Genomic DNA, 144,179 nt, shown 5'->3' with positions numbered 1-144,179 from the left:
TAAAGATTATGTTGTAGACAGTCATATATTTTTGCTGTGGTCACTAACTCACAGGTGTGGTCTATGAATATCAGGTGATATTTTGTACAAATGTAGAATGACTTCCATATTATTTCACTTTAAACATAAGCAGCACATTGTTACTTTTGACCCCATCAGTTGGGTCGAAAGTAACACACAGGAGGGCTGAAAGTAACACACAGGAGGGTTGAAAGTAACACACAGGAGGGTTGAAAGTCCCTTGTTCTTATTACAGTTTTTTCTGATGGCTTAAGCACATTTTTTGTAACTATTGGCTATTTTTTTGCAAAACTCTACATACAAATAAGAAAACCCTTCACCAAATCAACAAAACATTGTAATTCTCTTGCAAAAGCTAATAAACCTTGCTTAACTCTTCAAACATTCGTAAAAATGGTATTTTTGTATCAAACAGTTAACACAAGCCATCACATTAATAAGCACACAATGCGCCAACTACACACTGATGGTATGAATAAAAAATACATCTGGCTTTTGCTTTCTCTGTGCACAAGGTAGGCTATGTCAGTTTGAGGTCATACTTTTGTCATAGTTCTGTAAACATACAGGGATCCAAACTTCAAGTAATGGTGTTTATTTACACACATCAAAACAAACACAAGTGTTTTTTTTCCCAAGTCAAAACACAAAATAGTAATTTCACTGAAAAAAAAGAAATAAAAATCAGTCTACATTGTGTCGTCTCTCTGGGTTTTGTCTACATCACATGCAATGTCCTCTAGTCTAAGGTTTTACACGTTCACGGTTTCTTTCAAAAGGGACTCTGTAGATTTGTTTCATTCGGATTCTGTTGCGGGCAAGTACACGACATAATACAGAAATGCTCACATTGTGTATGTTTTGGAAGGTGGTGTCATCCTCAATTATGCACTGCTGTATTTCTTGTAGCCTTATGGAATTATTTGCAATCACCATATTGACTATATGGGTCTCTTGTTCTCCCCCTCCTCGTCCTCCTCTTTCACCTCCTTGTGCAGGGGATTGTACCTACTGTTTTGCAAAGTGTGTGTTTCAAAATTGCAAACTGAGTGCAAAGCAGTGTTTGTTTGCAAACTCAGTGAGTGGTTTTGCTATAAGTATTAATAGTTTTAGAAATTGTGCTATAAGAACGGTTAGGGTTTAAGCATTCAGAAAAAACTGTAAATATACCTGACTATGACCTTGTAAATATGTAACTGCAAGTGTATTTTGTCCTTTATCTAGCAAACAATTTATAAATTACATTTTCATTTTATTTATTATCTATTTACAGTTTCTTCAAATATTTCAAAAGTACCCCAACCGTATACTTGTTCAAAATGTTCTTTATTGGCAATGTCAATCCATTTTATAAAACATTTCTTCAACAATATGAACAATATGAAAATGAATATTTATAACAAATATAAATTCTCAAAATAATCCAAAAATAGTCAGGGCTCTGAGAAAATCGCCTTGTTACTTTCGTCCCATGTTACTTTCGCCTCGGTTTACCCCTACCTAGCTTGTTTGGTACCTTTTCTAATAGCTCGTTGGATAGTAATTCACCCGCTATGTGCCAATCAATCGCCTGGGGACTGAAATAGGCCAGTTTTCAGCTTAACTGGCCATGACCGGTTATTGGGGCCGAGCAGCATCAAATAGCCTACCCAATTTTCTGCTAGTCACACTGAAGGTTACACACACGCTATGGTGTTTCACATCATGCACACAGCAGTACAGGCAGTAACCGCTATTGTCTCACACACACACACACACACACACACACACACAAAAAAACTTGTCATAGGTGTGGAAGTTATTCGCTGGATTGAAGAAGACCCCCCTGATCTTCCAATACAGGGAAACTGCACATTTTCGATTGGCCTTTTATTGTGGCACACCTGTGTAATACCCATGCTGTCAGATCAGCACCTTGATATGCCACACCTGTGAGGTGGATGGATTATGGATTGGCAAAGGAGAAGTGCTGATTTTGACAGACTGGTGAACAAGATTTGAGAGAAATAGGCCTTTTGGGTACATAGAGAAAGTTTTAGATCTCTGAGTTCAGCTCATGATGAATGGGGGCAAAAACTAAAGTGTTGCGTTTATAATTTTGTTCAGTGTATATTAAGTTAGAAGACACAGTGGATATTTGTGTATGCTGTCAGTTATAGTTCTTAGAAATAAATAATCGGAATCAGTAGAAATCAGCTTGGAAAAATGCTATTGGTGCATCTCTTTCTTCAACTATCACAAGATAAGCCTGTGTGAACTGATTTTAGGCTAATATTGTAGATCTACCATTGTGTTGGGTTTTGCTCAGTATGATGAATATGATGTTAAGTGGCAGATTAGTGGGCTTGCTGCAGTTGAACATCTACAGTAAGTAAGAGACGTCCTCTGTCCCAGGGGAACCCTAAAATACTATGTGGAGGATTCCATAATTACGATAATATAAACAATGGTGCACCTATGAACCTAAGTCATATTTAAACAATTATTGCTGGGTGTTGTTGGCCAGATAAAAAGACATAGAAAAGAGTAAGTACAAAAAGCCATGGCAAATTGGTAACATCACAGTCTCCATGTGACACTAATAATAGTAGTAAGACTTCCCTCTGTGTACACATACTGTATACAAGTACAATTTTGGCTGTATTATTTGTGTCCCCTTCAAAACCTTTGCTTGACAAATTTTATGTTTATTGTCCCCCCCCCAACTGTAAGATGAAATTTGCACCCTTGGATACAGCAGAGACTCTTTCTCTCATGCTCTGCTGTGTTGGTATGTAGCCTTGGTGCCAATCACACATTAGAGAGAGTGAAGGCTGGTGGAGCTCTGACTTTCTCCTGAATCTGCTCTCATCTTGTGAATTTAAAAGAAAATCAGACAGAGAAACAAAATCATACATGATACTAACTCAGTCGACATGTGATGGCTTCTGTGTGAAGAGTCAGATGTTTCCTGCCTTGTCTAAACATTTCTAAAATAAAATCCACTCTCTTTGTTAAAATATTGCCGTCAGGATGTGTGAGTGGAAGCTGCAGATTAGTGCATATAAAAGAGAGAGAGGGAGCGAGAAACACAGCTGATTGAGTCGTGGATCATGTTTGTGAAATTTCTAGGCTGCATAATCACACTTCATTTGCACCTGGTGTTGAAGTATTTATATTCCATTTCTGCATTATGACAAATCTGGCCTTTCTGTATTACATGTACCTACATGTGCATATGGATATTAAGTAAAATACATACAGTGGCATTCAGTACAGGTGGGTCCCTGTAGTTTCTCTCACTCTGCTGTTGTGAAGAATGGTCTACATTAATTATCTGACCCTCTCTGTGTAAAATGAAACACAGAAATCCAATTTATATCTGGTTTGTTGACACGTGTGAGTGCACCAAGAACAGCTTCCTACGCAGCTCAACACACTGACCAAATGTGTCGCTCCTCTGAGACATCCGTGCAATGCAATTTGATTTCATGGTTCTCCGGATCTCAAAGTTACAACACAGAGAGTGTTTGTGTGTACTCATCTGTATATGTGTCTGTCTGCCTCTCTGTTGCGGTGTCTAAAAGTCTCCGCTGTGACAGAGTTCACTGTTGGTGCTGAGGAAAGTGGAAAAAAATATATATATATATTATATATATATAAAAGTGCAAAAATAAACATGCTTACCTGCTCAACATATGAGGAGGGAATCAAGTTCATGTTAGGTTGAGGGGCACTACATTGTTGCAGCATTAAGTTAATATTTTGGGAGCACAAAATATGAATTGTGAAATTACACTGTATTTGTGTTTCTCAGGTTTTATTAATGTTGACTCTCAGTTTCAATTTCAACATTTGGCTTTTCCTGACAAGTAATAACAAGCAACCTCAATCTGCAGTCATCAGTTTGTCAGTTAATATGTCACTAAATGTCATTAAATAGGAAAACAGCCAAAGGGTGCAAAGAAACAAACACTCAGCTTGGAATGACACGGTGTTTTCATTGTCATTATCATTCATCATGTTTTTCGTTGAAATTAACTACTTTATTTAGCTGGAGCATATTGGCATTATCAGAACAAAAAAAACTTACAGAAAACAACAGTCAAACGTTACCCTGAAGACAGGAAACACTGAAACATGCGGCTGTAACTAAAGGAAATAAGATCATGACAGCTGAAATGAGATTTACATGAGACTCCAAATCTAACCAGCTGAGCTCTGCTAACACTATGCAGGAGAAACTAAACTTCTCAGAGACAGAGAGATCTCACACACTCTGGAGATTTGACACTACAGACACAGCATGACATAAAAGGAAGAAAATTATTGACATTTTACAAAGTAAAATACCAGGTTGTTGAAATGTCTGAAACGCTCTAATCAGTGTTTTGAAAACACAACTGAGTTTATATGTTTGTACTTAGTGAATACGTGGTTCTGTGTCTACTCTTAGTTTAATCTTTTTACATAACAGAGTCGGTGGGATCAAACAAGAGAGATTAGATTTCTGAAGAAGATCAGTATACTTTTATGTATGATAATATATTTGTATATATTTAACGTGACTAAATGCAGGATTTCATGCATGCACCAGTGCATTCACATTTGTCTGTGCAGAGTGGAGCAGAGGTGTTTTTATCCTGCATGTCTCTACACCTGTCTCATCCTGTTAGATCACAACACATCTGCAGAGCTGATCAACACTGTAGCCCAGCAGATGGTAAGCTGATGACTGTTCATAATGGAGAAAAAGAACATTAGATTACCCAATAATAGAAATTAGTTTTTATCCTCATAAAGGGAGCCTTCAGAGTCTGTGTGCCCTGGGGTCTTTTTTTTTTAGTTTGGACATACATCGTTTTCCTTGAAAAGAGCAGAACACTCCTCTTCAAATGAACTGTATTCATTCAACTACTACCCTACAGTCATTAGTTTAAATGAAGGCCGCAGTGTCACATGAAGATCCCCTCAGTGTCTAGTCCTGTCCTCTCATGTCTCGCAGTGTTCTCATAAAGTGTATATCTGAAATGGATAACAAAATAAATTAATTTATATTTACCTAATGATCCAACTTTATTATACTGTAATATGAAAATTAAAAGATTTTTTATTAGAATTATGCATCATTACGGCCCGAGCATGAAATGTGCAAACATCCTATTGAAATTGCTAGGATTATTCTTTGTTTCCTTATTCTTAGTCTCTCAAATTAATCACATTTTTCTTGCACATGGGAATGGCAAAATGGCTCTATAGTTGCCCCCTACAAAATTTCAATGAAGCAGCCCCCACACTACATTTGACCTACGTGCATGTATCATCCCATTACACACAAAAAAGCCTTTTCGAGCCTAAACCCCTACCCTAACCCTAACCCTTCTAAACATAAACCCAACAGGAAGTTGGCCATTTTGATTTGAAAGTGCAATTTTAGCCAATTTACAAGCTCTGTACTTCTCCGAACTCCTCCTACAGAATTAACCCAATTGACTTCAGATTTGTGTAAAGACAATGGTGAAGAAAATCTGTGAGTTTTCGTTTAAGGGCGTGACTGTGGCGTGATGTCAACATTCCATGCTTCTCCATGAAACAGAAAGTTATTTTAACTTAACTGTACATGCTGAAATCTGTACCAAATTTTACATGTTTGATAAGAATCCAGCCCTGAAGATACTTGCTACCATTCACTCATATCGCCACCTACTGGCAACAGGAAGTGAACCTTCACAAAGCAGCCCCCGGGCTACAGCTTACCTTTTGTGGGACATGTATCGTCCCAAGAAACATAAAAGCCTCTTGGAGCTATACCTTATTTGATTCGAAAGTGCAATTTTAGCCCATTCGCACTATTTAAGGCTCTGTACTTTAACAAACTCCTTCTACAGAATTAAATCGGATTGACTTCAAAGTTTTGCTGTGCAATGTAAAAACATTGGTGATTGAACGATTGATAAAAAAATCTGTGAGTATCTGTGATACTGGTATGTAGTAATCTGTGAGTTTTCGTTGAACTGTCCGTGGCGTGGCGTCACAAATTGATGGTTCGCTATGAAACACGAAGTTGTTGTATATTGCAGTACATGCTCAAATCTGTAGCAAAATTTGTGGTCTGTACCAGCCTTGAACACACCTACATGCCAATATTCATTCAGTCATTATGATAGTGCAACCTACTGGAAACAGGAAGTAAGCCTGCATAGGACACAGGAAGTGACGTTTAACTCCTTTGTACAGCGTCCAAAACGCACAAAAATTCAGTGCAGCTGTGATGTGGGAGTGATGGTTTTTTGGTGTTAGTTGTAGTATGTAGTAATGGGTTAATACAGTAAACATCCCAAACATTAGATTAGCTGCCTAATTAAGAATTCTGGCCAATGAAGAAAAACAAAAAACAGCCTATGCAAAAAAGTTAATTTGATTTGTTTGATTTGACATTTTTTTCATGTTTACCTTATTGGCGTGTGTGTTTTTATTCTCTGGCTTTTCATCTTAATAAGCTTTGTATTTGGTGTTTTTACATTGATACTTATAAATCCCCCATTTTTTTGTACATGTGTGGCTGTTTGAGATAAATTACCAAGCAGATGTAGTGGACCAAAAGGTCCTAGAGCTGGAGTTGTAATAACAATCTGGTGACAGAACTATTTTACACCCCAATCTAGCTTTTTTGTTGAGAAATTATTTAATAAAATTCATATTGTTTTAAAGGCTCAACATGGTTCAGCCTCAAGTTTCATCTCCAACCTTTGGAGTCTTGAGTTCCCAAGGCAGAACTGTTTCCTAGCATTTCCTAGATTAATCTTTGAAGGTGACTGGACCTTTGCAGTCAGAGGCCATCACTTTGATAGTCTTCATCCATATAAAATTGTATTATTTTCCTTTTATAATTTTCTGATATATATTCATTTGTTTAAACTTTTGACTTATTATTGACCTCTATCCTATTGTTTTCCTTGTTGTCTTTACTGTTCTACATGCTTTATTGGCTGATTTAGTATCTTATATGCATGGTCTCCTTGTGTAAAGTTAACAAACACAAGAACAGACTAACTAAACACTGACACTTTTAAAGTAGTGTTTGATTCTCTGTGAAAACTACAAATGGTTCGTCTCTGCATGCTCTCAGTTAATCAGTTAACTGTGCTGACATTTAGTAGTGACGATAACCAAGTCACAGGAATTTAACAGGGCTGCTTTAGACAATAAGGTTAACTTGGTGGTTTGTTCACATGTGTGATTGACTGACAACTTGTATGGCCACCCTATTAGACTCTGTTCTAGCAATGTCTCTATGTCACCCAGGTATCAGCACTCACAAAATACCTTAATGAATGGTCCATACTTATATATAAAATAGTGTATTCTGATATTCACAGTATGTCCATTTTCAGTGTTTGGAGACGGCAAACAGGAGATGTAATAAGTGTTTGATGATTGAACTTATTTGAGAAATGAACACTGACTGATACATGTTTCTCTCTCAGGAGTCTCTTTGAGTCTTTATAAAAACAGCACTAAACTGTACGCATAGCTCATGGTTTTTATAGTGTTTATCTGACTTGACATCTAACTGTTGTGTAACCATGGGTAGGAGCTGAGATGTTTAAAGAAAGTGATATGAGTTTATTTTGCTATAGTAACAGCAAAATACATAGAGATAAATATAACATCTGTCCTCCATACACACAAGGAAAGTCACAGAGTTCACATGAGGCAGTTTTATTAGAAACAGCGCTTAAATGCATTGCAGTAAGTAAGTAAAACGGAAGAGCAACAGATTGATGCGATCATGTACATGAATATGTGTTTCAGAACTGTGAGTCCAGTGACTGTCTGACTGATTTATAAGCCAAAACAGCCAGTGTGCTTGGAGATGTTCAAAGAGTCTGTGCGTGTACGACTGACCACTTTGTGCTTGTCTTTGTGCCTGTGTGATTAAACTAGGGCCCTTTGTAAAACGATCAGAGTTGTGTTTTCGCAGTGAGCCATGTCTCTGTCCATGGTGCTGATCCATATACAATAGATGCCTGCTTACTGCTCCCTCTGTTTGTAGTTCAGTAGATTTGGAATTTATTGTTGCTTTCTTGGAATGAACATGAGGGTAATTGTCAATATAAAAATTGAAAACTATCTATTGTAAATTCCCACCCACCCGAGTAGTCCATAATCAACTTTTTCACTTGTATAAGAGTAAGACTCCCTGATGTCCATTGTGCGGTCATTTGCCAGAAGAAACAACTTTAATGAGGATTAGATGCGCCTGAATAATTTTGTAGACACCTATATCAGTTCATCTCCTTCTGTCAGTCACAGCTCCTCTTTATTTAAAAGCGTAGTTGGTGCTGCCTGACCACTTACTGTTGGTAAAACCTCCAGATTAGAGTGACAGCAACTTTCATGGAAAATTAGATGCCTAAAGCAGAATGGAGGACTGTTGTCTTGGGATTGTTGGGGAGATGAGCTGGGAGTCTCAGGGGGAGACAAACCAATGCAGAGTCATTGAATTCAGAGGTGTAGATCATATACTGTACAGGTTGCCCGGTTCTCACCTTCACTGATTAGTGCTGTCTTGTTTAGCTCTTGTTTGCTGCAAGTGTCCATTTTAATCCCAGCATGCTCACGGATCTTCATACATCATTGGCAGTGAGCTAAAAGGTGCCTCAAACTCTGATGTTCTCACAGTTAAAAGAATATTTTTTTTAAATGTTACTGTACTCTCACAAACAAATGTAGCATCAAGACCAAAAAAGAGTCAACAACTTTAAAAGCTATACCGTTCCTAAAGACCAAATTGCACTGTACAGCATGAGCTGGGAATTTTCTCACTGACATGAGATTAGTAGGAGGACAGAAACCCTGTGGGCTGGAAATTAATTATTAATTAAGACACCAAGTGGCCAGAAGCTTTGAACCCTGTGTTCAGTGTAAGAGATGAGTGGACTTGATAACATGAGGTGAATATGAATTTTCTGCCCAATAAGGGAGTGTAATGAGGTGTACTTGCTTTGTATCTACAGTGATCGGTTCATGGTTGCCATAGCTGTGAAATGCCGTGGAATTGTTAAACACTGATTCATTGAAGTGGAGGGTAGATTTGAGGGTGGATTTAAATGAATCTCATGTCAACTACATGTCAAGTGTCATGTTAACAATTTGTTTTCTTCCATTACATTAAAGCTGCAATCTGAGTCTGAGTGCAAAGTCTGTGATGTTATTACATTGTGTTATGTTGTCGGTAAATATCAGAGGTTGGGGACTCGAGTCACATGACTTCTCTCGAGTCAGACTTGAGTCGCAAATTTGAAGATGCTTGATTAAAACAGACAAAAGACTTGACTTGACTTTGATTTGGTATTCAGGACTTGAAACTTGACTTAGACTTGAGACAGATGATTTGACTTAGACTTGATCTGTTTAAATTAAATATTTGCATTTGCTTATTTCAACGCTTACAGCATAATCCTGCAACCATTCAGTCCAGAGCTCCGTTGGTGTATGCACAGGAAGCGTAAAAAGGTAGCCTAAACTCAAGCTGGGGGGCCAGGATCTTATTGTATTAATAGTCATAATAGGACTCCATCGTTTAAGAAAAGTGGATCTTTGAAGCCTTAATGAATATGTAATTTGTAACTCCATCTTGTCTATGAAGATTCTCAGTCATCCAGGTCATAGTTATCCAACGAAGGTTAAAATCAAGGGCAACTGGACTTGGTTGAAGATACTGGAAGACGTTTCGTCCCTCATCCAAAGGACTTCTTCAGTTCTGACTGACTGGCAGGGAAACTCAGCTATTTAACCTCAGTGGGGTTGTTGGCCCGGGTCATCGATACCGCTGGTTCGTTAGTGTTCCTTGTTGCTGTGACGACAGTCGTTACAGTTGTTAAGACTACCTGTGGCCAAGACTGAACGACCATCGTTGGTATCTTCACCTGAGGCCAATAGGTTACGTTTGTTGAGTTTCCTGGGAAGTGATGAAAGGACAGCATTGTAAGTGGGGGATAAGTGGTGGCGTAGACCCCCTCCCCTGTTCAATGACGGCTTCTCAACCCTGGTGTAGATGGCTTCCTTGACAACTCTTTCAAACCATCCATCTTCTCTGTCTAAAATGTGCACCTGGTGGTCCTCAAACGAGTGTCCTCTGTCCTTCAGATGTAAGTAACGAAACGTCTTCCAGTATCTTCAACCAAGTCCAGTTGCCCTTGATTTTAACCTTCGTTGGATAACTCCATCTTATATAGGGTCCATACTTTTTGAATTCATACATTACGTGGGGGGATCTGTTGTCAGCCACCTAATGGTTATACATTTTAAAGCTGCTGTGAGCAATATATTCAGCAGATATTTCTCAGCCTTCCTGTCCACACCCTCAGATACTGCTCTCAACAACGCCACTGTAGGGCTTTGAGGAAGATCCCATTTGAAAACCTCTTTCAGTGCATCAAATACTTCTCGCCAAAACAAACTGAGCTTAGGACACAGCCAAAAAATATGAGTATGGTTGGCAGTTTGTATTCCACATTTCCTCCAGCACAAACTGGGTTGTGTTGGGCCCATCTTGGCAGTTATTTCTGGTGTTCTGAAAAATCTAATGATTATTTTCTATTTGAATTCCCTCCAAGTGAATGAGCTTCAGTGCACATCTCCTTCCAAGTTCTTTTATAACCCTTGTTTCCCTGGATAATACACCTACTCTGTAATCATAACACACAGAGTAACAGAGTGATTACTCTGCTACACAACATTAAAGGACGCCTATCCCTCTGTTCCCCGTGCAGCCTTGGGACTCTCTGATCACTGTCTGGTTCATCTTATCCCAACATACAGGCAAAAACTGAAATCTGCTAAACCTGTTGTGAGTGTGAAAAGATGGACCAACGAGTCAAAGCTGGAGTTACAGGCCTGCTTTGACTGCACTGACTGGAGTGTTTTTGAGGCAGCAGCCACTGACCTGGACGAACTAACTGACACTGTGACATCTTACATCAGCTTTTGTGAGGACGTGTGTCCTCACAAAACCTTCAGACCAAGGAGGAAGCCTTGCAACGCTTTCCTCGCAGGAGTTTTATTGCTGGACATCCCTGGAGTGTTCACACACAACGCGATAACGCCAATAAACACAACTCGCCATTACTACAGCTGTATGAACCCAAAGTAAACATTTTGCTGTGATTAAATAGCTGGAATAAAGTGTTTTCTGAACTCACCAGGTAGTTCAACCTCCTCGCTTTCTTTTCTCCCGGCAATGTCCAGTTTTGTCTGGTTTTTGTACAAATATGAAGTAGTGCCAAACAACGCTAACAACACTGGAACCGGATGTGCACGTAATCTAGCTGCTGAGAAGCCCGAGTGAAGATAAATCAACGTTGTAATCCCAAAAACTAAAGTAAAAAGCCAATTTAATAAAAGCAGTTTACTCCGAGCTCCTCCCTCAAGCAAACAGCGTAGTTGTCAGAGCATAATCCAGTCCGACCATTGGTGTTTATTTGTCCAAAAGCTGGAGCGCTGCTCCCTGCTCCTCTAGCCCAAGTTTAGCAGCTCTCAGCCGGCCTGCAGATTTTCAATCGCTGCTCTGCCTAGCCCTCTCCGCAAAACGCTCTGAAACTGTCCGTGACGTACAGACACCCTCAACGTTGATAGGCTATCAGCGTCATGACAATTTCTCACTTGAGTTGAAAATATTCGAATTCCTTCGCATTGCCTTCGCTTCGCCTTTGCGTCGCCGGCACTGCCCCCTTCGCGCCGCTTCGCGCCGCCCGACAGGAAATCGCAGCTATACGCGGCTTTGCATTGACTTTGTATGTAAACTCACCGCCCCGAACGCTCACTTCGCTTTTGGTCTGAAAGCACCATGAGGGGGTCATAGCAGAGATGCTACGCTGAAAAGCTAAATAACAGTTTTGCAGCCAGTGATCCTGCGTCAGTGTGGAGTACAGGAGACCATCCCCCAACACTGCTGGTACTCAACGACAGGCAGACGAGCAGAATGGCTTTTATTGTATGTTTTTTGAAAAGCCCACAGTCACACCTCTCCACCACTCCAACACCATCTTCGAACAGTCACCTTCCCCTTCTTACACACTGCCACCCCCCTCCTCTGACCTCTCACCTGCACTCAAGATCTGTGAAGCCACCTCTTTCAAAGGCAGAAGATCAGAAAGGCTCCTGGCCCAGACACTGTCAGGCCCAGCAGAGGATGTACTTCCTGTGCCAGCTCAGGAAGCTCAATCTGCCTAAGGACCTGCTGATCCACTTTTACACAGCCATCATCCAGTCTGTCCTCTGCACTTCCATCACTGTCTGGTTTGGGTCTGCCACCAAAAAGGACAAGGACAGACTACAACAGTCAGGACTGCAGAAAAGATCATTGGTGCCAACCTGCCCTCCATTCAGGACTTTTACATTTCCAGAGTCAGGAAACAGGCAGGAAACATCACTGCAGATCCATCTAACCCCAGACACAATCTGTTCCAGCTTCTCCCCTCTGGTAGGCGCTACAGAGCACTGTACGCCAAAACCAACAGACTCAGGAACAGTTTCTTCCCACATCACTCTGATGAACAGCTGATTTCTGACTCACGGTATCAGGAACAATTCTTGTGCAATAACCCAGTAACTCTGTCTCAAATCAGCACCTGTTTACTGGCTAACACTTATTTATTTATACACCATTCTCTATTTCAGTGCTGTTCATACTGTTATATTGTAGACATTGTATACCAAATCCACCTACCTCAAGTCATTACTCCTGCACAACATACTTACACACATACACATGTACACAGTGTAACACAGCATAGTGCAAAGGATGCTGGAATAAATATAAGAAAGGTACCTGTACCTATATATCACATCCACCTCCGACATGTATAAATGCATCTTTTGCACTCTGTACACTGCACTATTTATCAATGTCTATATTGTTTTTGTTCATAGTGTGTATATTTGTGTTGTCCACAGTGAAGTCTGTGTCTGATTTTATTTTATTTTTATTCTTGTGATTTTGTATTTTTCTATGAGTAAGCACATTGTGAGCGATGTACAATCCTGAGTCAAATTCCTCGTATGTGTACACATACCTGGCAATAAAAGCTGATTCTGATCTTCTAATGGCTACTTCCAGCAGGATAATGCCCCATGTCAGAAAGCTTAAATCATCTCAAACTGGTTTCTTGAACATGACAATGAGTTCACTGTACTCCAGTGGTGTTCAAAATCACCAGATCTCAATCCATTAGAGCACCTTTGGGATGTGGTGGAACGGGAGATTCGCATCATGGATGTACAGCCGACAAATCTGCAGCAACTGCGTAATGCTATCATGTCAATATGGACCAAAGTCTCTCAGGAATGTGTCCAACACCTTGTTGAAAGTATGCCACGAAGAATAAGGCAGTTCTGAAGCAAAGACACACACCCACACATCCCTAACTGCCTTGAATCCCAGACCAATTTCTGTTTTCTATGTTGTTTTATGTTTCATCATTCTGCCTCACACTTCCCATGTTCAAACCTGTACTCTCCTTCTCTCACACATGAATCATTCATCTGATGTACACGAAGAACTCCTGTACACCTACATTTGGCTCACTGTAGGTTTAATTAACATTATATGCTGACTGTATGTTTACATGTGTCTAAGAGGGATATAGAAAAGGGCTGATGCCACTAGTCTAAAACATTTAAGTTATTTCATATTTGTGATCTTAAAACATTGCATTGTTTCACCTGTCATGTATATCTTATCTAATCATGGCTCCACTGACAGAGCTGATCCGGCCTATCTCAAGGAGCTGAATATTCAGTTATAGACAGTTATATTCACTTGTCTTCTACATGACCACACTTCCTGGAATATCATCCACCTTGAAAATATTTTGGTCAGGTAGTAGACTCTGGCTGCTTGCCAGCATCAGCCGTGTGTGACAAGAGAGCAAGAGAGGAGAGACAAACAAGAAATGCTGCAAAGAGAGAGCCAGTTCCAGAGAGGAATAACATTTGTTTCCATGTCTTCTCCACTGTCTGCTTCTGTAATTAAATGTCAGCAGTGAGTGAGTAATGATGCTCTACAGACTGTAAGTACATCAGTTCTAAAAGGAATTGTATATGTTTGTTAATGAAGTGGTGACAGAAGCAACTCATTTGGACTTAGTAATAAAATCAGTTTGAGTGTGAAAACTCCATCAGGTCCTCATAGTCAATGCTGCAATCACAAGTTCCCAGTTTGTCAGTTTGAGGAGTTTAAATTCTTTCTCTTCTAACTCTCAAACTTTTGAAATGCATACATTTCAAAAAGGAGTTTTCCTTTCAGTTATTTTTTGTAAACTTAGTTTTTATATCAGTTGCAGCAATATTCACAGTATTGCCTGCTGTTTCCTATTTTCAGCTGTTTAGAGAAAAAAAGAGTAAATAAATATATAATTAAATATATAAATAGAATAATAGATAAAATAGAACTTAACTTAAAAGGTTTTAACCATTTAATTGTGATGCTGCTATTAGCAATATTGGTAAAAAGGTAACTTTTAGCTTTGCCATTGATGCCTATCGGTGTTAGACCTAGTTGTGGATCTTTTATGAAATTATGTGGAATATTTCTTTAAAATGCCGCAAACACCTTTTCCCAGAATGTTCTTAATTTGGGCATGTCCAAAATATGTGGGTATGGTTGCCAATGTGTGTCCCTATCCAATGTTTCTCCAACATTCATTTGAGGTTGTGGAGCCCATTTTAGCCACTATTTCTGGTGTCCGGAAATATCTTGTAATCACCTTCCACTTGAATTCCCTTCACATTAATTGGTTACTGGGTAAGCTGCAGTGCATATTTCTCTCAAATGAAGTGAATACAGACATACTGTCTGTGTCAGGGGTGTTTCCAGGCTCTTGAAACATTGGGGGCTTAGCCCAGCCCAGAAACATTTCACCCCCCCTCCTCATTTTCTGTTGCTACCTTGTTATGCCATTTGTGAAATTGAACCTTATACCGACTTCACCTATAAATCATTGAGCTACATTTTTATTATGTATAATGTATCAATACATTATTCTGATTTTTATGATAATAATTAACACTTATAATATTAATTTGTGTGGGGGAGGAAAGAAATGGAGGAAATGCAGGCATGCTGTGTAATGGTGGGGGGTCACGTTACCTGAACTTCAAACTAAATGTAGCAATATTATTGCGAGTAGCCTCCGTTCTTTGAAGACCTGCGAGACAGGCTGCATCATGAAGATTATCGCATATTATTAAGGAAATTTTTGATGTTGTTGTTATAACATGAATTATATTCGGGGCTACACTCAAAACATCCGGTGCTAAAGCCCTGTATTGTATTCATTTAATTTTGCCGTCTTTCTCTTATCTGTAATGTATTATTCATACCCAAACCCAGAAACAGCACGGTCCAAATTCTTAATATTTTCAGTTATGCTTTTGTACGTTGCATCATATACTGTAAGTTACCTAGCAATTAAGGTGTTTGAATACCAAGGTATTTAATGCTATCTTTAGGCCATGTATAAAAGGGGTGATATGTAAAAATATGAGCTATGAGCTTTATGAAAGGGAGATATCTATAAATAAAATCAGCTGTAGAATTATTGTAGCATTTAAGCACCTTACACATTTGTGTTGGAGCAGGGGAAAAAGTCAATTTCCCTGTTCTTCTTAGTCTTACAGTAGGATCCCTGGGGAACAACGGGATCTGCATAGAAAGAACTGAACAAGAAGCTGGATAAACCATGAACTCAGACAACATAATGTCCAGGTCTTTTCAATTCTTTTAGACAGGAAATTGTCACTTCATAGTTAGTGTTTCATGTTATTGACTTTGAATCAGTCTTGACTGAAACTGTTGCTGAATATTTGGACAAGAAAAGACAAACAAGGTTAAACATGAATCTGGCAGAAAAAGTGAAGAAAAAATATTGTTCATGACCTCTTTTTGTTTCCTATGACTATTTCCTCCATATCCTTAAGAATAATGGCTGATGGCTGGATACAGGTCAGGTGTGCTGTTTGGAATCCGACTCAGGTGTGCGGGGAGACAGACAAAACAACAACACACTCACTCCAATAAGGGCGTCACTGCTGGAGATCTCTTGACACAGTTTTAAGCTTTGTCCGCTAACCTTGGAATGATTTCTCTAAGACAGCGACATAAATACTGAGCTGTGACTTCGAGAGAAACAGTGAGGTCAGCTCAAGCCAGCTGTGTGCAGTGTGTTGTGTGCAGTGTGTGTGCTTTTTATATTTTGTTTTATTTATGTGGATTCTCTGCATTTTCCCAAGAATTTTGAGCTATTATGAGGGTGTGTTCAGGAATATATAAAATATGCATTTCAAAGGCAGCTGATTTGATACCACACAGTACCAAGATGAGGCTCCTTTATGTTGCACTGCTGCTCCTCAAGCTGACTGAAGCTTGTAGTCTGGTATTTCACTGTTCATCAGGGTTGCATGGATGCCCTTTTCTAGAGGATTCATCCAATTAATTAGGACAAATTAAACTTTGTAATTTTAATGAGGGCTTTGTTTACTTCTTGAGTTCACAGTGAGAGACACAGAGACAGGGAGAAAGCAAGAGGAAGACTGATTGTCAGTTAGCTCTGTTTCCTTTGGGTCCTTAATCTCATCACATCTCCCTTAATGAGTCAAACAGTCCCAAAAGACTAATGAGATGTTCTGACTGCTGTGTTGGAGTGGTTAGATGTAGTAGACCCCTCAGCTACACTTCCACTTTAATGAATATAATTATGTATCTGCTCCAAATGCATCCATATGTCTCAGACAATACAAAATGCCTGTACAATACTGTGTTTCATGTGTAGGGACCAAGTGACATAAAAGTCTATTTAGATGCATTGTTTTTCTTATGGGCTTTGATAGAGTTACAAAACATTTTGAGAGGGCATGTAACCACATAACCACAATCACATTTCTTGATGTCCTGTGTGAGCCTGCAGTTGAATGCTCAGTGAAAATAATGTGATGCTCCCTTTCAACTTTCTTTCTTGAAATCAGCTAAACATCTATGGGACATGTGGAATGTGAATCTGATGGTATTCCAGAGCAGAGCCTTCAGTTTGTTGATCTTTGATTTTTTTTTTCCTCCATCTGGCACTGAAACCTAAAATATGCTGATTTTAGGATAAATATAGCATCTGAATCACTGTCCTGTGCAATAAACATAATCTTTCTGAAGCTTAAAATGATCTGGTTTTTTTGTGACGTTGTATAATGGTAAGAAATCTCTAGAAGCTGCAGTTTCCAGATGTGTTTTGCTACACTGGAGTTTACAGCTGTAGAACAGAGCCCTGCACGGGCCTCAAATCTAAGCCCTAGCCTGGCCCCGGCCCTAGACCCTCAGATTCGAGCCCGGCCCGTGTCCAACAGGTTATCAGAATTCTCAGCCAACCCTGTGTTCCCCTCCTCCCCATCACACAGCTTACTGTTGCAGCCAATAAAACAATTGTGTTTTGTTTTTAATGGAATTAAATGGCTATATTTCATATAGTTTCTATATTAATGTAGCCCCTGGAATTAGATGCCAAACAGGACACAATTACTTCAGGGGTTCTTGTAGCTCCAGGTTTATTTTTGACCACATGAGCAGGTCATTTGACAGAGTGGTATGCTCCATGTCTTCTCCACTGTCTGCTTCTGTAATTAAATGTCAGCAGTGAGTAATGATGCTCTACAGACTGTAAGTACATCAGTTCTAAAAGGAATTGTATGTTTGTTAATGAAGTGGTGACAGAAGCAACTCTTTTGGACTTAGTGATAAAATCAGAGTGTGAAAACTCCATCAGGTCGTCAGAGTCAATGCTGCAATCACAAGTTCCCAGTTAGTCAGTTTGAGGAGTTTAAAGTCTTTCTCTTCTAAGTCTCAAACTTTCTAAGTCTTTCACATAACCAGCTCAAATGCTGAATTTTGTAAGAGTCTCTAACAGCCAAAAATGTTTGGAGAAAGAAGAGGCAAAATAAAATAAAATACAGAAAAATAAAGCAAAAACGGGTTAGAAAATACAGCAGTGGGCTATGACTATCTATGTTAACAACCATAAACCCACTTACATCAAAACCAGTATATAAAATGTGCAACTATAAATGACACTTACACATCACCAAGTTCCACCAAACTCACGTGGAACTTCCCGGAGATGCATGCTAATTCATTACCATGAATTTTAGTACACAGGGGTCGACGATTGGCACCCAAAATCCCAGCACACAATTCCAGTAGTGCCTAAATCTAACCATCTTGTTAAATATTGACAGGTGATGCCATTTTACACTTACACAGGAATATTTTACAAGATATGCATGCATTTACCTACTACTTTACACAACAAGTCTCAGCACAAATCCCTCGTACATCCTTTGAATGTTAAACAGGTAGAAAGACCATGATGCACTTGGCGAAAAAACAACACTACTACTCAAAGCTGCCGCCTTGTGACCAAAGGCTGCCATCACTGCTGCCAACACTTTACTTTAAATTGAACAATGTTTCAAAGAAAACAACAACAACCTTTAGAACTATATTAAACCTAAGTAGAAAATCGCCTATGACTAGATTTACCATCCGGCTACATTAAGTTAATTTAGAAAAATGTTTGGAGCATTTTATTTATTTTTTTTTAAATGAAATCTTTTGTTTTTTAACGTGACGGCCAAGCGGCCAGCAGTCGACAGTAAGTTAAATCAATTTTGAAATGCAGGACTCTGTAGAATGCTCAGGTTTAACATATCAGCCTCGGTCTCTTGTAAATACAAATCATGTTGAGTTAATGCTGATCAGTGTCACACCATGAAACAAATATCAGACTTTTCCATCATGATGTGTCATCACCCACACACTCAATTATTTCATTACAGAGTTTAATTGTGTCTGACACCAGGAGATTGGGAGTAATCTGTCGATAATCAGTCATCTAATCAACAGGCTTAAAAGCCCGGTCATCCAGTTGCCTGCTGTGGTATGACTTTCAAATTAACTTAGGAAGAGTACTGAATGACAAATAGGATGTGCATCATCTCCACTGGCCACCCCTCAATTTTAATTACCCAATAGACAGAGGGCTTGGGGTTTGAGAGGGGCACGTTGGGCAACTACCCTCCAATTTTAACTGCACTTTAGTTAACACGCACCTTACCCTCACTCAACCATGTACTACATCCAACACAATGCAACACATTTACAGAGGCAGGCTGGGGAGTTGAAGGTGTGGGGGGGTCTCATTGGCTTTGTGTCCTGGGGGGCCGTGGGGTTGGTGTCCGCCTTGCCTGGCCTGGGGTGGGTTTGGGGGGAAGGGGTGGCTCCCTTGTTGTGGGGGCCCGCTGTGGATCCAGGGGTCTGGGGACTAGGCCTGCAGATCCATCGTCTCCTCTCCTCGCCAGTGCACTCTTCGGCAAGAGTGGGGCTCCCGCTGCTCTCTCACAATCAGGGCATGCAGTAGTCCCGGGGCACATGGCCAGTGTTGTCAGGGTGGATTTTGGCCGTTTTCCATCGGTGTGGCTGCCTGGGGGGGCTGGGCCACCGTCCTGGGCCTCGGGTTCACTGGGCTCGGGGGCTGCTGGCTTGTGGGGGGTTGTTTCAGTTGCGGTTCGGAGGACTGGGATGCGATTTTTGGGGCGATTGTCAGTGCATCTTCATGAATTGTTTTTTTCTGTGCAGGATCTCTGGATCACTGCTGGGTGTTTAGTTTGCGCATTGGAGTGCGGTAGAGGCAGTCCTTGGTCGGTTTGGAGGGACTAGTTTGCGTCCCTGGTTTGCTTCGTTGACCTCAGATCTGTGGTCCCTCATTTCTTTGACGGCTGGTTGTCGGACTCCTCCGGAGACTGAAGTATAAAGTTGGTTGTCGGGATGTGCAGTGTGTGTGCAGGACAGAGTTGTGCACCGGTTTGTTCTGGGCTTGTGCCTGGTGTTCTCGGCCCTTGACGGGTGGGTGGGTTGGTTGGTTGGTTGGTGGTGGCTTGCTCCTGAGCTAATTGATTTTGTTTGTTGCTAGTTTGGCTGGCGTTGCACGGCAGCCGGAGAGCATGCTGAGCATGGGGGATGTTGGCTGGAGCTGGCGGCCATGGTGACCTGCACGGTGTGTTTGCTGCCGGGCTGGGACTTGCTGCAGGTGTTTTTCTCCACTGGCTTTCGCCGTCGTGTTCTGCTGCTCGCTCTCTCTCATTCGGTCAGCCTCGCACATGGGATACACGGGAGGCTGCCGAGGGTGTGCGGGTCGAGGTCGTCGCTTGCGCATTGATGTTGATGATTGTGTGGCATTTGGTTGTCTGTTCCGCGGCGGTGCTGTGCCAGGTGTGGGGGGAGGGAGCACTGGTCTCTGTTGTGTGCGCTTCCATAGGTTCCGCCTTTTGTTCTGCATTGCGTCCTCGACACACACACAAACAAATTTAGGTTGTCCCTGGTTGTCACAGGTAGAATTATTCTTTTTGCTTTTTATTAAGTTACTAAATTAACTGTTATTATTCAAGCTCTCGTGGCTTGTTGTTTATTTATTTTGCTTGACTGTTTCTCTTTTTCATTTCTCCCTCAGTTGTCTTCTTATGTCAACTGTTTATTGCTGCTGTTCGGCTGGTTGTCTCTTTGTTTTGTTTTTTTTTGTTTTTTTGCTTTTTCTTTGTTTTTTTTCCTCTTCCCCAAGCCCCCCTCCCCGTTCTCTTGCAGGTTTCGTTGCTTTCTACAATTGGTGTGTTCCTCTGCTATTTCCTGTTGTACCCACCCCCCATCCCCATTTCTGCCCCCCTGTCCAGCCCGGTGACAAATCAATACATATTTAAATAAATAATAAAACAGACAAAGGAGTTAATACTCTAATATTAATACTCTTTTGTTAAACTAAAATCTTTCTGGCACAACATGGTATCCAGCTCCTCATACTCTTTACCAGGCTGCTCGGCAGGACAGGTTTAAAAAAAAAAAAAATAGGAATTGCACAGAGCAAGGAGGAATCCAGCTGAGACACGGTGGAATTTGTTTCAATACTGCACCACTTATGCAGCAGTGGAAGAGCTAATAGCAGCTAACATATTGAACTATACCTCCTGAGTCTCTTCCTTTGGAGATATTCAATGCACAGCTGACAGGCAGAAGACAATGTTGTAGAGCCAAGAGACTTTCACCAGCTTACAAGCAGAAAATACTATACACTGATCGTTACTGATCCGTTTCTCCAAAGTGCTCAATATTCAGCATTGTGCTCAAAAGAATTTCTTTGTTCAATATTTTAGAAAAAACATGTTTGCTGCTCTGCAGGCAGTAGGTCATTCTTTAGTCTGGGTGACCTTTTAAATCAAAGAGGGGAACTCTGTGATTCAAATAGGTTCAAATATCAGTGAAAAACACTGAATGCATTAATGAGAATATTATGTAAATGTGAATCCACAGTCTCTGTATTATGATATTTTAACCTGAGGCAGGCATTCAGAACTTAATTTAACATTATCAGTATTTATAAATCATTGATGAGGTTTCAATGATGTCAGTACTTCAACTCATCAAATATTTCACTTTCATCAGTAATGGAACAGCTGTCCTCCAGTGGTCAATACACGGCACATTTTTATAATCACTGGGCATTGTGTTTCTGCTGTTTCAAAAGCACCTTAAACAAAGGTAGAAAATGATGTGGAGAAGCACACAGAGATGATACATCACCGATCTCTGTCTCTCTTTTGTTGCTCAACCTCTGCAAACTAATTACCCAGAATGGCTGTCTTATTTCCCATGTTTTCTTTTACTTTAATGCAGCAGAATGGTTGCGACAAATTAGACTTTTAGGCAGGCTGGAGGATGTAATTAAGCCTTTGTTGCTGCTTACTTCACTGTTTGCATGAAAACTGCATATAGACGTGCCACTTTTGTGACACCGGGATCGCCAGCTGCTTCTTTTAACCTGCCAGCAATGATCCTCACCTGCAGGTGTACCATGTGGGAGATTCGTGCTTACACCCAGCCCACTCTACAGGCACCCCAACCAACCAGTAGTAAAGTATACCCTCCACCATCCACATGCTCTAGTGTGGAGTTACATAAAAAGCATTTCTTAAATTTTAGAGTCTCAGTGATCTAAAAGGTCTTACTAATTTTAGTTCTTTATTTAGTAAATGATCCCTGTTGTCATGACAACTGTGAAGCAGATGCAATTTATTCACCCAAAACTTTTAATAAGATGACTGAACCATCACTTTAATATGACATTAATTAGCTCTAAATTGACCTGCTGATAGACTGTGTTAAAACATAATGCAGGGTCTCCATCGAGTATCTCATACCTTCAGCACACACAGACACGAGAGCACAGTTACTTCAAAAAAGGGCATAAGCATAATTGGTGTTTCTGTTTAAAACCATCATCATGATCACGTAGAGGTATCAGGAAACAACAGCTAATGAATACTGACTGCTCAATTGCATCCATTTGGCTGATGATGCCACAGGCCTAAACTGTTTGAAAGAACATCAGTGCATGTAAACAAGTTGTTTACATAATGGTGAGAGACATTATGTTAACATGTTACGTCGTCAGAAAAACATCTGCAAATAATAATGGTGAGACAGAACAGGAGACAAGACGATACTATAGATAATGACAGCAGGACGGTCAGCTGACACTGATTGAAACTAAATGACCTTCCCTCTGTGATCTGAGACAGAAATGTCCACTATTACATAATCTAATCAAATAATCTACTGGAGAATAAAGTTCACAACAAAAGCCTTATGCACAACACTATATAACAGGGCTAGTGTATGCGAGTCAAAAAAAAGCAGGTATCCTCTCCAGGTAAACACTACAAGCTATGTAGGTTACGTAAGCTACAACTCGTGTGATGCGGTTGTTTTACCTGATTGGATGAATATCATATTATTCAGGTGAACAGGAATAACTGCATGGAGTTCAAACCACTACACGTGAAGGGTGACAGATGATTTACAATATCAGATTACTTCTCAGTGTCCTGGTACACTGTACAGCTTTCAATTTTTTTTTTCTTTCTCTCAGTGAGGTAAAGATCAAACATGAGATTTCCCTGACTCATCCAAACTAGGACAATTAATTCCCACACAAAAAAACATCAAAGGAAAATAATCCCTGATTGCTATTTTTCTTTTTGTTTGTTTTTGCTTCATTTTTTGTCTGTGGATCAGTTTTAGGTTAAAGGTTGTTAATAATAGTGCTAGTTGTAGTGTATTATTCATTATTATATCATTTGGCCATGTGGAAAACATAATTTCCCACTCAGTCTTTTGATGCACTTTTGATTTAGAGAGAATACAGGGGTTCCAGATAGGTTACATTTATAGAGCCAGTTGATCTCCAGCTGAACCTGCTGCCTCTGTGGTGCCGTAAAAAGTCCACAAGAGATCCACAAGTCCCACTGAGTCTCACTGCTCTCAATTCTTAAACTACCAGAAAGGAAAAACTGCAAGAGCACAATGAACATAAATAATTGACCAAACTCTGCAGTTCTTGAGTTTTGCATTTGAGTGTGAAGCAGAGGCTGTGTCCTGGATCATACAGCCTACTCTATATGCACACTAAATGACAACTATTTCATAAATCCGTGGGGCAGTTATGTAGAAAATGTTTCGGAATATGCCACTGGCTCCATTCACATGACTTTTTATGAAATTTACGAGCAAGCAGGGAAATATGTTAGCTATTTCAATGAATCTCCACCTTCTCCACATGGCACAAGCTGACATTTTGTTCAGCCCTTTTGTTGAGCTGCATCTGTGCCTCCCACTGTGAGTTCAGCTGGATATCAGAACACAGGGGAGCTTAACTTTGATATTTGACTGTGGACATCGATGGATTGAAACATAAGCTTCCTGTGTCAATTCAGCATCTCCTGGTAGCAATGAGTGTCTGTGTGTGTCCTTTTCTTGCTAATGAAAATACCTGTTTTGTTAGGCCCAGCTCACAGTAGGTAACAAATACGTGTGTATTTTAGGAGAGGAATCGTTGTGTGTTTACTCATTCAAGCTGTTTCCAGGTGGCTCTCTGTCAGCTCTCTCACTGAAGCCAGTGGATTAAGAACTTTGTTGAACATTGTTTCAGTTTATTTGTAGGTATGAAAGTCTGTGTAGAGCATGTGTGTGCTAATGCATCGTATCTCAAGCATCTGTATTATGGCGCTATGATTAAGCCTAACTGCCGCTCCATTGTGTTCAAGCCTCCAGTTTTGTAGGTAAATTGCAACATCAGAAAGATTTAAAAAGCAGGCTTTTCCCTTCCATGCTGCACACATCTTTCCATTCATTTGTCTTTCCCCAAATATGGCTTTGTGACAGAACAGAAAAGTCAGTTTTGCTCGACTATGTACAAGTTCAATGTTCTGTCCTTTTCGCAGTGTCCACTGTCTTGCATACATCTGGACGAATACCTCATGTAGTAACAGGTAGCTCTCCATATTTGCAACTGAGCAGGAAAATATGGATCTCGTCTTATTTATCTTAGTGGATGAATCCTAATAGGGTCAAACATGTAATCACAGTTGGTTACCCTACATTGGTTCTACTTATTCATACAGATCAGCAAGTTCCTGGACTGTTAAGCTTCCTGTGACCCTACTTAAGGTACATCTGACTTCAGCAAAATGCAAGGTGATAATAATGAAAGCGTTGAATCTGTGACAGAGAACATTATTAACATGATTAACAATCTGTTTTTTTTTTTTTGTCACTGTACAACAACAACAACAAAAACATCCTTGTCTACAAACAAACAATATGTTTCAAGTTTCCTGGGGACTAGTTGGGGATTATGGTTCAAATGGCATCAATATTTACATTAAATAATATAATAATACTTATTATTAATATTATTTAATAATTAAAAACAGAATATATGTGTGTGTGTGTGTGTGTGTGTGTGTGTGTGTGTGTGTGTGTGTGTGTGTGTGTGTGTGTGTGTTGCGCCTCTGTTCTGCCATTTGTCTCTGGAGTGCACAAGCATGTGGTGCAACACACGTGGTCAGACGAAGAAAGAATGTGCAGCGGGAATTTTAAGTTTCCTCCTGCATGTGTGTGAGTTAATGCCAAATCAGAAGTAAATTTATGTTTCTGTGATCTGTGTAACAGTGTCAAGTTAAAAGGAGTTAGTTAGCATGCAAAGACTGTGTGAAGCATTACATTTCTAAAAATAATTTAGCGGTGGCTGAGATGAAAAACACGTCAATATACATACATCAAAAGCTAGTCCTGTGCTTAGCTAAGTAATGTTACAGTTAAGCTATGTGAAGCTCTATAATGCCCCGTTACGCTACCAGTCCGTAAAGGAAAGTAGTGGCTTTAATGGGCTAGATGTTAGCTGGATTTAACCAGGCAGGAAAGAATTGTGGTTCAGTTCCGTCTTTTGCTGTGTCGTGTTACAGATGAGAAGGTTAGCCGCTTGGCTAACTGAGCTGGTTGCAGGGATCTTAAGGGGGACTTGGTGTTGAGGCTGTAAGATCAGAGAGTTCTGTTCCAAGCAGGTCACGCTGGAAGACCTCTGCGGCCATTGTGTTAGGCCATTGTCTGGGTCACATCCAGAAGAAGAGTGAAAAAGAGCAGCGAGGGAAGAGAAGTGACCAATCGTAGCTGCAGCTGAGTTCATGGGCTGATTTCACACCTACGTGTGACTTTCTGGAGGATTCCTGGGAAACTGAGCTCAGTGACTTACATGAAAAAGTTCAGATTAAGTTCAAATCAAATTAAGAACATCATATGTGAGGTCCATGTCATTCCAACACAGACACACATACACAGTGAAAAAAATAGAAAAGTGTTGTGGACAGTGGACACATTGGCAAGTAATCAGTCTCTTTACGTGTAGTTGAGTAAATATGGAAATATTTACTCAACTACACGTTGTTTCTCTCCTTTCTGCAAGAGCTGGTGCTCTCTAAAAGGCATTGTGTGTTTCCTTCACATGTTGACCTCTGGTGAGTTTAGAGATTATGCATCATTCATGTGGCTGTATTAAAGAAAACGAGGTAGTGATATGAGCACAAAGCAGCAAGAAGGAGCTTAGAGGCATCAAGTCATAGATGGCTCGTGTTTCTTTCAAATAAGAGGATAAATGGATTTGAGAGGCAAAGAGGAGATATATAGGGAGTGAGATAAAGCCTCAAATCATTCTATGGAAATAAGCAGACACCAGTACAAAAACAAAACAGATTCATAGTGTATGCCAGAGTGGGTGGGAAATTGAAATGATCAACTCCTAGCTGAAGCTCATGAAAAACATCAACAACCTCTTTAGTTTATCTGTTTTTCTGTTTATCTGTTTTTTCCAGTCAGGCTCTGTGTGAAAGCCTCCACAGTTGGTCCATTCAACACAGGCTGTGCACAATAGGCTTTACCTACAGTCTTGCTGATATGGACCTGGCATTTACAGAAAGAAAAGAAGTCCTGACCATTGATTCTGCTGCTTTGTTGCTGAGCCTCCTACTGGGAGAAAAATAGGAGAGTCTGATAATGCAGGGGCAATAGAGATGATTTTTATAATTTCTCTCTCCCTCTCCCCCCCCCCCCTTCTCTCTCTCCCAGTAATCACATGCAACAAAAAAACAAACATACATGTGAGTTGTACACATTAAAGAGGGCAGGGGCCTGTATATTTGAGTATAAAAGAAACCCCCACACACAGACCATTACTTACTCTTCTATTCCCACCACCCACTGGAGCATAAGCTAGGGGTGTTTGGGCACCACAAACACAGATTGTGGATATCCAAATAAGACCTTTGTGAAAACAGCCGAAAGATCCAGGAATGACACCAACAACATGGGTGATGAGGAACATCAAGATTCTGTATGTATCTGGAGTATCAAAGAAACTTAGGAGATTTTGAACAAACACCACATCCCTGTGTGTTTCAAACCCAAGAACATTATAAGACAGATACCTGAAAGACTGCCCTCCCAAACACAAGAAAAGCAATCTAGTGTATGCTGTCCAATGCACATCTGGGGTATGAAAACAGCTACAAGCAGTGAGATCAGTTCTGGAGTCCTGGACATGAACCTGATTCATACATTTCAGACCACTTTAGTTTGATGTCATTCATGCACTCATGTTTTCTTGAGGGAGAAAAGGATCAATCCTGTCTCTTTTTTTGGTCCTAAGTTCCTCCTCAAAGCTTCATTTGTGAGTGAAATAATGCAAGCATACGCTCCTTTATGGATCCATGAGGTGCTGCATGTCTCGTTAACAAGCAGCAGAGATTTATGTTTGGCTCAGATATTTTGTTCATCAGCCTCACTATTGGTCTATAATGTTTTCATGAACAGTACACTGTCAACAGTGCTCCTGTATTATTATTCTGCTTGCATTTGGTAACTTTCCATGTCAGAATAAAAGCTAAATGAGTTTTCTGGGTGAAGATGGAAGCAAATCCTGTTCTTGTAGCAAATATTGGGGATTACTCCTGCATACTAATGTGTACATATCATGTAAACAATACACATATTTATTTGATATTTGAAAGACTTAACCCTAACCCAAGATCCATAGACTTGTATTTGTATGGCAGTCACATATTTCTCAAGTTATTAGTCATGCATTCTGTTTAAACAGGAATTGACTTTGGTAAATTAATTGAGCAGCAATAGTGTTTCCTGTTAAATCAGGGCATTGGCCTCTCTGCATTTTAGGCTTCAGTTTCCATAACTGAAACCAAGAACAGTGAAAATCCGTCTTTCTGTTATATATGGATGGTGTTTCTTACATTACATGACTTATCAGCTGACAGGGGAAATATCACCAAACAGGCACATATAAGAAATGAAAATGAAATCCTTCTGCTTTTGATACTGCATGCTAATTTAACATTCTACTACTGACTTATTAGTAAAATCCACAGGTCAAATGTTTAAATCTTTGGACTTCAGAGAGAGACAGACAATAACAGATGAACTGGATGATTATCCAATCGCAAGTCAAGACGATGGATAAAAAAAGCATTTTAATCTTGAACACAATTATGTTTACAGAAATAAAAGTTTAAGTTTGTTATTTTGCTGCTACAACAACTATTTTCATAATTTAGCTGATCGTCCTGTATAGCAGATAGAGGCATGACATGAATGAATTAAGATGTCATGCAAAGAAGGTTAAAGTCAAGGGCAACTGGACTTAGGTGAAGATGGTAAAAGACGTCAACTAAACAGAACTTAACTCACACTATGTTAAATAATGTACTGAACACACAAAACTGACCTTCCAAACTGAGACATAGAGGAAATGTGATGGCTGATTAGTCACACACCATGACAAGACTGAGCACAGCAACAAGACACAAGGTAGTTATACTGCATGAGCAAGGTCTCTCCCAGGCACAAATTTCAAGGCCGACAGGGGTTTCCAGATGTGATGTCCCAACCCTTTTGAACAAACACAAAGAAATTGACAATTCTGAGGGCTGTAGACGCAGTTGTTGGCCAAGGAAGCTGCAGATGAAAGACACATCATGCTTACTTCCCTTCACAATAAGAATATGTCCAGCAGTGCCATCAGCTCAGAACTGTCAGAAAACAGTGGGACCCTGGTACACCCATCTTATGTCCAGAGAAGTCTGGTCAGAAGTGGCCTTCGTGGAAGACTTGTGGCCAAAAAGCCACACCTCTGACATGGAAAGAACGCCAACTGACTCAACTATGCACTGAAACACAGGACTTGGGGTGTAGAAAAATGGCAACATTTGGCTGCAGCAGAAGCGAGAGCGATACAAGTATGACTGTCTGCAAGCACCAAAGACAGCATGGTAGAGGTTCCTTGCAAATTTGGGGCTGCATGTTTGCAAACAGAGTTGAGGATTTAGTCAGAAAAATTGTTTTCTCAATGCTGAGAAGTACAGGCAGATACTTATTCATCATGCTGTACCGTCACGGTATTCTTTTTTTCAATTTTTCTGTGTCTATTTTTGAAAGCATTCTTACTTTAAAGCATTTTCCCCACACCTGCCCAAAACTCTTGCACAGTACATAAATTGTGCAAGTTCTTGAAAAGCTTCAAGGTTTAAGTCATTTTCACAGTAGCCTCTTATACTGTATTTTAATTGTAACTACTTTCCATTGTGTTTTAATTTTATAGTGAGTCCTATGACTCACACTCCTCTATTTTACTGTGGGTCCCAGACCCAAAAGAACTGTTGCAACAGTAGGTCCCACACCTATAAGAAATCCACTGTCCCACAGTGATTTCTTGACTATAGTACCTTTAACACAAAGCTTTGCCGATTCACACAGCAGCCCCAGGCCTGCCCTGCTGACACGTCTGTCACGCTCACCCTGAGAGGGAGCGAGAATTGTTCCACTTGAATAGTCTACTCACCAAAAAGAGAGTGTTGCCAGCCATCAGGTTCTTATGGATCACAGCGGTGAGCGAGCCTCGGACACTCAGGCGTCAGGCCCTCAAAGTCTCACCCATAGTTTGGAGGGGAGGTTTGAAGTCCAGAGTCCCAGACTCCAGCCGTGCACGGTTTTACCTTCAGCTCCGAGTGTCAGAGTCCTCTCACGCGTGTGATGAGCCGACAACACCAAATTGTGATGGCAATTCGAGTTTTCAAATAAACAGCTCAGGCAAACACTCTTTCTGTGAATTTTATTCAAGTCTTCGGCAGAAGGACTCACAGCAACACACATACATGTATGCTCGAATGAGTGAGGAGAGCTCAGTGAACCTGTTATTTATCCAGCTTTAGGGTCAATCATATCATCCCACAGAGACACATTGTCCCTGAAGTCTGGATAACACAGAGAACAGAGATATTTTGACGTTTACACAGATTCAGTGCCACATCACAGATGAGTCTCCCTGAGCTCAGGGTTACATGCAATATGTTTGGAATTCCCATTACAATAGCGAGACTTTATTGCCTCAGCACTGGACAGGCCATGCCCAGTTTAAACTCTGTTCACAGATTACTGTGCACTTTGGTGGCAAACAGTGACGTCTGTCGCTACTGATGATTAGTTCAATAAGGACATGACATGACACAGAGAGAAGGAAGGACATTTTATCAGCTTTTGCAGCATCCCTGGTCTTAACTGCTCAGATAACTTCTCGACCTCAAAAGCACATACGCACACACACACACACACACACACACACACACACACACACACACCAAACAGTGACAGATAAGCAACACTCTGTCTGCTGTTTGAGCAATAAAAGATGTTTACGAACAACAGACAGCTGAATGATAAATACAATGTGAAGTACAGAGGAGCAGTAAGGAAAGAGAGGAGAAAATTAGCCATTTGTCCAACGTGATATTCACCTACTGTGATTTCTGTTGTTCATTCTTGATATCTGAAAAAAACTAATTCTAATCTAAATTAAGCCTTTGCAAGGTTGGTAGCATCTCTGAGACAGCAGAAAAACAATTCTGACAGCAGGTCTCATAACTGCAGCAGAAACAATGGAAAGCACTGTCATAGTATCAAACAAGCAAACAGAATACTGACCTCTGAAGGGAAAATTAGCTGATTTGTACAATAACCATATTGGGTCATAAAACTGAAAGCTGAATGATAAATGAATGACACTTAGTTTGCATGCATGTTGGTTAGGCAAAGAGATCAAATTGAGATTTGAGCTCCATAGTCTTTTAATTGAAAAATAATGGATTTTTTTCTTCCTGGAGGGGAATAGATTGAAAACGGAGGCACAATTAGACATAATAGCTGTTTATGAAAGGGCTTCTAGTGTCAATAGTATGTTTATATTTTTCAGAACATTGGTTTAATAAGAATCCTACTGCAGTGAAAACAATTCTGTGGGAACACATTACCTTGAAGCATTTTAATACTTGATAGCAGTAAAGCCATAGCCTTCTCCAGTCTTTGTCTCCCTTTTTGATGATTCCGCAAAGTACATATCACTACTAATAATAAGTATTATTATTATTAATATCATCATCACTCTGTTAGAGTAAGCACAATATGCTCTCTCGCTCTCTTGCTCTCAATTCAATTCAATTCAGCTTTATTGGCATGAAGGTAAAACAACAAAGCTACAAATAAATTACAAAAGAACAATTCATTTCATACATTTCATTAAATAAAGTAAATAAAACAGTAAGTGTGTTTGTGTGTGTTAAAAATATATATATATATATATTTATAATAGAAAAATAAAGTAAAAACAAATATTAAAAATAAATAAAACAGTTTATATAAAACAAATAAAGTAACAATTACTAAAAAAACAATGAAAATAATAATAGTAAGTATTCAGTAGTATTTAATATATTTAAGTTTTCACTGGTTGTCCTCAGTTCGTGGCATGAGGAGATATATTTTGCTGCAATGATTTGGCATTCTGGCATCTGTGTGATATAAATTGAAATCGGGGTATATTTGGGAAATGTTTGGGAAGTGTTTTTCTCTTATTGTTTTATATTTAGGGCATGAGGTTAGAAAGTGCAGCTCTGTCTCTGCCTGTCCTCTGTCACACTAGGAGCAGAGTCTCTCCTCTTGTGGTAGCCAGCTCTGTCTGTGGCGACCCTTTTCTATGGCCAGGCTGTGTTCACTCAGTCTGTATGTTGTCAACATTTTTCTTAGTTTAGGAGATTTTATTGTGCTCAAATAATTAAACCTATTATAAAATCAGTTAAAAATAAGTTAAAGCAACAAAGTGCTAAACTCCTCCTGGCGCTGGCTCCTGAAGAGTCCAGCCTTACTTCCTTTCCTCTGAGCTACTCAGGCTGCTGGGCTGTAGGACTCTCCAGACTAACGGCTACAGGCAGCTCTACCATGGTCCTGATTTGTCTGCTACATAAAGCTGTTGGACAGTTAATTTAACACCCTGGACAGTTCTGCAGCACTGAGGAGAGGAAGTCGATGCCCGCTATGTGTAGTATCTGCACAGATTCCAATACAGCACTTCAAAAAAAATACAGAGGAACAAAAGTTGTTTTTGAAAGCTTTCAGTGAAACTTTTTTACCAGCAGCACTTATGAAGCTGCCTGCTTCTATTGCTATGTTGTTATGAATATTATGAATAATACTGAGATTCGAAACAAACTGTAGTAATCTACACTGAATTAAACTTTAATTAGACTCATGCTGACAACTGCTCTCCCTCTCACACACACACACACCTACATCATGTGCTGGGTGCTGTGCCACAGATGTGGACAGGCTTTGCTGTTGTGATGATAAGGGTCATGCTGGCGGTGTTGTGGATTTGGCCACAGTGTCAGGAGAGGCTTCAGGAGAAGATGTGACGCACAGAGAGGTTACGAGAGACAGACCACTCACATGCTGCCTGTGCACTGTGGATTCACATTATTTCACATGTTGTGCACGGTTTTGTATTTCATATTTTAAAACCAGAGTTGCTTAAGGTTAACTATCTGTATTGGATCATGTTAAATGGAGTAGTGCTAGCAGGATGACACACACACACACACACACACACACACACACACACACAGTGAAGAAGTTTGTTTTTATTTTCAAACAGTTATTGGCCTATATTGTAATAACAAAATAAGATTAAATTCTTAGGGCAGTTCTATTTTATTGCCTTGCTTAATCTTTATTAAGATCACCATTTAAGAGTTCAACAGAATAGCTAAGGACAGCTAGTGCAGTGTAGACTCACTTGTGGCTCACTCTGTTCTGGCTCTGCAGGCCACTGGGATGAGACAGACAGCTGTTACACAGTGAAGATGATGACAGGGCTCCAGATTCTTAAGATAAGAATACTGTTAGCTAACCAACATAAACTTAACTCAAAAAACAACAAATTGTCAGCTGTTGACAATCACAGGTCACAGAGTTTAGAGACTAGATGCACATGACAGAGTAGTGCTGCTGGATTGAAGCTTTTTTTAGCATTTGGGTTTTAATGTGAATATCGTTCAGTGTGAGAACATACACGGGTGTCATTTTTCAAAACGGGTGGATAATATGTCGGAACACATTTATCTCTGAATCAGTACATCAAGCAGTGTCTGTTTTCAAACATAAGTGTAGCTATCTGAGTAAGTACAGCCGTTCCCTCTTCAGCCATTCAGGCAGAAATTCAGGCAGAAAGACTATTTCAGTGGCTCCACTCTGAACAATTTCATGCTGCATTAATGTTTAAAAACAAGAGGAAAAGAGCTACAAAGCCCACTCCACTCATTAATGGAGTGACACCTGTGAAGGGACACGTGCATTGAGGATTTGATCCATCATTATTTATGCGCCTTTATTCTGTGAAAGAATTATGACATTGTCTTTATCATATAGTACATCAACAAAAAAGTCATGTCAAGACAAGTTTATCTGCTTCAATGGGCTTTACAATCTGTACAGCATGACGCCCTCTGTCCTTCTCTGTCAGAGAAGGACAACATTTCTATGTTCGAACCATACAGTATGAGAACAAAGGGCAAGAGGCCTACAAGGAACTATAAAAGTCTACATGTGGCCTCCACACAAAGAACAATCTCCAGACGAAACAAGGTGTGACTTTTCTAGTTGAACCCAAACATGGGTTGCTTTTGGCTAAACCTCACAGGGTTACATGACAGCCCTGAGAGCGTGGCCATAATGTCACTAAATAGAATGCACTCATTGTGTCTGTTGCCATTCCAAAGTTGCACAAGCAGCTACAAGACGTTGATTTTTGTTTTCCTGAATAAAGAACTAACTTGCCAGAAGAGGATGATCTGATTACTTTGTCTTTCTTTTATTTTTGTGTGACAAACATTTTCGGATACCAAGCAGAGATCGTTGTTCACAACACAATGAGGCTCCCTGCCTGCAGAAGAAGATGGAACTCCCATGCTTAAATGAACGTGCTTAGTGTTTCATTAAGTGCAGTCAGTCGTGTGCAGACTCTTCATTCAGGGTCTCTTCCATCTGTCTAATGCTATCACCCCAGGGCTCTGCTGGATTACATGTATTTTGAGCTGCTCAATGAGAATTTACACTTCAATTCCATCAATGACAAAAAGGCTGCTGGACTTCATTACATATCCAATACTGACTAGAAAACCCGCTGCATATTCATACACTAACATTACAGTGGGTATAGAAAAGAATCACCCCCCTGTAAAATAATCACATTTTGCTGCTTTGCAGCCTGAAATGAAAACGGACAGACACAGTTTTTGTTTCATTCAGCTTAAAAAAACAGAATCACTGAGTTGGAAAAAGAATAACCCCCCTCCTAAAAATGACTTGTAAACCCAGCCAGGTGTAGTTAATCACCTTCTCAATAGCACACAAAGCCAATTGACTTTCAACTGTGATCAGCTGTGGTCATTTTGATTAGCTCAGCATGAAACAAGCTTTTCCTGAAGCATTTCAGTCCTTGGTAGTGCAACTGAAGACAACAATTAACTATGGCTGGCAAGGCATTGTCAAAAGATCTCCAGGATAAAGTTGTGGACAAGCACAAGTCAGGAGATGGATACAAAAAAATTTCAAAGGCTTTATCAGTGCCTACAAGCACAGTGAAGTCTATTATTAAGAAGTGGAAGGTATTTGGTACAACACAGACCCTCCCTGGGTCAGGACGTCACTCCAAACTGGATGAAAGAGCCAGGAGGCTCTGAACTCTGAAGCAGTTACAGGAATTCATGACAAAGAGTGGTCATTGTGTGCATGTGACAACAATATCACATATTCTCCACAAATGTGGCTTGTATAGGAGGATTGCAAGAAAAAAGTCACTCCTCAAGAAGGCCACATGCAGTCACGACTGAGCTTTGCCAAAACGCACCTTGAAGATTCTAAGGCCACGTGGAAAAAGGTGTTATGATCAGATGAGACAAATTGAATTGTTCGGCCTCAACGCCAAACGATATGTCTGGTGAAAATCCAATACAGCTCACTATCCAAATAACAGCATTCCTACAGTAAGGCATGGAGGTGGTAATATCATGTTATGGGGTTGTTTCTCTGCAGCAGGGACTGGAGCACTTGTCAGGATAGAAGGAAAAGTGGATGGGGCAAAAATACTGTCAAATTCTTGAGGAAAATCTGCTGCTCTCTGCCAGAAAGTTGTCAATGGGAAGAAGATTTACCTTCCAACATGACAATGACCCAAAGCACACAGCAAAACTGACCACACAATGGTTGAAGGAGAAAAAGGTGAATGTCCTTGCATGGCCTAGTCAGAGCCCAGACTTAAACCCTATTGAAAATCTGTGGAATGACTTGAAGACAGCAGTCCACAAACTGTCACCTTCAAATTTAACTGAACTTGAGCAGTTCTGCAAAGAAGAGTGGTCCAATATTGCAACGTCTAGGTGTGCAAAGTTAGTAGAGACATATCCCAACAGAATAAAGGCTGTAATTAAAGCAAAAGGTGGTTCAACAAAATACTGAAACAAGGGGGTGATCCTTTTTCCAACTCAGTGATTATGTTTTTTTAATTGTTTTCTGACTTGTTGGTGTTATATCTTTCTCTTGGATGTTATAAGTTGCACTGAGTAAATACAGCTGAATGAAACAAAAACTGTGTCTGTCTTCATTCCAGGCTGCAAAGCAACAAAATGTGATTACTTTACAGGGGGTGATTCTTTTCTATACCAACTGTACGGCATTCACACAAATTTCTGTACAACATATGACCATTGAGTAGATAATACTGCCGTCTGACAGCACAAAGTCTTACCTAAGGCCATCGCACCGATGATAACCAACTAACACCGGTATCTGCTGGATCATGTAGTAAGGGGAACTGGGAATGCTAAAAATGCTATTTCAAACAACAAAGAATCAATAACAATGTCATCACACGCAGAGCTCTGGAACATACCTGATATATGCAAACCAGATTCCATTTTTTTTTTAATCACTCCCTCTATGGAACAACAAAGCAAGTCAACTCTTTCTCTCTGTAGAAGTCATTGGATCATCTTTATTATGATCATGTAAAGTCTGTGAATAGGCAGATTTTTATCAAATAACAGTGCAACGTAGCAACACAAAATGTTATAGTAGTTATAGTTTGGGTTCACTGATGTTTAAACAGGGACTCTACCACAGTGTTAAACTATAAACATAACTATTTTCAATTGAGACTGATAACTAGTATACTAGAGTATTACCAGATACAATTTGAGAACCAAAAATGCAGTACATGATATCCCTAAACACAGTTTTCACTTCACAGTTCAATAGCTCATCATTTTGTATCTAAATATATGCCCTTGTATCATACTCTTAAAAGTATGTCAGTCTGTTGTAAATTAAAATTATATTGTGCTAGATTGATTCATTGGGTTTTCTATAACTGTAACTTGTGTCACACAGTACATCAGAGAAACATATCTGTTCTGCAAGCTGGTTCAAAACAAAGTTTGACTGGGCTACTGTTACATTTTAACCGAAAAAGACACCTTTCAGAAACAGCTGTCATTTTTACAGCAGATCATTTTTACCATCACAGCAGGAACTCCATTATCCACTCCATTTGGGTGAGTCATGCCCTGGGCCCTGCTATTGAGCTGAGTGACATTCAAAGGAACTGAGTCATCATTAACTGAATTGGTTACTGGAGTTTTTCCTGCTTTGACACAAGGATGTCTGCTGTGATAACTAAACCATGAAACTATGAGACGAGGTTAAACGACATCCAAGGACTTGTTCACAACAGTAATGTTACATGTTAATGTACAGACAGAAAAATTACACTACTGTGAGTCTGCCTTTGGTCACTCTATATCAAATTAAAATCCCTCAATACCATTCGAATCTACAACATTGTAAACTGATTTCAAAATGAGTTAATTTATTTGTTATTGACAACTATGAGATTATGAAGATAGTAATCAGGAGAAAGTACTCTCCTAATAACTGGGGTCCCGATAATTTACTCCAGAGTTTAACATTTATATTTCTGTGATGTGCGTGATCCACTGTCTCTTTCTGTTCTGTTGACAGAAGAACAAACTGAGACAGACAGTCTATGTTCATCAGTGAGGTCTAGTTTATGATTAAATTTTAAATTTTAAATTTTAGAATTGAATGAAACATAATATCTTTGTATAATAAAGGCAATAATAAAGGCACATGAAAATAGTTGGACTCCATAGTGTAGTGGTGAAGACACTGGATGATGGATTTTCCTACTCCCACAGCAATAAGATCATAAATAACAGATTAAAACTGTCAGATTCTGCTGTGACATTCATATACATTCAGATGGATTAGTTTTTCATGTCCATGCACACTGAGAAAGCGGAAGGGGGTCAGGTGAAGTGGGAATCAATTTCAACTATTAAACATCCACTGTAATCTACCCTAATAAACTTGATGGTACACATCAGCCTTATCAATATTAATTGGATACACATAAGTAATTGGCAAGCGTAGATAGCATAGATGCAGAAAGACTGGCACCAAATCCCACAACAGGGAGCTGGCATTCAGCGAAGCACTCCAGGCGGCCAGCAGCTCTGTGGGGCACACAGCAGGGAGGTGGAAATAATGCCTCCATGCATGAGCAAGTCCAGTGGCGGTCCTACTGTTCACTGCTGTGCAGTAATCACTGTGTGATTACAATACACAGCTTAGCTGTCTGGACAAGAGCACTCTTGCATGATCAAGAGAGGGAAGAGGAGGATAAGGACAAATATGTTTCAATTCATATTTAATTTCATACACAGGCATGAAAAAACAGCAGACTACAAAAGGATTAAACCTAGCCTACATTAAGAAGCTGGTCAGAGGCAGAGGAGAAAAGAAGCATTTTAAGCTTTCTATTAAATGAAGTCCTCACTGGGGCACATCTGAGGTCATCTGGCAAGCTGGTCCAGAGATCGGTGTAAAAGAAGCTTCCCCAGACTTCACTTTAATCCTTAAACAGGCCTGTGTGAGATGACCCTGGAGACCTGCTCATAATCACTGAGCAGGTCTGAGAGGTGTTGTGGAGCGAGAGCATTTAGTGCTTTAAATACAAGAAGCAGAGCCTTGGAGTTGATTCTAAACGTCTTACAGAAGCTGATAAAAATGATCTGAGAACTGGTGTTACACACCCTAACCCTGACACATGGGAAATCCTGAAAAGGACTGTAGTAAGATAGGTTTCCCCAGGTCATGCTAGGGTCAATTGCTGAGCTAAGGTAAGCCAAAGGCCTGTGATTCTCCAGAACAGTAGGTCATACTCTGTCTCTTCTCTTTGTCTGCTTGGTTGACTGACTCAGGTAGCTGTCTCGATAAGTATGCACTCTGTGATCCATCTCCTAGGTAACCCAAAGGCAAAATTATCTTTTTTATTTTACATTACAGACATACTGAGTGGCTCTATGTAGAAAGTGTTGCATGTAACTTGAATGACGTACAACATGACTTAGTTTAACTTAGGAAAGCATAGTGTCTTGTTTTGAACCAATATCCAACAGCATCTTCATACATGTATAGAGGGGTGAACACTAACCTTATTGGAACCTCTGTAGGTCTTGGAAGGATAAATATCCCCAGACAGGAAGAATCCTTCAGATCTGGTTTGGTGCTTCATTAGCTGTGTCTCTAACAACGTTTGGACGACTGGCTGCAACTTCCCCACTTGAAACATATTCCCAAGGTCCATGTGACTGGTTTTGTTTCTGGTTTGCAACCCATACTTCTTGTTTATTACAGCCATGCGTAACGTCACCTTCTGACGAAACTATGCTTTGTGTAGCCTGGTTTATTCGCTCCTAACCAGCAGATGGAAACACACCTATTTCGCAATTTTTTATTTAAAAATTTTTGTGATGTTTCAAAAGTTCACTTAAAATTCGCTTGACAATTTGATGGAAACATGGCTATTATGTCCACACTCTGTATGCTGTTGCCAGATTCCCCAGCCCGATTTCAATAAACAATCCTGTCCAATCCAGACTATTGGAGAACTTCTGAGATAAGAGAAAATGACCTTTTCAAATAATGTTCATAACACTGGTGGCTATGAAATTTGTTATAATGTTCCCCAGCCTGTAGTAACTGAGATTCATAGTCCTCCTCTGCTGTCATTAACACGTTTCTGTGCAAGAAACATATGAATGTTAATGACAGTCCTGCAACTGCTTCAGAGTTGCTGTAGGCCTCTTGGTAGCCTCTCTGACCAGTTTCCTCCTGGCTCTTTCATTCAGTTTGGAGTGACGTTCTGACCCAGGGAGGGTCTGTGTTGTACTAAATACCTTCCACTTCTTAATAATAGACTTCACTGTGCTTGTAGGCACTGATAAAGCCTTTGACATTTTTTTGTATCCATCTCCTGACTTGTGCTTGTCCACAACTTTATCCCGGAGATCTTTTGACAATGCCTTGCCACCCATAGTTGATTGATGTCTTCAGTTGCACTACCAAGGACTGAAATGCTTCAGGAAAAGCTTGTTTCATGCTGAGCTAATCAAAATGACCACAGCTGATCACAGTTGAAAGTCAATTGGCTTTGTGTGCTGGTGCCTGGTTGGGTTTACAAGTCATTTTTAGGAGGGGGGTGATTCTTTTTCCAACTCAGTGATTCTGTTTTTTAATTTGTAAATTTTTTTTCTGACAAGTTGGTATTATATCTTTCATTTGGATGTTATAAGTTGTAAATACAGCTGAATGAAACAAAAACTGTGTCTGTCCGTTTTCATTTCAGGCTGCAAAGCAACAGAATGTGATTATTTTACAGGGGGGTGATTCTTTTCTATACCCACTGTACCTGTGTGATGCACTGTGGGTATAGTAGGGCAGGAAACATCAGGGCTGACTAACAGGTCAGCTGCAGGCCTCATTTCCTATCTCTTTCAAACACTCAATCTGTTCCTTTGAACATCGATCATCATCTAGACCAGTGGTCACCAACCTCTGCCATGCCAAGATCACTTCTCATGTTCAAATATAGGCCAAGAGCTACCGTTCAGAAATCTAAAAAAATCCAAGCTCACAGATGTTAAAATGCTGAATAATGCTGCATCAGCATGCTGCATTTTTATTGTTACAACCAGTCCATTTCAACTATTGTATGCTTTGTCCAGGTACAGTATGTAGAGGTAAGTGGAGCCAAAGTAGGCTTTCACTTTCAGTGCACAGGAGGAGAGGAGAGGGAATTTTTTCCTGCTCCTAAGGCCCCTAGAAGTTGCTGTCCAACTCCACTCCATTTGGTAAGGAAAATGCATCTTGTCACAGATAAAGTGTCAATGTGGTTGTGTCACGGTAGACCTTTTTCTTAAGAGGTTTTATAAACTCTCTTTTTAGTCTTTTGAAGAAACAACAACACTTAAAGAATGGATATTTCCTGATGATAACATCTTAAAGCAGTGGTTCTCAACCTTTTTTCCCACAAACTCCCCCAACATGTCAAAGGAAATATTCCAGGGCCCCCACAGGAGAATGTTTGACCTCAGAAAAGCATTGGCTATATCTTTATGTTTTGCAGGCCTAAATTAAACATTCTGTAAATAAAGTTTTTAATAATTTACACAGGCTGACATAATATATATTTTTATTAAAAGCAAGCCTCTGTCTTACCGTTAAGCACTGTATATTCAGTAGCCTACTAATTTCCAATGTGGCCTTTAATCTCACATACAGGACATAAGAATAATTCCACACATCCCGAGCATAAAAATATAAATTCATAATGAAAAGCGTTCTTAATATCCTCAGATTCCAATTCATAACAGTGAACATTGCACTTGATACAAAGCAGGTTTACACCGTAGCCAAATCTTTGTAATAGTATTTACAGAGACCACCATTAAGGACTTGCCATTAAAGTGTGTTTTTGACCCGGAACTACATTTGATCAGAGCACGCTACATAAAAAGAGAGCACGCAGCCCGGTGGCAGCGAGCACGAGAGCGGCCAGAAATGTTGAAACAGAACTGCGACGTTGGACCGTTAGAGTCGTCGGACTCGTTAACCAAAACCAGGACGGGCCGGCTTCAGAGTGACAACAAGCAGACATTTTTGAGGTGAGTGTCTTGGCGCCAGCTGCCACAGAAACAGACTATTAACGTTGAGTTACTTGCTTGTCAGGGGAAATCTTTTGTTGGTATTTTCAAACGTTGTGCTGTGTTTTGTAATGTTGATACAAACGTTAAAAGGTACGCTAACGTTCAATAAGATATGTTAATATTCTGTTGATACGATTAGGCATATTTCTTGCTGCACAAACCATTAAGTGTAACGTTAAGTTAGTGTAACGGGAGTTATTCAGTTCTGTAATCCTCCCTTTTTATATCGCTGATAGTGGTGACAGGCAGCAGATGGTGGTGAGCTAATGGCTGATAACGGCTAACTGTTATTAGCTAACATTAGTTGACTCCAAGAAGGGATGTTTGTTAGTTCCCATGGTAACAGACTTTAAAGCTGCATGTGTAACGGAGTATTAAATATGAACAACATAAACTTATGAAAGTAACACATATGTACACCTTACATCTATCAAATACAGGCAAAATTACTGACAAAATAAAATTACAAGATTTTGCTATCAGACACAATAATTTAACCATTTAAAACTCAAATGATGTAACTTTATGTAGTCAGCACGCAAGTGGCATTATGTTGCATTAGCTACTGTAACCTTATGTCAAACGATTCTATACAAGTGCACTGGAATGGAAGCAAACAATAGTGTAAAGTTAGGTTAAATGTTGCTTTAATTTATATAAGCTATTTATTATTAATAATACATTAGTGAATTTGTGAACTTGTATTTTTATAAACTGTTAACAATTTACCTACCTGTCTTCCTACATAGCTGTTTCACACACAGTAATAAATATATTTTTTAAAAAGGTATTAGGTAAAAGCTTCCAACATGTTATGTTTACTTGATGATTTTTTTTACAAACGAGTTGATCGGGGATAAACATTGTGCTGCAAGCTGTTTCATAATGACACTCGTTTTGTCTTATAAATCCAGCACACCCCTTTTCTTTACAGGGTGGCTCCTGCCCCTCCATAAAAGCCCAGACTCCCTCTCAGCCAAGCTGTTGCAAGTAAACTTTAGATTGAGCCAAGATGACAGGGGTTATAACTTCTGTAGCTTGCTAGTCACCATTATTAGCTTAAGCCTCTGGCATTTTACACTGCCCTGTACAACCTAAGTGGGTATAGTTAATAGTTGGATGGATATTATTTTCATACTAAACCAGGTGTGTTCAGTGTTGCTTTACCTGGTTGATGCTTGTAAAATATCCACTGTGTAACAACATACTAAAACTCTAAAAATATGAAATGGTATTAAATTTGGTGAAGAACACATCATGACTAGTAAGTGTGAGATAAGATGTTAATGCTATTGTCCTCTCTTCCCCAGGGCCATGCTTAGACCAGCACTCCTGGCATCTCAATACCTAAGATGGTGCGTTAAGGCTTCAGGGAAGGTCATCCTCTGCAGTGTGACCACATTTTGCTCACATTGTATGGCCAGTTTATCACAGAAGAGAGTGAGGACATCTCGATGGCCCTGGGCCTCCTCCTGTGCATATACTTTGTTTGGAATCCAGCATCCTGAAGGACTGAAGAAGACATTGACCTTTTTGGAGTGTGTTGTATTGAAATTAAGGATGCAGTCGACTTCCTGTCACAGTAAAAAGAGTATACAACTTAATCTGTGAGTGGACTGTAGGACTCAATATTCTCTCTTTCTGGATGGCCAGTTTAAGAGAACAAGGACTTTTCCACTGAACTGGGCCTCTTCCAGTTTCTTATTTTTACATTTACTCATTTGGCAGACGCTTTTATCCAAAGCGACCTACATTTGAGGAACAACATACAAGCATCAACAGAGCATCAACTACAGATCTACAACTGACAATACATACTAGTAAGAGCAGCAATAAATACTAGTAAGAGCTCACAGTACGTATCACATCAATGGGGTAGATACCTAGGGAAGGAAGTAAGAGTTAACAAAACGTGCAATCAAAACAAGATCATTGTAGGGGATAGAAGAAGAAGAGCACAGGATGTGCATGTTAGAGGTTAGAAGTTAGAGGTGTTATAAGAGGAAGTGTTCTCGGAAGAGATGAGTTTTCAAGAGCTTCTTGAAGTTAGAGAGGGATGCCCCTGCTCTGATGGCGTGTGGTAGCTCGTTCCACCATCGTGGTGTCACAGATGAGAATAGCCGGGACTGGGATTGCTTTATGTGAAGGGATGGCAGAGCCAGGCGGCGTTCGTTGGAGGAACGTAGCGGCCGAGAAGGAACGTAAGTTTGTATTATGGAGTTTAGGTAGATGGGTGCAGACCCAGTAGTCACTCTGTATGCAAGCATTGGTGACTTGAATTTGATTCTGGAGGCCACGGGGAGCCAGCAGCGGTCACTGAGAAATGGAGTGAGATGAGTCCTTTTGGGCTGATCAAAAACCAGACGCGCTGCTGCATTCTGAACCATTTGTAAGGGTTTCACCGCACAAGCTGGGAGACCTGCTAGGAGGATGCGAGAGATAACCATGGCCTGTACCAGAAGCTGGGTAGCGTACTGAGATGAAGGTAGGGCCTGATTTTCCTTATGTTGTATTGAGCAAAGCAGCATGACCGAGAGACAGCAGCAACATGGTCTGAAATGGACAGCTGGTCATCAATCATGACACCCAAGTTTCTCACCACATTGGTTGGAGTGATGGTTGCAGAGTCAATTTGTAGTTTGATGTTATGGTGGATAGATTGCTTGGCTGGAATGACCAAGAGTTCAGTCTTAGAGAGGTTTAGTTGAAGGTGGCAAGCCTTCATCCATGCAGATATGTCTGATAGACAGTCCGTGAGACAGTGGGATCGCCTGGCGGGAAGGATAGGTAGAGTTGCGTGTCGTCTGCGTAGCAGTGGTAAGAGAAGCCGTGCTAGCGAATGATCGGCCCCAATGAGGTGGTGTAAATTTAGAAGAGAAGGGGCCCAAGCACTGAGCCTTGGGGCACCCCTGTGGAGAGGCAGTGGGAGGAGGATAATTGTACTTGTGTAGGAACGCCCCGAAAGGTAGGATTCGAACCACAGGAGTGCTTTACTCGAGATGCCCATTGCTGAGAGAGCAGATAGCATGATCCTGTGGTTGACTGTGTCAAAGGCAGCTGATAGGTCAAGCAGGATAAGAACCGAGGATTGGGCTGCAGCTTTAGCTGACCTTGGGGCTTCTGTTACAGACAGAAGAGCCGTTTCAGTCAGACTGATATGGATCTAGGAGGTCATTCCCTGAGAGGAATTCTGAGACCTGTATGAATACTGCCCGTTCAATAGTTTTTAATAAAAAAGGTAGAAGAGACACTGGTCGATAGTTCTCAACTTGAGTTGGGTTAAGTGAGGGCTTTTTGAGCAAGGGTGGTACCAGAGCCCTTTTGAAAGTGGTCGGGAAGGTTCCTGAAGCCAGAGAAGTATTTATCACATGAGTGATTGTCGGGACCACGGTAGGAGATATGGCTTGGAGGAGTTTCGTAGGAATCGGGTCCAGTGGGCATGTAGTTGGACGGCTACGGGTCAAGAGTTCTGATACTTTGCTCTCTGTGAAAGGAGTAAAGGAGGAGAGTGAACAACCACTGACCTGGGAGGGCAGAGGAAAAGATGTAGTAGGACTGCTACAGTGGTTGAGTTTGAGTGTTTCAGAGAATTGGCTAGTTATAGCCTCCACTTTGCCTGTGAAGAAGTCAGCAAAGGTATCAGCAGACAAGTTTGTGGGTGGTGGAGGTGGAGGAAGATTTAGTAGTGCTTTAAAAGTGGAAATAATTTCCTTGAGTCAGTGGCACAGCTTATTCTGTCATTATAGAACACAGTTTTGGCAGCACTGATGCTTGTTGAGAAGGAGGATAGGAGCAATTGGTAGCCCTTAAGGTCGGCGGGGTCTTTGGTTTTTCGCCATTTTCTTTCAGCCGCTCTGAGATCAGTAGAGAGACCACAGATGGTATCGGTTAGCCACGGGTGGGGCTGGTTTGGGCAAGCAGGCTTGATGGATAGAGGACACAGGCTATCCAGGCACGATCTTAGTGTAGAGCACAGAGATTGTGTGGCATCATTGACCTCAAGTGAGGAAAATGTGTTGAGGGTGGGTAGAGCGGAAGCTACCACTGAGGCAAAGTGAGCGGACGACAGGTTGCAGAGGTTACGGCAGTGTGAAACCAATGGTGTTGGAAGAATGGGCTTTTCCTGTAGGCATACCGTGAACTGAATAAAATAGTGGTCAGACACATGTAGAGGTGTGACTGTTAGGCACTCTGTGGCACAGTTTCTGACAAGAGCGAGGTCAAGCACTGTGCCAGCTTTGTGGGTCAGGGGGCTGAGAACCCGTGTTAGATCAAAGGACTGAATCAGAGACAGGAAGTCTGCTGAGTTTGAATTGTCTAAGTGAATGTTCATGTCACCGAGGACAAGTAGGGGACAGTCATGCTCTGGGATTGAAGACAGCAGTGTGTCTAGCTCCTCCACAAAGCTACCCATTTGTCCTGGTAGACGGTATATGACAATCACAGAGACCTTTACCGGAGCGGACACAGACAGCATGGTATTCGAAGGAGGCATATTGATTCGGGGGTAGCAGCTGTGTGAATTGTGTGTGGGTGAAAGAGTAATTGAGTGTTGTTGTAGCTGGCAGCTTTAGGTGAGTAGGTGTGCCTCAGAAAGGGAAAAAGCTTCTCTTGTAGGCGGCCTTGCTCAGTAGACTCGCTGGTCTTTACCCAAGTAGGTCTTCACACAAGGAGCAGACGCTTCAGTGGTAGGTTTCACTGAAGTACTGTGAGTCTAATTGCACAGGTGTGCAGGTGTTGGGCATTAAGAATGATTGCACCCAGCTGAGATCGCCCTCCGGATTAACAAGACAAAAGCTTGGTTTCAGTGTGTGTGTGTGCGCGTGTGCGTGCGTGCGTGCGTGTGTGTGTAATTTGTTTTTTTTCCCCTGACTTGTCAACTCTGAATTTACTTGCGGTTGAAATAATACATTAAAAGGTTTTAAAAGGGTAATTTTGTATTTTAAGTATTTACTACAGGATTTGGAATTTTTTAACCACGATTGGTAACAAATGATTATCTTTACACTTTTTAAATTATGAAGTTGTCATTTAAAAGCATATTGACTTGTCTTTGGTAGTATCTGGCATGACTTAAGAGCCCCACTAGCTCAAAATGTAAAAACTATTTATAGCACTAAATAGCCCCATTTGACAAATGTGCTATAAAGCTCCTTTAAAAATAGGTGCTATATAGCGCCAAAAGAGGTTCCCCTATGATTACGAGCCAAAGAACCACTGGTGGGTACTGTTTAGCACCATTTTTGTTGGAGCAAAGTAGTGCTATATGGCACCTAACGGTTCTACATAGTACCATTTGACAAAGGTGCCTTATAGCACCTTTAAAGATAGGTGCTATATAGCACCGAAACTGGTTCCCCTATGATTACGAGCCAATGAACCACTATTAGCGCTATTTAGCACCATTTTTTTTGGTGTGTAAGGACTCCAATGATTGTTCTGCTGGACTAAAACACAGCCTTCGTTAATGCTATTGCACCTGTCACATTTTAGAAAAGACATCCAGCTGTCTTCATCTGAGTTCAAAGGACACAACAGTATCATATCCTCAGTATGCCATAATCCACTGTTTGATGTTTTGCTGATTAAAGCTTGTGCTGTTAGAGGCATGTTCATGTCATATGGGATCTATCAATGGTAAAAAAAAAAATAAACATAAAGGTTTCCCATTTTTACAACCGTGATTGTTTGGATGTTCACATTATCAGAAACATTACATAAATGGTAGCAGCTCCTCCAGAGATGTTAATGCTTTACAGGTTTGGTGCCAAGTAATACTGGCGGTTACGTGACCCTAAGATCATATCCGTTAGCATTCTGTTATATATTGCAGTCCAGATGTAGTCATCTCAGGCTTTGAAGAAAAGTGATTGAGGAGTGGTGTTGCTCCTGCCACTGTACAGGAGAAAGCCCTTAAGGTTGAATGGGCTCATCATGGCTGAGCATTAGCATGCAGACTGCAGTGAGCTGAGCTGACAGGATGAGTGGCTAAGCCAATAATGCCACGTTTGAAAGTGAAGTCTGTGTGAAAATGGGTAGAATATTTTTAAAAGGATCTGCATTGCCCTGTCACCATACATTATTCTTAATGACTTAAAAGTCCATGGCACCATTATAATTGGGTGTCAAATAATTGAACTTAAATAAGGGAAGACAAAATTAATCACCTAATCTGTTAATGTACTCAAAGATGTGTGGATACAATTTTCACTTGGTCTTGGGTCTTTTTCATGTGGTGAAAAATACACCTTGTTATTATGAGCTATGTTTGAAAAATATTAAGGATCTGCCATGTTCCATCCCATTACTCTTTTAGCCTACCTTAGAAGTGTTGCCATGATTACTGCTTTATGGACTCAATTTACTATATTTTTAACTCCTACATGACCAACTGAGCAATCAAATAAGCATCCTAAGTTTGACTGGAATAGATTGGCAGCAGGGAGTATGAGGAGATGCTCTCACAAGTCTTCCTGCTACAGTCTCTACTGTTTCCTTTCGCCCGTCCTACCAACTCCTACAAATGAGCTTCTGTAATGTTGTTGGAGAGTTTGCCTATCTCCTCTGTCCATGTCAGATCTCCAGTGGGGTGTCTTTGGATATATTTTAGTAGACTAGAGCGCTGCTGTCCTTACTCAACTGGAACAGCTAAGAAAGTTTGTTTTTATTTTTTGTATATGTTGTTGGCTACAGTCTACTGGAACTCAGAGACCTATATCAACAGACATATGAGGTTTGATCATGAAGATACATGTGAGTCATCACTCGTGTTAGGCAGTACATTTCAGACCCTGAGAAAATACAATATTAACAAACCTCATAAGCTCCTGGCAGATCCGTTGAGCCTGCACCCAGACGTTATGAGCCAGGTTTTTCATTAAAGCAGAAATCAATCTATATACCACAAGGCAGAACACTCACTTTCCTACAGAATTCTGTCTGCTCATCTGAGATGTTCAGTTTTTGAGGGTGAATTATGATGATGAAAAATGCAGTCCAGGATTCATCATAACCTGTAAAACTACCTAACTACTTATATTTAAAGTGAATTCTAATAAAATGTGTTCCACCATGTTTTGTCAGGACAGCAGCAACTGGACTAAATCAATCAAGGTAGTTCATTTATCATTACACAACTAGGTTGTAAAACAAAATGAAAATTTGTAGTCCCTTCAAGCTACACCCAAATATAGTCACATATAAAATAAAACAATATATACAGTTTATATATATATACTCTATATGCGTATACAGCCTGACATGATTCTGCATTGCGTTTATTGAATTTGGGTCTGAGAGACTGTGAACAACAGCAACAAGATAGTAAAAATAATATGGTTTTCATCTCAACATAAAAAGTCTGGCAACGGTGTCCACTTTTAGGGTCCAGCATGGCTCCTATCTCGGCTCTGTTTCAGTTCTGTGTGTGAGAACTTTTGGATGCGTAGAAGAACACAGAACATGAATCAACATTAGATTCTGACCAGTCCTGTCTGCGTGTTGGGAGATTTTAATAATCAGTGAAGTTATGCTGCTGTGCCTCTTGCTTAAATGCGCAGAGCATTTTTCTGAAGAGCATCTTACTATCAGAATAATGCGCCTCTAAAATAACAAAAAACAGTAACATGCAGCGCCATTGATTTTAGACATGCTTTTTTTGGTCAGTGGCCCGATAGCTATCTGCTGCCTTAAGATAGCAACATGCCAATAATTTGCAAGACCGCAGTTCAATGAAAGACCAACAGTCCTATGGGTGCACAGATGGGTGCAAGTGCATTTGCTATTTAAACAACATGGGCATTAGGCTTGAAAATGACTGCGTCTGTTGGAAACTAGCAATGACGCTTGAGCTGCGCTTTGCACCGGGTGCAAGATAGGGCCCTATGTTAGAGACTCCGTCTGGTTTGGACTGGTTGTTTTGACTCGGGCATGGTGGATTCTTGCAAATGGCATCAGGAGCACTAGAGGAGCGAGAGGAACCAGATTTTTGTCACAGATTATTTCTATTTTACTACTATCAGGATATAGTTACGGCTTCAGCAAATATGCTATAAAATTAATTTTAAAAAAGGTATCTATTGAACCTTTAACCTCCAACACATTCTCACAAAGAGCCAGTGACAGGCAGCTTAGTGGAACCAAGCAGAGAGGAGAGGTCAGTCATTGTGACAGTTGCCTCCACACTTCACACACCCCTTACACAACCACAAAGCAGGTTGGGAAAGTGTGTGTGCTTGTGTGTGTCGGTCTGCAGACAAATAATTTTACAGAAATGAATTATCAGTTATATTTGTGGAAACAAAGTGATGTTGAATGATTTCCCAGACCGCAGCAGTGGGGACTGTCTGTAGTTGGGTGTGCATGTGTTTGCCTGAGAAAGAATAATAGTGCTTTTGTGTGTTTGTATGTGTGGAAATTATAGTATATCTATTATATCTGTGTCTCTGATAAATTCTGCATTAGCATTTGTACTGTTAGTATGTGGGCAATACAAAGGGAGGACAGGAAGACAGTATTGGAAGCTGCTCATTAGTATGGAAGGAGTAAGTTTGCCTGGGGATAAAGGGAAGGAGAGAAATGAGTGGAGAGAGGAAAAGTTGGGAACTGTGAAAATGGAACCACATGTTTTTAACATTGAATAAAAAGTATAAAAATATGTCTTATATTTTTAGCTCATAGAGACAAATGATGGTGAATTTTAATTGGTTTAAATGTTTTCTCAGCAGCTGTTCTTATTCATGTTCACGTGTCCTTTTCTTTGGCCAAGAATGAACTGTTACAACAAGTTACAATTACCACACATGTCGGTTGTCTCTGTTCATGACATCAAGACAGCAGTTACCTCTATGTACTGTTTCCAGTTCAGTGACTGTGGTTGGAGAAGAGCTGGGTTTTTTTTAATCCTGCATGTCTCACACCTGTCTGATCCTATTAGATCACAACACACCTGCTGAGCTGATCAACACTGAATCCCAGCAGATGGTGAGCTGATGACCGTTCATAATGGAGAAAATGAACATTAAATCACCTGATAATAGAAATTACGATGTTTAATTCTATCAGGAGTGCCTAAAGTCTGGGTTGTACGTGTGATCGAACTGAGGTTTTGATGTTTAGACTTAAATTCTTTTAATCTAACAGCAGTTCTATGTAAATGTATCTTATGTAGGCCAGTATCCTGCGGTCATCAGCTTAAATGAAGCCCACCTCCTCCCATGATGTGAACTTTGTGACACTGTGAAGTCAGTGTTTTAGTTCCCTTCGTCAGCTTGAGGGAGGATGTCCTTGGTCCTGTCCTCTCATATCTCCTATATGTCCTCTTATGGTGCTTTCAGACCAAAAGCAAAGTGAGCGTTTGGGGCAGTGAGTTTACATATAAAGTCAATGCAAAGACTCAACATGAAGGAGGTCATGCGACTTTCTCTCGAGGTGAAAATATTCAAATGACGCTGAGTCGCAATAGCCTATCAGTGTTGAGATTGTACGTACGTCACCGACGGCTTCAGAGCGATGTCTGGAGAGGGCCGGGCAGAGTGGGGGATTGAAAATCTGCTGGCCGGCTGAGAGCTGCTAAACATGGGGGAGAGGAGCAGGGAGCAGCGCTGCAACCATTGGACAAATAAACACCCGTAGTGGGACTGGATTCTGCTCTAACAACTGCGCCGTTTACTCTAGGAAGTAGCTCAGAGTTAACTGCTTTTATAAAATTAGCTTTTTACTTAAATGTTTGGGATTACAACGTTGATTTATCTTCACTGGAGCTTCTCAGCAGCTAGCTTCCATGCACATCCGGTTCCAGTGTTGTTGTTAGCGTCGTTAGCTCTGTCGGACTACCACTTCATATTTATATAAAAAACGGACAAAACTGGACATTAATTGGAGAAAAGAAAGCGAGGAAGTTGAACTACCTGGTCGTCTGTAACTTTATTCCAGCCTTCATTGTACTTTTACTGTGACCTAGTTAGCATAGCATAGCCCTGATCGATCCAAACTCCATTCAGAAAACAAACATTTTAGAAGTTGTTGTTGTTGCTGCTGTCTTGCTTGCAGACCTGACAAAGCATGAATTCATATGTTTAACAAATCTGCATCATGTTGTAGTTATTTCGGCATCAGTTTAATGTCATCAGAATCACATGTTCATTTTATCTTTTCCAAAATCCTGTGATAAATAAGGAACAATGGGGGAAAAAAAGATCCTCACAATTGAGTTTAGTCTATTTTTCCACAAATTATGTGCACTACTCCTTTTTATTCCTCTGCACTGGTGCAGGTGTTTGATCTACTACATCTCAAGTGCTGCCCTACCCAAACCCAAAGAAAGTATCATGTAGCAGGTCTGAGATCAGTTTCATTGAATGGAAACTCATTTCTGTCAGTCAGGGTTTTGTCTTCTATTGACTGTGTCTGAACAGGATTCCGTTCAGACTTGGACAGGTCGTGTCACAAATCACTGAGTCATAGTGTTTGAAGAAGGTTGTGTGTGGAAGTACAGGACCAACCTGTTCTCACTCCCAAGTCACTACATATGAATGCATGGTCAAGACCCCTTGGCGTCAGTTTGTAATGCAGTGGGGAAGTAGTATATAAATAACAAAAAGGTCCAAGTAAGGAGGTGAGGGAGAGTGAGTAAGATTTGTTGGGTATTTGCTTGAATATTGATTTTAGGACATGTAGGACTAAAGTGTGAGTTCAGAGGAGCAAAATGTAAATTAGATCACCCTGGATGGACTACATGATATCATAGATTTATTAACACACTGCTGGGTCAGCAGAAAGAGGCATCAGGACATAAGAGATAAAATGCACTTCGTATTTAAAGAAGTATTTTTATTTTGCCAAACAAACATTATGTTTCCTTCAGCATATGATATGTATTTGGCTGGTTTATGAAGTATATATTTTACACTATGTCTAAAATCCCTATTCATTTATGACTAATGGGTGAAAGCTGACGAAGTATATTTGTTTTGAAGTTATTGCAATGACATACTGTACATGTCATCAACCGTCAAAGTTTGGAAATACAGCCATAAAGCTCTAGTACAATCCTTCATCTTATGTCCTCGTTATCAATCCTAAATATTAGGGATGGGAGAAATAATCAATTCTTAGATGCATTGCGATGCGGACATTATGATTATGAATCGATTAACAAATGTCTAAAAACCTGATTTTTTAAATGTTAATTATTAAGGTAATGTTGACAGAATGCAAACGGCGGAAGTGGAGCGCCCGGACCGTTTGTGGAGCGCACACAACAGAGAGACCAGTGTTCCCCCTGTATTCCGCACACCACCGCTGCGGAATGAATAACCACCCCACTAAAATGTCACACAATCATTAATATCAATGCGCAAGCAATGATTTTAACTTGAACGAGCATGGTAACACTCGACACTCGGCAGTATCTTGTGTGTGAGGCCGAGGGAATGAGAGAGAGAGCGGCAGAACTTGACGGTGAAAGTTAGCGGAGGAAAATATTAGCAATAAGTTTCTGCCTGGTAGTAAACTTGCAGTATAGGTCACTGTGTGTCCATTAATAAAAGTCTGTAGTTTCCCCAACGGCTGGAAAAGTGAAGGTTGTTAGCGCTAACTAACATCTCCCCTGTATAAGGGCTTGCTCTGTCCCCCACACCAGACTCCGGACTTTTGGGGACAGATCCTTCAGCGTCACAGCCCCCACCGTCTGGAACTCACAGAGATCCAAAATGCTCCCTGTCCAATCTACTAAAGACCCAGCTCTTTACCAAGGCATTCAATCGTGAATGACTTTATGTTGTTCTGTCACTGTAACTATGCGTTACATATAATTATCAGCTGTATGTCATTACTAACTAACCTACAAGTCAAGAGTTGAGAACATCAGGTACAAGCTTAGACTGAACTGGTGTACAGCTCTGTCCTGTATACATACTGTACATCCTGAAAGCTGGTTGTTAAAGAAATGAGGGACCATAGAGCTAATATATAATATCCAGTTATCCTGTATAGAAAAAATGATGCATCACAGATGCATCGGTAATCGTTTTATAATCGAATCGCAGCCCTCTGAATCATGATAGCATCGTATAGTGAGATGCCCAGAGATTCCGACCCCTACTAAATATAATGCTGTTCATAACAATACTGGCATGAAGAAACGTGTTCGCATATTGCACTTTCGTCTTCAAATTGTATCTTGGGTTGATTGATGCTGTGATTTTGGCAAGGTGTAAACGATCACTCTAATAGCCCTAAACAATACTGCAGTGACCCCTGTGCATAATGCTGACACAGTAATGCTGCATGATGGCACTGCTGGAGGATTAAACCAATGGAAGAATCAGGAGAGTCTTTAGGGACTATGACGAGGTCCTGGCCCATGATGATGACTGGCTAGGTTGGCAGTAGCTCAGTCCATAAGGACCTGGCTGCCGAAGGCGGCCTTGAGCAAGCCCCCGAACCCCCAACCACTCGGGGCTGTGCATCCTTATGAATGTGAGATAATCTTCAACTATCACTAAGACCTTCTTTGATATTCATTGATATAATTCTGTTAAAACTCATCCTATAGGTATGTTATATCACAGCCGGCCCTGAGTGTCATAATGCCTGCCATTTTGGACGGTATTATTAATATGGGTTGTCAATATATCATGTTTCCCTACACTGTGCGAGAACAGTCCAAAGTTAAAATGCAATTTGCAGCAATGTCCACTTTGCCAAATGTAATCGGCACAATTGAATGTACTCATATTGCTGTAAGGGCTCCATATGAAAACTAATTTGTGTTTGTTAATAGAAAGCATGTGCATTATATTAATGTGCAAGTCATATGTGTATCTAACATGACCCTCACAAACACTGTGGCATGCTGGTCTGGCTCAACACGTGATTCCTTTATCCTGAAACATAGCAGTGTAGGGAACAGACTACAGGCAGGCACAGGGCATGACGGCTGGCCTCTTGGTGAGTTTAACAACATGTAGAAATTGTAACTCTGTAACTCTGTAATTGTTTTTCCTGATGTAGCTTTTGATTATGTAGTAATTATAACCTGCAAGGTGACAGTGGCCACCCCCTCAGACGCTGGACCCTCACCCCATTTTTAAACCCACAGTGGGCAGAGGAAATGCACTACAATGAGTTCCACGCTTGTGCGGGCTCAGTTGTGGAGCATGCCATCGGCCTCCTGAAATGGAGATGTCGTGCTCTGGATGCCTCAGGTGACAGACTTCTATACCACCCAGCAAAAGTATACAAGATTATCTGGGCGTGTGGTGTTTTACACAATGTGGCACTGAGGCTTCCCTCCCCCACAGCATTATGACCCCAAGCTACAGCCCCCTGCTCGACAAGAGGGATATCAACAAGGTGCAAGAATCTGTGAGGATGTCATGCACCGGACCACCACCTTATCTTAAATTCTGCCACTGTCCATTCTGTCCCATTGATACAAGTTGACAGCAGCAGCAACACATTGCCACTTGTACTGTTTTTTTTAAATCAGTGATCTCGCAGATGTGTCCACCAAATATTGTTGTTTTCCAGGCCTCCACCTAGTTCACAAGTGTGTCAGAGTAGTTACGTTTCTTTGTTCTTTTCTCCCCTGTGGCCATGATTTACCATAACAAAAGAACAATTTCAAACCAGGCTCATTAATATACAGATCAGTATTCATGAGGTGCTTTAAATTGACTATTTATAGTTAAAAATGGGCGTGTACAGGGCGAGATTCACGTATGCACACTTGTAGGTGATCTGTGATTTATAAAAGGAACATTGCTTACAGGTGTGCGTACACAGTTTTATAAATCTGAATATTGGACCGACCGCCATTTTTGGCTTTTGGGCACATGTACACTCCTATGCACAGTTTTATAAATGAGACCCCTGGTTATTAGACGATTAGGTACATGTCTGATATCTGATTGTTTTTCTGTCCTTTTTCTCTCTCTGTGTTTTTGAGCTGCTGTCTTCTCCATCATGAACCTGCTCATGGGTCTTGAAATGTAGTAAAAACTTTGGTGCCAGGTGGTCTTCTTGCTCTGCTTGCTGTTAAATTATTTCATCATCAGAGCAACTTGTTCTCACATTAAAAAGCAGGAACTACCCATCATGGCAATTCCTCACTGAGTATTATGGTTTCAAATGCACAATGAATTCAGTAAACATGGAAACTAAGCTGTTTGTTTTTATAGTTACAGCAGAGATCAGAGATCAGGCTAGAACCCAGGAGCAGACAGATGAAGAAAGGAAGTTTAAGGTGATTTATTGATTCACAGACAGAATGTGCAGGGGTAAGCTGGTCCAGGGTAAGGCAGGCGGTCTGGTGCCGCGGAGAGGTTGTCCACTGTTCGAAACACTCGGGGCAACAGCCAGGCGGAGGAGCAGCTGAGCGGATGTGATTTGCTGAGCTAAAGGGAAAAGGAGAATGAGTACATATGGTTGATTACTCAACTATCCAGCGAGGAATGGACGCTGAGCCGGTCCTTCAGTATTGCAGTGTCAGGTGAGTGATTAGAAATGAGCTCCAGGTGAGTCAGACCTCCAACCCCAGCAGGCGGAGAAATGCCCAACCTCTGCAGGACAGAAACAGACAGAGCAACAGACGAGAAAGCCAGAAAACAAATAGAGACAACACCAAAATGCCACAACACCCAGCACTCATACGAACAAAGAAACCAAACCAAAGTAATTTCATGCACAGGAGTCAAGGCAGAGAGGCATTGACTCTCTGTTAGTTACTGAGAGTCAGTGACACTAATGGAAGTGATATGAATCTTGTAGTTCAGTTAAGTGTGAGAACAATTTGCCTGTAATTAGCATGGATCAAACCTGTGGTTGAGAAGGACTCCTAAGCTGCTGCACACATCATCCCTCCTCCACCTCTGTTGTTGTACTGAATGTAGACTGACGATTTAGCGGGGTCTATTGTTTGTTTATAAATAAAATCTGTGTTTCTGTTCCCAGCTTTTGCAACTTGCTATTGCCTGCTATTATATGGGACTGTGTTGAGTTCATTAAGTCGTTTATGTTACTTCAGTAGTGTCAGCATTATTGTTCATTGTTAATGCCTCAGTAACAGAAAAGACAAAGATTATAACAAAGACAAAGGCATCATTTCAGAATGATGAAAAGGAAAATTATCCCCTCATCTTTCTTCCTTTGTTCATATTTGCAGTGTAGCACATGGATGCTACTGTAGCTACATAATGTTACTATGGCTACAGTTCTGCCACATGTAGCCCACTGATGCTGTGTGCACATTTCTATGTTTGCAATCTTGGAGAAAGATTTCTGGCAATTGCTTTAGCTTGTAATAATTTGATAATGGAACTATTTACATTATGGCCAGGACATGATTACTTCTGATTAACTGGTGTGAATTGAAATAGTATATCCATACACCTCCAACATAGATACTTAGAAATGTAAGTACAACTGCATGTTACCAACATCTTTCTTCTCTTTAATTACGTTTAGATTTTTTTTGTTAATCCAGAATAATTGAACACACTGATACTGATTTTGCCTTTTCAGACAAATCAATGACACTTTTTTAATGTAACTACATTTGTCCCAGATTACATCTACAAATGTATGATCCACCGCCTCATTGGCTGTTTTTTCTTCATCTGTTGTGGCTGTTCCAGATGGTTGAACGCTGTCACCAGCTATCCCAACAAAACCCCATTGTTCCATTTTTCTCAGGCTGTCGATCATCTTTCTTCATCCTCTAACTCATCTATGAATACGCACTGCAGCGGGTGAGAGGTAGTGAATTGTAAAGAGCATTTTCTTTATTGTTATTCAATTAACTTATAGCTACTTTTACTTCCAGTCTCTCTGCATGCTTATTCAGGACTTATCAAACCAACTTCAATATAGGGAAGCTTTCACAAGTTTGCATGCCTTACTGAGAGCTGCAGTGTTGCAGCAGAGAGCAAAGTATAATCAGAGCAAAACAGTCATAAATCAACGCTCTCCGCAGAGTCACAGGTAATCAGCTGGGGGTCTGGTGTGATGGAAACCACGGGGATGCAGTCACTAGAAATAGACAAAGGAGCTCTTTATTTGGGACAGAGATCAGCTGCAAGGAAACTAGAGCTCCAAGAGTCATTAGAATCACAGTTCCACAGAGTGTCTGCAACTTTACTGTAAATGATCCACTTCTGGAGGTCACAGCTCAGAGTGGAGAGAGTGCTGGGTAATGTGGTGTTATATTTACAAGATCAATACAGGGTGTTTTGAGCTGTATCATGATACTCGATGGATGGAAAGTCAAGCAGTAAACGTTCACTTTCAGACGTATTTCATCTTACAGTAACTGAATCAGGCTGTGAACACTGGTCAGTGAAAAGGTGTCTAATAACTGTAGTTCTGGAGTTTAGTAGATCTTGTGTGGCAGCCCTCTAACCTTTCATCCAGCAAAAAAACACTGAGTGCACAATTATTAGGCAAGTGAGTATTTTGACCATATCATTTTAGTTTTCCAACTTCAAGCAGTATAAAGTTAAATGCTTATTGGATTTAAGCATATCATGTGATGTGTATTTGTGTAATGAGGGAAGGTGTGGCCTAAGGAGATCAACACCCTATTAGGCAGCTTTTTGCCTCAGGCAAAATGTGCCAAAAAAAGAGATTTAACTGACACTGAAAAGTCACAAATTGTAAAAAACAAACACAAAAACCCCAAACAAAAAAACAAAAACACACTCTTGAAATAGCTACACTTAGAGAGTGTACTACATTATGCCCTGGTGACGCTCCTCTCTGGTAGGTGAAAAGAAGCAGCTCGCATAGAGCATGTGAGGAATCAAAAAACAACAAATCAAAAACTCTTACAAGGCTGGAAACTAGGTCTGGCCGTAGTGTAGGCGTTCCTTTTAAAGGAAAACAGAGCTCCTGAGATGTCTTTTTAAGAGATGGTGGTATCAGGTTGTATATGCACGGTCAGCCTAGGGAAGTTGTGATTTACTAAAGAGTAGGCCTCAGCCTTTGTTGTTCATGCTCTGGGAGCATTCGTCATTCACTTTCCATTAGTGACGACATGGGTCTTTCTAAGGTTAGGGATTCTTCTGGAAAAATTCAGCAGTTTTTTGGATAAGTTTTACATTTTTTAATTCTTAATGATCACATCATCTTGATCACACCACATACCATTTATCAGGACTCATCTATACTCTTATCGATACTCCTCTATGATTTAGTAAATGAGCAGAAATCCACGAGTTAAAGGAATAAAACTCTTTTTTCTTATTTATTGTTATGACCAATGTTCAACTCCAAGGCAACGGTGGTGGAAATTGCCTGTAAATTAAATTCCAACATGTGGTTCTCAAATTACCTAAATATTTAGCATTCTTCTACAGAATGTTTACCTTTAAACCTTTAAAACTTCCATTTGTAAAGTGTTTGGGTTCCCTCACATGAATCAGAAAAAGGTTATTATGGTGAAGCATCCCATTATAACTGATCGTGTAAATAGACAGTAATGCAGTAAATCCTGCCACTATAGGTAACTGTGATTGTTATCAAGTGCTTCTAACAAATACCTGCCGCCTGAAATTGACACATTAATTGTTAATGTAAACGAGTTCATAAAATTTATCTGTGCTGTCTGGCAATGACACCATGCTGCCATATAGCAGAAAGGAAAAACAACTCAATATGTTCTCTGTAATATTGGATCTGCTGGTGGTGAATTTGTCAATGTGAGAAAGACATCATTAATAAAACCTCAGGATTTTAGGTAGCACACATGGTGGATAATGAATTACTTTTGGCTCAAAATTAAATAAATTACACACGAAAAGCACATTTTATTTACATCAGACTGTCTTTGTCTGAAAACAGCACAGTGCTGAAGGTGTTCGCTTTCTGTAATATTGACCAAATAATTTACTGGATGTAAGAGTCAATACAAATCAGAGGTGAGGGTGTATTATAGGATTACAGGATTAAAGCTTTTTGCTTTGCTCAAGTGTTCAGCCATTAAATACATCCACACATCCGCTTTCTATTAATCCTTCATTCAAACAGGTAATCCTGTTGAAGAAAACACCTCTGATATTGTGTCCTGCTGGTGGATTCACATTTCGACTACTTTCTTAGAATGAAGATTCTGTCATTTCTTTGGCTGATCAGTGGATTAAAACGTTTACAAAAGAGACTAGGGGGCTTAAGCCCCCACTATTAGGTGTTAATAGTTAAAAGATGCCTGTTTTAGCCATCTTACTTCCAGTATGGTTGCCCAGATGGATGCTGTCAAACAGCTTAATGATGCCCGTCTGCTTGAGTCGAGCTGCAGTCTGCATGCTGAGGAACAGTGGGAAGTCTGCTCTGAAAATCAGAAGAGGAAACTGATTTTACACAAAACACAGTAGTGTTTCTAGTAAATGTATATATATGTGGTGACAGATGTGTTGGAAAATGACAAAAGTTGAACAGAGTGGATTTTCTAAATCTCTAAATCCTTCCATCTGCTGTTTAAGGATGTAGATGACCTTATTATCTGTGATCCATATCCACCTGCCTCTTCACTGAAAGGACATCAGGCATGTGTCACTTCCATTATGTGCGACATGTAAACAGTGTTTTTGTATGTACACAGTAGTGAAGACATAGTACTACAGTTTAAGGCAGAGTTGTGTGTTAACTCATTCAGCCTGTTTACAGTTGGATCTCAGTGACTATCTGACTGAAGGCATTAAATAAAGACAGCTTTGTTACAATCTGTGTGTGGGTAGGTTTGCTTTTATTATTTTTAATATTATTTTATTTTGTTATTGAATGTCACACAATACCGTGATGCAGCTCAATTTCAGAGTCTTGGCAATCTTCTTATAGCCTAGGCCATCTTTATGTGGAGTAACAGTTCTTTTTTTCAGATCCTCAGAGTTCTTTGCCATGAGGTGCCATGTTGAACTTCCAGTGACCAGTATGAGGGAATGTGAGAGCAGTAACACCAAATTTAACACACCTGCTCCCCATTCACACCTAACACCTTGTAACACTAACGATTCACATGACATCGGAAAAATTGCTAATTGGGCAGAATTTGGACATTTTCACTTAGGGGTGTACTCACTTTTTTTGCCAGCAGTTTAGACATTGACTGTGTGATGTGTTATTTTGAGGGGACAGCAAATTTACTCTGTTATACAAGCTGTACACTCACTATTTTACATCATAGCAAAGTGTGATTTCTTCAGTGTTGTCACATGAAAAGATTTAATACATAATATTTACAAAAATGTGAGGGGTGCACTCACTTTGTGAGATACTGTATATATCCTGTCCACTTAGAACAGTGTATAGAGCACTACACCTGACACCTTGAATGTTATTTTAGTTTGAGTCTGAACCTCCTTAACCTCTCCTGATCTGCTATTCTAAGCTCCCTGCACCACATATAAACTCTAAATATTACAATACATTATGTGTACCAGTATATAGTATCACCTTAGGTTTGACCAGTTTCTACTTACTGTCACTTGAGTAATTCTCTCTAATGTGCTCTAAACTGTGTGTGTGGCTGGTGAGGAGTTGCCCTCTGATCTTCATCACAGCCTCTGAACACAACATCAGATTTATTCCGTGAATCATTTGTTTTGTACCAAACTGTGAAGCTTTGATTTTACAGGAACAAGGTCTTTGTTTCTGCAGGGCTTGTTGTCTTCTGGACTGTCTGGAGGGTTTAACATCCTACATATTCTTGAACCAGAGTTATGAAATAACAGGGATTAAGGAAGGATGGACAGAGTTAGACAGCAGACAGACACCCTGTTGTCTCGTCTCTCATTTCCTCTTTAAACCAGAAGCTGAAATGCAACAGGAGCCTGAAGGCATCATCGGGTGCATGTAGCCACATAGCCTCAGGGAGGACTTTCTGAAAACCGGGGAATGACCTCCTCTTCACACACGTGTAGCTGTGTCGTGTCACAGAGTTTGTGTTGGCTTGAATAATTACTTTTACGTTACGTAAAAATTAAATTTTTTTCCCTTCAAGGTTCATGGTTTGTAATTTGGAAGTGTTCATCATGATTATCAGTCTGCATTTGCATAATTTCTGCAGACGTTAAAGCTGCTTAGCTGCTATTGACAGTATTTATGAATGAACCAGCCTTTAATAATAATTACCACAGTTGGAGATTATTGTATTTATCTCATATTTACATTTAATCTCACTTTAGTTTAGTCACATTTTCAGTCAAGTGGTGAATCGGCTTCATGTCTGCCTGTCTTAGTCTCTCTACCTGTAGATTAGCATTTTTTATTAATGACCCTGATTCCTTCCATGTGGAAGTCACGGTCACCGTAGGAGGCTGCTAATAACTGTGTGGAGTCACTGTTAGTGATGTTTGCAGATTATAGTTTGCTGCTTAAAGCTCCATATTCACAGAAACGCTGTTTCACGCTGTGCAGACTGCAGTATTACACTCCTTGTGGTTAAACATAAACATCATTTGGTGTATTTATGGCTTATACCTTTTATACCTTGTCACGTCTGCCCTTTAATGAGTCATGGCTGGAGTGTACAGTGATGTCATGAAATGGTGTAACTCATGTGCCCTGCCTCCCTGCCATCAGAAATGTGCAGGGGAAATTATATTTTTGGTAAAAGGTAGCCAGAGGTGTTATCTCACATATTCTTTAAACATTATGTTGAATGTTGCCAATCACAGAGGAATGCGTCATATGCAGCTTGACAATCTCTCAGCTATTGTCGGAGTGCTTTAAATTTCTGTATGCTGGAGTGACATAATACATACCAAGTTAAAAGCTAGAAGTTGGTAATTTGCTCCAGTTTAAGATCCTGAATGTACTGATGTGTGATGGGAGGCTGGTCCAGAGTCCCTCTTTTCCTCTCGGTGTGGCTCTGTGTTTGATGGAAGAAGCCTGGTTGGCGGCAGAATTTCTGTCTCTCTCTGATATGAGATTGTTGTTGTCATGTTTCCTGATTTCCCTGTTTTGTCTGTGTCTGCAATCCTTCTCTACCTTTTGCTGCTCCACAGCACTGACAATCACTGAGAATGACTGAGGCTGGCCTGGTTTAGTGTCTTCTTGGCTTGACTGTAGGGATTGATGGCCTCATGGACACACATCTTGATGGTGTTAGTGGCTGAAATGTACTGCTACAAAAACTACTATAGGTGCTAAAATGAGATAGTATTTAAGTCATGGAACAGACTGTGACAGTAACTTATCTGAGACCAAACTGGACAAATAAACATGGTGTTGGACCAGTGAGCCTGTATGTTATTACAATATGAAGCCATTCTGCGCGTCACTTTTTACAATAGCAATATCTCAAACTAATTTTATTAAAATGGCGTTTAATATTGTGTTTAATACAGTCACATGTACTCTACAGAGCAGTTGTATTTGAGGCTCTAGAGATTTACAATACTGTAACTTAATAATGAGAGACTTGTGCTTCATTGATTTTTAAGCTGTAATTCTACAGTCAGACATGGCTGAGCTTCTAATATGATTATTAGTCACATCATATCCCTTTTACAGTTATCCACTGCATGCTGTCACCAAATAAAGAACCTGCTCCATCAGACTTGAGCTTTTCTTATTGCTGCTGCAGCCATGTCAACTGTTTTGTCAGATATTTGATGTTTTACTTTAACTGTTACTTTATTCTAACACTAAAAACCTCTCCAGAAGAAAACCTTGTTGGAGATGAAAATAGATTATTGATTCTTTGATCCCTCTTATTTTTGCAGCACTGCTCACAACAAACATGGACTGTGTTTTTGAAGAGGAGCAATGTAACACTATCGTTGATTAGATCAGTGCTCTGACCTAAAACATTAAAACTAATTAAATGTAAATTAAGGTACGGCAACCTGCTGTGTGTGTGTTACACTATTAGAATGACATATTTCATCAACATGAACACAACATCAAGATTAAAATATTAGTTTACTCAGATGTTCATCAGCAATGCCTTCTGTGTGTGTGTGTGTGTGTGTGTGTGTGTGTGTGTGTGTGTGTGTGTGTGTGTGACATCTGCTCTACATTTCAAGTGTAGCAGCACCTGCATGAGGATTTGAATGGCATCCTGCCAGACATGTCGTGTGTGTTTGTGAGTACATTCTGTTCTATTTCTGTTTACCATTTTTTTTATATAATTGATTCTGTACTAATGTAATATTGTCTGCTATGTAGCAGAAGGGAGTTACAAAACAAACATTTCACTCAAAAACCTGTTATATTGTGACAATACCTACCAGGGCTGCACTGGGACAAAAAAATCGTCCCTGGCATTTTTGACCCAGGCGGCCCACCAAAATTGGTCGGACACCCCTCACCAATACACCATCCTTCCATTTAAGGGCTCAGATTAGAAGTGTGACGAAACACTTGAGACATAACATTGCACAAGATTGCGGCCACGACAACAAGACAAGATTATATTTTAAAAGGCTATTTAGAAAAAATAATTTACTGATGAAATATAGGGTGGTCTGGGGGTCCACCCCCAGAAAAATTGAGCATTAAAAAAAACAATAACAATTTACTGCATTCTGGGGACATTTTCTGGAGACATTTTCTGCACCAGGGAAGCACAAAATTCAGGTGGCAGGTGACTATTCAGAATGTAAAAATTAAATTAAATTTTAAACATTTTTAACAAATGTTTTCAAAGAGTGGTGGGTAGCCTACATGTCTCCAGTGTAAATGACCCTTCCTCCCTGCTCCCTCCCTACAGGTTGAGCTACTCCATGCTTGACCCCCACTCTCCTACTCCCTCTCTCCCTCGGCCCTGTCACTTTGTCACTCACTATCTTAAGCCTCTTCCGCTCTCCATTACTCCTTCAAGTGCCTCCATCTTCCCGGTGTGCCAGATTATGCTACCTACCCATCTACCTACATTCAGGAAATGAGTACATATTGGTTTTCATCCATTTCCAATTTTTACTGTCACACATGACCAATCTTTTTTATTGTCTTAGTAATTGGGGTCAAACTAAGATTATGGCGAGTTTGTTCTCTAAGCACCACACCGATGACTGATTGTCAGCAATTGATCACGGTTTATTGAATCTGTTATGGAAATCATCAGTGTAATATTAGAGCAATGTCAATGGCGGTCAAAGCAGCTATTTGCTAACAAGATGTATCACTGCTAATTTCAGTGATGACGTTGTTTCATAGTAATGGAGTGTCATATAATGAACAGAGCAACTTTTCAACCTCAGCTGAATGACATCTTTCTACTGCTCACTGTGACTGTAGATCATTAGTTGGTTTTGGCTTTGGGTAACGGCACGTTCAAGTAGAGCTCAGTAGAGGGATGTAGTAGTAGGGATGTCTTAGATAGGTCTTTATACGAGCTGTCAGTCCACAACCTGACTTTGATCAGTCCATTTCTGCAGCCTCCTTGCGGTCAATCCTCTCACACACAAACTTTGACCCAAGGCAGCAATCAGCTTTCTAATACACAGACTATGAGTGACAGGTAGACTGTAATAACAATATTAGAAATCATTCCACAGTCCGGCACTCACTGTTCACTTCTACACTACAATCTCTCATAATGTTTAGATCTTCAATAATAAAACCATTACATCCATTACACACAGAGTCCAGGGGCACACACACATCACCTACAGTTTGCTCATACGCACACACATTTCACATCACACCCACTTAGTTGGGCTTTAGCTATGGGAATACAGCAGCTAAATTAGCATAATAAATTGATATCACACACTTCTTCTAGCCTGTACAGCCTCATGGCTCCAAAGCTCTAACCAACTCTTCATCTTTAATGTGTCCCCTGCCACCAGCATTATTAGCATGGCTGACCAATCTTAGCACAACATGATTCTCCTTGCAATTATTTTCAACTCTGATTAAATTTATAGCTATAGATGGCATGTTGCATTGAGGTTTGAAAGTGGTGTTTATTGCTTTCAGAAATCTTCCAGTCATTTTCTGTATCATAAAATGTTGTGCCTGTCATGACATGATTTTATGCATTTCTTATTATGATTTGCTTGCCATTGGTGTTGAGAGTTAGCAGATGGTTAACCCTTAAGCAGAAAGGCAGAAGTGGAAAATTATTTGTAAAAAATATTATAATGTTATAACTTATGTTATTTGCAACCAAGTAAAACATTTTTAATATTTTGTTTATTTCAGATTTTATGAGTTGTATCTCGCAGTTTCATTTCATGAAGAGAAGTGATACATTATTGTTTGTCAGAACCACTTACACCACACAAACTAGTTTTTAAAATTATTTCATCATTTCAATCAAAGTACAGACCTCGCAAAACACCTGTACCATAACTATGCTATTCTGTGTGTTTAGAGATCTAAAAATTGACAGTTTTAGTACTGTGGATTGCTCATACAGGTACTGAACACCATAGTGACTGTTGAGGTACAAAGTGGCATTGCAGGCAGGTCCAGACTAAAGTTAGCTGGTTAGCGTGCTACCTTTAGTAAATATCACAACTATTCATATGATGATAACCAGTCATCATATTACATCATTTTGTTATTCCTTTCCAATTCTATTGATATTGCAAGTTAATGCTTGGGTGTTTTACACTATAATTATTATGGATTGCACTTTCTTCAAGATCGCACATATCAATGGCCCTCAATAAAGGCACTGTCACCTAAATCCCTTGGCTTTTTTGGACTTTTGAGCCATGTCCTCCTCCTTCTCAGAAGAGCTACCATCAGTCGCTGACTCTATCTCAGATTTCCTCATCTTCATCACTGGAGTCCGAGTCTAAGGAGCTTGATGGGATGTCCTCTATCACAGTGGTTCTCAAAGTGAGGTCCGGGGACCCCCAGGGTTCCTTGAGGGGGTCCAAGTGGTCCCCAGCAAAAAGGGGAATACTTTATTTTTGTTATAATTCTATCCATAAGTAGCACAGTGAGAGAATGTCTGACTATTTTGGTCATGGGTTTCATACACTTTCTGTAATAAAACATCTAAAAGCAAATATTCTATCAGATGGGGGATCCTGGGACTAAATCTTATCAAATGGGGTCCGTGGTCTAATTTGTGTTAGTTTAGGGTCCCTGGTGTGAAAAAGTAGAACCACTGTCCTATCAGTCTCATCCTCTCTCTAACATTAATCGCCTTTCTGCTGCCATAAAATGAGCTAACTGGGATGCCCTGCAGGAAAAAATATGGTCATACTGTCATAATCTTCATACCTGCTAATATCACGATATTATTGCGATTTTTAACATATTGCGATATATTGCAATTCATTACTTTTTCCCCCCAACTTCAAATTGTGTCCCAAAGGAAAACTCTTTTTCTCATGGACTGATAAAGCAATTTATTTTATTATAATAGTACCAAAAAGTAAATTCCCATGTAATAAAAGATCAGTACATGATGTCTTTGTATCGATACAATATTGCCGTGGAAAATATTGCGATACTATGCTGTACTGATTTTTTCCCCCAACCCTACTGTTTATGCAGTGTATACTAACATTTCCTCCAGTTTAAAACTAAATTTTCAATATCACACATTGACCATTTTTTACCCCTAATCTGGCAACGTATCTTGTGGGATACATACATTTCAAAAGTTGCTGAAAAACTCCACAAACACAATTACACCATATTTTCTTCATCAGCATATTAAAACAATACTCACTACTATATACTAACACCAAGCAAGACTGTTGATAAATGATAAGTTGATTGGGTAAAAACCTTTAATCATGTCCTCTGGAAGGGTTAACAAACAGTGGGTGGATGGGAAATGCTTCTCTTACATAAAGTGAACTGAACTTTAAACCAAAGACCACTGTTTTGAGAACAGTTGCCTGATAGATTTAAAAGTCTTACTATCGCTTATGTTATTGACTTTTGCTAATGCTATTGACTTATATTTCGTATCCACAGAGTGAACTGCATCCACTGCCCACATGGATAAATGTTTGTTATGCTCATTAATTGTAAATCACAATAGAGAGCTAATATTGACTAAACAGGAAGCTGAGTCTTGGATATTGGCAGAATAACATTGAGTTAAGGAGGTTACATTTCTTATTAGTGTATTAACAAAACATTAAGTTGGATAGAACAAACACACAGGCCCAGCATCTGTATATGAGATGGGGATCGTTGGAGCTCTGTGCTGGGACTAAAGTCACACTTCACACTCCCTTGTGATAAAAGGTATGTTGACTGTCCATAAATGCACAGGGTGGCTGTAGTTTTATTAAAATTGATGATCAAAAATGTAAACATATGTGGAAACAGTAAACATAAGGAAGTAAAATAATATGATGATCTGGTGATTAATGTACTAAGGAAAATGTCCATTGTATCTACAACATCGTTTCTGATGCAGATTGCTGATCGTCGTTTGTGTCATTAGAAGGCTCAACCCACAGAAATTCTAGACAAACAAAAGGCCAAATTCATACTGAAAGGAGCCTTTTGTTACTTGTTAAGTTTTCTCAGAAAGGTTGCAGATCAATATAAGAACACAATTCAGCTCCTACATGTTTTTTAAAAGTAAAAATGCTGCTGAACTGCTCTGCTTGCATGGCCTTTGTTGACTCTTTGATTGTATGGAGAATAGCTGAGAGGGCCATTAGATCTCAAGGTATTTGTATTTCATTGCCGAGAAGGCGCTGACTCATTAGACAAATATCTAAGACGGATATCTACAAATCAGACAGTCAGCCGATGCTGTCTTTGGTCCCTGTGGATCATCCACTCCTAACATTTCTATTTCTATAAAACGAACCCAGTCTCAACCTGACACAATAAAACAAGGCACGAAAGAATCATCAAAAGCCAACAAAGTAATAGTGCCATAGTTACTTGAGTATAGTGAATCCATATTTAACTCCTGGAGTTAGTAAGATGTGTCGCTGGTACCACTATCCAATGTTTGTAATCTTATCAGTCAGAGTGAGGTCAGTACAGGGTTGGAATTAAGATTTAAAATGGAGGCAGCAGGGTTGAAACTGGTGTTAGGTTTAGATGACTGTTGTGGTTTCATTGTAGGTAGAGATACACTAATTGATAACTTAACAATTATTAACATCAAAGCTGACACTGTACAGTATGTTGACATGTTCTTGGTAGATAGGGAGGTTTGGGAGGTGTGAGTGTATGATTTTTGGTAAAGCTGCACACTGTCTCATCCTACTGTCATAAGAGAAACTGATTCTCAGAAGGAAGGTCCCACGCCTTACAGTATTTCACCAGTTTCTAACAAATATATGGCTAAATGGAGCTTGTTTCTTGAGTCAAGACATACATCTCATTTAGATCGTATTTTCCACTGCAGTTGCAAACTGAGAGCAGTTCAGGTGTTGACTTACATGTCTGTACTGAAGACTGGAGTGAATTATGTAAGGTGGTTGGTCTGACATCTGACACTTCTGCCCTGCTCATAAGTGAAACCCTCCAAGCAGTCAGAGACAAATGAACACATTAACTGCATTTATTTTGACAGTAGTTCCAGTAACCTACTCTGACATTAGTGAAGCCAGAACTGCTCTTTTTCTCACTTATGTGGTTCACCTGCTAATAACAACTGGAGAACTAGGAGGTAATATAATGGAAATATAGTAGGATAAACAGAAAAGAAGGACAGATGGCCAGAATAATCTGGGAAAAGTTAATTTTGCTTCATTCAATAATTACGTTTGTTATGTGGGTCATTTCTGTGAGAATAGTTATTGCGTTGTATTTTATGTTTTTCTTTCAGTAGTGTGACCATTCTGTCCTGCATTTTCTGCCTTACTTTTCTTCTGTGGTGTTTTGTAGAGTGAAATGCTTAGTTGTGACTCCTGGCCCGTAAATGTAGTCTATCACTTGGAAAATGATACTCAAAGACCGACTGAAAATGAAAAGTAGTAAAAGTGGGAGGGATGACGCAAACTTGGAGAGACACAGGAGAAGGTGAGAGACATGGGCAGGTGGGGAAAGAATGGATATTTATCAGTCTGATCCTGCATATAGCAGTCTGCTATCAATCTTCTGAACATTCAGCAGGTTCAGTGTACATAGTAGGTAATGCAATTCCAGGGTGGCAGGTCAGGGTTTCTCACAGCATTTTACCAGCCACCAGTTATACAGCCACCCTTGTCTCCACTGGCTAAATACCTGTATTCACGAATGAAAACCAGCAGGTGTGATTTCCTGCAGTTGTTTCATCTCATAGCTGGTTAGGAACAAACACTGGTATTCCCTCACCCCACATTTCCCATAAGTTTAAGGAACTTTTTTACCTATAACTATCAGACAGTCTTAATGCTTCATAGTCATCTGTGTCCACTGTGTGCTGGGAGAAGCTTCAATCCCCTGTGTCCCTGAAATAGTGGTTTAAAGAATAAATTGAATAATGGATGAAATCTGGAATTACAAACCCCTACTCTTTGTACTTCTGTATCCAACAAGCTCATGAAATACTAATGTTAGGTTGTGGGGTGATTTGTTGTCAACATTGGAGGCAACAAAAGGAGGAGACAAATAGAGAGACAGAAGATGCAAGAGGGGAAGAAAATTTAGACATTGTAAAGTGAACTATATTGCAACTTTCTCTGTAGACAAAGATAACAGCTGACTCGGAATCTGTTTTTTTAAATGTTTTTAGAGAGTAAAGGAGAGGGAGATTTAGACTGTTAGATGTGCATATGCAGGCAATGTAAATGTTCACTCTTTTTAGAAACTTTGATAGAGGAAACTGTGCTCAGTTTATTTACTTACCAGTCTCTCTCTCTCTCTCTCTCTCTCTCTCTCTCTCTCTCTCTCAAGTAGTGATATATCAGCCCATCAAGCCATCATTATTTTCTTTGTCTATTCTAAGTTCCGTCTCATTTGTTACGTCAACTATGTTGCATTTAGATTGTCTTTTATAACTAAACCTTAGTTAAATGCCAAAGAAAAATGAGTCAGTCTTGGTCATTTAGGAGGAGAAGTAGAAAATGAGTTGGAATGCCAGAGTCAAGGACATAATAAAATAAAGAAAGTACTTTGACATGTTTTATAGGAAATGGAATCAAATACATTGAATGTCAGAAGATATAATATCATGTAATGTACAAGTCTCTTTTAACAAAGTCCCGACCGTGATCGCATCAGCTGCGCACAGAGCAGGGCCAGTGTGAGCAGCAGCCGCTCCCACCACCGTCTGGTTGGGAGAAAGCGCATTGTGCACTCACAGAGGACAATCACTCAGACAGAGAGTGTACTGCTTGTTGCTTTGAGCTCGAGCTGCAGGTTAGCCACAGCAGCTGGCTCTCACAGGGTGGGGAACTCACAGGGGGAGCTTGGTGTGGCTGATTTGTCTGAGACAGGCACAGACAGCATTTTTTTTACCAACTTCCACAAAAAGAGCAACAAGGTTTCATACACAGTCCCGACCCATTGCTTACCTGTTGTCTGCTCTGAGCGACGAGGGTTGGCCAGCAGAAGCTATCCGGTTGCTAGATGTCATTAGCCGCAGCTAATGTGGAGCAACATGGACACACGGGGTTCACAATGCGAACCGGGAGTGAGCACTCGACCAGTGTGCTCCTGTCCGAGGCGTGCCTTGCAGTGGGGACGGCGATCCCCCGGCATGATGTAGCCTGTGTGGCAGACGGCGCGCACCCATACGGATGTAGTGGCGTCTCGCCCCATTCTGGCCGGCTTGCTGGAAGACATTGTTATTCTTGTTTTCCAGCTGGAAACTTCTGCTCTTTAGACTTAGATTTAGAGCTCAGTGCTGAAGAAAAATGGGAGCCGATGGCCAGGTCTCACCATTGAATGAATGAATGCTCTAGCAGGAATAAAACAGGGATTATCAACGTTGGTGGATTGTATGGATGACTGAAAGGTTACTGTATTTATGTGGAGTTTGTTGTAATTTATGTTTTACTGTAAAGCACAAGGCGTTTCTCCGCAAGAAATGCACTATACAAATAATATTGACTTTAAGTCATTTAATTGTAATATACATAAATACACGTGAATAAATGGCCATTTGGGGGTGGCAGAAATAACATCAAACTATAAACACATTTGAAGTTGACATGGCAAAGCAGTTACTAAATGGGCTACTAAATGCATGCAAATGTTTGTTATAGTCTCTATACTATAACGATGACTCGTATAAATCATCACATGAAATGACACCTCCAGGGTTATTTCATCAACTATCCCAGTCCACATTTCCCCAGGGATCCTCGTCTCCCGTCCATGCTCAGACTTTCCTTTTACAGGACTGCTGTGTGCACACAGAATTACATTATTGATTCGACACAAGCCTTCCTGCAACAGCAAGATGTTTAAATCTGAGAAATACTTTAAGCTTCCAATATTAAATCCATTATGAGAGTACATAAAGTTGTAGACAATAATGTATTAGAGATATAGATTAAAATCAGGCATACAAACTTTCAGGGGTGAAAATAGTGAGAAGGATACACAAGCAGAGAAGCACAATGGCACCATAGGTAAACTATAACAGATGCATGGAACACTGAATGACAAAAAAACCAGGTGATGATGGTGGCTCACTGCCTGTAAAACTGACTTGTGCATTTTTGTGTGGTACGTAGAGGTTCCTTTTTTTGCTATTGATGTCATAGTCCTTTATTCTACTGTGGCTTATGGTTATGTTCAGTCCAATGTTCATGTCCTCCAATGCCACTTCTTGCCACAAGTGAAATGTGGCTTCTTTTCCAGTGATGTTTGTCAGTGGGATTTCTTTGAGTGGTACACTTCGTCTACACCACATGATCTCTCCAATCTAAAAGTGAATAAATACGGTTCAATTAGAAATGTACTGCAAATGGCCCACTTTTACCTGCCCCTCCCAAAGACCCACCACCAGTGGTGGAAGGTGACTAACTGCATTTACCTGAGTATTTCCATTTTATGTTGCTTCCACTCTGCAACATTTCAAACAGAAACATTGTGCTTTCTGCTCCACTGCATTTGAAGAATAAGATTTTACACAATGGATTATATACAAGGCTTTTAAAATAGAACACATTGTTAAAGACTAAACCAGTGGTTTTCAACCTTTCAGTTTCTGACATCTCACAAAATGAATTGTAGTTGGTCACATTTCAAATGTCGGAGTTGTTAATAGCCAACCAACAACTGACTTTTTACTCTAAACATTTCACATGGATTCATGTCAATAAATGTTCAAATGATCCAATACCTCACTGAAAAAGTCCTAAAACTTAACAGATGTGTATTAGTACTTTGTTTTTTCTTCATTCCTCTACTATTAACACATTTTCTAAAGGAAAATACTATTTATACTATGACATGATTGAGTATGTTATGTTTAATATTTACTGAAAGATGTACATCCATATTGCCCAGTCTGCCCTGCTAATCAACATTTTAATAGTCAATGTGAATCCACTGCTTTCCATCTTGCAGTAGTCCAGAGTTGTAAATACACCTTCACTGAGAGACAGATAATCATTGTCTCGTTTTAAAATGATGTGCCTATGAGGAGTGCCATCACATCCGTGTTTGGACTGGTCCCACTAATGTTGCTGCTGGAATGCAATAAGGTCCAGCTGCAGACTGTAGCACAGCTCAGTCAAATGCGCAAGATTCATTTTGTGCACGCACACATGTGAATGAGCGCATGTTCACATGTGACGTGTTTTTGTTTTCAGTGCTGCAGTTTATAGACATTGTTGCACGTCTGCGTTTATCAAACGTAATAAATAGTTGTATTTCACTCTATTGTTCAGCCAGTCTGGCAAGAAACTAAGAACAAGACAGACCTAGTTGCGCTGCCCAGCTAGGTTAGCAAGACAGAGAGAGATTCACATGCTTGCTCACATCAGACTTTCAGAGGAGAGAAAACAAGTTTACCTGACTGCTGTTCCCAAAAGTCACTCTCATAAAGTTATTTTCTCTTCTTGTGCACAGGAGGATAGTCCCTCTTAGTTCTCTCATCAACGTTGTAAACACTCGCTTTCAACGTTGACTCACATTTTATGACGTTTCATATGGTAACAACGTGCCGTTTCACATCAACCAGTAGTTTTATTTTGAAAATGTAACCGGACGTTGCAAATGTATATTATTGATAACTTGACTGCAGAGCCCTACTTGTCCAAAAATTACCCCAAAAGGGTCTCGACAATTTTACTGGGGCACAGGACCTGGAGACAGGGGTACGTGCCCCAGTAAAAAGGGTCTAGCAACGCCTATGGTGTTGTCGCTATATCTGATATATTTATGCAGCACGTGTTCTGACAGGAACCAGGAAAAGAGATCATATTTCTCCTGTCTTAGCTTCTCTGCATTGGCTTCCAGTAAAATCCAGAATAGAATTTAAAATCCTTCTTCTTACCTATAAAGCTCTTAATGGTCAGGCATCATCTTATCTTAAAGAGCTCATAGTACCTTACTACCCCACCAAAGCACTGCACTCCCAGAATGCAGGGTTACTTGTGGTTCCTAGAGTCTCCAAAAGTAGACTAGGAGCCAGAGAGTTCAGCTATCAAGCTCCTCTCCTGTGGAACCAGCTTCCAGTTTGGGTTCAGGAGGCAGACACCATCTCCACATTTAAAAGTAGGCTTAAGACTTTCCTCTTTGATAAAGCTTATAGTTAGGGCTGGCTCAGGTGAGTCCTGAACCATCCCTTAGTTATGCTGCTATAGGCCTAGAGTGCCGGGGGACTTCCCATGATGCACTGAGCTCCTCTCTCCTCTACTTTCTCTCCCTCTGTATGCAACCTCATCCCATTAATGCATGTTACTAACTCGACTTCTTCTCTTTCCCATAGTCTTGTGCTTTCAAATTATTGTTACTAGTCCTATTGTTATTATAATCATTAACATTACGATTATTATTATTATTATCTATAAATATCTGTACCATTTTTCATTCAGTCTATAGCAACATCACCTTTACTGTCTGTACCTCTGTGTGTATATTGTGTAGGCTGCCTCCCTCCCCTCTCTCTCTCTCTCTCACCCCCAACTGGTTGAGGCAGATGGCCGCCCACCCTGAGCCATGGTTCTGCTCGAGGTTTCTGCCTCTTAAAAGGAAGTTTTTCCTTGCCTCTGTCGCCTAGTGCTTGCTCTTGGTGGGAACTGTTGTGTTTCTGAAAATATCGGAGTACAGTCTAGACCTGCTCTTTATTGAAAAGCGCTCTGAGGTAACTGTTGTTGTGATTTGGCGCTATATAAATAAATTGATGGTAAAAGTGACTCTTTTCACAGACTTGAATCTTCAAATCTCTTCATTAAAATGAACAAATCTTTTTTTGAGTCATTTGGTTCATTTGAACTAGGCTGGTTATTGCGGCACTGCAGCCCTCTAGTGGGCGATGTTAAAAATAGCGCAGTTCTCAAAAAGGGAAGGCTACCTGCCTTGCTTAAATTCTCTATCATCTTTCCCCCATCTTAGCCCCAAATTCAAACCATGTAAAAACCACAGAAATGTTTTCAATATGCAATCGCCACTACTCCTATAATTACTATCATTATATCTCTAAAGTGCTCATTCATACAGTAGTCTAACGTCCCTATCCATGAGTAACATCTATTTTTTAACATCAGATTTGCAGGGAATATATTGAATGAATAACACATAATATAAACGCAGCAGTTTGGCAGGTCTGGATGCAGAATGGACCACATCAGGTCCGGATTCTGCTGAGAGAAACACACATGAGCACATCACTCTCAAACACTGCCAGGTGGTTCACCAGTCAAGAGCTGTGAAACAACAGCACGGCTCTGTTGATAAATAAAAAGGAACAGTTACAATGTGCTTTCTGGTGGACCGGATCAGCTGTTAGCTGTAAACACACCACAAGGCTAACGCTAACTTTGCTATGTGGCTGTATTTTAATAATTTAATGACTGGGTCCCTTTGTTTTGGAGAGGAGACAACCTCAGAGGTAATTCGGCTTCAGTAGAACCTTGTCAGGGCTCTGAAGTGGAGCAGACCCAGAATAACTGTTACTTGTTAGCTGTAAACACTAGCAGGACTAAAGTTTCTGTACGGCTGTGTTAAAACTATAGCACAACATCACTGAGCTGTAATAATGTTGTGCTTTATTAAATGTCAGATAATTAACGAAATGTGTCAGTCCAGTGTTACCTGACAACTGACTTGCCTCTCATTCTCCGGCGCTGGCAGTAACTCAGGCTGTTGAATGAACGAAAGCCTGAGGAGGATCCATGTGAGTGGTGAATGATTAGTTCTTTCCTGCTCCACAGTAGCTGAGCTGTCACGTGACAAATGAACGACTCAAACCCAGAGACCCACAGTTGAGAGACGTGAAATAATCAATATTGTTTCCTGTGCTGACGGAGCCCACGCAGCTGCCGTGTAACGAGTGAACGTAAGAGTCCAAGACTATTCACGCATGCGTGAACATGAACGAATTACTCCCTCAGACAACCCGTTACTCCTGAGTCACATACAAGATTAGGTCAAATAAACAAAACGTTCTTTGAACAACGCAACACTAGTCTGAGAGGATCAGGAGTGCGCACAGAGCTAAATCCAACCCGGTGTCCTCACAATAAAAGCAGAATAGTAGCTGATGCAAGTAACAGAGCAAACAGCTATGTGCTTCATTTCTAGTTTTGACTACAAAAAAAAGCAATGAAAAATTGATTTAACCTACATTTAAACTAAATATAGCCCCTTTAAAGAGTGTTGACATTGTGGAAAGATATATTATAAAACACGTGCAAACACTTTCTAAGACATTTAGACTCTTAAAGTATTCTTAAAACACAGAAACCTTGAAGGACAAAAAGGTGACCTCCCACTGTTTGAGACATGCCTCCGGGAGAGTGACAAACAAAACCCTGTGGACATCTTGTCTCACTCTCTTATTTCATCCGTTCTCTTCCTTACTAGGCCCTCCTTAAACTTTTCCTGCCTCAGCGTTTTCTGCCCGGAAAAACCTCCATGAACTTTAGCTCCAGTTTTCTTTGTCCCAAAGAAAGCTTATTAAAACTATTTATTTATATGGGATGAAATTTCCCCACACTTGCTATTTTTTTAGATTTACCACCCTAAGCCACAGATCAGAGTTTACCACGTCTACTGTAAGACTTTTCACACTATCAAAACCCGAAGGTCATGGGCCTACCCACTGGCAACTCTCCTACCCCCAGGGTTGTCAAAGTAAAATTTAAGACTGCAACACCTTTTTAATACAACTTAGAATGAAACTTAATGCCAAAAGTATGAAGGATATAATGAAAAATCTGTGCCCTATATTTAGAAGTACTTGAATTTAATCAAAAATGTTATTATAGTACTCATATTCATATTTAAAGGGGCTATATGTATATTTTCAATGAAATCACTTCAAATTCAAACCAAATTTTTTCTTCCTTTTTGTCAATGGGCTCTAACTTAAATTAGAAGAGAAGCACACGCCTGTTTTTCTGATGCTTACATCAGCCACTCTCTCCAACTACAGCGACAACACTGCAGCTAATGACATGCAGTCCACTAGCACCACAAAACAACCAGCTCCCAGCACAACACAGACTCTAACATAAACTCCACGTCAACACCAATAAAGTTTTATATGCTGAAGCCTATATTTTACCACTGAACTGAATACAGGTAGCATTTATGTTTCCCTTTAAATGTATTAGGCAAAACCAATTAGTCTTGTAAATGTAATTCCTAGCAGTCAGTGTTGCACACTGGGGCTTCATTGTGTTTGTGATTTTCCATCAGTGTATCTAAAGAAATTAATGAAATTATTCTAGTTAGTAATTTCTCTGTAGTGTGACTGAATTTTGAGAGTCATGTTAAATCAGATTTTGTTGTGTTTCTGGCACCTTAACCTCACTGTATTTTAGACCTTAATGATCTCTGACAAAGTTGATACACTGGTTCAAATTTTAACTGCAAAACAGTATCAGCTAACGTACAAAATGTTAAATGTGTATCACTTTACAGGAGTATATGTTTCATGAATACTGTGGGCTGCAGTTGTAGGTTACTGTCTGCAAAATAAAAGTGATTATATAAACTTAATGAAATAATATAAAGCTGGGTTAAATCGGAGTGAATAGTTATATCGTATTTGTCTGCACTTCAGACAATTAACACTGAACAAGGACAACATGCAGCAGATTCAGCTCCATATAATGTTAAGTGAAGTTGTTGTTAGACATCAGCCCACAGAGAAGCAGTAAAGCTCTCATTGGCCAGCTAGTAGCTTAGGGAGTTTTGACACTCACAATCTGCAGCGAGAAGGCTTTTAGCATTGGCTGCATATTGCTGTAGAATCCCTCTGCATTAGCATGTTCATGACTACAAAATACAATCCTGCCATGCTCTTCAGTAAGCTTTGTACTTGTGTGTGTAACTGTTGCGTCTTTGCTGCTGTAGCGTTGATAGAGAAAGTAAAGCAAAAGTTACATTTGACGACTCAAGTTGGATGTGTATCCATTTTATTGAAACATTTTCATTACAGCATTTACAGATCACATGTCATCAACAACCAAGAGATCAAGACAGTTCAGGTACACACTCTGAAAGAGTGAGTCCGCTGATGAAAGTGCCACTTTGAGTGAAACTTCTCCCACAAGAGTAAGGTTTTTCTCCAGTGTGAATATGCGGATGTCTCTTTAAATGCGCTGGGAAAGAGAAGCTCTTGCCACACTGGTCACAGCGGTTTGGTTTCACAGTGCCGCCATGCTGTAGTGGACCCATTTGCTCTCCAATGAAACTCTCCTCACCCTCATCATAATCATATTTTGACCGTACTCTTTCTGTGAAGCAAAAAAATTTCAGACAGTAAAAGAGTGGAGCTCACTAATAATACAGGTAGAGGTGCCCTGATACATTTACTTTGCCAGTTGAGTAAATATTTCTACCTGAGAGTGTAGTATGTCTCTTATGCCATACAGAACAAAGTGTTTAAGTCATCCTGAATATTATAAAGTGTGTTTGTACACAGTTTAAACCATGGTTAGGTAACTTTCATCCAGTCAGTTAACTGCTAACAAAGCCTAAGGCATCAGTACTGTTAATATGCTGATGCTAACATGCTGCCATTTGGGTCCATTTTCAAAAAACACAACATCTCCCTTCATTGCTTTGCAGACGACATACAATCATCTTATTTACCTGTAAAATCTAATGACAAAGCTGCAACTGATTCCTTGCTCAACTGCCTGAGAGATCTTAAAATATGGTTGAAACAGAACTTTCTCTGTCTGAATGAATGTAAGACTGAGGTTGTTGTGTTCAATCGACTTGGGGATTTAAGTGCTTGTATAGATGTTCTTGGTACTTTAGGAACATACAGTCGTCAATTTACCAAGAATCTAGGTGTGATCTTTGACAGTGCTTTTAATTAGTTCTGTAGTAAAAGCCAGTTTCTTTCAGCTGAGACTGTTGGCCAAAGTCAAGCCCTACCTACCATGCAAAGACTTTGAAAGAGTAATACATGCATTTATAACGTCTCGTCTCGACTACTGTAACTCTTTGTATGTTGGAGTGGATCAGTCATCTCTCCATCAGTTACAGTTAGTCCAGAATGCAGCGGCCTGACTTCTAACAGAAACTAAAAAGCGTGAGCACATTCCCCCTGTTTTAGCCTCACTCCACTGGCTTCCTGTCCGCTTTAGTATTGATTTCAAGGTTTTATTGCTTGTTTTTAAAATTTTAAATGGGTTGCACCTTCTTATTTATCAGAACTTTTACATGTACACACTCCGGTCAAAGCACTGAGGTCATCCAATCAGATGCTCCTTGATGTCCCCAGATCCAGGTTAAAAACTAAAGGTGACCGAGCCTTCTCAGTAGCTGCTCCTAATCTTTGGAATACTTTACCTGTTCAAATGAGAAATGCCCAAACTCCTGACACTTTCAAATCTTTATTCATTGGCCTTCAAACAGAGTTGAGTAGTGACAGTTTTTACTGTTGTCATGTGTATTTGTTGTCTATTCTGGAAAGCACTTTGGTCAACTAGTGTTGTTTTTAAATGTGCTATATAAATAAACTTGAACTTGAATATGGTTATAGGCAATTTATAGTGTGAAGTGGGAGGAGTCGTGGTTCCAGATGTGTTTTTCCCTGTTCTCCCCCTTTTTTTAAATGATATTCTCAGTGTTACTGAACACAGAAACATGGGACAGTTTACAATGAAGGCTAACAGGAACATCAGCCTAAAACATGAATTATCTGATAAAATTATTTAGATTCTCTAGGAAAATATTTAAAGTGCCTTTCTTTAAATTTAATAAATACAGGTATGGTGTATTTGTCCATTTACGATTTTGCTTAAAACCCTCTGGGGACTAAGCCATTTTTGGTTCGTTTTCTCCATTTATACATTTGGACTTATAAATCATATGTAATCTATATGGAACACCATGGTTTGGTATCTATGGATTCAGAAGACCCTAAGCTAACATAAGCGTGCATGTAATGGGAAGTATGAGTGAAAATACACTAAAGTATTTCATAAATTAAAATTAGATTTTTGTGATTAATTAATGAAAATCACACCATCATTACTGGACAGTTTTTGAACTAAAAACATATTTATCCAACCCTCTGTGTTACATCCATATGCAGGTTTTCAATAAAATGTGCCCAGAACAATATAATAATGCAACCTTTTGTGAAAATGTCCAAGGCATTTTTCTCATGCATGCTACTGACCACAGCAAGGCATCTCTAAGAAGATACAGAGGGGCACCTGGCATGCCCCACACTGCCAGGGAGTCTTGTTATAGGCTCTGCTTACCTTGCAGAGTGCTCACAGTACTTGATAACATCAGCAGTCATGTTTGCACGGTTTGTGGGTCCACAGGGGCAATGGACACAGGTGTGTGTGGTCAATCTTCTTGTCTGCAGCCACTGAAGACTGTATCGATGTGTTTCCAAAAGCATCTCAAATGATGATGCAGATGATGTGCTTGAAATATGATGTAATAATGTAGAAAGAGAGAGCAATTACACAGTGAACCTGTCAGCTTCTCTCTGTGTCAAAATTCAATGGAGGAAAACAACACCAGCTACTCTATAATCTCATGTAATCTCACTGCACTAAAGCAAACAGTTCACTGAGCTCACTGCAGAGACGGGAGGTGGGAGGGGTGACTTATCCCCGTGTACAGCGTATAGAGAAAACATTACGTGTTTCTGACTAAATCATCCAATCCACACACATACATCCAAAACGACTGACAAACTATAATGATTGCATTCTATTACATTAGTTTATGATAAAGATGTTATTTGAGTTACATACCAGTCGCCAACTGATCCTGCTGCATTTGTTTCTTCGGTAAAATAGATTACGGCAGCGTATAGCACTACAACAATAATAAGAATGACATTAATAAAGTTCATTCGTCGTCTTTCAATCACTTCAACGCATTCGTAACAGCCCATTTGGAAACAATGGCCGGCTAGCTGTTTCTGTTGTAACTCTTTACTCAGGGTGCAATATACTGCAGTCGTTTTCATTGGCTAGAAAGCATCACGTCACCTTTCTTTGATTGGGTAAAAGAAAATATTTCCCTACAGTAACAGTCTTCCATTTGGAAATGCTCATGGAGACTTGTAACAGCAGCCGTCTCCACTGGCCTGTTATGCAGTGGGGCTGCACAACAAGGAAGTGAGCTATATAAACAAACTGGATATCACCATTTTTTCCCAAACGGCAAAAAGACTGCATCTCTTTATCATAAATCATTTTTTAAGATATGAAAACATCTGTAAAACATTGTATTACTAGGCAGATACGCCCAATCCATCCCGAGGTAATTCAGGAGTTCCACCTCCATTACGGGGAACAGGTAGACAGTATGCACATAATGTCAAAATAAAACTCCTCCGCTGTTTCAACCTATGGTTTCAACCAACATAATCTGGTGTTTATAATAGCTTCAGTTTGTAAATTATTTATTGGATTTTAAAGTTAAGTACCCAAGCCCAAAGTACAACATTATATGTGCACAAAATAATTAAATATAAATAAATACAAAATAAAATAATGTAAGTAGAGGTATTATAATTAGTTCATAAAAAGCAGGCTCTTGGTACTCTTTCCAGGTGACTTCCATCTTCATGGCCTGATGTGTGTAATGTTACAAGACCTTGGATAGCCAGTAAATGTACTTTCCTACTATTCCAGGTAGTCCTGTGACAAAATAAGGACTGTTGGGGCTGTGGAGACTTGTCATCTGGGACTCCTTCCTTATTTACTGTCTTTTTTTTATTATCCTCTCTTCTCCGCCCTCTTCTCTGTGGCATGCAGTTCCCACTGAAAGCATTCTTGTCTCTGGAAAGTCTTGAACAGGTATTTTTCAATTTATCAGACAATCAGCCTTATACTTTTTTAAAAGCAGAAACACAAGACTTGTGTGTGGCCCTATAGACGGGTTTCTGTGCAACGTCATCACCGAGGTGCGCGCGCAACTAGGGAGCAGAGAGCAGCATTCTGTCCTCATGGCACATCAGTTTATATAGCATATCTAGCAGCAGTGTTGGGCAAATTACTCAGAAATTGTAATGACTTACTTTTTACTTATTAATTATTTAAAAAGGAATATTATTACTTATAACTGGGTGAGCTATTGCTTTTATGAAACTGTTACCAAGTATGGCAAAATGAAAGTAGCCTAACAGACGCACTACAATTTGACTTTATTTCATTAACAGATATTTCTTTATGAATACAAAAAGTTGTTGTGATATGGATCTGTGCAAAGGAATTAGACGTCATACCCGTTGTATACGGTCATTATATCACTAATATGAACCAATCAGATTGCTTGATTTGAGCTACCCGTTTTATAATACTGTTTTGCACATCTACTTATAAGAGAAGTATTCAGTGCTTTTACAAAACACAATATCAACGCCACTCTGTCCAGCTGAGTGGATGCATCACTGGCAGTAGCGTTAGCTGCCAGAGTTTCTATAGGCTAAGTTGAAAGCTTTTTGCTGGTCTCACGTTTACGGAAGACCATGTTCTTTGCATCTCTGAGTGTGACACATAATACACAATAATGTTTTATTAACTATTTCACCTCATATAGTATAAAGATATTTAAGACCATCTCTATTAATCCGGAATGGAATATTTAGTTTATCTTGTCTTAATCCACCCATTTGCAACTGATTTCCAAAAATAAATCTTATATCCTGAAAAACTGCTGAATCTGTTAACAACCTAAATAAGTTCTGGCAGAGAAGTACTAGGATTAGTTAGGAACAACAAAACATCATCAGCATACAAGACAATTTCATGCTAATCTTGCTTAGTTTTTATGCCACTAATTTTCTCATTGCATCTGATAGCTTCAGCCAGGGGTTCCATTACAAGAGCAAACAGAAGTGGTGACAAAGGGCAACCCTGTCTAGTACCTCTGATTATAGAAAAGGCATGTGAGAGTATCCCATTCACTGAAACAGATGATTTCGGATCTGTATAAAATAGCTTAACCAACTGAGTAAATACTTCAGGAATAGAAATGTATGTAGGACCTTAAAAATGTAACTCCATTCAATTCTATCAAAAGCTTTCACTGTATCTAAGCTCACTATACATTATATACTGATAGTTAAGTATACTTATTTTTATTGTATTGCATCACTCCCAGTGATCATCAAATATACGAATATGCATGCCTCTTGGGAATAAATCCTGTAATATCAGGAGCGATAAGTCTTGGAATTAGTTGGTTATGTCTTTGAACTAACAATTTTCTTAATAATTTTGAATCTGTATTTTGATTTGATATAGCGGCGGCTGTGGCTCAGGAGGTAGAGCCTCGCGGCTGTTCCGCCAGTGTGTGAATGTTAGTTTCTGTTTGAGCACTTGGCTCAGTGTATAAATGTGAGTGAATGGTGAATGCAGGTGTAGTGTAGTGCTTTGAGTGGTTGAACTAGAAGACTAGAAACGCGCTATACAAATACAGAGCATTTACATAGGCTGGATCCTTATCTTCCTTTGGAATAATTGTTATTGTATAGCTAAATGTAGAGGTAGAAATAGAGTGAAGATTTTATTCAGTAGGGGGGCAATTATGTACTTAAACCTTTTATATATTTCCACTGACAATCCATCTGTGCCACTTGCCTTCCCACTTGATAGTGAATCTGTGACATCCATAATTCCGTCAACACTAATTTCCCTGTCCAAATTATCTCTTTCCTCGGTTGTTAACTGTGGTAATGTAAGACCTTCTAGGTCTTGTCCATATTCCCCTCATAATCAGATGAATTTGGAAACTCTGACATATAAAGATTTTTATAGAAATCCCTAAAGACAGGTAAGATATTATTTGGCATATAACAATATTTGTTTGTTGTAGTTTTTATCTTGGTGATAGGTTTATGTTTTAATTTATTATTAATTAATGCTGTCAGATACTGTGCTGATCCGTTACCCTGTTCATATAATTTATGTTTTTGCATCAGAAGTGTCTTTTCAGCTTCCTGAGATACAAGAATCTTAAGAGCGGTTTTAGTTTTATAACTTCTTCCCAATTCACCTGAGTGGGCTGTTAATGTTTTATTTTTTTCTACTTCTACAAGTTTTATTTCAAGTTGCATTCGTACATAAATATGTTTCCTTCTCTTAGTAGTTGTATACGAGATTAGCATCCCTCTTATGTATGCCTTAGTGGTTTCCCACAAAATAGGAGGAGTAACCTCATTATCATTTTCATTAATAAACATCCTTAGTTCTTGTTCTGCCCATTCACAGAATTCCGGTTTTGCTAAAACTGACCTGTCGTATTTCCAACCAGATCGCTTATATCGAAGTGGGTGCACTTTAATACCTTCATTTTGGTCCATGACTATTTAATTGATTTAGTATTTCTCATACTGCCTTCCAAGTGACTATGTAACACATAGTATATTTTCCCATAAACTGCTTTCTATTACTAAACACACCACCCAATACGAAACACATAACACCCACATATCCCCTTTCTTTCCCTTCCCCTAAATAGTAAGATGTTATACAGTATACAGGTTATCCATCATCCAACCCGTAGATCCCCTCCTAACCTCACCACTTCCCTAACCTTTAACAACGGGATCTTGTGTCTGTCTGTCATGATTGCAGAAATTAGAACTTCCATAAATTTCAAACACTTTCCCTCTGTATTTAAGTTATGCGAGTATAAGGCAGTGATACACAATAGTACTCATAACCATAATCATAAATAACCAAAATAGAATTAGTACCTCTATTCATTGTCATCATTCTAGCCCCCTACACTCCACGCCCGTACCTTCCATTCCATTTCCCGTACACTTTTTGACTGATGCGAATGCCTTGCGTTTCTCCCGGACACCTGCAGAAAAGTCAGAAAGAAAGAAGAATAACAATACAGAAAGAATACAGAAAGAATTTCTTTCCAATAAAGTTCCAACTTCTCTTGCTCATCACATCACTTTGATCTTCTGGTGATAAGTCAAGAATATGAGGATGATCGGTCCCCCTGGGTTCCCATCGAGTGAATTTTGTCATACACGGATCCGATGTCCCCTCTCAACCATAAGCTGTTTGTCGTCCTGCTCAAGTTTCCAGGGCGTGAGTCAATAGTCGGATTGCGAATGCTACCATATCCCTTCCTTCCATTCCTTCTGGGATGCAGACAATCAACAGGTTAGACTGCCGATTTTTACAAATTTTGTCCACCTCCTTCTGAAGGGAGTTAACTTTCTCCATGACAGTCTGCAGATTATCCTCATTTGCACTCACTGTGTGCTGCATTTTGTCATATTGCTGGTTCAGTGTGGCCATGCTTACATCAATCCAACTGAGGCTGGAGCAGCATCCAGTAGTTTCCGTTTCTTGTTCTCCTCTTTTAAACGATACTCTGCTATCCTTCTTTCAAACAGTTCAAATCTCTTCAGCGGCATCAGTTTGTCGCTGGTCAAAAGCTCTGAACATCTAGACTTTAGACATTTCTACAAAATCTCACATTGGAAACGGTTTGATCACTCCAACATGTGCCTTGTTGCTACGTTACGGTCCTGTCAGCCTCCTACTACTTTATGGTGCATTCAGGTGCTCCTCAGATGGTCCCGTTTCCCGAGTTGTGATGTCTTTCTTCCAACCGGTGTGTTCACGTGCTTTTGCTGCTTTCAGACTGAATCAAAAGTAGGAATATGGAAACAACATGGACACTATTACAAAGATTTGTTGGATTGTCATTGTCATACAAGAATGCATCTGAATGCTGAATCAGAGTTGTTACTGCACTGTAGCCTACATTACCTGAAACCACTAAAATATTGAAATTTGCTTGTGTGTATATATATATATATATATATAAACATAAAAATCCCACTCTGACCCCTTGCGGGGTGGTATGTGTCATTCTCAATCTCGTCTCAATCTTTAGCTGTGTTTCGACCAAAGGAACTATACCCCGGAACTAGGAGCCTTTGGAGGAAATCACTGCATTCCCACCAGAGGGACCAGGGTCTAAATATAGCTCTGGGGTCTTCATTTTACCCCATAAAAAGACCCTTCTCAGAGGGGTTAGCACTTTCTGAAAGTACCGGGTACTTTGGGGGGGTGGGACTTGCCTTGCAGTGAATTTCTGAATGGGCGAGTAGAGGCTGCTGGCTTTAACTGGAGAATGTCGGCTGTTTGTCTGCTACTGCTCCTCTCTTTTCCACCGTTGTTTGCAAACCAATAAATCACAATCAACAGAGAGCCACACGAGTCTCGCCGCTGTCTGCTTGAAATCAATTGTCGGCATTAAATGTAAATAGCAGCCTGCCTGGGTGTGTTTACAGTGAACAGCTGATGGAGTTACTACTGGGTCCAGAGTTGTTGTTTTTAAGTTTTCATCAGTCAGGAAGTTTCCACACAGAGCTGAAGTCAGTCTCCTCCTCTTCAAAAACAGCTGAACAGACGATTACAGCAGGTAATAAAGCTCACGTTCCTCCGACACTCAGGCGACACAGACGTGAGTCCTGCAGCTGATCTGCAGCTTTTGTCGCTGGAAATGTTTTAATAACATCCAAACTGTCGCAATTTTATTTTTGCATTGTTTTATCTGTGCTGGAGTTATTTTAAGAACTTAATGGTTTTATCCAGTTTGTTATCCACACATGTCTCGCGGATGTCTGCCTGAGATCGTATATCGGCATTAAATTTATAGCTGGGAAACAGCAGCCAGCGTTCAGCAGTGTGTTTACAGCAAGCAGCTGATGGAGTTACGCCAAATACTGGGTCTGAAGTTGTTTTAAGTTTTCATCAGCCAGGACGTTTCTAAATGGAGCCGAAGTCGGTCTCTCCGAAACAAGCGGACCAGCTGATTACAGCAGGTAAAGTTCGTTAAACATCCCGTTCCTCCGACGCAGGTGGACACAGACATGGGCTGCCAGCTGATCCGCAGCTCTTGTTGGCTGGAAATGTTGTAACAGCCTTCCAAACATCGCAATTTTATTTTTGTGTTGCTTTCTCTGTGCTGGAGTTATTTTAGGAACTTTATTGCTTTATCCATTTTGTTATTAAATGTGTAACGAACTTTATCGCGTATCTCCTCGTTATACTCCAACATAAAAAAGCTGCTTTAATGGTCAAGCTAAGCCTATAGTTTTTCATTATATTTCAGTCAAATCTGATGTTCATTTATAAATGTTGCTCATGGATCATGGTTACAGATAATGATGCCTGTGCATCGCTGTGTACAGCCAGGCCTACAGCCTACTTAAGCTGGTTCATTTGCCTAATCTTCGCAGGTCTTTGGACCACGGTGGAAACGCACACAACAGTGGGATGGAGGAACCTTTTAGTTCCTTGAAAAGAAATCTGGGGACTTTAAAGTCCCGGGTACTTTTGTTCGAAAAGTGCCTTTAGATGTTCCTAGGACTGCTTTCTTCTGGACAGAGACCTCTGATGATTTACCTGGAATCTGCTGTAGCCACTCTCCCATTTCTATTTCATATAGGCTTCGCCCTCTAAGAGACAGTCCTGAAGATTTCTTTCGCGCCCATGTGCCGTGCATGGGCCTCTCTCAGGTCTGCAAATTGGGTATATAATACCGGCAAGACCATAGATCTGCTCCCCTTTTTTCTTCAGCGCTGCATAGCAGTCACTTCGGAGAGCAGAGTAGCATCTAAAGAGCAATTTCTCTTACTAAAGAGCTTTTCCTATGACTACTCACCGCTCTACCGTTGAGGTCCGCCGCTCGGAAGGAGTCCGCCTCTACCCGTCCTGCCATGCCGGCTACATCATGGGTTTGATCTCCACGCCCGCTGCGAGACCTGCCTCGGTCCTCTGCACGCTGGCCTGGCTCTGACTCCCCGGGCCTCGTGTCCCTACTGTGCACAGCTGCCCGTGGAGGAGAAGCGACGGTGGGTTGATGACTTCGCGGCCCTACAGGATGAGGAGGCTGACTATGCTAGCTGGCCTAAGCCAGTTAGCTTCACGGCGGACCTCGCCGGCGTGCCGATGACTGCTGAGCCTCCTGCACCTGCTCCTAGCGCCATGCTCGGTGACATTTACCAGCCAGAACAAGCGTCCAGTGGCCCCTTTTTCCACCGCTTTGGCCCTTTCTCTCCGAAGCAGGGGCCAAGCCTGGGAAGTGGCGAGGTATGTCCACTTCACTAAGGTTGAGGGCCTCACTGACCGTGGTTTTCCCTCCGTCCCCCCTCTGGAGCCTAGCCTGGCAGCCATCCTGCTGCCTAAAGCAGTGATGTGCGGTGATGTCTTAAAGAGGCTAGGCACTGAGTTATGAAAGCCAGATTACCGGATTTATTGTTTAGGCTAATAATACATAATAACAGTAAACGCTAAACACAAGCGCAGCATATCAAGAAATGTACAAATCAGGTTGTATATCGTGTACTCTCAGTCTCTCTCGCGCACACACACACACACATACGCACGCTAAGAATGGTTGCATGCATGCAACCATTCTTAATCCTTAATTGTTGCACAGCGGCCAATTATGTTTGTCAGTCAGCAAAAGTAAAATCACACACTGCTCAATTGAATATGAAGGCAAATGGCTTGCATTAGTTCAACCACATTTATCAATTTAATATTAAGCCCAAAATAGTTTTTCACCAATCGGTAGATTATTTGTAAATAAAATCACTCCGCCGCTCTTTCCTCGTGAAGACCTCGATCACAGCTTTGTAGAAGTTGTCTTTACGGGCCTTCAGTTTGCAAAGTCTCTGGCTCTCAATTGACAGAATGGCAAGGGCTGAAAGACGTGCTTGCCCGGTCCGGTTCCGACTGTAGGTTTTGATCTGTTTCAGAGTGGAAAATTTGCGTTCCATCGAAGCTGTAGTGGCTGGTATTGTAAATACCAGTTGCAGCAACTTTGTTGCTTCAGGAACTGTTGCTTCCAAGTCATGTTGTATTAAAAAGTCAAGAAGCTGTGTCGGTAATTTGCCCCCGAGTTCTTGTGAGCCATACAACCCCACAACATCACTTTTCAGCCTGACAAAGTCAAAGTACTTTGACAGCTTCACCAGTTTGCTGTCATCAAAGTGGCACAACTGTCACCAGTGTGACGTGTGTGAGAGAGAGATTGGAGCTGCGTATGGTCACGCCCCCTCGTTAGTGGTGAATGGCTACTGGTGTGGGAAGTCTGGGGGCAGGTGCCCCTTTATAAGGAGACCGGAGAAACCCGAAAGGGGGAGAACACTGGAGCAGTGAAGAGTAGAGCCGACGGAAGCTGCACCAAAGGTGGCAAACTAGAGAGATGCCGTGGTCACCACGCACGACTTGATGCGGAGAGTTGACAGAGATGAGACAGGGACCGAGGTGGACGTCGGAAGCGAGTCAACCACACTGCCGAGCAACCCTTTGGGTAGGCGCAGCGGCCCGGAGCCAAGATGAGACGCCTCGGAGTAACTGGAGTGAGTGGCCCTTGTGGAAGTGCGTGGGGGAGGACGCCATTAGAGACACGAGGAGGGGTCGGAATTCGTTCCCCCCTCCTTCCCTGTAAGTAACTCTCCCACGCCTCTCTGGTTGCGATTATCTACCGTCCCCAGTGAATAAGCTGCCACTTTTTCGTTGGGTTTTATTATTTTTAGTATTTGGAGGAACAAGCCAGTACGTTGCTGATTCTGGTCCTAATTTTAAAGCCCATTTTTATGTATTCCATGATGTCACGCCACAAAGACCAGTAGTTTTGCTTGGGTGGGTGGTTTGGGTTTTATATATATATATATATATATATATATATATATCCCTAGCGGAACTATTGTGGGGAACTTTGTGACTGCCAAGCATCCTGTCACCTAGGTTACTGCTGACCACTACTGAGAGCAGGAACGAGCAGCGAGAGCAGAGGAAGGGAGTTGGCGGGCTGACGGACTGGAAACTGGGATTTTAAAGACAAACTACTGAGGACCGGACAGATCAAGGCTTGCCCAGTGACTTTTATTATGAACTCTTTTTTTATTATTTTTAGGCCTTTTGATGAAGGGATTTTTGTGCTTCATTGTTTTCTATTTTTTAATAAAGACACTGGCATTGGTTTTATAAACTGTACTGGTCTGAGCCTCATATTGTTTCGGTGCAGCCCGTTCCCCAGCAGAACCTTACCCAAATTAAGTTTTAATTGTTTCTTTTAACTAGCCGACCCGCAAGCGAATAGCTTGACACACTGCCTTCAGAGTAGTTGAAGAAGTTGCAAATCTCCCTGACATTACAGGCCTCTTGATGCCCAGTTTCTTCCCATGTTCCTCATTGGAGCCGTGTGTCTCCCCAGCTGCTCTTCCTTATCCAGCAACCTCTGGTTTTCACTGGGGGAAAGCAGGAAGTTGTAAAGGATGCATGCTGCCACAACAAGTGTGTCCACATTTCAAGGGTCCAGGTTGACTCTGCGATGAAATATTCTCTACCTGGAGGCAAAAATCCCAAAGGCGTTTTCCACCACCATCCTAGTTCTTCAGAGTCTGTGATTAAAAAACCTCTTTTGATGAGTGAGTTTCTCATTATGGTCTGATCAGGTATGGCTTGAGTGGGTAAGCTGCATCACCCACCATGACAAATGGCAGATCACCAAGGTGAGCAGCGAGAGGCAGAGAGGTACTGGGAGGCACATCAAGTGTTCTGGTTTCCATTCCTCTCCCCAAATCCTATCCACCATAGACCCCATCATTGCTGGTTCTTCAGAAGTGGCCCGCTTGAATCACTCGGAACCTGTAGTCAGCATCTACAAGCGATGGGGAAAAAGTCTTCTTGTAGTTGAAATACTGACTTCCAGAGAGTGGTGGTGCTTGTATGACTACATGCTTTCCATCTATTGCGCCCAGGCAGTTTGGGAAATTCCATTTGTTCCAGAAACCTTGTGCCACCTCCCTCCAAGTGTTACTATGGGTCCTGTTTCGGTGTGTGTGTGTGTTTTAATAATAACAGAGTGAAAACACCTTGCGGGGTTATACACCTGGGATATATATATATATATATATATATATATATATATATATATATATATACACACACACACTTGACGAGACAGTTCTGACCTAGTCGATAGCTGAAAGCTAGACTGAACAGAAGAAAAATCTAAGTGGATCAGCAGGTGGACCGCAAAAGAACTGGAAATATGCAGAGATAATGTCCTTCCTTTTACGCCACATACAACAGAGAAGGTTTGTATGAAATTATTTAAACATTAGCAATTTTACTTCAATTATTGAAGTCTACAGAAATGTGATAACTGTATTTCTGATTATAGCAAAAGTGTATTTATTATTTGTGTATTGAAAAGCTAGAGAGGGATACAAATTGAAAGTTGAAACGCCTAATCAATTTATTTCGATTACATACATTATTTTAAAGGAGTAATTTATTTTATTTCTCTTTTTTTCCTAATATAGTTTAAAAAGCAACTTGAGTTGTCCACAGACATCAGCAGTGGAGGACAGAGAGAGATCTGCTACCCAACTATCTATCTCCGGATCAGATGAAAATTCATCTAGCAGTATCCCTGCTGTACAGCTTCTACAGAGGGCCACATCTAGAAGTGGCTCTCTGGCCCTTTTAGTATCTGAATTGATTACTTCTGGGGAGAGAGAAAGTCCCTCCAGGGTCCTGTAGTCCGATGGAGGAGGGGCGAGACCAGCTGGGAAGGAGACAAGGAGGACGATGCAGACAACAGACATTGGGACAAAGCTGATGTTTATTCTTCAAGAGCCAGTGCCAAAGCCATACATGCCTGATGGGGAACTGGAGTGTTTTCACTTCGCATTGAGCCTTGTGCCAATGTTACATAGACTGGATTATGACAGCAGGTAACAAGCCAAATTAACTATTTTAAACACTCTCCACAACCCTGGGAAAGGCACAGTACTGTTCCCCCACAATGGCAACCCATTCACCCATCACCCAACACACAACAACCTCCCCCACCTCAGAACATCACAGACACTCCATTCACACCTCCGGGCCTGTAGGCTTTCAGCCTCATCCCCCCCAAAACATTCCCACATTTTGGGTATTTATTATTATAGCTTTTAAACAGTTAGTGTTTATTGTTTTTTATTCTGGCAAGTTAAAAAGTCTTACATTTTTTATTGTTTCTGTGTGAATTTAATGTGAATATAATGTTTATTAAGCTTGCAGTCAGTGATTTATTGTCTGTGAACTTACCTCAGTACAACAGCCAGTCTCTGCTTGGGTTCTATGGCAGCTCTGTAATTTGTAGATTGTCAAGTCAGTTCAGTTCTGCTGAAACGCATCTGAGATGCTTCCAGTGGACTTCAGACACCAGGCTGAAGACAAATCGAAAACATGGCGCAGCCATAATGTGCCGTAGCCGGAGTCAGTGGATTCATAGTGTTAGGAAGCATCTTCACCCTGCAGGACATCTCTTGGTCTGGTCATCCACTGTGGTGGTAGCAGCATGGGGGAGGTCAGCATCTTGAAGCTGGTCAGCATGATGGAGGACATGAAGATCATGTTTTCGTCTGTGACCCAAAGTGTTGGTGAACAGTGTTATGGCTGTATTTGCTTGTAGCTTAAATGATGCCATGAACCCTCGCATCAGACATGGCAGTCCCGGGCTATATTTAAAAAATGGAGCTAATTTCACAACCAGGGCAAATTATGTTTTTAGGTCCAGTAGCTAATTTCCTTAAAGGCCACCTCCAAATGCAGTGAACTGCTTTCAATTGGCATTGTTACTGCTTTAGCTGACCTTGGCTAATGTTGTTTATTTATATTCATAATGGTAATTAAAAATTAACACTCTCACCTTTATTCCCCTTTCTCCCTACCACCCCATGGACTCCTAAATACTCTGGGCCTATGTGAAGCTTATATAGTGAGGGAAAAAGAAACAATCTGCTGATGTTATGCACCTCTGATTAATAAGTGCTTTCTATCAGCTGATTTAGTTTTTTTCCTTTTGCCTCACTATAGAGAGCCTAAGTCATACACTTCCGCGGGTAATGTATAATATAAAGTTAAGTATAAAAGATGCCTCACTGTGGTGACTATTAGGCTACACATTTGAAAGAAAATGGAACAAAGGAGCAACACCTTGATGTATCTGCCAGTCTATTACTACAGTAGTCAACAATATGTTTTTGTGTTGTCCTTTGAAGACAGACAAGCTGTCAAATGTCCAGTAGCCATAACAATAAATGCTGATCCATGGTAACATTAGCTGTTAACGTTAGTCTCCACATGATGTAGTGCGGCAAATTCCCACATTTATTATATTAAAAAACGTTGAAGCATTTTAAACCTTGTGTAGTATTGCTAAACAACAGAGATACTTGTTACTACAAGTGTTGTGGTATAGTTTCAGGTTAACTTACCTCTAAGCTGGTAACGATGCGGCCACAGGCTGCCATCCAGACAAGCCCGGGTAAAAGCTACTTCGGCTAATGCAGAGTAGCATATAGCATTAGCTCCTTAGCCTGAGCTAACTCGGTCAAGTCCAAGTAGGCGGGGTTTCAGCAACCAGTCACCTCGGCTCCACCCACTACCGCCTATGTACCCATTTTTGGTTACCCGGGAGTGAAGTGCGTTGACGCTCTGCCAAGATGGCGACGGCCAGTCCTAGGAGTGAGGGGACTGTGGCCGTGTCCATGCGGTCGATGCAAACCCATGATTGGTTAGTCAAACCAATAGAATCTCTTTTTGACTTAAAAACTCTCTCACTTGCAAAACGGTTTAACCTGCGAAACGTCCTGGCTCACAAGGAAAACTTTTTGACTTGCAATCAAAACTTTGTGACAAAAAAAACGCCCGTTTGTTTTTAATTTCAAACTAGATTTTTGATTGCAGTGCGATAAATATGCTCTCAAAACATTTTTTTTGCTTGCATTGAAAAGACAAAAATACCTTCATTTAGTGATACCATTGAATGTGGGGGAGGATGATATAATACACATATACACATAAGATGAAGCAGCTTGCAGAGGTTGTCAGATGATGTCATATTTTTAATAAAACCCACATGATATGGGTGAATGAATTTTGGTTAAAAAAAAAAAACTCCTGGATGCCAGTATGGTTGCCATAATCTTGGAGAGCAGCTTGGCATCTACATTAATCATTGAAAGGTAGCTGCCTCATTGTTGTAGGTCTCTGCCTTTTTTATGAATCAAAGGTATTATAGCAGCTTGCACACTATCTGGAAGAGATCCCCTCTCTACCACATCCTCTACACAGTCTTGGGACAAGTAGATTGGGCTAATAATTTAATTCCTGCATGCACACATAACATTTTATGATGTTTCTTTAAGGTAATGCTGTGGACACAAACTCCTATTATCCATGTTGGAATAAAAAATGAAACAAAATCAGTGTCAGATAAAGCAAGAAGTTACGCATCAGAAACACAGTTCAGGGTTTGTACGGTCATGAAAAACCTGGAAAAGTCATGGAATTTGAAAATAGCAATTAAAATACATAAAACAAAATACAGAAGGTATTGGAAATTGTCTTCAGATACCTGTAGAATGTGGTTTAGTTAAGAAAAATCTATATTGTTTCAACAATACTTTCATGTTTGGGCAGATCAGTCATATCACGTATCTTTACGTTGTTCTCTGCGTGGGGTAACGTCAGACTTGAATTGCACCTTGTAAAGTAAACTTACTTTGATGAGATTTAAATTTGCGCAATGCCAGGAAAATGCTGATTTAATAATGTCTGGCTTCACTTTGACAAGTGTAAGGCATGGCTTGAGAAAGACCAGGACCCAGGACATGCAAAATGTGGACTGTGTAGTAAAACGTTCAACAAACATGGGCGAGGCAGCGCTAGCCAGCCATGCTAAAGGCTGAGCTGCTGCTTCTGCCAACGAATCAACTCTCAACCGCATCACAGGCTTTTTCACCCGGTGACCAACGTGATACCCGCTGCCAGGCGCAGTGTGTTGCTGTTGTCCATTGTCAAACAATGTGTACATTATGTACGTTTGGACTGGCTCCTTATTTTTAGAAGCCTACTGCTCTGGCCGCATGTCAAACACTACATCGAGATGTTAGGGAGAGGTGAACTACCCAATCCAAAAGTGAAGTCATTTGAAGAGCGGAAGATCCATTGTGCTGATCCTCTCTTTATAGTAAAAGTGGAGATATTTAGGTAGGTAGGTAGATTTATTTTGTCACAATTACAGGTTATATAGTTAAATTGAGTTTGTAACTCCTTTCTGCTACATAGCAGACAATATACATTAATATAGAAGCAATTATAAAAATGGTAAAAAGAAAAAGACTATATTCAATGTACAGTGCTGTACAATTTAACAGCATTGCAAGAGAAACCCACCCTTCCTCACCATGTATCAAGCAGACCAACCCATGCTGCCCTTCCTCTCTGAGGACATGCACAATTTGATTAAAGGTAAGGATAAACATATTGATGGTGTAATTGTTGCAATAATTAGCAACACACACAAATCTGGTTTTCCATTTGACAGCTCCTAATCCAGAGAATGCAGTGCAAGGTCAATAAAACAAATTGTTATAACAGGCTTTGTAAACATACAGCACAAAAGAGAACAACACGACCTATGGTTAAAAAATTTGTATAAGAGTCAAATTCACTGAAACAAAAAATACCTTCATTTTAATTGTTTGCGGGGCTCATGGGACGATTTTTGAAGGGAAAGCATTTTTAAGAGGCTACATCCACACTGAAGCTCCTCCATGTCAATTTTCAGCACAGCAGTCTGCACAAAGATATTTCTCAGATTGATATTGGATTTGACATTAACAAAGAATTGACTGTGGAGAATCAGAAGGAGAGGTGTCTGGTGGCTCAGAGACTCATTGTTGACCATGTCAGGTCTGTTGGGGGCATAACCAAGTTACAGTTTACAAAAGAGCTGCTCCTTTTAGCTGCAGGAGCCAGGCAGAAGTACCATAGCTATCTGGACGAAGACAGAAAGAACAGCAAGCCGCAGACTTAAAGAGGAAGGCCCTCACAGATGAGCTAGATGACTTTAAAGAGAAGAGGGCTAGGGTGGAGGCTGATATGTGCCCTTGAGAAATTGGTAGTTGAATAAGCTGAAAAAGCAGAAGCTACAAGCAAACTGACCTTCATCACCAAATCCAACAGTTTCCTCCGAACTGCAAAAGAAAGCATCTCTGCTTGTGATTGAAAAACATATTCATGAGAAACTTGTAAAAATGAAAACTGTGTGGATTGTTTTCTGGGCATTCAAACAGGAAAGGTTATCTTCTGTTAATGCTCAATTAGAACACTATAACCAGGCTATTTAACTAAAATTTCAAAACCATAACTCCATTTTTCAAAAAGCACACCTATTTCCCTAAACTCTACACACAAATCCCTTCATTTCTCATTGCCTACACCATGTGGTCATTGAGAAAGCACTCACATTCAATATTGTTCACTCAAGTCTGCACAGGTTGAGTTCAGTTAGCACACAGCCCAGGTGGAAACACAGAGTCATAATTGATAACAATGAATACATCAAAAGAAATAAATGTAAATTTTCACATTATTTAGTCCTTAATGTACTGTACAGTACAACACACCAAACAACTAATTATTCTGCCCCAGCGTCCTGTCTTTGGTCTGGGACAGGCCAGAGATTCTTGTTCTGTACCTCCTCCTTCTCCTCTCCCTCCTCCTCCTCCCTCCATCCTACTCCTGCTCCGCCTCCTCCTGCTCCTCATCTTCCTCTTATCCCAGGCATCTCCAACTCCCACTGTTTCTCTTCCTTCACCTCTTCCTCCTCTCCATACTCCTCCTCTCTGGTGTCCTACACCTCTTTCTTCAGATTTCTCTGGGTCCATTGTTCCAAAATTGAATGAACTGACTGGCCCTTTGATCTATCTATTGAAGCTTCTGATTGGTATGTTATCAATTTTGACTGTTTGTGTTTCCAGCTGGGTAGCTATGTGCTAATTGAGCTCACCCTGTGCTGATTGAGTGAACAATATTGAATGTTAGTGTTTTCTCAATGACCACATGGTGTAGGCAATGAGAAATTAAGGGATTTGTGTGTAAAGTTTAGGGAAATGGGTGTGCTTTTTGAAAAATGGAGTTATGGTTTTGAAATTTTAGTTAGTAGCAATGGAGAAAAACTGTAAAAAGCAGGGAAATGCAGTGCGCTTATGTACACAACAGGGTGTTTGCGGCCCCACTGTTTCCGTAGAAAAAAAACCGTTTTGTCGGCGCTAAACCCGGCCCAGGTTTGGAACAATGGATCCAGAGAAATCTGAAGGAAGAGGTGTAGGACACCAGAGAGGAGGGAGAGGAGGAGGAGGAAACACAGTATGGAGAGGAGGAAGAGGTGAAGGAAGAGGAACAGTGGGAGTTGGAGGAGGAGATGGGATAGGAGTTAGATGAGCGCAGCGTTCAAAAAGTCTTTTTTGCTTAGGAAGGTTCCTAACTGAGTGAAGTGACCCGGAAGTATTTCCGTGGCAGCCATGATAAGAGCTGTTCGAATTCTCTAAAAGCTAAGGAAAGGAGCCTCAATGCTTCCTTTCACATCTCCTTTAGCATAGCGTACACCGGACCATCATTTATGAAAGGAAAGGAGAGAATACTGTCCCACAATTCCTTGCGCGACGCACGTTCTTAAACTCAAACGATAAAATCCACTGACCACATTTAACGAAATCCTTCCTTCTAGTACAGACACACATGGTAAGCTACCTGAATAAGACTCACAATTAGCCTACCTTCTTTCTTTTGGTTTGTTTTCTTTTGGCTTTGCAATATGTTTCGTATTGTTGAAATAAGCTATAAGTGTTTTCTACAATAAATGTTAAAAAAGAAATCATCGACCATGACGGGTAAGGATGCTGATCACAATGTGAGTTACCATTGGCTATTAGCCTAATGGGGCTTTCAGACCAAAACAGAAGCGAGCGTTCGGGGCAGTGAGTTTACATACAAAGTCAATGCAAAGACGCGTACAGCTGCGATTTCCTGTCGGCTTGCGCGAAGGGGGCGGTGCCGGCGACGCGAAGGCAGTGCAAAGGAATTCGAGATAGCCTATCAACGTTGAGACTGTCCGGACGTCACCGACGGCTTCAGAGTGTTGTGTGGAGAGGGCCAGGCAGAGCAGGCGATTGAAGATCTGCTGGCCGGCGAAGAGCTGCTAAACTTGGGAGAGAGGAGCAGGGAGCAGCGCTCCAGCTTTTGGACAAAAACACCCATAGTCGGACTGGATTATGACCTGACAACCATGCCGTTTGCTCAAGGGAGGAGGGAGGTGTAAACTGCTTTTATTAAATTAGCTTTTTACTTTTTTTTTTGGGGATTACAACGTTGATTTATCTTCACTCGAGCTTCTCAGCAGCTAGATTCTGTGCACATCCGGTTCCAGTGTTGTTAGCGTTGTTTGGCACTACTTCATATTTGTATAAAAACCGGACAAAACTGGACATTGCTGGGAGAAAACAAGTTAGCATAGCATAGCTCTGATCGATCCAAACTCCATTCAGAAAACAAACATTTTAGAAGTTGTTGTCCTGCTATTTTGCTGACAGACCTGACAAAGCATGAATTCATATTTTTAACAAATCTGCATCATATTGTAGTTATTTCGGCATCAGTTTGACGCCTTTATTGCTATTTAATCATAGCAAAAAGTTTACCTTGGGTTCATACAGCTGTAGCAATGGCGAGTTGTGTTTATTCGAGTTACTGTGTTGTGTGTGAACACTCAGCAGTTGTCCAGCAATAAAACCCCGCGAAGAGTGCGTTAAGTGGATTAAATTCACGTTCGGTCTGAATGCCACATAAGCCTTTTCTCTCTTAAGCCATAATAATAATGTCCATATCTTAAACACATATCACAGAATTTTCAGAAATTGGGGGTTTCGGACTCAAATGCAGTACTCAAACTCAAACTCAGAGACACAGAGTAGGTGAATGAGACAGGGTTTATTGACAATATGCTGGATGTCAGAGGCTGGGTTTCATTTCAACGTGGTGTCCACCTTCAGATGGCCAGAATTACAACAACATGGGGCGCAGTATCAGAGATGTGCTTTTTGTAGTCCATCTTCAGAACATTTTAGTTTCATCACGGCAGGTCACGTCAGTAACGTCTGCTGTCGCATAATTACGTCGCTTAGAAAAGAGCAGTCAGATTCTCTTAGACCAGCTGTCCTCTTTTCCTAAGTCTTTATGGATTCTCCTTCACATCTTTCCTTGACCTCAAGACATTTTCCATCGAGGTCAAGGAAAAGTGGTTAGGAAAGGAGATTTTTTGACCTTTTGGATGCAGCCCAGGAGTAGGAGGAGGCGGAGCAGGAGTAGAGCGGAGGAGGTAGAATGAGGAGGAGAAGGTGGAGAAGGAGGTGGAGAAAGAGAATCTCTGGCCTGTCCCAGACCAAAGACAGGACGCTGGGGCAGAAAATTTGTTGTTTGGTTTGTTATACTGTACAGCACACTAAGGAATAAAAAATGTGTGCAAATGTATATATTTGTTATTTCTATTGTGTTCACCATGTGAAAACATTTTTGAGGGGGAGAACCACAAGCAACATTACTAATAACCAGTTTTAAATTTATCTCACCATTGTGTTTTTGAGGGCTTGTGTGTTATGTCTGAGGGCAAAGTTTGGTTTTTCAGCAAAGTTGAATGGTTTTGAGTGGAAAGCTTAATTTTGACCTGAAAATACGATGTTAGGGTAATTGGGTGAGAAGTTGTCGATTTGTGTTTAGAGTTTCAATAAAAAGAGGCATCATTTAAAGAAATGTGTTTACGCAATTGAGAAAAACTGTAATGGTAAATAGGAGGTATAGTTGGTTAAGTGATCTTAGTGACAAAATCTTGTATTCCAAAAGAAAGTTTCTCTCTGATACTGTTACACAATGGAGTTCACATATGAGTCTGTGGCCTTCTGAAGTTAATGCCAGTTTTACTGGACACTTATTTATTTTCATGTCATTATTTATTTTTATCATTGCCTCCCAGGCACTTATATTAATTGGGGCTACAAATTGGAGTTCTCAGGGTTGGACACATTTTAATATGTAAACATCTTAATGGTGTGTCAGTGTTACTTGAATAAATGTTTATTTTGGATCAAACCACATAGCTTGTCATTAATTGTGGGATATACTGTGGGAAATATTGACATTGACATTTTATTCTCATTTTTCATTTATACACAGACTTTTCAGATAATGCATGGTCATGAAAATGTACTTCAAAGTCATGGAAAAGACATGGAAATGTACTGGTAAAATATGTATGAACCCTCGACAGTTAGACATGGCCAACATGGTTGGTGGTCTTAATCTGGAGGGAGGACTTAGTATGACAGGAGATGAGTAAGTGAACAAACTAATAAGTCTGCAGAGACACAACAGGATAATCCTCAGGAGAATATCTATACTTTTCTGCTCAGTCAATTCGGGGAATTGAGTTGAATCCAGCAGCTGGATGCACGAGAGAGAAAAACAAGTCTGACCCAGAGTGTAAGTGAAATACTAAAAAAAGTTGACCCACGTTTGGAAATATTTAAAGTAACATCTGTCAAACACAATGAAATAACAAATTTAATATTCGCCTTGCTTTACTCGTGCGAGTTTGACCGCTGGACATTTTGAGTGTTCACACACAACGTGTTTTAAGCGAATAAACACAGCCCGCAGATACTATAGCTATAGGAACCCAAAGTAAACCCTTTGCTGTGATTTAATTGCAATAAACAGATCAAACTGATGCCGAAATAACTACCGTTTTGTTAGATATTTGAATTCATGCTTTGTCAGGTCTGTCAGCAAGTCAGCAGGACGACAACCTTTAAAATACTTGTTTTCTGAATAGAATTTGGATTGATCAGGGCTATGCTATGCTAACCTGTTCACAGTAAAGTACAACGATAGCTGGAATAAAGTTACAGACACACATTTTCTAAACTCACCAGGCAGTTCAACTTCCTCACTTTCTTTTCTCCAAATAATGTCCAGCTTTGTCTGGTTTTTATATAAATATGAAGTAGTAGTCCACCAGAAGTCTGGTGCCATATCCGACGGAAGCTAGCTGCAGAGAAGCGATAAGCGAGTGACGATAAATCAAGTTGTAATTCCAAAAACTAAAGTAAAAAGCTAATTTAATAAAAGCAGTTAACTCTGACCTCCTCCCGCGGGTAAATGGCGTAGTTGTCAGAGCAGAATCCAGACCCACTACAGGTGTTTATTTGTCCGAAAGCTGCAGCGCTGCTCCCTGTCCACTTCCCCGTTCTTTAGCAGCTCCTCGAAGTGTCATTACACCGCTTGTCTGGTCCTCTCCAAACAACGCTCCAAAGCCGCTGGTGACATTTGGACAGTCTCACCGCTGATAGCCTTTCACAACATCGCGTCAAGTGAATTTCTTGCCCAAGTTTAAAAAATTGCGCGAAAGACGCCTCATTCGCGCTGCCCGGAGTGAATTCGCAGGAACTGGCGTCTTTGCATTGACTTTGTATGTAATCAAGCCGTCCCAAAACGCTGGATTCGCTTTCAGTGTCAACACTAAGCTAAGTCATCTACATCTGTTCTTCTGTGAAAATGCCAAATGTTGCATTTTTCACAACTTGCTTGCATCCCAGTCATTGCCATTTGCGGCTATATTTTACTCTTAAAATTTAATTTGACGTCAGTAATTATATTGGAGATGGTATTTAAAGAGGTGGTATTATGCTCATTTCCAGGTTCAAAATCATATTTAGAGGTTGTACCAGAACAGGTTTACATGGTTTAATAAAAAAATTAAAAAATCTTTTTGTCATACTGCACATTGCTGCAGCTCCTATTTTCACCCTGTGTGTTGAAGGCTTCGTTTTAGCTATGGATTGATACATCGTGTCTCTAAATGAGCTTTGTTGGGAGTTGCACATGCCCAGTTCCTAGTTAAGGACTACTAGCCAATCAGAAGCAGACAAGGGCAGGTCAGCGAAAGGCTGGTAATAGCCAATCTGAAGCAGAGAATGGCGGGTCAGCGAAAAGATGGTAAACAGCTTCAATTGAGCTGTAGGCTACATGTTGCAGACCACGTTGGCAATTTAGACTGGAGCAAGAGTTTCTGACTGGTGAGTTATTAATCTGTAACAAAAGTGTCTTTCATCCATAAAGTTTTAACTGAGCCCTGTCTCTACATCACAGTAACAACTTTGGAGGTTGGAGGGTAGCTAGTTTGGAAGGGAGACGAGAGGCGTGCTGCAGCTCAGTGTTTTTCCACCGGTGTTTTTGAGGGCGTGTCGGACTAACCGCTTGGTCAGCGTTATGACACATATTTTTATTGTGACGTCACAAGAAAGGGAAGCAAAAGCTGGACTACAAACAAACTGTTTTCAGGCAGTTCAGAGCAGAGTTTTCTGTAGGAGATGGGAAATCAGTTTGGGGTGGACTTTGGGCTTTTTCACTTTGCAAACCTAGTACATGCACAAAAAAGATATAACTCAATAAAGGAAAAAGCCAAAAACCATAATACGACCTCTTTAATATCATCATGGTGTGTAAAACCAGCAATAACTTTCAACAGGCCACATTAGAGATGTGAGATAGATATGACAGAAAGGTAACCAAGGTGATCCAATAGATTTCCAGACAACACTACTTGAAGTTAGAGCTACTACTTGTGAACCTGGAGAGAAAATATGTACTCCAACTTCACGAGAAGCAGCTGAATGGCGTCACACAACAATGGTAGCTCCCATGGACGCAAACATTGTAAACCAAAAACTAAAAAGGCAACATAAAGTATATTTGCCTGTATTTAATTAAAATAATACACACTATCATATAGTAAAAATCTTTTCTGCATGTAAACTGATGTAGAAATATTTTGCCAATGTTATTAGGTAACTGGTTATAGCTAACACTTGTGGTGTATAACATATGTGCATTTGACCATTACAGTTTAAAATAATACTCTGCAGCTGGAGAGAGGGACAGTGAACCCTTATGGGGAAGTAATGATTGATGGGTGTGTAAAGAGTGAACCCTCCTATGGAATTTGACCTCTGACCCAGTGGTAGGGGGAGTAGAGATTAGTGTGTATGAAGGGACTGGACCCTTATATGGTTTTTAGCAGAGACCTAAACATGTCCTATATAAGCTGTGTTTGATGTACAGAGAGACAGAGTGGCCATCGGGCTGGGTCACTCTCCAAGCTGCTGCAGAGCTTGTAATTGATGCTGAATTCTTTGATGTAATAAACTTTTATAATCAAGAACAGTGTCAAGCGGATTTCTTCTCAAACATCATCGCAGCATTATCGTTCGGACACCACACACTCTCTGAAAATCTTCTCTGCACCAAAGTTAATCAGGAAAATTTTAACTGCAATCCTTTTAATTATCAACAAGGGTTTAATTTTGTGCACACTTGATAAAGAAACATCAGTTTTTCACGGTCAGCGATTTTGGCATCATGCACCTACAACACTTTGAGGTCGGGAGTTGAAAATTTCATCTTGTTAGGATAATTCAATTATAGCCTACAGATTCAGAAACTAGCTATTATTACTAGCTTAACTATTTAGTTAAGATTTCCTCCCTAAAATCACAGAGGCTGCAAGGCTTGCTGTATGAATGTAATGTTATTCTGTTAAGAATAACTTCATTTCTTCAACCGCAGTGGAACAAATCAGGATGAAATCTAAAAATAGTTTATCACGTGGAATATTAAAGCCTATATCTTATCATTATGACTGCGTACAGATGTGGTGTGTATACATATACAGGGTAACCTCGAGTTAACCATGAAGATAACCTGCGTGCAGCAGTCATCTTCCTGAAGTTAGCCAGTTACCTCCCTTCAAAGTACAGGCCACAGACTGCACGCAATGAGCTCATACAGCAGTCTTCATTACTTTTTCAGAACAAATGTACATGTATATGTCAACATATGAATTTTTGAGAATTAAAATTAATGCTGAAACTGAAATTAAAAACTCATATTTGTAAAACAAAGTTATGTGGTTTATTTTGTTTGATTTACATCAACTTGTGGCTCATGCATCAGATCTGTGGTTATGCAGTTGATGGTAATAAAAAGGAAACGCACAGGTGGAATTTATAACATTAACGATGGCTGCAGCTGTGCATGGTCCCTGGTATGGCTAACTGGGACCTTGTTATAGTTAATAGTTCCAGCTGTGCTTCTCTGCTGGGACTATTTAGGAGCTCCAAAGAAAGATGGAAATCAGAGGAGATGGAATGGTATGGAAAGAGCTTCTTTAAACTTTGGCCATGGTCAGACTGCAGGCCAAGGTGACCCAAATTGATTTTTTTGCCCACATTTGGACCACATATGAAAGTGGCCCAAATCCGATAAAGGTCAGATCTTTTTATATGCATCTAGACACTCTGGTTGGAACTGATTTAACTTTGACGTCTGATTTAACTTTGATGTCACGATAGAGCAGGTGTTCCCCTGCCAGACGGAGCCGCAGTGAATGGAAAAAAAAAAACCTCCACAAAAAACATTATACACGTGGCTGTCTTCTTCCTCGCTATCATCCACTCAAAAGTTCCCTTTCTTACATCTCAAATCCACAGGATCGCAAGTTCTTTTCTGAGTTATGTGCATGCTATTTGTCTGAGTACAGTTGTAGGGCAGTTGCGTTGACCAGTGCCAGAAACAGTAATGAAAATAACAGAACTGTCATAGAGGTTGTTCCTGGTTTACTTCTGTAGCCAACAACAGTGTGCTGCGTGTGATGTTGTTATTCTTCTGCACATGCAGGTCATTTCAGGCCGTGGACGGTACACACTTGAGTCTGATATGGGCCACATTTAAAAAATAATGTTAACTGTCACCCTAAAAAATTGGTTTGATTTGGGGGGGGGGATCCAGGTTGAGCAAATTGAGACCTTTAGTCTGAACATAGTCTACTAGATTATTACATACTAAATTACATTGCTAATGATAAATATAATACAGTTTTGAAAACAAATGCATTATGAAAATATTTGCCCTTCTGGACCATCCTGGGTACAGAAAGACTTGAGCAGTGCTTTGGCTGAATGTCTGGGTCAATTGAACAGTTTCAACAAGTCCAGATTATGTTTTTCCCTTCTTGGTGGAAAATAACATCTAACAACATAAATATGAATGCTCATACATTCACTCATGTGTATGCACTCACAGAATAGAGCAACATTTATTTGTATGAATAATTAATGCCTTGCTGTGCAGTTCTTTTGCAAACCAACTGATGTAATGTTTAGCACTGCTGTACACTGTGTTCTTGGTGCAGTGCTGTACCATTATCTAATGCTGTCTGAATTATTAAGTGTTTGTCATTTGGAGAATAAAATGTCTTCATTATGTTCTGTCCCCGCGACCCTGTACGCAGGATAAGCGGATGACGATGGATGGATGGATTGTGTTCTGTCTTTTCTAAACCACAATGTGATCTCCTAAAGGGGCCCAGCAAGCCTCAAGCATATCAAAACACGCATAAGCTTCTACATTCCAGTACAGAGTTTATAATCTATAAACTGGTTATAACTGATATCTGGCTATATCCTGTATTTTTGGTCATAGTCCTAAATTGATGAGCACTAACCCAAACAGGAAGTTTTGATCTAGGTCAAATGTGTACCAGGACCATTTTTCTGAATACAATACCATAGATCACCACACAATGCCTTGTGGTGATATTTCCTGCATGGATGGTTTGACAATGGCAGAGGTGCCTTTTACAGTGTTGCTGCTGACTGTTACCATGATGCAATCTGTAATGCAGTAGAGCCCAAGAAGAGTAAGAAGCAGAGGAAGCTGTTTTGGTGCCTAACAATGGTACATAGATTCAATGGTACACAGTGCTTAACAACAGTGCCCCACTTTTATTCTTTATGGGTTAGAAATTATTTGGTAGTCATTACTGAATATTTGAAGATTAAGCGATTTCAAAATGTTTAACTGTGGGATGCTAAATATTACTAAGATGTTAAAAAATGAACCAATACAACTGCTTTGATTTTTCTAATGGTTTCATCACACGTATAAATATAATATTGTGTGGTACAGATGAACACCAACCAACAGCTTGACAATATTTCTGGAGGATCGCTCTTTACCTTCAAAGAGCAAATTGCATGTGACACTCATTAGGAGACTGCATCTCATTAAAGGATGTCTTGCGTTACTTCTGGATATACAGTGTTTGGATCCCGTCAATTTTCCTCTTCGTGTTTAAAGGCAAGAGTGTTTAAGCGGGTGGGTCTGATTTTATACGTTAATTTTTTTACTGGATGTGTCATAAGTGTGTACGTAGCCTATTTGTATCTTTAACATCTTTAGCTGTTGTATGTATTTTGTGTATGTAAGGGCAGCTACTGCTACGCACTTTGATTCCGTGACAAATTTCCCCTAGGGCACAAAGTCTATTCTATTATGTTGTTTACTAGCGTTATGTGGGATTGTTATATTGTTGGAGGCAGTGTTGATTGGGAGTTCCAGCAGCTCCAAAATTGTATCTGTGTTTTACTCGTGTCAAAATGTCCCGTGTTAGACAAACCAGCAGAGACCAGTGAGATTGAGACGCAAACTTAACATAGGCATTAAAATGCTCCACGTTGCAGTATTGTAGCTGGCAGTCTTACTTAGTCTAGACCAAATCTCTTCTCCTTTTTATTTGCATTGTCGGCTTCACAGATCTCTCTTCACTCTGACCATGACTGTACTAATAGAGCTGATTTGGCCCGTCTCGGAGCTGAGAGTTGAATCAATTAGCTTCTTTTGTCTCCCACAGGAACACACCACCTAGAACAGCGTACACCCTGACCAAGCATATTGGATTCACTTTAACAGTGCTCTGATGCTGGCAGCCAGCCTGGATGGTGTGAAGTGCCAGATGAGGGATAAAGAGAGGGAGAGGGGGGCCGAGTGTGGGAGACAGAGGGTGACAGGATGGAAAGCGAGAGGATGAGAGACAAAGAGCAGGTTTAAGTTGGGTACATGTAGGGAATACTTATTTACAATGTGTTTCTTTTACATTTGTAACTATATCAGAACTTCAGAACTTTAGTGGCAATTCCATCAGCGGTTTTATGACGTTTTGATCAGTTGTCATGGAATTAATTGTACTGAAGTTTGTTTCTGATATACTGTTTTTTTTTTTCCTGAGGTTTCATGGGACATTCATCTTCATCTTCCTCATCCTCATCCTCGCTGTCACTTGAAACCTCTTCTCCTTCATTGGAGTGTGGCATTTTCTCTGACGCACAGGACATGTAGAAAATAAGCTACATTAAATCAGCAGGAGAACTTTGAATTTCACAGGCAGAATCCAATATAGTGCAGGTAAAGTGTTATTTTTCAAAAGGCAAACGTCTTTTGAGAAGTCCCGCTAATCTGACTGCACCAACTTCTGCATTAAATCCTGATTCTGATGTACAAATCTTCAGGGTCACTTTCGATATCATCCAGTGTCATCCCTTTGTACTGCGACACAGTTCCCCTCTCCTTAGCCAGTAGCACTTTGCTCATTCTAGCAAGCTGCAGAGTTCCTTGGGGCAGCCGATAGTACTGTCAGTGGATGCGGATATCATGGCCTAAGAAGTCAGCAAGTTGGTCAGACTCATTTTCCTCGAGGTTCAAGACCTGTGACATTGTCGCATATGTTTTCGAAGCTTTGTTGAGGTCAGTGCTTCAGGGTGTTTGGCACCACAGTGTTTGCCATATTTCTGAAGGCATTCTCCCCCTCTGTAGGCTGACAAAGGCTACTGGTCTTGCAAATATGAATACATTTTCACTGGGTACTCCACAGCTTTCACGCATCTCAGCCAGCAGCTCCATAGCAGTCACCATTGACGGTTTTAACAGGACAGGGACCATGTAGTGGCTAAAGCAAATGTTACTTTAGCCAGGGTAGCATAGTTTTCTGGAATGGGGAAGATTCTTGGCATTCTCTCCGAAATGCTTTGCTCGTTCTCCATGTAAAAGTTCAAGAGCTTCACATCTTGGGTAAATGGCAACACTTGTGGCATATTCCACTTGACCTCCTTAAGAGTGTTTAGTGCTCCAGTGGAGATGAACTCCTCCCACCTGCTGTCATGTATAGCCTTTTGGCATACTCTACTGTGACATGATCACCAGACGTCATAGCATCACTCTCAACAATACTGGATATTTTCTTTTAGACTGTGGCCAAGCTTCAGTGCTAAAGATGGTGTTTGATATGAGTTTGTTTTGGGATCATATCCTGCTGCCTTCTTCACGGCAGATATAACATGTGGGAAGTTTTTAGTAATGAAGAACTCCTCCACTTTTTTCAGTGGCGTAACCTTTTGAGCTTAGAGGACCATTCTTCCAACTTCTCTCATCTGTAGTCATCATTACTGTTCCCTTTGTTCTTCAGTTTGTTGAACATGTATTGTCCCAGTTGCAGGATGCATTTGTCATTTCTGAACAACATGTGACACTTCATCATAGTTCATGTGGGTGAGAATCTTCTGTAGGCCCCTCACTAACCTCAAGACCAAAAGGTGTGGTAAGAGAACACAGGGATCGAACTCTCTTCCTTCCAAATTGGGGTGCATCCTCTCTGGGCAGATTTTGATGTTTCCACAATGTGTATTTATTTTTTTGAGTAAAGACCTTGACGGTGCACACAGTGAATTAAATTTTTACCATGTCTGATCTCCTGAGTTCGGTAACGTGCAACAAGATGTCCAGTTCCTTTTCTAACCACATCTGTTTTGTTGGAAAAGTTTCCTCTCTTTCTTAGAAAGGCCAGCTGAACTCGCCGTTCTTTGGAATCTTTTGGATAATAGAATTGATATGAACAGTTTGAAGGTGTAATGCGATCTTTGATGTTGGCTTGGAGCAATAAAGGCAGTAGTTCCTCTTGTCATACACTCGATGTGCTTGTGTATTTGTGGTACGCAGTACTTTTTTCTGTCTCTGGGCTGACTGTCGAGCTACTATCTTTGTTAGTGGTGTGCTCCGCTTTTTCCTATGGGCAGACAGTCCATTTCTTCTTTTTTCCTGGGCTGAATGGTAGTCTCTTCTTCCTTACTGTGTTTTTTTTTTTTTCTGTGCTACTGTCTGGGCTCACTGTCGAGCCGCTTTCTTCCTCTAGGCTTTTCCCTGTCACTGTAACCTTGATGTGTAACTTCTGTAGTGCGTTTTAAGACAAAGATATGCTGTCAGAGTAATTTCCATCAGTGTCAGGTATGTAAACATCACTGTAGAGAGTGTGACTGCTCATCTGTTTATCTGAGGTATCTTCTTTGCTCTAAAAAAATAAAAGAATTATGGTATTCTTTGCAGGAATATTAGCATGATTCAAGCATTGAAACTGAAAAATTCACAATAAAATAAACATTCTCATGCAAAAGAGAAGCAAGAATCATGTTACAAAAGGAGGATCAAATTCAAAATTTTATTCTTAGAACATGATTTGAATGCAGCCTAACAGTAAATGTGCACAGCTAATTCAACCACTGCAGTATTTAAGAATGTCAATGGTTTAAGTTAACAAATATTTCCAGACAAAGTAGTTTAGAGGGTAGCAGATGTGCATATTAGACAAATACATAATAAAATACATGCAGTGTCCTATAAAACAATATAATTTGGCTCTTAGGCATAATTTCTGACAGGATGCACAAATCAAATTTCATCATATCTAACAGCAAATTCAGCAGTTAACTTTGAAAATTTATCAGGGAGTGAAATGAATAGAGAATACTGTGTATTACTGTTCCATCTTTAATGAGAAATGTAATCAATTACAAGTTATATCTAAATAACTGACAGAACTGCAATGTGATATATAGACTACACACCCTCTTTTTTTAACTTTGCCTGCCTTAAATTTGAGTACAAGAGTCAATTTGCAAGGATCATTTGCCACCAAATACAAATACATGGCAGAGACCTCAAATGAATAGACAGGATGGTACAAGAATACTGCTATGCATTTCAAGAAACAGTGATTTTCTTTTTTGGATACCATACTGCACTGTCAGTGCTCGATGAGGAGGAGGTGGAACAATCAGCTTGACCAGCATACCGCACCAGCATATGGTCTCACAAGGGGTCTGAGGATCTCATCTCTGTACCTAATGGCAGTCAGGCTACCTCTGGCGAGCACATGGAGGGCTGTGCAGCCCCCTAAAGAAATGCCACACCATTACTGACCCACCGCCAACCCGGTCATGCTGGAGGATGTTGCAGGCAGCAGAACGTTCTCCACGGCGTCTCCAGACTCTGTCACATGTGCTCAGTGTGAACCTGCCTTCATCTGTGAAGAGCACAGGGCGCTAGTGGCGAATTTGCCAATCTTGGTGTTCCCTGGCAAATGCCAAACGTCCTGCACGGTGTTGGGCTGTAAGCACAACCCCCACTTGTGGAAGTCGGGGCCTCATACCACCCTCATGGAGTCTGTTTCTGACCGTTTGAGCAGACACATGCACATTTGTGGCCTGCTGGAAGTCATTTAGCAGGGCTCTGGCAGTGCTCCTCCTGCTCCTCCTTGCACAAAGGCGGAGGTAGCGGTCCTGCTGCTGGGTTGTTGCCCATGTACTGGCCTGTCTCCTGGTAGCGCCACCATGCTCTGGACACTACGCTGACAGACACAGCAAACCTTCTTGCCACAGCTTGCATTGATGTGCCATCCTGGATGAGCTGCACTACCTGAGCCACTTGTGCGGGTTGTAGACTCCGTCTCATGCTACCACTAGAGTGAAAGCACTGGCAGCATTCAAAACTGACAAAAACATCAGTCAGGAAGCATAGGAACTGAGAAGTGGTCTGTGGTCACCACCTGCAGAACCACTCCTTTATTGGTTGTGTCTTGCTAATTGCCTATAATTTCCACCTGTTGTCTATTCCATTTGCACAACAGCATGTGAAATTGATTGTCAATCAGTGTTGCTTCCTAAGTGGACAGTTTGATTTCACAGGAGTGTGATTGACTTGGAGTTACATTGTGTTGTTTAAGTGTTCCCTTTATTTTTTTGAGCAGTGTGTGTATATATTCTAAAATTAATTAATTAATTACAAAAGAGACTTGCTCATCTTTTTCCTGATTTTAGTTTTGGGTTACAGTCATGGGTCACTGCATGATTCCAGGGATTTATTTCTAAAGATGTGGCAGTAGATGGTAGAGGAGCAGACACCTGCCAATTGACACACACACACACACACACACACTTTAGATACTCTTATCGAGAAGTAAATAAACGGCACATAACTTACATAAAATGTATTCATCAAAACTATACATCTTATTGCATTTCACCACCAAACCCACTTAACAGGCTGGAAAAAATGCTTTGGAGGGTGGAGGGGTAAGTAAAACAGCAAGATTCTGATGTACAGCAGATTTGATTTATTAAAGCTGCATCTATTTTTAAACTGATCATACATGCATTCGTTATTTTGTCCCACAGGCTAAGCTTTATGAAATACTTGTCCATGCACAAGTAACGATTCATTTACCTGCATTCAACTATTGCTACTAGTATTTCCATCTTTTGAGAGAGAGAGAGAGAGAAGCTCTCACAAAAAGTCAAATATTAAGTAAAAAATTACATAAGTTACAAGTATTGTGTCACAAGTCAACCTGTAAAGACCTATATTATACTCACATTATCCAGCTGTGCGAGCTGTTGATCAAGAAACGCACGTTGATGCAAAATGAGGGTACGCTGTCGCGTTTCAATTGCATTGGGTTCTTCCTCTGAGGCCATGTAGCGTTAAATGCATTTGTCACGGTGCTGCTTCAATTTATCTATCCTGGAATGAAAAGACTACATGAACAAGAAGTAGGTGGCACCTTAATATGTTAACCTACATAATCTGAGCTGACAAAATCAGATTTTAACCGTCTTTTTAACTTTTTAAAGCAGTGTGGAAAGTCCGTTTTTATCTCTGGTCCCATTACCACAGTTGGTTGCAGTGCTGGCCGCTTCAGTAGACTCCTTGGCCTCCACGACTGGCTCCAGTACGCCTGCAGAGCTCACTGTGTGTGTGTGGGTGTGTGTTATGTGGATAATTTTAATATTTTCTGGCAAAGAATGTCTCTTTTTAAGACAGACGGACTTCACCCAAACAAACGGGGCTCAGAAATGTTAACTGCTCACATACAGCATGTGGTGCGGTCCCGACATGATTTACGTGAATGACTAATCATTCATGCAGCACACCTGGACACACCACAGCTCACTGAACAGATCTCTGCCTCACTGCCACAAACAACTGTCTCCACCTGCTGACATGTAAAGCCGTCTGCTACCAGCGCTGTTCCAGACTTCTATTCCTGTCATCATCACGCATAGACCAGTAAACCGAAATGTGCACATCCCACACAGAAATAATAGTAATCTCTTAAGGATTAGGACAACTGCACCAACTCCAGCACCCAGAACAAACTCATTTAAAATGGCTCTCTTCAATGTGAGATCACTGTCAAGTAAGACTTTTATTTTAAATGATTTTATCTTGTCTGCACATCTAGATTTTATGTTTTTAACTGAATCGTGGTTGCAAATGAATGACTATAGCCAGCTAGCTGAACTGTGTCCGCCTCAATATGATTGTTTTAGTCAACCGAGGGTCAGTGGTCGTGGTGGTGGGCTAGTGAGCGTGTATAGGAAAAATGTTAAATGTCATCAAGTACGCTGTGATGAATTTAACCCCTTTGAAGTTCTCACTCTTAAACTTGGAGGGCTGCAACCTATCATATTTGTTATAATTTATCGCCCCCCAAAACCGCCTGGAGGATTTTTATCAGAACTTCCTGAATTTTTATCTACTCTGGTTTTAAATTATGACAGAATTGTTCTTTGTGGCGATTTTAATATTCATGTTGATGACCCCACCAATATTAATGCAACTGACTTTTTAAATATGGCCACTTCTTTTAACTTCAAACAACATGTCAAAGGGCAAACACATAACCGTGGTCATACACTGGACTTGGTTTTTACCCTAGGTGTCAGCATTTCCTCTGTGGAATTCGTGGACATGACCATATCTGACCACAGATGTATTGTTTTTAGCTAAGGATTCGCCTGTTACTCATGCCGCCAAGCTCACCAAGCTCCGTGTGTTCTCGCATCTTTAATGAACAAAGTGTTTCAAGGTTTTGCGCATTCTTTCAGAGCCAAAGCCAACACCTGTCTGATTCCAACACCAACAATCTGGTCGATCACTTCAATCATATCTGCTTGTTGTCACTAAATATTACTGCTCCTAAAGGTTAGGCCTACGTCTAAAGCAAGTAAGCAACCCTGGATAAATGACATTTGCATGCATTTGCAGCCTAAAAAGGGAATGCAGGAAAGCGGAGCGCAGATCAGTCTCCAAGTCCATTACCTCAGTCTGAAGGATTTATTAATTAACTACAATAACATGGTTAAGGATGCGAGAACACACTATTTTTCTGAACTCATTACTACACAAACACAATCCCAGGTTTCTGTTTAAGACCGTGAATCAGCTGGTAAACCCAACCCCTCCTTGTGCAGTAAGGAAGTAAGGAATTAATGATGACTGTAAATTGTTTTATTTTACCAATAAGGTGGTGTCAATCAGAGCCTCTATTACCCCCGCGGCCTCTTACTCAGAGGTTCCTCACCAGCAATAAGAGAGTTTTAACCAGTTTTATCCCATCGACTTGTCTGAGCTTTTAAAAACAGTATCGCAAATGAGTGTCCTCCAGCCCACTTGGTGCAATACCTACAAAGTTTTTACTGAAAGTAATAGATTCTGTTGGGCCCCCTTTTATCTCTGTTTTTAACAGCTCCCTATCTACTGTTTGTGTCCCTGATTATTTTAAAACGGCTTGCGTGAACCCACTTTTAAAGAAACATTGTTTAGATCCCTCCCTTCCACAATTTTAGACCAACTTCAAAACTGCCTTTTATTGCAAAGATTCTAGAAAGAATCGTGTCCAAACAACTGCTCACTGTACTGGAAAATAACAACATATTTGAAAAGTTTCAATCTGGTTTTAGGAAGTACCACAGCACTGAGACTGCCCTGCTTAAAGTCACCAATGACCTTATATCTGCTGATGAAGGCATGTGCTCCTGGACCTTAGTGCTGCTTTTGACACCATTGATCACAACATCATGTTAGACAGACTGAGGCACTGGGTGGGGATCTCTGGTACTGCCCTAGGATTTTCATCCTACCTGACAAATGGGAAGTTTTGCGTGTCTGTAAACAACTATATCTCTTCCAGTTAAATATGGTGTGCCCCAGGGGTCGGTCTTAGGACCCATTTTGTTTTCCTTGTATCTGCTTCCCCTTGGACATATTATCCATAAACATGGCATTTCTTTTCATATTTATGCTGATGACACACAAATATACTTGCCCGTCAGATCCACAGACCTTGGAATGCTGAGTTCACTTAACAACTACCTTTGTGAAGTTAAAAAATGGATGTCAAATAATTTCCTCCCGCTGAACTCAGACAAAACAGAAATCCTGGTCATAGGGTTCCCTAGTAAATCATATTAAGACTGTGGCAAAGAACCTTAGTGTTTGATTTGATAGTAATTTAAATTTCGAGCAGCACACCACAAAGCTTGTTCAATCATGTTTTTATCAACTTAGAAATATAGCAAAAATTCCATCTGTTAACTTTTAAGGACACCGAGACCATTTTACACGCCTTCATCTCATCACGCCTGGATTATAGCAACAGCCTTTCCACCCGTTTAACCCAAAAATCTACTGATCAACTCCAGACTGTCCAGAACTCAGCTGCCAGGTTTTTAACCAGAACAAAGAAATTGTTTACTACATTACTCCTATTTTAGCTTCATTACACTGGCTCCCAGTATGTTTTAGAATTGACTTTAAAATTCTATTGATCACTTTTAAAGTTCTTCATGGCCTCTCGCCTTGTTATATTTCTGAACTTTTAGTCCCATACACACCAGCACGTACCTTGAGATCCTCGGGCAGAGGTCTGCTGTCTGTTCCAGAGTCTCGACTGAAAACTAAAGGGGACAGAGCGTTTGCTGTCAGGGCCCCGAGGCTCTGGAACAGCCTGCCCGAGGAAATCAGGTCAGCTGAGTCAGTGAACTCTTAAGTCCCTTCTTAAAATACACTTTTATAGGAGAGCCTTTCTCGAGCTTATTTGACTTTATTTTATCCCTTTTATTTTATTCTATTTTACTAATTTTATATTTCTTAAACGTGTATTTTAGTCTTTTCAATGTTTTCCTGCTTTTATCTTGTATTGTTTTTGTATTATTGTCTTTTGGGTATTATTGTCTTTACACTTGTTAAAGCACTTTGTAACTTGTTTTTGAAAAGTGCTCTACAAATAAAGCTTATTATATTATTATTATAAATGTTAGACTACCACAGTGCAAAATCAGTCTTGAATGAAACTGTGATAAGATCGTGAATCGTGATCCTACCTGAAATAAATCGTGATATTTTTGCCATATTGCCCACCCCTAACACACACACACACAAATTCTACCTCCACCAAAATGGGGACACTGATGTGATTGGACTCCCTTTGCTATCAATGTTTGTGTATATATAAGCCAATAATAACTATTTTGCTTGATACAAACGCCTACACTCATACTATCTGAGCCAAACACAGGAAAGAGAGACAAGACAACACAGACAATTGCTACTTGGGCAAGAGAAACACATTGGATTATGGTGTGAACTCATACATCCACTGATCAGGCGGTGTCCTTAGCGTAAACCAAGGGGCAAAACAAAGTGATTGTTACGACCCCCACCAAAGCTCATTACAATGGAGGTCGAACATAATCAAAGAGTCCAGGAGTTATGCAAAAAAACTAATTTATTGAAATAAACATGAAATAAGTTAAAAATTTAATTCAAACAAAACAACAAATCTGATGGGCTGGCCAAAAACAACAAAAGAAAGGGAAGCCCTCCAGACCAGCCCACAAAGGGCCATAGGATCTGGAGGCTTCCCTTCTACCCTAAACCAGTCCCTAACTAAACAAACAGAAATGAAGCCGTAAAAACTAACTAGTCCCATTAGAAATATATGAAAAGAACAATAATCAAAGGAATACAAATCAGTCACAATCTCTGTGGTCTGCTGCTGCCATGGCTAGAAGGTGGACGAGAGAGAGCCAAGCGCCCAGCCCCCTCTTATGAGTGTAGGGGCCTACTAAATATGGTTAAATGAAAGGACTGTTTCTTTGCATGTGGGATCTTTAATGGGAAAAACTACACCTTCCATGATGCTTTGCTCTTCGTGAATTCCAGTGTCATGATAACTTAACCAATGTAATTTCAGTTTGTTTTGATTGATGTAAACTGAGCCAATTAAAGATCACTTGAGGGGAGGGTAGAAAAAGATAGTCGGAAGAGAAAGAACGAGAGAAGCGGCACGTGCGAGAGAGAAGTGGCTGTGTAAAAGTGTAAAGTGAAAACTTTTAAACTAGAGGGACATTGGCTTGACCTGTCATGAGAGACAACCAGCTTAGACAACGAGCGCAGTTTTTACCGGAGAACTAGAGAGAAAGTGGAGCCGTGGGAGCTAGTCTGCTGAGTAACACCGCTGTGAGGAGGGACCCCGCCCATGGGAATTGCATCGCTGCGCGGACATCTACCTACTGCATCTCGCCATTCTGTGGCGTTCTCTTTCCTATGTGCACCACCGTATGGGCCCCAACATTTACAAATCCAAGTGCTGGGTAAGTGCTTGGTCCATCTTTCACAGTGAAGCTCATATTTCAGCAAAATTAATAATGAATGAAATGAATACAAGGAGGATGAAGACTGACCTTTGTGAGAGTTCACAAATACCTCTCTAAGACCCGCTTTGTCAGTTTTAAGTCTTATGTGATTTTCAGCATCATGATGTGGTTTAATCTGCAGCTTCCTTTTGGAAGGATTCTCTAAACTGCATCCGCCATCAGCCATCGTTTAATATATTCAGATAATAAGAGTTCTATGTATCATATTTTTATTGGCCAACCAATTCCAGTGATTCTCCAACAATTTATAACAAAATTATATCTGCTTTTTTTAACAGACTACATCAAACTGAGTCACAAACTAACTGTAAAAATATTTGATTTTACATACACAGAGTATATATTTGTTAAGATTCATAAAGACTTTTAGCTACAAGTCTAGCTAACTTTAGCTAGCAAGGCAAAACAATGTAATAATAAATAATAATTCATGTATTTAGCAAGTAGCAAGTTATGTATAACTCTATGTAAATGTTCTACAAAAGCGCTGATGCTCTATAGTAACTTCAAACACATAATTACCTGTCATTGTTGTGTCTGACTCCATGTGCACTGTTAACGGCGGTGAATCTGTCTGCCGCATCTTTTGGATCACACCAACTATGGGAGTGGGAGAGGGGTGATTTCATGGATCATGCATAATATTCATCCATCCAGAGAGAGCAATCACGAATCGTTCACAGCGCGTCGGCTGTCCTAGCTACATAACCGTACCGGAGAGGGAGTGGAGCGGTTGAGCGTACAGGGCCAGGGATAAGGGATCGCGGAGCAACCTGGCCCGCTGCAGACGTTCGGTGATCGTTCCCACTGATCCATGATGATAGAGAAATATAGAAATTAATGGCAATAAAGAATACTTTAAATATTTTAAAGACCACCCAAAATATCTCAATATTTAGGGGAGCTAAGCTCCCCTTGGCTCCCCCGTAGTTCACACCCTGTTTGGCCGTACACGTTATGGAAGAAGGATAGAGAGGCCTTCTTTGGGACAGGGCTGAGGGTGGTACTCTTGAAGCAGGTGGGGACAACAGCTTGGCTCAGCTAGGTGTTGAAGATATCTTTTGAGGACATCTGTGAGCTCCTCTGCACAGAAAGATGTACTAAAGTCTAAGAACAGCATCATCACATATGAGTCCTTAGTGTCCAGGTGAGTGAGGGCTGAGTGGAGGGCGGTGGAAATTGCATCATCATCACCGGTTGGCCCAATAAGCAAATTGGTAGAGGTCCAGGGAAGGAGGGAGGACAGATTTGATGTGCTGCACGACTAGCCGCGCAAAGTACTTCATGATGATGGGGGTCAGTGCCACAGGGCTGTATTCATTGAAGCAGGCTGTAGAGGCCTTCTTTGGAACCGGGATGATGGTGGTACTCTTGAAGCAGATGGGGAACCCAGCTTGGCTCAGGGAGGTGTTGAAGATGTCTGTGAGGACATCTGTGAGCTCCTCTTCACAGTCCTTTAGCACATGACCAGGAATGCTGTCAGGTCCTGAGGATTTGCAAGGGTTGATCCTGGAAAGCTGGTTGGAGACAGGGACAGCACCTGGTCATCTGGAGGGGGTGATGTCTTCTGTACAGGGGTGCTGTTGTCAGTTTCAAACCGTACAAAGTTATTTAGACTGTTCAGCAGAGTGACTGTCACAGGTCTGTGGTCGAGGTTTATAGTCTGTGATGGTCTGTATCCCCTTCCACAATCTCCTTGTGTCTCTGCTGTCAGCAAAGTGATGTTATCCTGCGGCTGTACTGCCTCTTTGCTATTCTGATGCCATGGGACAAGTTGGCTCTTGCTGATGTCAGACCAGCCTCATCCAGCCACAAAATATGACTATCTGAATGAGTTTGTTAAAGACAAGAGCCAAGAGTGATACATTTTAAACTTAAATGTTAATAGACTTTGCATTACTCATAATAAGTCATGTTTAGAATCAAAATGAGGTTGACACAATCTCAAATCCTGCCCTCTTTAAAAAAAAGTTTGTAAGTATATGTTGAACTAAGTATAAGCTAACAAGTTTAGTTAAATATAAATGTTTAGTCTAAAAATTTTACGTGATCTTAGGTTTATTAAATCAATATTTCAAACACATGATTGAATAATGTAATCTATAAAGCAAATTAAGAAATGTAATTATTGCAAACTCACCTAGATGTGTCACACCATCCCACATGATGGGAGATCCGACACTGTAGAGTGCTGACCTCCTAGAAACTCAGAATTCAGGATTTCCGGACATCACTCAAATCTTCTCCGACTTCGTTGTGAATCATAAAGCTGATTTATTTTTATACTGAAGGGTGTAGGATGTATTTGTACTCTATGCTAATATTAAATGATTTGTATTAGACTTGTGAATGGAATATATTTACCATTGTAAAAGGGCCAGAAAATTAAATGTATGATGGCATCTGATTCAAAAATAATCACAAGTTATAAATGACATTCAAAATACCCTTTTTAAACATGCAACCACTCAGGAAATGTACAATTGTGCCTGTAATAACTTGAATTTAGAGGTTTTGAATTTGTCACCTGGAATTCAGATAAAAAACAAAGTACTAAGGTCTTTCAGATCATATAGATCACATTGATATACATAGATACACAAACATTCAGATTAATATAAATATTAAAATTTATCTTATGAAAAAATGCATCAGTAAGCCTAATCTAACAAACTTAGCCTTTTACACCATGGCCGTTTTGAATAACCATAGTTCAGTTTAGTAATAGTAATCGATTTCAGTTCCTACGTCTACATTTTTCACAGCAAATAGTGGCCTGTCATTTACTTTAATTTCATGATGCAGTTTGGAGTTTTGTGGTTGTCATTCACTAATCTTCCATAGGATCCATCTTCTCTCAATCATCAATACTTAAAGGTATGAGAAATCTACCCATCAAACATCAAACTCCTTAAAGTATATACATCTTATCATCTAACTACGTATGACATACAGCTCTTATCATCAAACCAAACCAAAACTGGTTCACTTGAATTAATTGTGGCGAATCACTGAGCATGTGTGATAAAAGACTGTTCCTGGTTTCATTTATTCATCACTGTTCAAACCTTTTGAATTTGAATTTCCCTGATCTCTACAAACCAGTTCCACTAAAATTCAAAAATAAATGTACTCTGTGTCTTCCAGTAGTGTGTTGACCGGCATTCTTCCACTGAGATTCACCTGAGTTCATCCCTGTACTCTAAGACAAAAGCACCTGGTTCAATGGGCTGGTTAGTGAACGCTCTTCCCTCTTTATGAAGACACATGATTAAATATACATTTAATTAGAAGAAACACTGAGTGATTTTAACATACAGCATGACCCACTGGTTGTAAATTAAATATGGTATTACCATAACACCATGATGTTACAGCCTATGGTCTTTAAAACCAACATAAGCTAGAGCTGGAGATCTAGTGTAATAACACAATATGACCGCATTCATAACTTATTTGGGAATGCCAATACAGCATTTTCATTTTCCAACTACAAAGATAGGCATTTTTATTTCATACATACGGGGTGTGACCCATGCAATATACTATTGAAAAAAAGGTGGAGCATGTTATTTAACCCTATGATTACTGTCAGCATTTACGAAAGCTGTGGAGCTCTCAAGATATACTGCACTGATGAGATGATGCCCGTTAGGTGGGTGTGATGCTCACTGCAGAGTAAGTAAAGGTGAGAGAGAATAAGAGAGGAAACACAGACAGACAAAAAACAAAACTCACCATGCATACAGCTGAACACCAAAGAGCACTTTTCAGTGTGACTAATTAGCTCAGTTGGTAGAGTGTAGGACTTGTAATCCAAGGATTGTGGTTTCCTTTAACAACTTTTTTCTTCTTTTGTGTGTTTCTTATTATCCTCTTCAACAAAGTTAAGAGATTCAGGGGAATCCAATCACATAATTCCCGATGGCTATTTCAAGGGTTCGGAAATAGCCGTCGGGAAATGTGTAACATTAAATTGATTCCCCTGAATGAGAAGCACAGGAATTTCCTCTGTTACTACTACTGTTTTATTATCTTGAGATCATGAGAAAAATTGTCACAGGAAAATAATAGTCGTTATCTGGAGATCATAATTATCCCGTTATCACAGGAATACAGATTAAAAAACCAAATCACACAAACAACAGTAATGAACAAGAGGTTTGGCTTTTGAAAAGTGTTCACCTGATTCTTGGCAATCGGGGAGAAAAAACAAACATTTGAATGGCAAGCATGTCTGATCTGGAAATTGCTCAGAGACCCCCTTATTGTCAATATACATAGTAAAGCCATGCATCATCTGAATGCCCTAGGGCTGTAGTTTGTGATTGTACAGTTTCATGAAGCTGTGATTATCCTAGAGGCCACAATAGGGAATTTATACAGTGAGGTCAAGTTTAAAAAAAATGGTCTTACTACATTGGAATGGCTACTTTGGTGACTAACATCATCACAGTTTTCCTGTCATACCCAATTTATACAGCTCCAATATTTTTTAGGGACCCAATGAATATTCAATACACTAGGCGGAAAAAACAAATTTATACTGCATGCAAAAAGAATTGCCTAAAAAGAATTGCCTAAAAATGCATGTGATTGTACACTAATGTACCCACAGGACTTGTGGGTACCCATTAGGGGTGTAACGGTACATGTATTCGTACCAGACCATTCAGGTACAGGACGTTCGGAGCGGTGCAAATGTGCACTGAATGCAATCTTTAACGTCAGATGTTAGGCTTGTTTTGTGTGTGTAACATACGTAAATTCCGAGTTTCCACACAGACATATTAAGTGGCGGACAAAATCTCCACCTTGTGCTTTCAGTGCTACACAAACAGCACGCTTTAGCCCAGCCTCTCACTAACTAGCAACTTGAGCATCATGGCCAGTGCAGAGAAGCCAGTGCTTTAAGACCCTCCTTTTTGTTAAGGTCTCCAGTTTGCGAACACTTAGGTTTCCTAATGAAATACAACAACGGACAAAGACAAGTCAAATAGATGAAAGCAGTGGGCTTTTCTCAGTAGTGATTGGGTAATTTATGTTTCTGGAACGTCAAACTTGCTAACTCACTAATGGTATCGTATGAATGAGAATGTCACTGCAACAAGGGAAAAAAAAAAACGAGCGTAGTGCAGACGCCCTTCAGCATTTAAACAGACTTTAGACTTCGGAAAAGTTTTTTGTTTTTCTTATCTGAGCAGGCCTTCAAGCTGGGATTGATGCTCATGCTAAGAACAGCATGCAATGCTCATAGATCGTAGAAAATAATAATAAGAATGCTGCACTGTAATCCATAATTATCTTATTAGCTATGTGTTTTGAGTTTTTATTTAGTGGAGAACTTGGTGGTAGTTTGCAGTATTTTATTTTATTTTTTTTCATAATTTATTACAGTATGTGTAATTTGAAAGTTTGTTTAAAAAACTGTAAACTAATTTTGATGTTTACAAAAGTTCATAATTAACAAGCAGCAATTTAATGTTTGCATTTTTGTCCCTTACTGGACCGAAAATAAACTGAACCGTGACTTCAAAACCAAGGTAAATACCGAACCGTGATTTGTGTGTACCGTTACACCCCTTGTACCCATAGTACAAATTTCTATTCAAATATGGATGGATGGATGGATGTATGGACGTTGGGTGTACAGGCGCTGGAGTGTCATGCCAAAAGTAACAAGCATCTAACTGCTGTGAAGGGTCTCCAGGAAACGACAGCCCCCAAGCGTGTTCTGCCAATTACCCAGCCCTGGCAGCAGCACTACCTCCACACTGCCTAGGCGAGACCCCACACACTTTTGGATCAGTGCCAATACTAATCTGGGAATTGTTTCAGATGATGTTTCTGAACTCTGACATCCCTAAATCATTCAGGTGCGGGAAGGATGAAACTGCCTACATTACGTGCTTTGGAATAGCGGATTATATCAAGACCGACCTAATTTCCAAAGTGACAGGACTGTTTGTGTTCCTGTTAGATTTATATACGTTTATTTACTTCGCAAGTAATTTTGTGACTGCATTTCATTTGTATGTTTTCATTTTTTGATGTTGTGATATTGGTCTTAAATTTCATTCATAATGGTCTTAAAAATTCTTAAATTTGACTTTGTGAAACATGCAGAAACCCTGTGAGGCAATCACACCATGGAGACGCAAACATTGAGGCCTGAGGATTACAGAATTGCTCTCTCCCTGCAAAACTCTTTTCTTCTTCCCTACACTACAGACTCTGCTCTACCTCTATGGTTTGACTAGTTCCTCCTACATGTCACTATACCTCCTCCATATTTAGTATGTATGATGTGTACAGCAGCTGTGAATGATGTGTACAACAGCTATAAAGGGCATATGTATTCACCGGAGTCTGCTTGCTAAGCTGGGATCTTATATTAGCTGCTTATGTCGTGTCTATGTTTGAATCAGTCTGTAATCATATGTGAGCATCATTGTCTCATTTGGTTTCCCTCCATGCAACATGGATTACAGTGGCTTTGGAGCTCCCAGGTTTTCATGTGTCTCCTGTGTCACGAGACGGTAGCTGCATGAAACAGATTGCTTCCTCTTCAACAGCCTGTAATGAGCTTTGAAAGTCAGAGAAGTCAAAGTGACATAAAATTCCGCTCCCAGCAGCAGATTCTCCAACTAAAGTTGAAGCTGGAATTTCAGACTTTAAATTCTGTAACAAACAGAGCAATAGCAATATGGCTGAATGGTTAATGTCTGTTTTGTGTATGACACTTGGTTTCCTGTGTGAAGTAAATTCTTCACCCAACACTATATCAATTGATCACAAAGAGATAAGGAAGACAGGAGCCCACAAGCATAGAGCTGCTGTGTAATGACATCAGGGAAGTGCTCTGAATATATTCACCAAACACTTTAATTAAAATCTCTGAACATCCACACTCAGACTGGAAAAAGTCTACTGGCTTTTGAGACTGCAGCAGCATACATTTCTTTCAAACTTTGCACAAGATAAATAAAAATAAATACAAATAAATAAATTTCATGGATTCAAAGGTTGCATTACACCCTGCTAGTTAATTTCTTTACATATCTGACATCTGTTTTTTAAACGGTAAGATGAAGGAAATTCTACTTATTTTCGCAAAAAAACAGCCTAATGTAGCTCCTGCAAATGGCTGTTTGATTTCATGGGAATGTTGGTGTAATATTGGTGAGTTTTCCTTCTGAAATAATGAATCAATAGGGCCTAATCTATTCAAAAATGAATGTATGGCATGAGCTTACTTAATGCTATAACTGTGGGCAGGGACCAGGGCTATATTGGGACAAAAAAATCGGCCCTGGCATTTTTGGCCCAGGTGGCCTACCAAAATCGGTCGGGCACTCCTCACCAATACACCATCCTTGCTTTTAAGGGCTGAGATTAGGGGTTTGACAAAACTCTTAGCCCATGAGACTTGACACTGCACAAATAGTCGGGCCATGACAACAGGACAACAATATATTTTAATATATTTTTAAGTATTTGGGAAAAAATGTACTGACGAAATAGTTGATAGGGACGTCTAGGGGTCCTCCCCCGGAAGATTTTAAACACTTAATTTCCTGCATTCTGGAGACATACTTGTATCAACCCTCAAAAATTGCTACATTGTTATGCCATTTGTCAAACTGAACCCTATAAATCATTGAGCTACATTTTAATTATTAAATATCATAGGCTATATAAATAAATTTATTATGACTTTTATAATTACTACTGATAATAAATAATAATAAAAAAAAAAGATTTAAGAGGGTGGTCTGGGGGTCCTCCCTGAAGAATTTGGGCTTTAAACACTTCATTTCCTGCATTCTGGTGAATTTTTCTGCACCAATTCATTGAGGAAATGTCCTATTTATATAAAAGGAAACACAAATTTCAGGTGACAATTCAAAAAATAAAAATATAGTGTAATATAATGCTGTAAGGCTCTCAGGTATTCTGTATTGCTGTCAAATGTGTTTCTCCTGTTTTTTATTTATTTCATCCCTGCTGAGTCAACACACATGCAGGCATGACTGAAGTAACCTGAAGTCTTTAAATGTGCACGTTGCACCTTTTCACCTCAATGATAAATGAATTCATTTTAATTCAGTTATAAACCCCTGCACCTTAATAGCTCCTATGTTTCAGCAGCTTTTCTGCTCATGTTCAAAATGTTATGCACATTAAAAATCTCTCCCACATATCTGTGTTCTCTGACATTAGCAGAATAACAATTTGAGATACAATATTATGAGATATAATGAGAATGAAGTCATTATATTTTAACAAAATCTACCTGCCCCACTGCTGTGCATTACCCTGCGTTTTTGCTCTGCTGATACGGTAGTAGGCTACCCCCTTCAGACCGTCTGACAGACAGAGTGCCCGTCTGGGACTGTACTGGATAAGATGAGCTCACTGCTCTTCATCAGAGGTAGAAAACCAAAACTGAAAACACTTGTGATAATGCAGAAATATCACCACACATCCACACAAATTCATGTTCACTTCAGCACCTCTGATGAACTTCAGCTCACAGCCGCTTCAGATGGAATTAAGCATCCTGGAGCAGATAGACAGTCGAACAGAACAAAGTGTCTCTGAACGAGGGGGACAGAGACACAGAGCAACAGGTGTCTGTGTCGGGTCAGGTGTGTCATGTTATTCTGTCGCTACTTTTGTGGCTGTGACTGTTAACCGTTTGTGTAACAAGTACATTGATTAGACGCTGACCGACAACATTTATATTTAAATGTTTTGATTACAATTTTGCTCGGGACAAATTAGTAGTTGCTGACAAGCCCTGAAGCTGTGAGCAATGCGTGCTTTCTTGCTCTCTCTCTCTCTCTGCAGGCAGGTAGTAACGGCGGGTAGTCACGTCAACAAAATGTAGCAATAGTATTGCGAGTAGCCTCTGCTCTTTGAAGAGCTGCAAGACAGGCTGCCTGATGAGGATTATTGCATATTAGCCTAATATGGAAAATATTTCTTATGTTGTTGTTGTTTAGTTACATTCGGGGCTACTATCAAAGCATTAGGGGCTAAAGCCCCGGAAAAATTACTTGGCGACACTGTTGTAAAAGCGTCCCCAGTGTAAATCACCCTCCCTCCCTACAGGTTGAGCAACTCATGCTTACCGCTTCACCTCCACTATCCTCCTGCTCTCTCTCTCACTCAGCCCTGTCACTCGCAAACACAGCCTCCTCCTCTGCCTGTCAGCAGCCATAGCTCTCCTTTACTTCTTCAAGTGCTTGTGCCTGTTCTACGCAGAGTACTACAACTGTTGAAGCTACTGCAGCTATGGTAGCAAAAATATCGGTTGTTTCTGCGCATTTGGCGGCCTCTGTGTGACTTTTTTATTTTGGGGGTCCAGTTAAATATGGTGTGCCTCGGGGGTCGGTCTTAGGACCCATTTTGTTTTCCTTGTATCTGCTTCCCCTTGGTAACATTATTCAGAGACATGGTATTTCTTTTCATATTTATGCTGATGACACACAAATGTACTTGCCCGTCAGACCCACAGACCCTGGAATGCTGAGTTCACTTAACAACTGCCTCTGTGAAGTTGAAAAATGGATGTCAAATATTTTCCTCCAGTTGAACTCAGACAAAAGAGAAATCCTGGTCATTGGGTCCCAGCAGATAAGCCTGTTGCAAAGAACCTTGGTGTTTGGTTTGATAGTAATTGAAATTTTGAGCAGCACACCACAAAGCTTGTTCAATCATGTTTTTATCAAATTAGAACAAAAATTCGATCTATGTTGTTAACTTTTAAGGACACCGAGACCATTTTACACACCTTCATCTCATCACGCCTGGATTATTGCAACAGCTTTTTCACTTGTTTAACCCAAAAATCTACTGATCGACCTCAGACTGTCCAGAACTCAGCTGCCAGGTTTTAACCAGAACAAAGAAATATGACCACATTACTCCTATTTTAGCTTCATTACACTGGCTCCCAGTGTGTTTTAGAATTGACTTTAAAATTCTATTGATCACTTTTAAAGTTCTTCATGGCCTCTCGCCTTGTTATATTTCTGAACTTTTAGTCCAATACACACCAGCACGTACCTTGAGATCCTCGGGCAGAGGTCTGCTGTCTGTTCCAGAGTCTCGACTGAAAACTAAAGGGGACAGAGCGTTTGCTGTCAGGGCCCCGAGGCTCTGGAACAGCCTGCCCGAGGAAATCAGGTCAGCTGAGTCAGTGCTTAAAACATACACATAGGAGGGCCTTTCTCGATATTATTTGACTTTATTTTATCCCTTTTATTTTATTCTATTTTACTTATTTTATATTTATCTTAAACGTGTATTTTAGTCTTTTCAATGTTTTCCTGCTTTTATCTTGTATTGTTTTTTTTATTATTGTCTTTTGGGTATTATTATCTTTACACTTGTTAAAGCACTTTGTAACTTGTTTTGAAAAGTGCTCCATAAATAAAGATTATTATTATTTCTATTATTATAAATAAATATTTTTTTTCAAAGGTGCATTGGCCCACCGGGCATTTGCCCGGTATGCCAGATTACCTTGTTAAAAGGTACAGTTATGTACCCTTGCTGTCAGCGATGATTCTGTACCTTTAAAAATAAAAAAAAAGGTCCACGGTTAACACCTTAAGGACCATTTCCATACCTTACAGGGTACTTTCTTGACAAATGTACCTTTAGGGAACAGAAATGATACCCCTAATTTTCTGTGTGTGTGCAATAGAGACAGGAAAGCAGAGAGAAGGAATTAAGAAGAGCTGAGATAAGCTTGATTCCTGTGAGATTAGAGCTCCACCGTGCAAAAAGATTTTCTATTCTGACACCTGGAGTATTTAAGTCATATTTGAGAGGAAACATCAGTTTTTCTAAAGAAAAAAATACAAGCAGATACATTTCTTTGCATCTCTGAAGGGTGAAAGTAATAAAAATGAAATGATAAAAATGGAGGTGATGAAAATGCATGTGAATTGAAAAATAAAGGGTCAAAAATGGATGTGAAATAGTGATAAATATTCAAGTGATTTGATTAGAACAGTAGTTGTAGAATGAAAATCTTTTTTTTCCCATTCTCATTTAATAATCATCATTCACATGCCAAAAGTTGTATTACATCATTTGAAGAAGGTAGCCTCAATGGTGGAAGTAACAAAAAGTAAATAATAAAATGAAAGTGATGAAATTGCATGTGAATTGAACTACAGAGTGGTTAAAATTAAGGTGACAGTAATAAATTGTCAAGTGATGCAGGCAGGTGTTTAAGCAGCAATGTGCAGCAGAACTGGACAGAGTGGATCAGCTGTGAGTCAGACTAAGGCGTTTCTTTTGTTAGACTGTTCACATTATTGTTGAAATGTGGCCCATATCAGACAACAGCGTGAACTGTCCATGGCCTGAAAGTAACCTGCAAGCGCAGAAGAATAAAATGAAATCACACGCGGCACGCTGACGTCAGCCCCGGTTAGCTCCTACTTGCTAACCCTCCCGAATGTCACGGGAGACTCCCGTATTTCATTGCCCTCTTCATCTCTCCCGAATTATGACAAATGTTCACAACTTTCTGTCCTTTCCATGACATTCATTACTGTTTCTGCCGCAGTACAACGCATAAAGGGGTTGTTATTTCACCAGTGCTCTGAAAGCCCAAAGTTTTTTTTTCTCAGGCATGCCATTGAGCAAAGCAAGGCCACTCCAAGAAGTTGCAGAGGGGCACCTGGCATGCCCCAACACTGCAAGCGGGTCTTGTTGTAGGCTTTGCTTGCCTTGCAGAGCTCACTGTACTTTCTGCAGGCCTGTGTGCAGGGTTGCCTGGTTCCAAAGGGGCAATGGGCAAACACTGAAGACTTCAAAGTTTCCAAAGTCAAACCATCAAGTTGAGCACAGAGCTGTGCCATAACAGCTCTGCATGTCAGTTAATTAGTCTTTTGTTCTATTCAGTTCTTTGTGGAGGATGAAGCTGTTGCATGTGTCCACAAAGTGTAAGAACATTGTCTTATACCACCTCATCATGTTGTGGTGAGCAGAGGTGTATTGGATGGTATTGGATCATTTAAGTCCACTCCTCTGATGTGCTTGTTATATTCCACCACTGGAGTGGGAACTGCTATGCTTATTTTCTCCAAGGTTCCGTCTCTTTTCTTTCATCTTCTCATCACCTTGTCCGATGTGTAGGCCTGATGGATTGTCGAGCAAATGGACACCTCTCTTGTGTCCATCCAATTGACAAATAGCAGGTCGTCATCTCGAATCCCTCTCATCGAGCCTCTGGGACGTTTTGGAAAGGGCATTCACAGTGGATTTAGGGGTCTCCCTCCTCCCCTCTCAATATGTACCGGATCTCCAAAGTGCAGAGAAGACAGGTGTCTAAATAGCTGAGGGCTTGTGTAAAAGTCATCAAAGTAGATGTGATAGCCATTTCCCAAAAATGGTTTGTCCAGGAGGCCCACAACTGAATCATATGAAAATCCAAAGCCTGTGTGGAATTTCCCTTCTCTGTGTACACAGTAAAGTTAGATGTGTATCTATTTGTAGCATCACCCAAGATGAAAAGTTTGAACCCCTACTTACTTGGCTTGTCATAATGTGTTATCCCTGTTTTTGCCTTTGTTGCCACCATCCTCTCATCAATTACCAAATTTTTCCTTGGCTGGTAGAAAGCATGTTGCACAATTTGCATGCTGCCTTGATTACGGTCATCAGAGGCTTGGGACGGAACAGTGGGTCATAGTCTGTCATTCACAGCATCCCGAGGAAATGAAAAGCCACCTGTCCCTTGACATCACTGTGCTCGGAAATGGCATGGATTGTCTCCAGTAGGCTTTTACCGATCCTAGCTCTAGGAGTCCCATTCAAATAACGACTGTAATATATTTTAGGAACTCTACAGAAGTGACATCAGTCCATTTGAACTAAAGTCCCTGTGGTAATCTCTTTCTAGCTTGCCTGTTGGTGTTGCTACATAACTGTCTGAATGATAAATCAATAAATCAAGCGGACTACACACTTTTGATTTATCCAGTTTCACTCCCAGGGGCCTGGCAAGGGCAAATCTAGGGAGCAGGACAGGGCATTTTTGACCCAGGCTGCCCACCAAAATTGGTCGGACACCACTCACCAATACCCCATCCTTCCATTTAAGGGCTCAGATTAGAAGTGTGACGAAACACTTGAGACATAACATTGCACAAGATTGTGGCCACGACAACAAGACAAGAATATATTTTAAAAGGCCTAATATTTAGAAAAAATAATTTATTGATGAAATATCAGGGGGTCTGGAGGTCCTCCCCCTGAAAATTTGAGCATTAAAAACTTTTTTTCCTGCATTCTGGGGACATTTTCGGGAGACATTTTCTGCCCCAGGGAAGCACAAAATTCAGGTGGCAGAATATAAAAATTAAATTAAATTTTAAACATTTATAGCAAATGTTTTCAAAGAGTGTTGGGTAGCCTACATGTCCCCAGTGTAAATGACCCTCCCTCCCTGCTCCCTCACTACAGGTTGAGCTACTCCATGTTTACTGCTTCACCTCCACTCTCATGCTTTCTCTCTCCCTCGGCCCTGTCACTTTGTCACTCACTATCATAAGCCTCTTCCGCTGCCTGGCAGTGGCCACGGCTCTCCTTGACTCCTTCAAGTACCTGTGCCTCCTCTATGTCGGTTATTGCAGCTGACATTGAAGCCACTGCAGTCCCGGTAGCAAACATATCGGTTGTTTTCACGCATTTGGCGGCAGCCGTCTGTAGATTTTTGGGGGGGCCATAATGCAAGAAACAGACAGCAGAGGGGGTGGGGGCCAGTAAGAGATGTGATTGGGCCGGCCCAGTGTCAGTATAAAAAATCACCCAATCGGCCGCTGTCCATGCTTTATTGGCCGATCGTTGGCCCATTTTTTAAAAACAGTTATACAGTTAGTAATACATAATTTACGTTACACTGGCCCCAAAGGTGTGTCAGCCCACCAAGCATTTGCCCGGTGTGCCAGATTATCAGTCCAGCCCTGCTAGGGAGAAAGGGTGCCACTGGATCGCTTTGTGCTCCAGTGCTGTTCAGGTGTTGTGTGGTGTGGGGAGCGTGATCTTGAGTGGCTCAGTATAGGACTCTAAATGCTCCCTGTAGATCGTCTGTATAGATTCTCCTATGTATCGGAGTTCCTCACCTCAGTGGACGCTGACGTGCTGCCGCCGGTGTGAATGATGTGCTTGGCTGACTCGTTTCTCTCCTTCTTCTTCCGAGCTGGCTACTGTGGGTTTTCACTGGTTAATGTGCAAAGTTTTACACTTTGGTAGCGACTATCTGAAGATGTCTGGTCAAAGCAAACGTCCACATTCAATAGCGTTGACTCCATTAAACATGGTTGTGTTGATCAATAAATGATTTAAAAAATTGACAATTGTTTCTCCATGTTTGTACACTGCAGAATTCGGTCAAATGAAGGGATCACAGAGACCAAAGCACAGTTGAGTCTTAATGTGCTTCAGGTGCATCACATCATCTCCTGCCATTTGATGATAGAAACTCTTCCTCTCTTCATCCTCTCTTCTCTGCTCAACTCCTTTTATCCACACTCTGCTTTGAAATGCAAGCTAACCAAAGCAATGTCGTTTTATATAGCACATTTCATAGATCAATATGCAAGACACTTCAAAAATATACTCAGAAGATTAAGGGGAATATGAAATCTCTTTCCACATAAATCACCTTGAGTCAGTGCTGGAGGCAGATGTGTCAGCTGGCTGGGAACGCCAAGCTGCTCATCAAGATGATTCACTCCACTGGGTTGAAGAAAGCTGCACTCTACTCCAGATTATCTACACCAACATGTCCTCCATTTAGTTATAGGTACATTTATGTATTACAAATAAATGTCTAACACTAAGTGGTTCTTACTGAGGGCATTTAACATTCCTGGAAAATATCTACTCAGCCTCTTTATTGTCAGCCCATATACAAGTATACCCTTGATAGAGGCACATTACATCAATTCCTTGAGTTTCTGTGGAGGGAATCAGATCAGAGAGATGTGGTGTGACTGCTGCAGGTGGTAAGGCTGATAAGAACCAATAAAACACTCTGTTCTGTAGCTGTAAACCTGTAAAGAAAGAAGAACAAGTCAGACTGAAGCAGTTACACCTGCTGAGAGAATTGGCAGCAAGACCGCCGCTGTAGGCCAGCAGACTGACTGATGGATGTTTTGTACAGAAAGTTCTGGTTGTGGGTCACTACTTTATCACTGTATATAGACAATGTAAATAGTAATGATCACCTGCTGACTATAAATGTTGGCTGCGTTTAATATGTGGGTGGGGGCTGCCAACTTCACACCTGACCAGGGACTATGGGTAAAACCTAGCCTTTTATCTAATTCTGGTATATTTACAGTAATGTTTATTAATATGAACTGTCCCTGAGAAATCAAGCAAGTAACGGAAAATAAAAAACAACAGAGTTGTATTCAGATTTTCCTTAAGCACAGGGTGTGTTCATCAAACCATACTTAGTTTATGTATGTTAATAATTCAAACTCAGTATAAAAGTCCAGCCTGGAACTTTAACCTCTGATTTCAGACCAGATCTGAGGATCTTAGCTGAACAGAAGAAAACCGAACTGAGACCAATCACCTTTAAGTTCTTAAAGTTCTTTAACAGAGCTCAACGTTAAACTTTTTTGCAACTGGCCCCACCGGGCCAGTGGGTTTGAAACTTACTGGCCCAAAGAGAATTTTTACTGTCCCTCCAAAAGTGTTTAATCGTTTTTTTGTAAAATGTAATCACAGTTTTTTTATATCATAAAAAATAAGAAGGATAACAAAACAATTTACTTTTAAAACAAAACATACTAACAGACTCAAACATGACATGCTTTCCTGCTGACAGCCATTTATGAAAAACGTACACAGCGCAGCGGACACGAGTCACCTCTATCCTGATGAACAGGTCATGGTAGCGACCTGTCAATCACAAGGTAGTCCCGTTCAAAAGCATACGCTGCATTATCATCTATTTTCCCCTAATAGGACAATATTATACTAAATGAACATCATGCTGTGTTGAAGAAGACTTGAAACTAGCGACTGAAACCATAAACATTTAAAAGTGTTTACTGAGGTAATAAATCTGCTGAGAAGTAGCAACATTTTACCATTTTTTCTAATGGAATTCGCCCCCTGCTGGCAGTTAGAGAGAAAGCAGCTTTAAGTTCCGTCTGAATGGTTTCACTTTCGACGCAGAGGTTGCCGCATGATTGAGATTAGAGAAATAACATTTGACAACTCGTCACGTAACTACAACTCTGGATTGGACGTTGGTGCACGGCAAGAGCTGCAAAACAACTGCAGGATGTTGAGTTTCTATTTTTTTTTTTTTAATCTTTCGGGCCAGTGAGTTGCTATTTCAACTGTCCCGGCCATCGGGCCACCATTATTGTCGAGCTCTGTTTAAGTTCTTCTTTTTTTGTATAAACTTAAGGGAAAAGAAATGCTTTTGCAATTCATCATAGCTTAATAGCTTAACAAAGTGCCCACACCTTCTTAAACTAGCGCCTTCTGGAGGTTGTCCTTTAATATTCTAATCATTTTGCATCACTTAGTTTGTGAATTAATGAAATAGGTGACAAACCATATTAGGCAATGACAGCTAGAGAGGGAAATTGAGAACTAAACAGTAACAATGGCTGTTAAAAAAAGACAGGGCAAGACAGTAAACAGACAGCATAAACATGTTGGGGACAGGTTCTGGTCTGTAGGTGCCGTTTAAATAATACATGAGGAGGTGAGGTGGATTAAAATGCTGTGATAGAGAAGAGATTTATGACTGAACTTTGTATGTTGATCAGAGAGAGCATCTGTATCTAGTTAATAGCTTACTGAGGTGACAAACTCTGGCCTGTTTTGTTGCATGTTGTGTCCAGAGGAACCTGTGAGAGACACGGACAGAGGCACAATGACAGATAAAGAAAGAAAGACACTAATGGGATGGAGAGAAATAGATTTTAATGCCACCCTCTAACAAGAGCCAGGTATACTGTGTCTCTCACCCTTTCTCCCTCCAGCTCTTACCACAGGCGTTTCAAAATGAACCTTGATAAGCAGTGGCACTTATTTATATGGTAATTCACCAAAGAAAGACATCACACATTAGACTACCCACAGTTGTGGACATGAGATATTTTGTGTGTCTGTGTGTATATCTGTGTATATGTGGAAGTGGTTGCTCCATATTAACCTTGTGGTTATTATTTGGAGTCAAAGGCAGGAAAAAAGCTGAACAACATAGTTTTCTAGTCTTTCCTGCTTCTTTTCCCAGGTGTCAGACTCGTTGAGCGTGGCACATCTCATGTGATGGCAGTCAGATTTTTTTAATCATGATTTTGTCCAGGCCCTCAGGAGGTTATTATACACTTAATGAGGGACTTTTGCAAGCTCTTTCTGTGCAAGATTCAAGCTTTCAGTCTAGTAGCAATATAGTAGAGCGATATCTACATTAATAAATGTTTCTACTCGTTTGAAGGGGAACGAACCCCAACCCTGGGGTAAAATAAAGAAATAAAAAGAAATAAAAACGCCTTATTACCTGCGTTCATCGTAGTCTCTGATTTGTAGTAATAGGCTTCTCACAGACAAAAACTTGGTGATACATGATTCATTTATCTATTGCTAAATGTTTATTAACAAGTGAATAGGGTAAATAAGATATTACAAATGATTATCATGATCCAACAGATGCGGGGAGTAGGTCGTTTAAATGTCAATTTACATTATTATTCAGTTTAGTGATAGTAAAATATGTGATGTCATGTATCAGGGAAAAAGAATGAACGCTAGGTTATGAATGGAGTTTTATTAACTATATAATTTACTAATTTTCAGAGCTATCTGAAATCAAACCTTATCACAGGAGATGGTATTTTTGCCTACTTTTGCAGCATAGTCTCAGCAAAGATCCATCAGGAGGGCCCAGTTCCGGTACACTTCATGGCATTCCTAGGATGTCCAGAGATAATAAACACTGGAAGACGGTGGTGACAAAGCAGATTAGGTTGGACAGTGGTTTTTGTTCCGACTGGCTCTTAGATACTAAAACCTAACTAAAACTTTCATTGCAAAAGCTGCCATAAGAATTATTCTTGGCAGTTGTCAGGCAGGCGCTGTGCTAAAAGTTTGTAGAGGGAATTTTAATCCACTGTAGCAGGTCTAAAGCTACGTATAATTTTAATACATCTATGAAAATTAATATTTCCAGGAATATTAATTCATGCCTCGAAACTAGGAGCACCAACTAAAGATTTGCTTGTCCGCCCAAGGCTTTAGGTCCTTGAGTATAGCTTGATAATTACACGAATTTCTGGTAATTCATTAGTTAATAATGGTTCAGTTATTCTGAAATCGTAAACTTTAGTCAACCAGTCTATCTCAAATCTGAGGGAAGTTCTCTGTACAGGGACCCTGGATTTTTAACAATACACACACAATATCACTGTGATCAAGGTGAAATTTATTAACAAAAGAGAGTACAACAGTGGGAGTAAATGTGGGAATATTACAGGGACAATAGTCAACATGAAAACCAGAAGATAATGAACAGAGTATGTTAGGCTCGATGGAATTTCAGTTTATATTGTATTGGAGAATTCTACGAGGATGAGGGAACGAATGGTCGGAAATTACGTTGCAGATTTAGTTTGAATAACCTAGGGGTTTATTAAGTGTAGATGAGGGCCAACTAGAGAACACCAACGAGTCACAGAGTGTGGTTTGTTTTGCCTTACTTATGTCGCAATTCCTCTAGGCTCACTGCCGGTTGGCTGGTCAATGTTGTCCTGGCCAGACACCCCAGTGGCGTCTCAGGTTGAGTTCAAACTGGTGGATTTGTTCCAGAGTCCTTTGCAGGAAAACCCTTGCAGCAACGGGCCGTCAGCCCCGGGCTTGCACTCTGAGTTTGTTTGGTGTCGCTATAGCTCAGCGGAACACACTCTAGGCTCGTTCGTTGGAGCCATGGCTTCATTCATTCAAGGCAAGAAATGAACGGGCTTCTGAGTTTCTGGTCCAAAGTTGCTCAGAACGATCAGATGATGTTAAAACAACAAAATCAAATAAAACTCATACATTCGCTGTAGGTTCGCGAGGCCCCGGGAATATAGGCTATTTAATGTTGCTGAGATTAAACAAGTCTGGGGAAAGTTTCATCCCAAGCAGCTCCAAACAGAAATCAAATCTCCCGCTAAGAAAATTGGGGATTCAAGGGCAGTATCTTTCTCAGCTCCTCTGAAGGAAATTTAAAGTATGAAACGGGAAAAAAAGATTGGAATTTCAAAAGTAAAGGAAGTTAACGAGAGCGTAATTACGTTTAGTTTCAAGAGAGTGAGACAAAAGACAATGAGGCCTTTTATCTACCTCCTTTAGGACGTGGTGACGTCACTTTGGGGAGTGGGTTTCTCTAGGGGGAGTTACCCCAAAAGTGTTAACTTTTTAGTGGGATAAAGAAAATAAATATATACGTTGCGCGTATTTTCAGTTAATCTCTCTCCACAATATCGACATTTGAAAAATACTCAGTTCTAAACATTCAGATAAAGACAAGCAAAATAAGACTAAACACTAGCGGGTTAAAGGTTATAATGGTTATATAAAAAAACATAACAAAGCTTAACTACTTGTTCTCTGTGTAAACTTGATGGTTACTGGTTTTAACTCAAGAGACAATTTCGATGTAAGCGTGGCAGCAAAAAAATTTTGTTTATACAATTAAATGGTGATAGATATTTGGCGCTTATTGTCGGTGTAAGCAGAGTTTTCAACACTTGTGTGTTATACCTTTCCTGTCCCCTTGGTGGAGCTCGGGTCGCACGAGAAAACAGTAGACATTCAACTGTGAGCTTTACCACTTTAACTGGTGATACACACAGGCGTGTGGATGAATGTTTTAGTAGGAAATTGTATATTAAACATTTAACTAAAGCATTAGTTAATACTAAACAGACAGTGATTACTAGGGAATAACAGGGGGGAATTAAGACAAAACAAAAAGAGGTTAGGGAACTCTTCAAGATTATTTTCTTATGGTTCTGCTAGTTTTCAAACATCACTAAAAGGATAATAACGGGGTCATTACTTACTAAACACAGAGGCAAACGCCGCTACTCACTTAGCAACGGTTATTATTTAAACAAAACAAACAAAGTTTATAATGGAACCTTTGTTGGTTCAAGAAAAACAGGGATTGTTATGGTCTTTTATCTTTAGCATACCTAGCTTATCACATTTGCCCATCGGCTACAGAGAGAAGGGAGTGGTGGTTTATGGCTCAGCGTTCTGTGGGAAAAACAGTCAGGTTGAGGCTGGACGGGGTGTTCTTTTGATGTCCGGAGGTGACCTGCGGAGAGAGAGGGGTCGGACAGCCTGTTTTTCTGTGCTGCTAAATGTCTCTAGTGACACCTTTACGGCTAGAGCGGTTCACTAAGGGTCTTTGAATACACAATCCTTAAGCGATGCATTGTCTGACTGAATCTCTGCCGATCCCTACCAAACATCAATGGTATTGCATATGAAAAGGTCAACTCTAGATGAGGAAAAACTCCCCCCCTCTTTTGGCACCATCTGACCTCACCCCCCTTTCTGGGTGAGTCTGGTTGATTCCACAACACCGCCAAAGAATGTCCTCATTATAGGCAAACAAATTTTTGCCCAAACGCAAAAAACTGGATGTGATGTCATATCTTAGGTTTGCAATGGCCGACCTACACCGAACAAGTGGACGCTCTCTGCCACGCCCTCCCGACGCACTGTGTGAAATTTGGTATCAATCGGCCTCTAGGTGGAGCTACTAACCGTATATCAAATAACTCTCCCATTCATTTTATATCTCCGTAACCGCAAGCCGATTTCATTTGTAACTCTGGTCGTTTATGCTCCACAGGCCCCCCGACCCACGGCGGGGCCTGTGGAGCATAAACATGGCGAGCCCGGGTCGACTAGCATGGCCTCCGCGGGGCGAGGCGGGCGGCTGGTGCCGGGAGGCTTGGACCCCATTTACAACTGCTTGCAGTTCTAGTTTTGTTTGTTTCTCTTTGTTTTTTGGCTGCTTCCTCATATCTTATAGACCAGATGTTTGATTAAAGTAAACAGTAGGCCTAGTTGAGGGAAGTCTCTCTCTGTTTCCTGTTCTGACCGCAGGCTTTTTAAACGATGTCGGATAAGCAATGAAAGTTATTTATATGGTAATTCACCAAAGAAACACATCACACATTACCAGAATTTCAGCTGAATGGAAATGACATTTTCTCTGTGTGTGTGTCCTTCCTCACCGTCTTAGCATCCATAAATTATCATGTATAAGCTGAAACAATTAGTTGAATAATTGATACTTCATTAACTAGCAAAAATGTGTTAATGGATTCATTCATAATTAATTGTTTGTCATAAAAGACAAACAATCCCTTGTTCCTGCCTCACAGCTGTGCACTCTTAGAAGGAATGTGTAAAATAATTACACAAATTATGTGTAACACTCTAGTCTACACATTTTGTGTCAACTGTGTAAAAAAGCTGAATTCTTCCAACACAATTTTATTTAATATTATGTGTAGTTTTAAATGAACACAACCTGTGAATTTCTTCACAGAATTTAACACAATATTGTGCAGACTGATCTGCTTTACACACACCCAGTGTCAGCTTTAAAAATAAAATTAAAATATAGCGTCAGCTACAGTAGTCTATTTGATTTAGCTGAACAGCAGCCTGCCCAAAGTCTGGTAATGACACAGACTTGCCATTTTGTTTTCACTTTATTGCATACTATTATAATCATGTCATATGAATAACTTTACTCTGTAACTCGCTAAAAAAAACCTAAACTCAGTGGTCATTGAACACTCTGAACATCTCCGTTTCTCAGAGATGATGTAACTAGGCAACACTGCTAATGCCAACCATTTAGAAGCTAGCCAGTACTTATGCTATTCCTAGTGTAATGTTAGATGTTTAAAAGACAATATAGCTTCATGTAAGTTAGGCTTGCTACTAAGAACGATAGGCAGTGGCTGTTGCTTAGTTACGCTTTGATGCCGACTGACGATGACTGTACCCGTGCTCAAGTGCCATTTCGGGAAAAGGAGGAAAAAAAGTGGACAAGACGGAGGGAATTCGCGCCAGTGGTGACTGCTAGCAAGATTCTTGAGGTAAGTCCAGGCTACCTGAATCATTTCTTAACTTGTTCTTGTACTTACATGCAAAAACCACATCTTATACGGTTATGATTTTTACTGGTTTAATTTGGTTTCTAACAGAACTGTTAGACACACTTAGACGTAGACGTTGTCAATGACTAATAAAAGAGATGGCGCAGTAAAAAAAAAGACAGGGATAACAACTGAAGGGAGTTTATTTCAGACGAGTTGGTGAGTTTCCATTCCAGTTAAATCAGCACTATCTAGTATGCATTATTTTAATCATTTTGGTGTACTCTGTGCTGATTATGTGTAAAGTGTATTAGCTAGCTAACATTAGCTGATCTGAAAGTGAGCTGAAATGATTGGAATACGTTAATGGAGAAAACAATCTGTCGCCATTGGAGCAAGCAAGTTTGGTGTGACTGATGTTATACGGCAGTACAGGTGACGTTACTGTTTACGTCAGTGTTCAGCTTTACGCTCTGGACTGTGGAGTGTTCGCAGTACACAAACTCCTGATCTACTGTGAATCCTCAATTCAGTTGTTAGGAAAGAAAACAAAACGTCTCTGACGTGCTACTAACAAGCTAACTTTAGCTGGTCAACTCAGAAAGGGCAAGTGTCTGAAGTTCAGAAGGCCAGAGACATGGACAAGTTGGGGGACGAGGCTGAGGGCAGTGGCGCTGAGGTTAGCACAAGCGGATAGGTGTGCGAGTCAGTCGCACTATGGCGAGCGTTAAAGAAACAGCGGAGCTGGAAGACCCGCTGCAGGTTCCTGGTCAGTGAATGTTACAACAGCGATGGAGAGACAGTTGTGTTTGAGACGAGGACCGTCTGTGTGTCGGCGTTGCACTGCTGTTGCAGGGTACATGCTAACACGCACTAAACTCACCCAAATGCACCGATCACCAGGACGAGGAAAAAACAGACCGGAGCCCAACTACTTATACCCGCTGCTTTCAAGCCAAAACTATATTTCAAGCAGCCTTTAGATGCTAAAACAGAACAGGATGAATAATCCATCCATCCATCGTCAACTGCTTATCCTGCGTACAGGGTTGCGGGGGCTGGAGCTAATCCCAGCTGACATCGGGCAAAAGGTGGGGTACACCCTGGACAGGTCAGGATGAATAATCACTGAAGCAATTGGCATTTACATTGGCATATTATTGCAATACATATCTTATCTCATCTAGCGAAGGTGTAACTAATTGTAACAACTCACACTGCACTAGTTCCATTTTTATTATTCTATTTATTTTGTATTTTTGGTTTCATAGCATAAGAGTTCATAATGTGACAAATATTGTATTTATTTTATGTTGTCAGAGTACAAACACACCCCCAAAAGCTATTCTGAATTTGACTGGTAACCAGTGAAGAGCAGCCAATACTGGTGTTATATGGTCCCTCTTCCTTGTACCAGTTAGTAATCTAGCAGCTGCATTTTGAACAAGCTGCAAGCGTGATAAAGATGAGTGACAGATGCCAGAGTACAAGGAATTACAGTAATCAATTCGAGAATGTCAGTATTAAATTCAGGTAACTTGGTAAATAATAATTTTCTGGAGATTAAAATTCATACAGATTTTACATTATATGGCTGTAAAGTTGGTGTTAAATTTCATCATGGGTATTAAAAAGGTCTTAAAAAGTCTTAAATTTAACTTTGAGAATCCTGGGGGAAACCTGGTTATGATTGAAGAGCCTGGCATACTAGCTTTTTTCTTCTTTCTTTCTTTTCTAACTTTGCTGTGTGAGTTAGCTAACTAAGATGTAAGTTACCTCATATAGCCATGGCTAGTTTAATCAAATTATTTCACATGATCATCTAACGTTCGTTCAGATCTATAAGATTATTGGTGTGTGAATGTGTAAGTTAGCTGCAGCCTCATGTTACCTAACAATAGGTGCATGGATTTTATGTTAGAAAAAAGAAATAAGCTGCTATATCAGCTAATCCTTTGTGTAAAAGTATTGTAATAAGTAAAAAGTGTCTGCTGTATTATCTGTCTAAATATTAACATTCTGTTGTTCATTATGCAGCAAATGGACCAATCTTTAGATGATTCTGGGCCTCCTGGGTCTTTTGCCACTGGACAACTGACCAAAACTGTACTTGTTAGTATCTATAAAGACAATGCAGAAACATGCAAAAAGATCTTCCACATCAGTGATGCCCCACTACTTTTGACATTCTGTTACTCAGAATTCTTCCATCCTGTTCAGTTAGAACGGCTTCTTATATATAACAAAGACTTAAATGACTGCATTGACTGTGACATCACCACAACTGTGCAAGACTATGACAAATTTCAAGTTTATGTGGCCACTGAAATCCACCTACAGATCATCAATGTTCAGCCTACCCAGACTGAAAGTAATCAGGTGAGCAACACTGTAAAACTCTCACTAAAGTACTTATTTACTACTACTTATTTTTACTAAATTAAGCATTCTTAACAACTTTATTTTTGCATTATTTTAATTCCTTATCAGTGCCGTTACAGTGACACCTGATACAATAGCTGAATATGAGTGCACAGGGGTGTTATCTACAGAAGGAAGGAAAAGGATCATCACTGTTAGCGTCGGTGATCTTGTGGCAAAACATGGATTGTAAGTTTGTCATGTTTCAAGAACAGAAAATCTGAATCCATCTGTCATTGTAACTATTACACCGTTTAGGATTTTTGTAATTAAGAGTGGGGCATTTAGGCTAAATTAAGATCCATTGAGTTTGCTAATATAAGTAGGTGCTGGAATCAGGGATCAATAACCAAATATGAGCCAAGTACGATCAGTCTAAAATAGGGTTTGTCCACATAAAGATGGCAAACAGAGAAATGTGAATCCGTACACTGGCCGTGGCAACCAACTCTTATTACAACATTATACACAAATAATCACATGCAACGACTTCTTAAAATTATAATAGGATTTATTTAAAGTCAAACACAGATCAATGATCAACAACTTTAGCAAGTAAATCACTATCAACTATTCTAAGCCAAATTAAATAAAGCCAATAAACAAATCATATAAAAACATACAACAATCCAGCAAGCGTGTGTGTGTGTGCGTGTGTGTGTGTGTGTGTGAGAGAGAGAGTGTGTGTGGGTGTGAGTGAGAGACAAAGGAGGGGGAGAGACTAAGATGGCTCGAGGCCAGCTGATTTTGGAATCAAGATGGCGGGTCAAACTACGTGATTTCAAGACTGAGGTGGCGGAAAATCACTCTCCCCTGAACTAAAAAAAAAATGGAGACCTCTGATGCTAGCCCGCTGTTGGTCACAGATCTGGTTAGCTTCAGAGATCACGTGGTGTGCATGTGGGGTTAGTAAGCAGAAGGAGGAGAGAAAAGCACAGGGAAAACTATATACAATAAACCAGTCTATCCTACAGCACCCAGCAGTCAATGTTCATTCAGCAGCGGTTGCTGGCTTTGGATTGGATAGAATGTGTAATTGTATTTGTTCTCAGAAAGAAGCAAACACCAAAAATCCTTATTACCGTTGAAAATACTCAGCTACAACTTTATCAGTGAGAGGAATGGTAGTGACTTTGCTTTCAGCAACCGTGTTCCTTGGATTGATAAAAATACCGATACGTTTTCACACAGTAATAGGAACGAAGCAGTCACGGCCCAGCGAGTGGTACCGGACACAAACAACGTGCGTAGCATGGAAAACATAGCAATAAACAAGACGCGGTGGCCTTTAAATATCCCTTGGAGAGAAATTCACCACATGAAGCTTGTACAAGTTACAACAAAGTTATAGAACTATCTGCTGCCCAGATATACTAAAGCCTCTTATGTGTCGCTTTGGTAGCGAGTAGATGCGTCAGTCCTTTTAGGAAATCCAGCTGAGTTTTCTCTCGGCTCAGTTCTGATGATGCCGGTAGTTTCAACTGCACAGAGGATTCTTCTGCGGCGGCAACAGCGAAGTCGACTTAGGTTGAGAAGGTAGAGCACAGATGTGATCTTCTCAGTTAAACACGGAGTTTATCCGCCTTCTTCTGCAGGAAGGAAACATTATCTTCTGTAACAGTTTATTTACAGTCCCGTGGAGAACAGGGAATGGCCACAAGGGTTCAGAGGTGTTCGGTTTTATATCTCCGTTGAGAAAATGGCTGTACTTCCTGGGATTACTCCACCCCCTGAAAGCTTCAGCCAATAAAAACCTTTGGTTTGTTTTTAAAAGTTAAAAGTTCACAGGTAGGTGTGAATTAACTGACCAGGGCGACCTGCAAGATTACAAGTGCCGCCAATAATGGCTCTGCTTTTAGGTCTGAGTCACTATTTCACACCTAGCTGAAACTGTGTTACAGGCTCCTTAGTGACCTGAAGGCTCATTTTTGTTGTCATGGATGTGAGGCCCAACATAAGGTTATCTGTACCATGATTTCAAGATATAACTATTAGAAGTTGGCCATGAATATCAGTCGAGAATAACGTTAATCAGGGGTGGACTGGGGCAAAAAAATTGCCTGAGAATTTGTCCCTGGTCAGCCCACTCTCAGAAAGAAACATTTGTTGGGGGCTCTGGGTCTTTAGAGACTTTTATTGCTTCATTCTTGAGAATTTTATGCAAGTAAAGTACATGACTCTGTTCTGCTATTGCCCTCATCTGCTGTCTTTCATGTTCACCATGTCAGCGCTATTACTAGGTCCGACAATTTCAGAAAATCTTTACTCCATAAAATTAAAATTACTCTTATAAACCCACTGAAGTAAAAGTAAAAACTTACCATTTCACAAAACTACTCGAGTAAAAGCATAAAAGCACTTGGTAATAAACTACAGAAAGTGCAAGTTACTTTGTGTTTTAATATTGTTCAGTGTGTGCGGGCCAGATATCTTGTCTTTTTGGAATAAGTGTACCATCTACTGTGCATCAGTTTTGCTTTGCTTTGCTTATTGATTAGCCCTGCTTCAATTTTGGTATTGCTGTTTAATACAATCACTTTACTTTTTAAATCTACATGGAGTTATCATTAAGATCAGCAGCCTACCAAACCATTGTCTTTGTTAATGACGGGCGTGGCATGATCTGCTTTTTCCAGTAGCCCAGTACAATGTGATTATTCCTAAAGAATCTATAAACATAATCTTTACAATGCAAAGAATTATTGTGGCAAAAACATGACAGCAGCCCGTTGTTAAATTAAGTAGGGTAAGCCTACATATAGAGGGAGACCTTTGTGTCACGCACCGAACATGACTGTTATGTATTCTCCCGTATGCATCGCAATGGGGAAATAGCCTACTGAGTGAAAGCGGAGATCAGATTCACTCGTGACATTTAGTTCAATGAATTCACTGTTGGACATTGCTATAAAACAAATAGCAACCAAGCGAATTAGAGAAAATAAATAACTTCTATCAAAAGAAAACAATGCTCTGTGCAATGAGAGGATTCTGTAAATTTAGGCTATCAGAATCAATCCAGTGAGAATCTGCCTTAGATTTTTATACAGTGCATAGCCTGTACATCTGTTCTGCAAAGACTAAATAGGCTTTAAAACGCCATTGATGGAAAAGTGAAATTATTGTCAGCGATATAAAAAATTGTACACATTATGTATCTGCATGTTATTCATTTGTTTCTTGCTGCATTTCACAGTAATTTTCTTGCACATCTCATTATGTTTTGTCTCAAACAGCTACCCTTCCACTGTAGACAAGCTGAACTTGGCTAAATATTGATTGCAATCTTTCTCTCTCTGAATCTGAGTTTTTGGAGAGAATGAAGGATATGGAAGTATTAAAACTGAATCTGGCAGTATTGAGCTCTCAATTTGCTGAAATATATGACCATTTTTATTGGCAAAAGGTTGTTGCTTACAAAATTCTACTTTTCAATTAAAATGTGTTTGTAGGAGCATCTATATGACCCTGTGTCCCACAAAGGATTCATAGAAATCAAGCTTCGGAATATGAGGCAGCATCTTGAAGAACGAAAAGTGTTTCAGCAGAAACAT

Source organism: Micropterus salmoides, unplaced genomic scaffold, assembly GCF_014851395.1.
Source record: "Micropterus salmoides isolate LMB-PRFRI ecotype aquatic unplaced genomic scaffold, ASM1485139v1 Ms_hic_scaffold_3, whole genome shotgun sequence".
NCBI lineage: Eukaryota > Metazoa > Chordata > Actinopteri > Centrarchiformes > Centrarchidae > Micropterus > Micropterus salmoides.
This window is presented reverse-complemented; position numbering follows the sequence as displayed.